We start from the raw sequence: 133882 nt of genomic DNA on the forward strand, positions 1-133882 counted from the left end.
TTTAAGTATCCACCAACAGACAAGTGGATTAAAAAAACATAGGAAAACAATATTGACAGAAAACATATCAGTGGTGGCCTTGAGGGCAGGGATGAGGGGAGGGTTGACTGCAAAGGAGAAAAAACTTTGAGGTGACGGAAATATCCTACATTGGGATCATGATGTGGTTATACATCCATAAATAATGGCCAAAAGTTATCAAATTGTAATTTTACAGTAAAGTGAATTTAATTGTATGTAAAGTATAGCTCAATAAAGCTGAGATGGGGAATGCTACAAGTGGTGGAGGGGGGAACTTTACATTGGCAGGAAAAAAAATGTAAAAGATGGAAAAACGATACACCATCCAAACACTAATCGCAAGAAATCTGGAGTAGCTACATCTCTATTAGGAAAAAAAAAAAAAGAATTCAGAACAAAGAATACTAACATGGATGAGAAGGTCATTACCAATTCATCAAAAGGACGTAACAATCCTAAACATGTATGCCCCTAATAACTGTGTTCAAAATACATGAAGGAAAATTTGACTGGAATGAGAAGAAAAAAGTCAAATTCACAATTATGACAAGAGATAGCAATATCCCTCTCTCAATAATTAGTAGAGTAAATAGAAAATCAGTTAAGATATAGATGATTTGAACAACACTATCAACCAACAAAAGCAATATGTACATTCTCTTCAAAAGCATGCGGAGCTATACAAAATTAATTAATTAATTAAAGACCAAAACACACGGAATATTCATCAAGACGATTGGATAATGAGCCGGGTCATGAAACATGTAATACATACAAAATGATTGAAATCATGCAGAATAGTTTCCTACAATGTAATTAGGTTGGAAATTAAAAACAGATATCTGTAAAACCTCAAAATCTCTCTCCCTCTCTCTCTTTCAAGGTAAACAAATAAACGTAAAGAAAAAACCACATGAGGACAAGCTGATCTGTCGCTCCCCCTACCAATAATATCTTAGGGGAGATATTTCATTTACCAATAAATATCTTAGGGGAGATATTTTGAGATTATATAATATCTTGTTTCTCATCCTATTTTCCCTCCAATATTTTAGTGTTTATTGCATCTTGTTCAGACTTGCAGGGACACAGCATACCTTTTGGCTTTTCTATCTCATGGCCTTCTCCAAAACCCGTCTTCCTCATGTCTCAATATCCTCTTCCCAGAGGAAAACAGTGCTAACAGTGGTTAGCAGTTGGGGATGTCCCCTTCCAGACCCTTCTCTCTACATTTATGCACGTTGGTCTCTACCTGGTCTGTTTGGAGGTGAATGCATTTTCATACAAATGAGAACATGCTGGGGCACCGGACAGTGCAGAGCCTGCTTGGGGTTCTCTCTCTATTTCTCAAAATAAATATAAATAAACATTGAGAAACATGTCAGCGTACTGATCCGTTGCTTGCCTTCACTTACCGATATGTCTTGGATGCTGTAGTTGGCAGAATAATGGCCCCCAAAGATGTCCACGTCCTAATCTTTTACCATATGAGGTAGATAGGTCACCTCATATGGTTAAAGGGATTTTACAGATGAGGACCCTGAGACGAGGATGACCCTGGACTACCAGTCCGGCGGGAGGGCAGCACCCTCAGGAGGTCCTCATGAGAAGGAGGCAAAGGGTCAGAGTCAAAGAGATGGGCGGGGCCTCAGGCCAAGGAAGCGGTTCCTCTGGGAGATGGAAAAGGCTTGAGGAGGGTCTCCCTGGGGCCCCAGAAGGAACCAGCCCTGATCACACCTGGTTTTAGCCCAGTGAGACCCTAGTAGGACTTGTGATCCAGGGTGTACCGAAGAATGGTTTTGAACAAGGGCCAATGTTTGCCTATGGGATTCTGGTAGACTACTGCAATATTTAGGACATCCAGCAGAGAGCAGTGCTAGCCAGGTTCAGAGAAGGGGCCACTGTTCTCTGAAATGATCTTGTCTTGGAGCCCCCAGCGTGGCATCTAGTCAGAGGTTTGGACACATGTGATCAATCCCAACTCCGCCCCTGTCGGTTCTTTCATCCATAAATGACCCACCCATCCATGCATTATCCATCCATCTGTCCATCCATCCATCCATCACCCATCAGCCAGCCATCCTCCTGTCTGTCCATCCTTCTGTCTATTCATCCATTCATTCAATAACACCATACTGAGTGTCTACTCCGTGCTGACTTTGGCTATGAGCAGGAGAACAAAGTCATGGCCGAGAGAAGTTTTGGGGAAAATGACCAGGCAGATGTCAGGACAAAGTTAGCACGGAAGAACGGAGAGAAAGCTGGCGTGATTGGAGCAGGGCGAGCAAAGAGGGGGACAGAGGAAGGTGAGCTTGGCAAGGTCACTAGGCATCAGCTTATGGGAGCATTCACTGAGTGCCTGTGCTAATTCCCATATGTGTTCTTCTATTTTGATCTCTGAGATAATGAGCGAGGGTCATTTCAATTTTCTCTCGAAGGCAGAGGCTCAGAGAAGTGAGGTCCATGAACCCAAACCCCACAGCTATTAAGTCTCTAGATTTGAACCCGGGTCTCATGTTTGTTTCCTAATCCCAGCTACCTTTGAACCCAACTGTGTCACCGTTAACAGATTTTCTCATCTTCACTTGGCATCACTGCTTTGAAGCTCTCTCAGTCCAATAAGGTGAACGCCTGGTGTATTAGTTGGCAAGTGTTGTGCTAACGCTGGGTAACAAACTACACCAAAGCTCCGTGGCTTAGACAGTAATCATCTATTCCCATCTTCAAATCAGCTGGGCATCTGTAGAGCTAACTGCATCTTAGTTGGTCCTGGTTCCAAGATTTATGTTGCCCCACCTATATTCCAAGCACGGTGTGCTGTTGAATGTTGAACAGCTATCTAGAGGTGGGGGGAGGTTGTCACCTTCACCAATTTCTGTGGTGTGAATACTCCCACCGGAGCTGATTTTCAATCGACCTTTGAGACAGCACTGAATACAGAGTTGGAAAGAGATGTACACTGGTGGACCATTATATACCGTCTGAGTCCATTTGGGCTGCTGGAACAGAAGTATCACAAATGGGGGCCTTGTCAACGGTAGATGTTTATTGCTCACACTTCTGGAGGCTGGGAAGTCCAAGATCAAGGTGCTGGCACATTTGGTGTCTGGTGAGAACCTGCTTCCTGCTTCCTGCCTCATAGACAGCTGTCTCTTCTCTGTGTCCACATGTGGCAGAAAGGGTGAGGGAGCTCTCGGGGTCATGTTTTATAAGCACACCAATCCCATTCTTGAGGGTTCCTCCTTCATGCCCCAACCAGCTCCCAAAGGCCCCATCTCCAAATTTCATCACACCGGGGGGTAGATTTTAAGATATGAATTTATGGGGACAGTACTGATACAATATCTCTAAATAACCCGAAGATAGTCTGATGCGATATGCATAAATAACCCGAAGGTATGTATAACCTATGTTTATGTATAGAACTTGAAGCATGTACAAAATGCAATAAATAACACTGAGAGAATGGTAAGGCAAATAGGAATAGTGAGTTTTGAGTATCGACTACCTTTGTTTCAAATATAACTTATTTAAGTGTATATTCACATAATTTAATTTTTTAATGTTTATGTGTTTTTGAGAGAGAGAGAGACGGAGCGTGGGCAGGGGAGGGGCAGAGAGAGAGAGGGAGACACTGAATCCAAAGCAGGCTCCGGGCTCTGAGATCTCAGCACAGAGCCCGACGTGGGGCCTGGGCTCACATACTGTGAGATCACGACCTGAGATGAAGTTGGACGCTTCACCGACTGAGCCACCCGGGGGGCCCCTCATTTAATGTCCAATACTGGCTGTGTCTAAAACCCAGGTCACAAAATTCCTAGATATTTCACAGTCGGCCCGATGAGCCGTTGTGAGCTGGCTTCAGCATATTGCTGCCTCCAGCGTGTCTTTGTCCACCCTTCTGAGGCCAGGCTGCTCCCCAGGGTCGTGTTCCTCCCCGGGGCACTGTATGCACCTGCTATCATCCTATTGGCCGGAGCAAGTCAGGGGCTTCCCACCTCCCTCCCCCCACCCCGGGGCAAGGACATGCTTCCAATAGTTAGAAAACTTCCAACCTCAACTGATAGTGTGTTGACACAGGGAGGGGTTAGGAATATGGAAGGATAAAACAAGGAACGTCGTCTGCCGTTGTGTCTTCCTCCCTCCTTATAAGCAAACCAGGGGTGCCTGGGGGGCTCAGTCATTTGAGCTGTCCGACTTCGGCTCAGGTCACGATCTCACGGTTTGTGAGTTTGAGCCCCACGTCGGGCGCTGTGCTGACGGCTCAGAGCCCGGAGCCTGCTTCGGATTCAGTGTCTCCCTCTCTCTCTCTGCCTCTCCCTGCTCCTGCTCTGTCTCTCGTGCTCTCAAAAATAATTAAAACAGGGGCGCCTGGGTGGCGCAGTCGGTTAAGCGTCCGACTTCAGCCAGGTCACGATCTCGCGGTCGGTGAGTTCGAGCCCCGCGTCGGGCTCTGGGCTGGTGGCTCGGAGCCTGGAGCCCGTTTCCGATTCTGTGTCTCCCTCTCTCTCTGCCCCTCCCCCGTTCATGCTCTGTGTCTCTCTGTCCCAAAAATAAATAAACGTTGAAAAAAAAATTAAAAAAAAATAATTAAAACATTAAAAACATTAGAAAAAAGAATGGCCTTTAGCTATTACCCATACAATTACCCAGCAGTTGCACTCCTAGCCGTATGCCTTAGAGAAACGAAAATCTATTTCCACACCAAAACTTGTACTTGACTGTTCACAGCAGCATTTTTCGTAATTGCCGAAAAGTGGAGGTGATCCAAATATCCATGAACAGACGACTAGTTATACGTACATTGGAAAAATTACTCAACCACGAGCAGGAGCGAGGTGCCTACACATGCTACCGGATGCACGGACCCTGAATGCACGACGCTCAGGGAGGAGACCAGACACCGAAGACCGCACGGTGTGTGATTCCATTTATGGGAAATGCTCGCAACCAGCACATCCACAGGTAGGAGCTAGGTTAGTGGTTATCAGGGGCTGGGAAAGGATATGGAGAGACAGCCAACGGGTACAGGTTTTTTGTTTTCTTGTTTCTGCCTCGTGGTGATGAAACTGTCCTAACATTACATAGTAGTGATGTTTGCACAACTTTGTGGCTGTAGCAAAACCCACTGAGTTGCGCATTTAAAGGGGCTCGTTGTATGGTATGTAAATTATGACTTGTGAAATAATTTAAAAAATGGGTATGTATTGGTCTGTCCCCCAGGTCCTATCCAGAGCTCCTAAAACTCTTGCAATTTCCTGAATGATAAGAGCACCAGAGAATGAAATCATGCCGTCTGCAGCAGCGTGGATAGAACTGGAAGGTATTATGCTGAGTGAAATAATTCAGAGAAAGACAGATATATGTTTTCACTCATATGTGGATCTTGAGAAACTTAACAGAAGACCATGGGGGGAGGGGAGGGGAAAAAAATAGTGACAAACAGAGAGGGAGGGAGGGAGGCAAACGGTAAGAGACTTTTTTTTGTTAATGTTTATTTATTTTTGAGAGACAGAGAGAGACAGAGTGTGAGCGGTGGAGGGGCAGAGAGAGAGAGGGAGACACAGATCCAAAGCAGGCTCCGGGCTCTGAGCTGTCAGCACAGAGCCTGACGCAGGGCTTGAACACACAAACAGTGAGATCATGACCTGGGCTAAAATCAAGAGCTGGGTGCTTAACCAACTGAGCCACGCGGGTGTCCCCCAGTTGGATTATTTATAAACTGTTGACTTGTAAGAGTTCTCTACACGTTCAAAATACAAGTCCCTTATCAGATACCTGATATACAGATATTTTCTCCCGTTCCGTGGGTTGTCTTTTCATTTTCTCAGTGGAGCTCTTTTAAGCACAAAAGGTTTTCATTCTGATGATGTGTAATTTATCTAAATGATGTACATGCTTGTGCATACTTTTTGGTGGATAAGTGCTCTCGTTTCTCCTGGCTTCACATCCAGGGTCGTGGGTAAGTGTATGTTCACGTCTAGTATACGATGTCAGTTTTCCCAAGTGTCGTACGAACCTCCCATCCCTGCAGCAGTGGCCGAGGTTCCAGAGCTATGATATTCGTGCCCACACTTGTCTGTCTCAAGTGTCCAACGAATACACCCACGTGGGCGATCGTTACAGTGCCAGCTGGTAGGTGAGGAACCTGGATATTAGAGACAGAGGTGGTCTCTAATGAGTCCTCTGGTTCAGAGTGAGAAAACGCCTTTCATTTCTGCTCATGAGGTGTGGAGTCCCTAGGGCTAGACCTGGTGTCGGCGTGAATGATTTGGCACTTCTAGCCCCCAGAGACCCCAGTTAGGCTGTTTCAGTCCCCTGGTAGCCGGAGAGGAGGTCCCAGCAACGAACCCGTCATCTTGCATCACCTGTGGTCCTGGTAACCACAGGGACCAGGATTGCTGGGAGGGTGCCGAGGTGAGGTGGCAACAGAGATGCAAGCCAGGCTTCCAGGGAGGTGGCCCTTGGAGCCCGGAAGGGCCTGGTCCCAGCCACCGCTCCACCAGGAACTCAGCCAGACAGCGGATCCCTGTCCTTGGTTTCCTCAGCTGTAAAGTGGGGTAATGATATTTATTCCCTGCTGGCCTAATGTCATGGGGAGAAGGGAGAGCAAAAGTGTTAATTACATTGACATTGGTAGTTATAATAATATAATAATGGGCATAATTATGGAGCATTTACTGTAAGCTTCATCTATAGCACCTCGCTTAATGCCCATATGGGGTTCATATCAAAATCAGAGGCTGATGACTCTCCTCCAAAACAGACAACTGCCGGAGACAGGATTTGAACTCACATTCAACCTAGGCCATCCACCTGCAATATTCTCACAGACCGAAGCTCCGATTGGGCCACTAAGTCACTGTCTAAACCTCTATTGGCTAGAACGCCTGCCCACCTGATAGGCTGCTTCCCCAACCTATGGCTGGTTGCTTTGGCTAGGGAGCCAATCCCCGTTAAGGAAGTGTGATCACATGACCTTGTCACGTGATAATAAATATGGCTACTCAGGAAGTGACTCGGGCCCTTTCCCCCCAACAGGCTGGTGTGTGTTTGGCAGGTGTTTGGATTTCTGGGTAGGAATGCCACCTAGGATACAGGACTGCCCCTTAAATTTGAATTTCAGGTAAACAGTGAATTTTGTTTAGTGTAAGCGTGACCCATTAAATATTCGGGACATATTTACATAACAAAAATTGTCCGTTGTTTGTCTGAAATCAACTCTAACTTGGAATCCTGTATATTTCATTGCTACATCTGGCAATCCTAATTCCAGGGACTCTCCACTGCGGACGGTTCATAGGGAGGAGAGGGGGAACCCAGAGAAGGGAGAAGAAGCTCGTGAGGACTTTTATCCTTGTATGATGGGGACTAAGTCTCTGGGTGGTCAATCCTGGCCCTGCCTGCTCCCACCCATGTTGCAACCCCACTCGTGCCCGGGACCCTTCCCTTCTTTCCTCCCGTAAAGAGGATGTGGAAATATGTCTCATTTCTCTCTCCTTTTTTTGATTATCGCAACATCCACTGGACGTTTGAACAATGAACAAACTTACTGACCCCATTATGCTCAGGCTAGAGCTGTGGCCCGGAGCTATGGATGGCTCATCCGACATTAGCAAAAGCTAATCCCAGCTTCTTTCTCTGTGTTTCAGAAATAGCCTTTTCCCCACCACCGTCCCCTTCACTTGTTAAAACCCATCTAAAGACCTCCAGGGACACAACCTGTGGTCCCAGAAAGTTTGGTTTTTTAACTTGCTACGGCATGAGACCACATAACAGGGGAGGAATGGAGTGTCTCACCAGAAAAGGAAAAAAAAGGAAACAGATGATAAGATTTAGGGGAAAAGCAGAGTTTAGGTGATATTTACATGGAGTGGAGTCTGATGGGCTCAAAGCTCAGCAGACTTACGAGTAAAGAGGCTGGCGTTAAGCTTGGGCTAAGATACCGACGCAAGGTCCTGTTTCCTTGGAAACCGTTGTGTGAAATGTTGTGTCTAGACAGCCTAGATGCTCTGCACCTGGTTTGGAAATCCAGAGTACTTCTCTGGGTCGAAGTGACCCGGAGGGCTCAGACCCTTCAGACAAGAGGAAGAGGTTGTATTTCCACCAAGACTGAAAATAGCAAAAATTTGGACAGACTATGACTTTAGAGAACAACATCATCCCACACTCTGTTGTGCTTAACAGAAGCCACTCGTGCAGACTCACATCATATATCTCTGTCCCATCATGTGTAACACAAAAATCCACGACACCCAGCACCCAGACCTGGGTTTCTAACACCATTCTCCAACAAAAGGAACCAGGGCTCCGTGAAGAGATGGCTGGTTCTAGACTGAGGAAATACACAGTATGAGCCTGGAGCATCTTGTAATCACAGAAGGGTATGTCAACGGGACACGGGAACCCACTGAAAGAGTCCCTAAAGCTAAAACAATTTTTGCAATGAAGTAAAGCAATATTGGATTAAACCCCAAACACGACATGAATATCTATGACTCCATATTGATGTAAATAAATGATTAAAGAAATACGTGGAAAATAGCCCTCCCAGACAGAAGAATTCGAAACAATTCACATCAACACTCTATCCTCAAGGAGAGGGAGCGTAACTTCCAAATTCCAAAGCATGGGCTATGCATAACAGCCTCCTTCCAAAGAGTACAGGATGGAAAGGGGGGAGGGGAGAGTAAATTTACAGTGCAGACACCTGACAACATACCTCAAAGATTAACATCAAGAGTGATAAGTCTTGTTGATAGCTGGACTCTTGATATGGGATGACCCTTCACCTCTGTGACCTCCTTCCCTAAAACCCATAGCTCCAGACAAGTCCCGGTTGAGAGACATTCTGTAACATGCCTGATCAGCACTCCTCAAAATTGTCAAGGTCATCGAAAGCAAGAAAATCTGAGAAACTGCCTCAGCCAAGAGGAGCTCAAGAAGAGATGTCTACTAAATATTACGCGGTACCCTGGATGGGATCCTGGAACATAAAAGTGACATAAAATTGGGAAAGTCATGGAGACAGGAAGTAGGTGATGGGACCAAAGGGTGGGGGAGTGGAGGGGGGAGTTAAGTGTTTAATGGGGAGAGAAATTTCCATTTGGGAAGATGAAGGGTTTTGGAGATCGATGGTGGTGATGGTTGCACAACACTGTGTGCTTAATGCCACTAAAATGTACACTTAAAACTGGTTAAGTTGGTAAATTTTAGGGGCGCCTGGGCGGCTCAGTCGGTTGAGCACCTGACTCTTGATTTTGGCTCAGGTCATGACCTCACGGTTGTGGGATTGAGCCCCGAGTACAGCTCTGCCTGATAGCACAGGGTCTGCTTGGGATTCTCTCTCTCTGCCCCTTCCCCACTCTTGAGCACGCACTCTCAAAATAAATAAAAAACTTAACAGGTTTTTAAAATGATAAATTTTATGGTATGTGTATTTTGCCGCAATTAACAACAACAACAACAACAACAACAACAGACTCCAAGAAACCTATGTGCTTGACCAGATGGCTTCTGGAGGCTGCCATGTGTTCAAAACACAGAAGAGAGTTTTGTTTTTGTTTGTTTCTCCTTGTTTTTCATCAGCACGCTCAAACCAGCTGGTCTAATTTGAAGCCAGAACGTGGGGACCCTTGAGGTTGTCCAGGAGTGACTAAGAGACGTGTCATTAAAGGGAGGGCACTCTTCTATCATGAATCTACTCACTGCACAACCATTGGGACTCTCCAAATGTGAAAGTATTTAGAGATTCCAGGAAAGCTCTAAGCTCTTAGGCCACCCTAGATTTCAAGGCTGACGCCCCACCTCTCCCCAACTCGATGCCAAGGAAGGACCTGGAAAAGAAAAAAAAGGAGTCCTGGGGTGTAGTTAGCGAGACAAAGCAGGAGTTAGAACGCTAGAGACCCAAACACTTGGCCAAGACAGGCAAGTGGTGGGGGGTAAGGAAGGGGGGGAGTTTCAGTACCACGGATAGTTCTGAGCTGCCCAGAAAGAGATCAGCGTCCAGATCCCGCCAAAGTTTGCGGGGGGGGGGGCAGGTGCAGTGACCGGGACGGAGGGGACGGAAGAGGTGTAACCTCAGACCACAGCGAGTTTACTGCGGGGGGCGTGGTGAGCCCTCCAATAGTTCTGCCTACTTCACCTATTGCAAGACTGTGTCCCCGCTTTTCTAACCCCTATATTCAGCCCCCCATTGCCCTCCCTCTGCCCACAAGCACTTGGAGTCCTGCGTGTCACAGCACTGGTTCACAGGCTCTGCAGTTAGATCAACCCAGCCTGGCCACTGACTAGCTGCTCGTGACTCGGGTAAGTCACTAACCCCATCTAAGCCTTGGTGACTTTTTTCACCTGCAAAATGGAATGTTTATAAGGTATGGCAGGTAGATAACTGCCCCTTCCTCCAAGATGTCCACATCCTAATTACAGGAACACGTGAATAGGTTACAGAGAAGAGAACTAAGGTTGTAGATAGAACTGCAGTTGTGAATTACCCAACCTTAAGATGAGGAGTTTATCCTGGATTATCCGGGGGGACCCAAGGTCAGCATAAGGCTCCTTCAAAGTGGAAGATGGTCAGGGAGGTACCGGCCTGAGATGTTGCTGGGTCTGACGATGGAGGAAGGACCACAAGCCAAGGAATGCAGGCAGCTTCTAGAAGCTGGAAAAGGCAAGGAAATGAATCCTTCCCTAGACCCTCCAGAAGGGAGTGAGGTCCTGCTGACACCTTGATTTTAGCCCAGTGTGTTAGTGAGGGTTCTGCAGATACAATGCACATATAATAGTAAATTTGTGTGTTTCAATTTGTGGTCCTTTGCTACAGCAGCCACAGGAAACTGACACGAAAAGAATATCCCTCCTGGCGTCCTTGCAGGGTCAAGAGAGACTGTGTGTAAAGTGCTTGGCTTAGCCCGGGCATACAGTTGGTGCTCAATAACTGGAAATGGTAGAGTTCCCATTGCAGGGAACTCAGAAACCCTGGGCTTCAGAGCAGACAGTGGCCTGGATCCTGGAACAGAAGGAACCTATAGTTCTTCACTTCTCTGCAGTTACTGCTGTCATTTCTGAGACTTTATTTATTTTTTTTTTTAAATTTTTTTTTCAACGTTTATTTATTTTGGGGACAGAGAGAGACAGAGCATGAACGGGCGAGGGGCAGAGAGAGAGGGAGACACAGAATCGGAAACAGGCTCCAGGCTCCGAGCCATCAGCCCAGAGCCCGACGCGGGGCTCGAACCCACGGACCGCGAGATCGTGACCTGGCTGAAGTCGGACGCTCAACCGACTGCGCCACCCAGGCGCCCCCATTTCTGAGACTTTAAAGGGAGCCCCAGGAGCCAGCAGCTCCATGATTTCCCCACTGGGGGAAAGTTGGTGAATTCACTGAGATTTTCCAAAGCACCTGACGATCAGATGTTATTCTGTGCATGCTGGTCTTTAGCATGAAAAAAAAAAAACCTTAAATGTTTTAATGTTTATTTTTGAGAGAGAGAGAGAGCAGGGGAGGGGCAGAGAGAGGGGGAGACACAGAACGTGAAGCAGGCTTCAGGCTCCAAGCTGTCAGCACAGAGCCCAACGCCAGGCTTGAACCCATGAACTGTGGGATCATGACCTGAGCCAAAGTCGGACCCTCAACTGGCTGAGCCACCCAGGCATCCCTGAGCTCCTGTAATCTTAAACAGGGGGTCAGCAAACCACAGTCCCTAGGGCCGAATCCAGCAGGAGAACGTTGGGGGAGCTTTCTGTTACATTTGGGGGTCCAGGGGTGCTTTGCCCCAGCCCCCTGCAAGCATGGCAGGCATGATTAGGCAGCTGTTTCCAAAAGGCACATGTTATGTCTTGTGTCAGGGGCTGGCGCACTTTCCGTAAAGGACCAGGGAGTCGATACTTTGGCTCTAACAGCTCAACCGTCCAGTGGTGGTGGAAAAGCAGTCTTAGATGATGTGTAAGTGAATGCGTGTGTTTGTTTCCAATAAAACTTTATTTACAAAAATAAGGGGTGGACTGGATTAGACCCTGTCCTAAGCCAACTCTCCTTAGAGGAGAAAGTATGGGCCCTTAAAGCCCCTCCCGAAATATCTTCTAGAGGTCTGGACGCTTCCGTTCTTGTCCTCTTACCATGAGCTCGCCTACTGGAGGATGAGGCCAGAAAATAGAGATGAGCTAGCCTACCTAAAGCCCTTTAGACCAAACAGCCTACTGCTGACCCACTGAATGACCACGTGTGTGTAAAAAGACCCAGGCAAGACCGCCAGGAGAGCTGTCCAGCTGGGCTCGGTCCAAAGTGCTGACCTTACAGAGCAAGGAGCAAACTACATGACGGTTGTTCGCAGCCACTGAGTTTCGTAGCGGCTTGTTACGCAGCAGTGGATGACTGATACACGTCGTTAGGCCTAGAGTTCACAGAGCCGGGATGTATGTTTTGACAGCTCTACCGGGAGACCCTGCAAAGTCACATGGCCAAGAGTGTGCACGTGCGTAGGCCCATCGCAGGGAGACTCCAACAGTCTACGACTTGTCCCTTTCCAGTTACAACCACTGTGATGTGTTTCTTGTGAGCCAGAAAGAGCCTACTTATATGCAAGCATGTTTATGTATGTATATATGTATATATTTAAATACAAACATGACTTGCTCAGCTCGCTAACCCGCACCTTGCTTTTTTCACATCACGTATCGTGTAAATCTTTCTCCGCGAGGACATCTTTCCACAGTTTCATCTGCTGGATGACCTTTAACTTGGCATACAGCTTTGTAATCCTTGTTCCCTGCAACCCAGATGCATCCCGTCTTGCCAAGAGTGATCTCATTGACCCTAGGAGCCAGCAAATGACACAACAGGAATGCAGACTCCCAGAGGGTTCTATATTTCTGGGGCAGAAGCCTACCCTTGTCTGAAAATCTGGCTGTTAGGGTTATATTTGCTACCACTTTTTAAAAAATCGTGATGGGGCTCCTGGGTGGCTCAGGCGGTTGAGTGTCTGACTTTGGCTCAGGTCACGATCTCACAGTTTGTGAGTTCAAGCCCCGCATCGGGCTCTGTGCTGACAGCACGGACCCGCCTTGGGATTCTCTCTCTGCCCACCCCCTCAAAAATAAAACAGCCATTTAAAAAAATAAATAAATAAAAAATTGTGATAAAATACACTTAACATTTGCCATCTTAACCACTTAAATTTTTTATTTTATTTTTTTATCAAAGCACAGTTAACATACACTATATGTTAGTTTCAGGTGTACAAAATAGTGATTTGAAAATTATATACATTATGAATTGCTCACCCCCGTAAATGTGGTCACCATTGTAACGTTTCCAAGTGCACAGCTCGGTGGCATCAGGCAGGCTCACACTGTCGAGCAGCCGTCCCCACCATCTGTCTGCAGAACTTTCCATCTCCCCAGACTGAGACTGTGTCCCCGTGAAGCACAGACTCCCCCCCCCCCGGCTCCCACCATCCACTCTCTGTCTCCGTGGTCGGGACTCCTCTAGGGACTCCCTGTGAGTGGGGTCACACGGGACGTGTCCTTCTGTGTCTGGTTTCTGTCACCACGCACACTGTCCTCCGGGTCCATCCACGTGGTGGCAGGTGGGAGGACGTTCTTCCTTCCTGAGCCTGGGTGATACCCAGGCATGTGGATGGACACACCATGTTCACTCGTCCATCAGTGGACGCTCTGGGTGTTTCTACCTTTTGGCTATTGTGAGTCACACTGCTGTGAACATGGGTGTACAAATGTCTGTTTGAGTCCCTGTTTTCAATATTTTTGAGTATATACCTGGGAACGGAATTACTGGATCGTACAGTAACGCTATGTTTAATTTTTTGAGGACCTCTAAAACTGTTTTCCATAGAAGCAGCTGCATTTTACATTCCCACCGCCCCAGACCTGGTTTCATTTATTCTAGTCTTTCTTCTTTTATTTATTTATTTATTTATTTATTTATTTAAAAAAATTAATTGTTTATTTTTGACACACAGAGAGAGAGAGAGAGAGAGAGAGAGCATGAACGGGGGAGGGGCAGAGAGAGAGGGAGACACAGAATCCCAAGCAGGCTCCAGGCTCTGAGCCATCAGCCCAGAGCCCGACGCGGGGCTCGAACTCACGGACCGCGAGATCGTGACCTGGCTGAAGTCGGACGCTTAACCGACTGAGCCACCCAGGCGCCCCTATTCTTTCTTCTTTTAATATGAGGGGTGACATACGTACAAAACAGACAGAAGTGCACTCGCTACTCTCAAGTGACTCTAGCTTGATGAATCTCCACCCCCCCCTTTCCGTCTCCAAGTCACCAGCACCCGGACCACAAGCTGGAACACAGCCAGCCCCTTCTTAGTCAATACCCCAACCCCTAGAGACAACCTGTACCTGACTTCCAACACCGTTCGTTCGTTTTCCTGGTTTTGACCTTCGCATAAACGGAGTTAAGAAGTCCGTCCCTTTCGGGGATGGGAGGTGGATGAAACAGGGGCAGTGCACCCTCCCGATGAACGGGGAGAAGCGCAGAGAATTGTTGAATCGCTACGTCGCACACCTGAACCTCATGTAACACTGTGTGGAAGCTACACTGGAACGAGAAGTTAAAACTTGATGATAAACAAAACACAAGCCAAACAAATGAACTAACTGCTCAAAAAAGAAGGAAAAAAAAAAAAGTAAGTCCCTGTCGTGTTGTTTCACTGCCTTTACCTGGTCACCGCGTCGGTGGCCTGCCCACGCCGGCGTGTGTCACTTCTTGCCTCTTCAGCGCCGTGTGGCATCCCTTTCCCTGCGTACCCCCACACTTTCTCCACCCACTCTCTTCTGGAAGGACATTTACATCATTTCCAAGGGGCGCCTGGGTGGCTCAGTCGGTTGAGCGTCCGACTCTTGGTTTTGGCTCAGGTCACGATCCCAGGGTCTTAGGATGGAACCCCACGTCTGCCTAAGATTCCTTCTTTCCCTCTGCCCCTCTCCCCCACTCACTTTCTCTCTCTCTCTTTCTCAAATAAATGAGATGAGAAAAACTTTCAAAAAATCATTTCCAGTGATTGACTATTGTAAATTAAGTCCCTGTGAACATTTCAATGCACGTCTTTTATTATTATTATTATTATTATTATTATTATTTTAGAGACAGGGGGGTGCAAGTGAGTGATGGGGAGAGAGAGAGAGAGAGAGAGAGAATCCCAGGATGGGCAGAGAGAGAGAGAGAGAGAGAAGTGGGGCTCACCTGAAGTCGAGCTTGAGTTCACAAACCGTGAGATCATGACGTGACCGAAGTCAGATGTTCAACACCTGAGCCACCCAGGCGCCCCAGTGCGCGTCTTTTAGTGTGGACTCAGACACATTTCTCTTGGGCATGCACTGAGGGGGGGATCCCAGAGACGTGGGGTGTGTGCACTGAGCTCCAGAGGATCTGGCCGACAGCTTTCCAATGTGATCACTCCAGCTGGGATCAGCAGGAAAGGTGTTCTGGTGGCTCCCCGTTCTTACCAACACTAGACATCGTCAGCCTCTTTAGTTTTGGGGGAGGGGAACGTCCACCATAATTTAAAAGATAACAGTAGCCAGGCGGCCAATGTCAACATCTGGGTCATAGGTATCTACCCGCTGAGATGTCATCTGATGAGAATAGCCTTCTATCTCTGTTTGGGTCTTCCTCCCCCAAACCCCATAACCCCACACCAACTAGAAGAAAAATGGGGCACCTGGGCGGCTTAGTCGGTTAAGCGTCAGACTCTTGATTTCTGCTCAGGTCATGATCTCACGGTTCCTGGGTTCAAGCTCTGAGTCCGCGCAGAGCCTGCTTGGGGTTCCCTCTCTCCCTCTCTCTCTCTCTCTCTCTCTCTGCCCCTCCCCTGCTCACTCTCTCTCTCTCAGTCTCTCAAAAACAGGTAAACTTAAAAAAAAAAGAAAGAAAGACAGCAAACATCAGAAAAACAAACAAATTGAGGGACAAAATGCCTGACTAGTCCTCCTGAAAACTTTCGAGGTACCAAAACCTTCACAGCCCAGAGGACACGGGGGCAGAAAAAGATGTTAGGGAAAAACTAAGGAAATTCAAATAAACATTGGACTTTAGTTAGTAATAATGTGTCGATATGGGTTCCTTGGCTGCTACAAGTACATCTTACTAATGTAACATGTGAGAATGGGGGGGGGGGGACAGGATGCCAGGGCATAGGAATATCCTGTACCAACTTTGCAACTTTTTTGTCAATCTTAACTCTTCTAAAATTAAGCGTGTATTTAACAAAGATAATAATGTATGTCTTTGATTTGAACACGTCCCAGTCTCCTTCCGTGTTCACAATTTTGAGATCTGGGTGCATCTTACGATCAATGACAGGAGTTGCCCACCAGCCCCCTGAGAAGGTGTGGGTCGTCCGCTGGTGGTTTACTCTAGAGCTCAAGACTAAAATCGTGGGTGGAAGTCTGAAGGCTCCGGGAGAATTTAGAACCGTAGGACAGGATGAGTCAGGTCACTTGGGGACCGGATTTGCCCCTGCTGCCGCCCTGACCTTTTCTGTTGGACATGACCTCGGTGTCGAGACTCCAGCAGCCAGAACCTGCACCTCGTGCGTGGAGAAGTGCCGGGGAGCTCACAGCCCCCCTTCCACCGATGACATCCCCTTCGCCCCCCGGGGACGCTAATCCCAAGGGACCTGTTTGCGCACCCCACAGTCTCTGTGGTGCTGGGGCTCCCACTGTGGCAGCTGGTGTCAGAGGCACCGGCTCTTCCTGTCTCCCCCTGCCCCCCCCCCCCACACTCTTCTCTGCACTTCTCAAATCATCGACCTGCCTCGACTCCAGGGAACTCAACCCAGCACAGAGACCCGGCCAGTGGCCAGAAGAGGTGACTCTGGAAAGGGCTAGCTGCACAAGGTGGGCAAAAGAGGCCATCACGTGTGGGGGTGCCACCTCCCCAGCTCTGAGTGCCGGGTGGATGGGCACACGCACTTATCATTTCATCCCCGAGGCTTGGGTCAACCCTGCCTGGCTGCCTCACTCCAGGTCACCTCTGAGGGTGTACCAGTGGCCAGGATAGAGTCCCCGCCCTTGCAGGACTCTGGGGGAACCAATGGGTCAGAGTAATGTTGGAGCAGGGTCTCTGCCCCTCGGCGCTGCTGATGTTGGGCCTGGGTCGTTCTCTGTAGGGGTGACCTGGACACTGTGGGGGGCTGAGCAGCGTCACTCCCAGTCGTGACAACCACAGATGTCCCCAGACCTGGCCCAGTGTCCCCTGGGGGCAGGATCCCTCGGGGGCAGAACGGTGGTGTTGAGGCGGCCGGCGCGGGCCTGCGTTTGAAGCCGCCCCCCTCTCCCTGTCCTTTTACTTGAGTGGTCTCCGAGACGTCGTTCCCGTATCATAAATTACGTCTTAGCAACTTATCGTTTGCCGTCTTTTCTGGAACGTAAGCTTTACGAGGACAGGGATTTCCATCCGCAGTCCCGTCGTGGCTGCTCTGTTCCCAGCGCCTGCAAGAGGCGCCACCACGTGGTAGATGCTTAAGAAACACTCGGTGAATAAAGTAGATGAGCAAAGAGACGAGTAGATGAATGAAGGGTTACGGGCAAGGAGGGGAAGTGGGGGGAAGTTTTCCCTTCCGGCTGCGTGGGAGTGGAAGGTAAGTCCTAGATGGAATGACGAACCATCCCTGTTTGCCCAGAACAGAGGGGTCCCCCGGGTTTCCGGAGCCAAGACTGGGCAAACGGGGTTGTGGGTCACCCTACAAACCACCGTCGCAGTACCGACAGCAGTGCTGATGGCAAATCGTGTGCCAGGCACTGTTCTAGCATTTTCTATGGTAACTGACTCAACCCTCTCGAACACCCCGAGGCACGGACTGCTGGCATCGGCTGCTCAAATGAGGAGACCCGCAGAGGTTGAGAGACTCACTCAAAGTCACCCCTCAGGGAAGGGGGGGGCGGGATTGGAATTCTGTGGGCGTAAGGCAAGTATAAAGCATAGTCTGGGACCCCACCTTGGCTGCGGAGCCCAGGAACGTTCTGGAGGAAGCGAGCAGAGAACAAGACTGATGGCAGAGGCAGGAGTCTTAGGAAGATTCCAAGCCGGGGAACAGCACTTGTTGATGGCCGTGGGCCAAGGTCACACTCCTTCAGGGCTTGCCTTGACATCCCTCAGCCGGCGGGGAGTGGGCAGGGGAGGGGTGGACGGAAGCAGCTGTGAGTAGGCACTCCCTGGTTGGCTGCTGGACAGGGTGTGAGAGGTCCCTGGGGGTCTCTGGGCAGAAAGGAGAGGATGGAGGGAGTGGGAGGCAGAAAGGGAGGGAGGGTGTTTCCTGAGACGTGCCCTCTGGGATGGAGGCTGAAAATAGCCTGAGGGCCCTGGAGCCCAGGGTGACTGGCCCTCCTTGGGAGGACAAGGGGTGCATCTGGGCTTTGGGCTTCTCAGGCTGGGGACCCTAACCCTTATCTCCAGGGCTGGCAGGTGTCCTCAGCTCACGAAGCTGGAGTCCGGGCTGGCTGCGTGATCCATGGGAGGTTTGTCCCTGTCTGAGCCCCACTTTCCTGTCGCCTGGGTGACCCTCTGGCCTCCTCACTCCTCTTATTCGTTCTTCTTTTGCCCCCCCCCCCCCGCCCCACCCCAATCTTCCAGTGTGCTAGCATAGCAACCAGGAGAATCTGTTTTTACAAAGCTTTTTATTGGGGCGCCTGGGTGGCTCAGTCGGTTGAGCGTCCGACTTCGGCTCAGGTCATGATCTCACGGTTCGTATGTTCCAGCCCCGCGTCGGGCTCTGTGCTAACAGCTCAGAGCCTGGAGCCTGCTTCGGATTCTGTGTCTCCCCCCTCTCTCGGCCCCTCCCCCGCTGGTGCTCAGTCTCTCTCTCTCTCAATTAAAAAAAAACATTAAAAAATAAAAAATTTATTGATAGACATATAAAAAGCGCATGATGGCTACTTTTTCACAGGTGAATGTCCCTGTGTAACTCCTCTGGCCACCCCCCTCGCCCAGGGGTAACCACTGTCCAGGCTTCTAATGCCCTCGGTGAGTTGGCCTTGGTCTAGAGCTCCCAACAGCTTGTCTTTCGGACCCTGCCTCTCTCCCTCCACATCGCCCCCGAGAAGCCCCTACGGGGGTGTGGGCACTGCCGTGCCACGCTCCTGCCAGAGCTCCATCTTTCTACCTGTGTGACACTGGGCAGGTCACTGCACCTCCCTGACGTCAGGCGCCTCACCTGGGAAGAGCAGACACCATCACCCGCCCTCCTGGGGGGCTGTGACACTTAAGGGACATAGCGAAAAGGCAGAGGCGGTTGGCTCCTTGGCCAGCACATGCCAGGTGCTCAGTTATCACAAGTGTCTGTGTTAGTGAGGGCTCTCCAGCCAAGCAGAGAATGTCTGTGTGTGTATATTTACACACACATATAGGGAAATATAGATGTGTAGATGTATTCTGTACATATACAATATGCAATGCACATATGCACGTTTTTACAATACGTGTATATACACATGCATCTAAACATGTACAACAGGTGCATAATACAATATATACAATATATGTATACAAAATACATATATACCATATATACATAATACATATATACATATAATATATCGTATAATACAATAATACATTAATACATAATACAATAATGCATAATACAATACAATATATATATAATACATATATACACACATATATATAGGTATACACAGCTAACATACACGTGCATATAGTATGCTCGTCTGTATGCATATATAATACATATTCGCACACACACACGCACCTGTAAATAGACTTACTTACACATATACTACATGCATACACGTACACACATAAATGCATAGGTGTGCATATGCTCAGTGTATGTACACGTTATAGATCCATACGAACTTTTAGTTTAGGGAATTGGGTGACGGGACTCGGAGGTGGGGCTGGCAAGTCACAAATCTCCAGGGCGGGCCCCCCAGGCTGGAACCTCAGGGAGGGCTGATGTTGCAACTGGAGTCTGAAGACTACTGCAGACAGACGTCCCTCCTTGTGGGGAAGCTTACTTATTTCCTCCTAAAGACCTTCACCTGATTGGACGGGGCCCACCCACGCCATGGCGGGTAACCACGTCCTTTACCTAAAGTCCACCGATTTGAAAAGTAGCTCCTGGCCGCATGTGGAGTACTGTAGTGGACGCAGGAGATCAGGCACGCTCTTGGGTGATCCTCTCGGAAAGCGCAGCTCCCTGCGGGCAGGGCATTTCCCCCTGGTCACTAACGAGTGTCCAGGCCCCGCGCCCAGCGGGTACTCAACAAACTGCATTCTTGCTGGGCGAGTCGGGTGCTCCGAGCGGCGAGCGGCGAGCGGCGAGCGGCGGCGGCGGCGGCGGCGGCCTGGAGGCCGACCCTCCTACTTAACCAGGAATTACGGCTTTACTACCGGCGCGGGGGGCGGGCCCCATTCCTCCAGGGGCGGGGCTCGAACCTGTCATCCCACACGCGCGGGGTCTCCCCGGGTCCCCGCGTCGGGCTGGCGTGGGTAGCCGAGGGCAGCCGAGGACGTGCGTGCGTGCGTGCGTGCGGGCGAGCCCACGGGGCGGGGCTGCGGGGGGGCCGCGCGCGGCGCGGCGGGCGGGGCAGCGGGCGCGCGCCGCCTCCTCGCGCCGGGCCCCCCCCGCGCGCGCGCGGCGAATGGTTCGGCCCGGCCCCCGGCTCATTGTGCTCGCTTCACGCCGGCCCAAGATGGCGGCGGCGCTGGAGGCCCCGGGCCTGTGACCACAAAGAGGAGCCGGGGGCCGGACGGGGAGCGCGGCGGCGGCGGCGGCGGCGGCGGCGGCCGAGGCTCAGGCCGGGCCCCCCCCCCTCCCCTCAGCCTCCCGCCCTCCCGCCCTCCTCCGCCCGCCGCCCCGCCCCCGCCGGCGGCGCCGCGCCCCTCCCCCAACCGCCCGACTAGCATGGTGCGGCGGCCGCGCGCGCCGACATGGGGGAGAAGCTGGAGCTGAGGCTCAAGTCGCCCGTAGGGGCCGAGCCCGCCGTCTACCCGTGGCCGCTGCCGGTCTACGTGAGTACTGCCCCCGCGTCCCCCAGCCCCCCGGCCCCGGGTCCCCGCGGCGCGCCGCGCCCGCCCGCCGACGGTGCCGCCGGGGTCCCGCGGATCCCCCTGCGGGTCCGTGGCCGTTTGCGGGGCCGGGCGGCGGGGCGCGGGGCTGCCGTTGCCGGTGCCCGCGGCGGGGTGGGGGTGGGGGGTCCGGGCCGGCGGGCGAGCCGGCCGTGCCGCGGTGTGTGCGCTGACACCGGGGTTTCCTTCTGTTTGGGGTAGTTTATTTTTTGCGCTGTCAGTGTGCCCGGCTGTTCCGTTTGGGGGATGCCCTGTCTTCCCTCCGCGCCGGGTTTTCTAGCCCCCCTGCTCTCGAGTGGGTGGGCTGGCCGGACCCTTGCAAACGGGACGTCCCGGCTCCCCGGTCCCGGGTGGGTGGGCCGGCCGGACCTGGGGCACGAGACACGCTGTCCCCCGGTGCCGAGTGACCCTTGGAAGATGACAGGCCGAGCGGAAATTTACCAAGGCGGCCGCGGGGCGCCGGGGCGCGGGGTGGGCGGCGTGGCGCGGTGTCCGCGGCCCCGGGGCGGCTCGGGCCGGGCAGTGTGCCGTTGGGCGGGGGGGCGCGGCGGGCCCCCCGGCGGGCGGCGTGGGGGCGCCCTTTGGCGCGAACGCCTCGCGGGGAGACAGGGCCTCCGGGGGACCCGGCGGGGAAGCCCGCGCGCCCCGCCCCTCACGCGCGCTCCGTGTGTGTCAGTTTTTGGAAACGTCGCGGCCAGGGGCGGGGTCGGAGCGCTGGGACCGCCCGGGAGCGGGTGTTGGCTCCCGGCCCCGGGTGCTCTGCGGTCGTAGGGTTTCGCGGTTGCCAGCCCGCCGCGCGCGCTCCGGAGCTTTCTATTTTTGCTTATCCTGCGGCCGGAGGCGGGGTCGAGCCCGGGCTCCGGCTTTTCCGGCTGGCAGCGCCCGTCTGTGTGTGTGTGTGTGTGTGTGTGTGTGTGTGTGTGTGTGTGTGTCCGTCCGTCCGTCCGTCCGGGCGGCCCGAGCAGTGGGGCAGGGCGGGGAGACGTCCAAGGTGACGACGCGCGAGCGGGGAGAACCTTCAAAACTCCAACCGTCGCACGGGCCTCCGCCTCTCTCGGCCCTTGTGACAGCGCTCGGCATGCACCAGTTGGCTGGCCAGAGCGTTCTTTGAAACGGAACTGGTTTTTACCCGCGGTGGCTCCCACGTACTACGGCCGCTCTCTTTAGCACAGCGCAGCTCTGGGGGTTTTGACGGATCCCTCGCCCCTCGGCCTTCCCTTCTGCTGCTCCTTCGCTGCCAACTCGCCCCTTTCCTCCTGGCCGCCACTAATCTCCTCTCTATCCCTGCAGTTTTGTCTTTTCCAGGAAGTTAGATAAGTGGATTCTGGCCGCTTTCTCTCAGCCGAGCATTTCTGAGACTTAATCCGCGTTGCTGTGGGTATCCGAAGTCACGCCTTTTTCTTGCCATGTCGTATTCCGTGTTTTCCTTTCCCCCTTGGCAGGCGGGTGCCAGGACGCGGGGGATGTTTCCTGGTGGCGGGGGTGGTTACGAATAAAGCTGCTATGAACGTGTGGGGGCAGGTTTCTACCTGAAGTTGAGTTTTCCCCTTGGGAAGTATTGGGGAGTGGGGGGGGCACTCTGCTGTGTTTGACACTCGAACATCTTACAGATGGGTATTCTTGAGTATTGGCAGAGTGAGGAAATTCACTGCGGGCCACTCTCCAGGCATTTGGTACTATGGTGAAAGCTCATCCGGAGACAGTCACGATGTCCCCACCGCTGTCTTTTATTTGGAGCGGAGCAAGGCCACAGCGATTCGTACCTGCTGTAAATAGGCCCTTCTGTGTTGGGCCCGGCAGGACCTGGCTTCCCAGTGGTGGGTGGTTCTGAACTGCAGAGCCTCTTTCCCTCACTGGCCTCGACCTCGTTTGGCAGGGGACAGGGTTGTGCTGCCCGCCTGGCCCAGCGCTCTGCCTGACGTGAGCAGGCCCGTTCCTGGCATAGTTGTGCCACTGCCGGGCCAGCGGGCAGGAGGGCCCAGTGAAATCCTGCAGTGGCCCGCAGCAGCTCGCTTGTCACCGCTTTGTAGTGATGCCTGCGGCCTTTCCGCACCCCTACTGAGGGATTGTGCTTTCTCGTGGGAAGGGGGAGGCGGTACCTTTGGGAGGGTTCGTACTCTGTGACGGCTCGATGATGAATGTTAGGAAAATGGACCGGTTGGTGAGTTAACTTTCCAGAAGGTCACGTTACTCATCTGACCGCATGTGTGAGATGACGGGGCTTATTTGTTCACTGATTTACCCGTTCTGCAAGCACCTGCTGGGGACGCAGAGGGCACTGGGCAGTGTTCTGCTCCAGAAACCTACAAACGCAGGGAGGTAGGTGACTCATACACACAGAAGTGCACTTATGGTCCGACTTAGTCCTAGAGGGCAGGGCTGCTGGTTTCACCCTGGGGGGAGGTGGGGGTGGCTTCCCGGAGGCGGTGGCCGGGCATCTGGAGGAGGAAGTGTCAACAGCCACAGCCACCCACGCTGGGAATGTCCAGTCTCAGAAACGGGTTTTTGGGGAAATTGACAAGGGGGAGGGGGCAGGCTGAGTTTTGTTCCTTCCGTGACTCAGAGTTCTGGGATACCTGCCTGCTGCTCACGGTGGCCCTGCTTTTGGTGGGAAAACCAGGTCTCCACCGGAGGGGAGTTTGTGGTATTTTTGGTTGCCTGGTGGCAGGGTGTGGAGTGGCCCTTCCCCTCCTTGACTTATTAAGCCTGTGGGCGGGGGAGCGGCCCCAGCGTGACTGTCCCCGCCTTCAGCTTCCTCCCCGGGAGCCCACGACTTCTCTGACGAATGCCCTCCAGCAGTCATGCCCTTTCAGCGGGGCTGTGAGTAGTAGCTGAAGTGGGCGGGCAGAGTGAGCCATCCTTCCCTGTGACTCAGAAAATATTTTCTGACACTGACCTCGCTGGTGTGAGCCTTTTGCCTAATCCACACTCAGGTGGAAGGCAGATTAACCCTTAGATAACTTCGTGTGGGTGGAGTAGCCACTTTAAAGGGGGGAGGGATAATCGGAAAGGGCTGAATTTCCTATGTGGTCCCTGAGGTCCAAATGCCTGCTGGTGCTCTGTTCCCGATGGGTGGGAGCCAGAGGGAGCTGGGAACTTCAGGGGTTCTCCAGGGAGGCGGTGGCAGAGCTTCAGGGGACCTTCCTGCCCACTCTACCCTCCCTCTGGGAGCTCTGTCCTTTTTGTCCTTAAACTTTCATTTTTTAATATTTAATTTAATTTAATTTAATTTAATTTAATTTAATTTAATGTTTATTTTTGAGACAGAGCATGAACAGGGGAGGAGCAGAGAGGGAGACACAGGATCCGAAGCGGGCTCCAGGCTCTGAGCTGTCCGCACAGAGCCCGACACGGGGCTCGAGCCCTCAAACTGTGAGATCATGACCTGAGCCAAAGTCGGACACTCAACCGACCAAGCCACCCAGGCGCCTCTGTTCTTAAACTTTTAATTTCGAGATAATCGTGGATTCACTGGAAGCCATAAGAAATAACAGAGACATTCCACGTTCTTAAACCCAGCTTCCCCCAGTGGTGGCATCTTACAACCAGTGAGGAGAACGATCGTATCGTTGAGATTGGTACAATCCAGATACAAAGCGTTTCGGGGTCCTCTTTTCTCTAGGAGTTTTTTCTTTTTTTTTAGTGAGTGAGTGGGGGAGAGAGGCAGAGGGAGAGAGAGAATCTTAAACAGGCTCAGTGCAGCACAGAGCCCGGTATGTGGGGCTCGATTCCACGACCCTGGGATCGCGACCTGAGCTGCAACCAAGAGTCAGGTGCTCAACTGACTGAGCCACCCGGGCGCCCAGGGTCCTCTTTTGAATGCTGGGACCTGCGGGGTGCCACCGGTCTGCAGCTGGGAGTAAGCGGATCCTGGGCCCCATGCCTCTCTCCTGGGGAACTTCTTCCTCTGCCTGATGCCCCTGCAATTGTGTCTTCGTCTCCCCAGCTGTGGGAATAACGTTCCTGCTTCCTTTTTCTCAGGGTTGTACTTCCAGAAGCCTCTCCCTTGCCTTCTCTGTCCCCTCGAGCTGTCCCTACCAATTCCACAGCGTGTCTCCTGCTAGCGCCGGCCCATGGCATTGATCCTGTTTGCCGAGGACCTGCCGCATTTTGGGGGGTGCCGGGGTGCGTCTGCCACTCTGCAGCCCACATGTGGCTCTGGTGCGCCCCTCAGTTCCCTGCACGCCCCTTGCTGTTCCTCTGCCCCGTGCTCTTCTCCCGGACCGGATTCTCTCTTCTCCCCTGCCTGCATCCCCTGGGCACCTCGCAGGCCCTCTCCCCTGCGTTGGACCAGCCCCTCTTCTGGTGCACAGCACCCGGGGTGCTGCTGGCGGGAGTTGGGAGGTCAGGGGCTCTGGCCTTTATCGTGCAGTCTCCCTAAGCCTCAGTTTCCTCATTTCTGGAGAGGCTTCAGCCTGAATTCCCTTCAGTTAGTCACGGGGGTGCGTGGGCTAGTGCACAGAGAGCATTAAATTCACTCCAGGTGCAAGCGGGGGTGAGCGTTCGTGGATGTTCACTCTGATAATACTTCTATCGTTTAAAAACCCGAAGCTTCTGTTTAGGAGTTGGGGAACAGGGCTTCCGGGGCTTTGTGGTGGGGCTGGGGCGGTGGGGGCTGTGACTTGCGGGACCACAGGAGCTCTGGAGGGCTGTTTTGCAGGGACGTGTTTAAAGTGGTTCACGGGGTTCTGTTTCCCTGGTCTGCCTGTGGCTCACTGTGGGTGGATCTGCTCTCCCATGAAGGGGCGGGCACAGGAGGCCAGGCTGGATGGGGAGGGACACAGGAGGGACCAGGATGACAGTTGGGGGTGGGGTGGGGTTCAGGGGCAGTGCTGGGTCTTGTGGTTTTTGTTCATCAGTAGCGGCTTTATTGCAATATAATGCACACACTGTACCATCTATCCATCGAAAGTACGATTCCACGGATTTTAGTCCCTTCACGGGGTGGTACAGTTACCACCTCTAATTCCAGCACATTCCATCACCCCAAAAGGAAACCTTCGCCCACAACAGCCACCCCCCCAGCACCCCACCCACCCCACCCAGCTCCTGACACCCATGAACCCCTTCCTGTTCATGGATGAGCCTGTTCTGGACGTTTCACAAATGTGGACTCACACCCCGCGTGGCCTCTCGTTTCTGGTTCTCTCCCTTAGTGTTGTGTGTTCAGGGTCCGGCCGCGGGGCGGCGGGTGTGGGCACCTTGTTCCTGCTTGTGGCCGATGGACGTGCACGTGCATGGCGGACACGCTCATCTGTGGACGTGCGCGTGCGCAGCGGACCCGTCGTATGTTCTGGGTTCGTCTGTAGGGCAGCGGGTGTGGGCTCCTCGCTCCTGCTCGCGGCCGAGGGACGTTCCCCTACGTGGATGGACCAGGTCATGGGATCTTGCGGCACCAGGTGGCCAGCGGCTGCTGCTGGGATGGCATAGCTCTAGACTCCCCTGCCTTGTGGGGGCTCCTTCCTCCGGACCCCCTGGTCATTGGGGTCCGCAGAGCACGGCGTGCGGGGCTGTATGGGACCGAGTTTGCGCAGGGGTAAGCTGTGATGGGCCCGGCCCGGCCCTCTGGCCTGCTTGCTCGGTAGGGTGGGCGTCCCTGATGCCGTGCTTGGCTCCTGGGACCGCTCGAGCTCTCCTCACGCCCTCCGGGTTTTTCACCCTTCTCTCCTCCAGCTGGACTCAGGCCTCGTGGCACCCCTGTGGCTCTTCTTCCCACGGAGACTCGAGGGGCTCAAATGTTAACTCGTCCACCGGAGCCGCTCTTCATGATGGTTTGCTGAGGGCCACGCAGCAGGCCTGGCACACTGCTGGGAGGGTGTCCGGTGGGACTCCCTTGCCCCCTGGAGTTGGGGCTGCCGGGGTGGTAGGCAGGGTGCTTTTGGATGCGGCCCTGGCCTCTGAGCACCCTCGTCCGTCGCAAGGCCTGTACAGGTCAGTGCTGGCGCCGGGAAGGGGGTGCGGTGGAGGTGGTGGCGGGGGGCTGCGCCCTCCCTCCCTGTGAGTCTCAGAGCAGAGGCCTTCCCTGAGAGCGCCTGGCCCAGCACCCTCCTCCCTGGAGGGAGGTTACCTGAGCAGCATCAGCTGCCCCCGTTCTGGCCCCTTTTGCAGCGTGACGTTACTCCGGGGGGCCACGTTAAGTTTAGTCCTTAAAACTAGCGAAGCTCCAAAGCCGTGACGAGCAGCCTTGACGTTTCGCGCAGCTCCTGGAGGTGCGTTGGCCGCTCTCGGCGGGCGCCGTGCTTCCCCGCGGGGTAGTGGCTTGTCCCCTCACTCGGCTCCAGATCTGGCACTCCCCACGCGGGTGCCCCCGTGTGGCCATAGTCACCGTGTGGGTCTTTCAGAACAGACGTTTCTCTCCCCGCGCCGCCTCCCGCCACGGACGTACGGCAGGCCCAGAGCCCCAGCGGTCTCCGTGGCTGCGTAGACGCCAGGGCTGTGAGCCGCGGGGCTGCCTTCCCTGCGCAGCTCTCTGTGTGGGCGTGTGGTGTCTGAAGACCCGGCCAGTTGAGGGCAGAGGAGAAGGACCGGCGTGACTAGGAGGAGGGCTTTCCAGCACAGGCTCCAGTTCACAGACCAGGGAGCCACGCAGACATGCCCCCCCCCCCCCCCGCCCCCAGGTCCTGTCCTTCCTGACTGCAGGCCTTCCAGCAGGAGGGCTCCGTGCTTGGTTCAGTGCGGACGGCTGACCACGTTTGAACAGGGGTGCCCTCGCCGGCCTGATTGGCTGTCTTCGCCCAGGCCCGAGGCAGCCTGCCCTGGTCCCTGCCCCACTCTGCACTTTGGCCTGACGATAAGCGGGAGCCAGAGACCCGCCCCTTGCTCCCCTCCTGGAGCCTCACCAGTAGCTGCCCCCCGCCTCCGGAGGGTGGGTGACGGGGCTCCCAGGGTCTTCTGCTGCTCTGAGTCCTAACCCTCTCCTGGCTGTATCTCCAGGGTTGGCTAATGCTCTCCTACCCCAGCCGCGTTCCCGTTGTCTTTGCTCTTATCTGTAGATGTGGACTCTCGTTTTGAGTTCCTCTCATTCTGAGCTGGTAAAAGCGCTTTTGTGATTCTTGAATTGGTCATCGGGAGGACAAACCACAAGTTAATTGCTTTTGCTCCTGTCCGGTGATCTTAAGCAGGAGCTCAGACTGAAGTGGTGCTCTTTGTTTTAAAGTGTCAAGGGGGCACCTGGGGGGCTCAGTCGGTTGAGCCTCTGACTTCGGCCGGGGTCATGAGCTCGCGGTTCGCGAGTTCAAGCCCCATGTCGGGCTCTGTGCCGACAGCTCGGAGCCCGGAGCCTGCTTCGGATTCTGTGTCTCCCTCTCTCTCTGCCCCTCCCCTGCTCACGCTCTGTCTTTCAAAGATGAATAAAAGTTAAAAATTTTTTTTAAATAAAAAATATTAAAAAAATAAAGTGGTCAAGAATGAGCATTCATTTTGTCACAGGACCTTCTCTGCTCAAGTGGATGGGCCTGTCAAAGGGAAGCTTCTGGATAAAATTTAAGGTGACTATTAAAATAGCAAATTGTCCACACTGAGTTTTAAGATGTTTAAACAGATTCAGACTGTGATATGTTCCTTAATGTGAGTGTTACGTTACATGTTTTTCTTATTTTTGTGTTGAGGAATATAGAATTTTAGCTGGGGAAAGGTATCGCGAAGTTCACGGAATCATTAGCATGTGCAAAAGATTTCAAGTATGCGATATTTTTTTTTAAAGATTAAAAAAAACTTTTTAATGTTTACATTTATTTTTGAGAGAGAAAGAGAGAGAGCGAGCGAGAGCGAGCATGAGCGGGGGAGGGGCAGAGAGAGGGAGACACAGAATCCCAAGCAGGCTCCAGGCTCCGAGCTGCCGGCACAGAGCCCGACGCGGGGCTCGAACTCGTGAACCGTGAGATCATGAGCTGGGCCGAAGTCTTACGCTTAAGCGACGGAGCCGCCCAAGCGTCCCCAAGATTTTCCCTCTGACCTCTGCACTCACCTGCACTCACCGTGGGTCCGGGACTCACAGCCTCAGGATAAGGAGCCGCGTGCTTTTCCTGGGCCTGCCGGAGCCCCAGGTGTGCCATGAGTGTCTTGGTGCTGCTCCTGCCAAGTCCAAAGGCGGCCGGCGGTGTCTCCCTCAGGCGGATGGGGGGGGCCTCCCGGGGAGGGCGGGCTGAGGGAAGGGCCCAGCTGCACTGCAGCGGGAGCTTCGGGGTCCGACCTCCCTGTGCAACTTCGTCCGTTTTCCTTGGAAGAGATTTTGAACTTGAAAGCACGTTGCACAAACAGAACAGGGTTCCTTTGCGCCTCACTCAGCTCCCATGACACCGGGATCAGAGCGGGGCCGGCGCTGAGGAGACCAGTGACTTCACCTCCCGTGTCCCTGTCTGCTCAGGCCCAGCCCAGGGTCCCCCCCTTTGTGTTCAGTTGTCGTGTGTCCTCAGCTCGAACCTGCCGCTGCTCCTCACGTCCAAGGAAAGGCCGGCACCCGTCCCGACCTGCACGCCTTGTGTGCCCTGCAGAGGACGGCCCGTCCTTGCAGAGGGGCTCTCGTGTGGGGTTGGAAGTGGTTGTGTGTTCTCGGCGGGTGTCCCACCGGCACGTTGCTGCCACTTTCCCCCTCCCCCTGTGAGGGGCGCTTCGAGACTGTCGGGGACCCTGGTCCTCGAGTCGGCCCATGGGCTTTCTGGCCCGAGGGGGGCCTGGCCTGCAGCACTGGTGTGGTGGGGCTTTCGCGCGCCCCCCCCCCCCCCAGCCCTTCAGCTGCTCCTGCATCCGCTTTGGGTCCTGCCCGCGTCCTGCTTCTGCACTTTGAGCCTCCGCGTGGCTCCTGGGTGTGTATGCCGTCTCCGGGCCACGGTCCAGTCTGTCCGGTCTGTGAGCCAGTACCCTGTGTTCCAGAACCGGCCACCGGGAGCGCCCCCGGGCTTTGTCCTGGGCCCTTGGCATGCCTGTGCCCCTTTTTGGGACACGTCTTGGCTGCCTGCTGTGCCAGAGGTTCGGGCTCCCCTGTGTGTTCTCTGCGCTGGCCCTGGAATCAGCCCTCCCTCCAAGGAGCCCGGTTCTTTTCAGAGCCCTGTGGAGCGGGGGACCGGTGCTGAGGCGCGGTGCTGTAAACCCGGATCTTAAACCCATGCAGCCCTCTTCATTGCTACGGGTCCTCGGGGGTGGAGGGGACCGCCCTCCTGGCTGTGGCCGTCTTTCTGCGGGGCGTGGGCGGGTGGCTCGGGGTGCTCCGCACCTGGGTTCAGAGCTGGGCTGCCCAGCCCGCCCCAGGGTCCCTGGTCCCACTGCAGAAGCTCATTCCGTCAGTAAATGCTGTCCGCGGCCACGTCCGGCTCTGTGTGCTGCTGCCGCGGGGAACTCCGCGCTTCCGGCTGGCACTCTTGGTTGGACTTCCGCGTTCCCACCTGTGTCCTCCTCCCTGCCTTCGGTCGGAGGTCTGCTCCTCCTTGGCCGCTCCTTGTCTCCTCTCTTACCCCCGAGTCACCCTGTGAACACTGGCTGTTTACTGTGTGTGCCCTGGGGGTCTCTGTCTTAGTTTGCTTGGACTGTAGCAATAGAACCCTGCGGCGGGAGGGGGGTGTGGGGGGCCTCTCACGGCCAAGATGACGGCTGGCGGCGTTGGTGCCTGGGGAAGGCCCACTTCTGGCCGGCAGCCCCACCGTCTCGCCGTGTTGTCACATGACACAGAGCACTCCAGTCCCTTCGTCCTCTTAACAAGGGCACTAATCCCATGAGGGGTGGGGGCGGGTCCCATCCACCGTCCCTCCCATCGTCCCTCCCACCGTCCCTCATGACCTCACCTGACCCTCCCCACCTCCCAAAGTCCCTGTCTCCTGACCATTCTGCTGGGGTCGGGGCCCTAGCATGGGGATTTGGGGACACAAACGTTCTGCTCCTTACAGTCTCTCTGTCTTTCCACCTGGCCCCTCCAGCGGCCCTGAGAGTGCTTCCGCGTTGGTGTCTTTGTTTGCGGTCGTCGTCTTTTTTTTTATTTTTTATTTTTTATAACATTTATTTACTTTTGAGAGAGAGGGAAAGAGAGAGAGCGTGCACGCACGCATAGGGGAGGGCAGAGAGAGAAAGGGACAGAGGACTGAAACTGGGCTCTGTGGTGACAGCGGAAAGCCTGACGCGGGACGCGAACTCACCGACCGTGAGACCGTGACCTGAGCAGAAGTCAGGCGCTTAACCGACTGAGCCACCCAGGCGCCCCTAATTTGGCTTCTTATCCTTTGAAGTCTGCTGGCTGCAGACCCAGCTCACTAGGCCACGCCGGGCTCCCCTGCCTGCGATGGCCCTGGCTTGGCCCGGCGCTCTGTTCTTATGAGGCCTGTCACCCTCGTGCAGACCTCAGCTGTGGGCTGTCCTCTCCTCAGGCATGGTTGGCGGGGCTGGCTTCCACCGCCTTCCTGGAGTCTGCAGCGAGGGCACCCGTTGTTGCCACCCTGCTGTCCCCTTGCCGGGGGCGTGCGGACATGTGGGGCTGATGGCGGACCCGGCTGCTAGGATTCTCTGCTGCCGCTGCTGCGTGAATTCACGCGTTTCCACATGACAGCCTTCCCTTTCTTGGTGCTCGGGCCCCGCACGTGCCGCGTCGTGCTGGCCCGCCGTCCTCGCCACCGCTCGCAGCCCCGGCCCCCAGGTGCGCAGGCGTATAGGCGGATGGATGAGGCCGAGCGCCCCAGCCGGGCCCCCCGGGCCCTGTGCTCTCTGCCCCGCTGGCCTCCTCCCGGACTGAGTTTTCGGGACGCCTGTTGATTTTGCCGTGTCCTTTCTCGCCCTCCGGCAGACATCTGCCGGCCAAGCTGGGCCGTGTCCCGTCACCCACCTTCATTCTTGTTCTCCACTCTGGGAACTCTGTCCACACGTCGCCTTCCTGTCCACGGCAATTCCCACGTCACGGCGTGCGTGAGTGTAGCCTTCTGTGTCCTTAGGGCTGCGGTTCGCAGAGTGGGTCCCCCAGCCGGCAGCCTCGGCCTCATCTGGGAACTTGTTAGAGACGCAGACTCCAGACCCCTGACTCTGAAACGTTGTGGGTGGGTCTCATCTGTACTTGATGAGCCCTCCGGGGGGGTTCTGGTGCCTCCCAGGACCTCTCGGGGTCTGCCCTCCTACCGTGATCCCTGACGGGAGCGGACGGTGCTCCTTGGGCGACATTCTTGTCGGAAATGGGGATCGGGAGAGTGGAGTTGGCGGGTGGGTTCGTCGCAGTAGTACGTCCGCAGAGCGTCCACCGCGGGCTCCCCGTGTCATTTTGCCCCCCTCTTGGTCTTCCCTTGCCTCCGCGCCCTGAGCACAGAGCCCCCGCCAGCCGTGCGGACGCGCAGAGTGAACGAGTCGAGGCAGCGAGGGGGGAGGGCATCAGACGCCCCTGTGCAGATCCCTTGCGGTGAGACTCGAGGGGTGCTTGTTCTTAGCTTTGCCCTCAGGGCGTAAGAGGAGGCTGGGCTGGGGCCGAGCACGACAGCGGGGGATCCCCACACCCGCGCTCTGTCCGCGGTGTGTGCTGGGTGGTGCTGAGGACAGTAGGGTCAGGGCGTCTGAAGGAATGAAGCTGGGGCCTCAGATCAGCACCCGATTGGGGAGCTGGGTGATGGCGTCATCTCGGTGTGGTGACTGCTCTCCGTGTGGTGTGCACTCGAAGACACGAGCGCTTGTACTTAGCATGGACGTTTGCGTGCGCTCCCCAGAGCGGGGGACCCAGTGAAGCTGAGTGCCCGTTGCCAGCTTCCTAGGTAGCAGCGTTCGCCAAACAGGTGTTACGTGGAAAAACGTCTCTGGTTGCTTCATTTGGGCGCCCAGATGCGCTTAGTGATGAGAGAGCGGGTCAGTCCCTGCCGCAGCAAGCCGACGTTCCTGCCGTGGGCCAGCGCCAGGCTGGGGGTCCCTACAGGGAGACCGGGCCCAGGGCACAGACCTGGGATTCCGGGGCTCCTGGGATGGAGGAGGAGGATGGGGGAGGGCTGTCCCTGGGTAGCAAGACAAGGGCCTCTCCTAAATCCAGGCTTCCTCGGGGCTGTTCTCAGTCCCCCCTTGCCGGTCGGCGTCTGGCGTCTTCCCTGAAGGCCCGAGGAGCAGGAGGAGGCCACGTCCAAGAAGTTGGGTTTTCTGAATCATTTATGGCGATCGGCGCTTCTTAAATGACACAGCTCACAGCTGCCAGTGGAGGCTGGCCAGTCCCTGAAAGGGTCATTCTGCGATCTTTGGAGGCATAGTTGTCAACTTTTTTCCTTCCTTTTTCTGCTTAAAAAAATTTTTTTTAATGTTTATTTGTTATCGAGACACAGAGAGAGAGCACAAGCAGGGGAGGGGCAGAGAGAGAGGGAGACGCAGAATCCGAAGCAGGCTCCAGGCTCCGAGCTGTCAGCACAGAGCCCGACGCGGGGCTCGAACCCACGGACCGTGAGATCTTGACCTGAGCCCAAGTTGGACGCCCGACTGACTGGGCCCCCCAGGCGCTCCTTTTTTTTCTGCTGGATTTCCTCTTCTCACAAACGAGCCCACATTCCAGGCTCCTCCCCACGTGTGCAGGATTTGGTGTGAGACAAGCAGCTGGCAGGCTGTGGCGGGTTCCTGTGAGGACAGAGGCCGGGGTGCGATGTGAGCCCAGCACCCTCATGTGCCCGCCGCGCCGCGGCTGCTCGGGCTGCTCTGTGCCTGCGTCCGGGGGCTTCGCGAGGGTGTGCAGCTCGTTTCGTGACTTTGTGGTGAGGACTTGAATCAGGCCCTGTGGTGAGGGGCATTTCTAGGGTTTTTCTCCTAGGCAGTGTGCTCCCAGGCAGGTTTGTTAGCCTTAACGCCAAGTCTGGATCGGTTAGCTACGGCTGCATAACAGATTACCCCAGATTTAGCAGCTGGAAGCAACACAGTCTACTAGGTCATGATTTCTGTGGGTCAGGAGTCCGGGAGCAACTTAGCTGCGTGGCTCTAGCTCAGCGTCTCCCACGAGACACAGTGGTGTGGTCGACACAGACCCACCAGGGCCGCCTCGTCTGAACGCTGGACCAGGTGGGAGGAGCTCTTCGTGCCAACGCCCTCCGTTGGCGGGAGGGCTCAGCTCCTCTCCACATGGGCCTCTCTGTGGGGCTGCTTGTGACCTAGCAGCTAGCTGGCTTTCCTAGAGTGTGAGCCGAGAGAGAATTGGTAGAAAGTTCTAGACTGACTGCCCTCGTAGACCTTGCGATACAGTATGGCGTTTTCTCCGCTTTTCAGGGTCAGTCCGTGCAGGAGTCCGGTGAGCTCTTGCCAAGACTGTGTGTCTGGGTTTCGTTAAACGTTACTGAGCGGCAACAGGGCAGAATCGTCGTGTGAGAATCTAACGAACTCTGCGTTTTCCTACTGAGGTCGGGGGCAGGGGGTGCTTTTAATGGTGGGGAGCATTTCTTCTGTGGATGTTTTTGCTGTTAACAGCTCTTTTGAGGTATAATTCACATACCGTACAACTGACCCATGTAGAATGTCATATTCACAGACTCGTGCAACCATCGCTACTGTGAATTCCAGAACTGTCCATTACCCCAAAAGAAGCTCCATCCCCATCAGCCATCACCCTCCCAACCCTTCCAGGCCCCTGCGCACAGGTGTTTGGACGTGCTGGTTGTTTTGGGCGTCCGTATACTTGGGGGTGGAGTCGCTGGGTCCCGTGGATGTTCTGTTTAAACATCACAGGAGCTGCCGGGCCGCTTTCCGGAGTGGCTGCTCCGCGTGACTTTCCCACCAGCCAGGCGTGAAGGTTCCTACTCCTCCTCCCCAACACTCAGGCCTGTCACTCCCATTCTAGCTGTCCTCGCGGTTTTGATTCGGGTCCCATCCTGGCTCAGCTGGCAGACATCTTTTCGTGGCCTCGTTAGCCTCGTCTGGCCACTGTCTGGCCACTGGAGCATTTTCTCTGTAACCGTGTCAGTGTCGATATGTTTTCGTGGCTTCATTTGTCATTTTGTTTTGAGCTCTCCCGAGTTCCCTGTACACACAGGCACACGTCGTGGGTACTGTGGGTTTGGTCCCGGGCCCCCAGAGTAAAGCGAGCGTGTCCATAAAACGACTCACGCAGATTGGTTTCCTGTGCGCATACAAGTTAGGTTTAGGCCACACCGTGGCCCACCGAGTGTGCAGCGGGATGACGTCTGAAGAAAAGGCAGCGTGCGTCCCTTAAAGGACAAACGATTTGCAAAAACGCTCACCATCGCCTGAGCTTTCGGTGAGACTGACCGCTGATCTCCGCGGCAAATACCACAGTGATGAAGTTTGGAGGATTGCGAGAGCGGCCAAGACGTGCCACGGACTCCGCGTGAGCAAGTTGGAGAAAGGGTGCCGAGGGGCGCGCTCATCACGGGGTCCGCGCCGCCTTCGGTTTGTGAGAACGCCGTGCCTGCACAGGGCGGCAAAGTGAGGTGTGTCCGTGAGAGATAAGGTCCTTCTCCAGATGGATGGTTTGCAAAGTTTTTCCCTCTTTCTGTGGTTTGTCTTTCCGCTTCCTTGATGTCCTTAAGTGTAATCGTTTCATTTTGATGAAATGTACCCCACCTGTTTTTCCTCCCCCGGAGGTTTACGAGGTCATTGTAGGGGTGGGTGTGTCGCCGCCCGGCAGGGACTCTGATTGGCCCTCTCACTCATCACCGAAGCCTGTGCCCCCATCTGCAGGATGGACTGGTACTTGGGAGCAATGCCGGCCGGCCACGGGTGGAGAGGGCTTGGTGCCATCTGAGCTCATTGGATGTGTCACCTACTCCCCTGCATTGCCATTTACTCTCCCGAGCTCCGTGGACACCTCCCGCTGCTGTGGCCATCAGACCTTACGCCTCTCTAGCGTCCGGATGGGGGGTGTGGACCTAGAGGGCCCAGGGCTGAGCGGATGGGCCGGCTCAGCGATGGGCCCGGGCGCTGCACTGTTGGGGCGAGCGGTCGGAGCAGCGGGAATCGTGGCTTCCCCCTTGTTCGTGATGCTGTGTCACCAAACAACAGGGAAGTGCCCGCGAGGAGTTTGTGGGGACCCCGAAGGTAGCGGGGTAGATTCCTCCGTGCTCAGCTAAGAGGAGCTCTGTGTCCGTCCAGCCGGGAGGTGTGGAGTCGAGGCTGAGACGGCAGACGAGCTGCCGCGATTCCTTGTGTCACCGGCTCCTCATCCTGCACAGCCTCCTGGGGAATCGGGCCACCGGGCTGTGTTCCCGCCCGCGGGGGCCCAGAGAGGGTGGCGCAGGCGGGCGTGGGGCTCCTGTGTCCGAGGCCTTGGGCCGTCTGTCCCCGCGGCCCGCGGGGCGGCTCTCCTTGCTGCCAGTTCCCGTGGTTCCCGTGAGACCGGTGTGACCTCACGCGCCCAGCAGACCTGCCCCCCAGTTGTCTTCTGACACTTACCGCGAGGTGTCCGGGCCACTGGTTCCCGTTAGTGGTCCCCACCCCGAGTTTCCGACTCAGTGGGTGGCACCCATGCTGCTGGTCAGGCTCCCCTCAGTGGGGACCCCTGGCCTGCGTGGGGTCTCCCGTGCCGGACGGCCCGTGACCCATCTTGCACCCCGCTATACGCAGGCAATTAATAGTTGTCATTTGATCCTTCGTCCGTTGGAGGATAGCATTGAGAACGCTGCGAGCTTGGTTCTTTTACCTTAAAGAAAAAGTAAGGCTTAGCGCAAAAGGCCACACGGTGTGTGATTCCATTCACGTGAAATGTCCAGAAACAGGCACATCCTGAGAGACAGAAAGTGGGTCAGTGGTTGCCGGGGGGATGGGCCGTGGCAGATAGTGGGGACGGGGTAGCTGTTTGGGGTGAGAAGAGTTCTGTAATAGTGCTTTGGTCGCACAATTCTGAAAGTACCGCAGCCACTGGGCTGTGTGCGTGGAGCGGGCGAGCCGCCTTCTGGGAGAATGCTGTCCCCAGAGAGCCGTGGCTACTAAACTGAGGTTAGGGCCCAAGGTCCTTGGGGTTGTTTTGACCATCACTGAGTGCGGGACGGGACCGGAGGCTCTGCACTAGGACCCGCCCCCCGCCCACCCCCCTCTCCCCCCTCACCCCCAGGGTCTGTTGTAAAGCCTGGCCTGAGAGGTGCGGTCACTGCCGCAGAGGAGCTGTTCGCGGCTCTGAACCTGACCTCTCGGCACCGCGCACGCCTTCTCTGTGCCGCAGCAGGTGCGGTGCTCGTATCAGAGAAGCAGGGGGCCAGAGAAAGGCCACTCGCCGCATCTGGTCCTGCTTTTTTCAGGGTCTGGGGTCAGGGCTGTCGGGACCCCGGTGAGAGGCCTGGAGCGAGCCCTTGGCCTCCTCTGTGAGGAAGGAGCAACAGTGAGCCCCCCGCCGCCCCGCCCCGTGTGACAGGCATTGTGGGAACCTGGCGTGATCAACTGTGGGGTTGGGAGGTGTCTGCATTCTGGCGGGAGGACCGCCACATGAGCTTTCCCCGTGGCTGTGGTACTCGTGTTTCCCCATTTTACAGATGGGGAAACAGAGGCCTGGAGATGTTCAGTAGCTCAAAGCCAGGCCCGCGGCTTCCAGGCTGTAGGAGCACATGGGGGCTGTGGGTGAAGAGTCAGCAGAGGTGGGGGTGCGAGGTGGGGAGAGAAGGGTCGGGGCATCGACGTCACCCCGGGTCCCTCCTCCCTGCCCGCCTGGGAGGGAGTGCCACAGGTCCAGCTCGGGCCAGGGGCGGGAACTGGCTGGTAGGCCCTGCCTGGTCCCCACACCCTGTACCACCGGAGGGTGTAAAACCTGTCCCTTTGTCTTTCAGGACAAACACCACGATGCTGCTCACGAAATCATCGAGACCATCCGGTGAGTGTGCCACCTGCTGGGGTGGGTGAGGTCTCAGGGTGGCCCCCACCCCCACCCCGTGCAGGCCAGCCCACCTGTGCTCTCTGCGCATATGGTCTGGTCTGTGGGTCGACCCCACTTTGCCCTGCGTGGCTCCTCCTGGGGGCACCTCCGGAAGACTTGAGGGGCAGTGACCACTTGGTCAGAGGAGTCCGCGTTGTCCTCGTGTGGCCCGGAACAGGTCTCAGTGCTTCTCTGAGACTTGGTGCCTTCCTGTGGAAGGGGAGGGAAATGCTGAGCCGGCAGGGCCCTCGGGGGCTCTCCCCTCCTCCCCTCACCCCCTCGTTTCCCTCTCCTCCCTCTTGGATTGGGTGCTGACTCAGCTTTCCTGCGGCTGCTTTTCCCCTCGGTACCTGGGACGGCCTTTTGCTGGCCTGTCCTGCGTGCGAGTGGAGAAAAGCCCCCGGGCCCTCCTGGGCCAGTAGGTTGGCGACCTAGACAGGACCCGGGGGAGGCTGCCAGCCGTTCTGTTTCTCGTGGGCCTTTTCTCCCGTGCTGGCCTGGGGTCTGGAAGGACGTCCCGAATGCTGTCGTGGCTGGACCGCTTCTCGTCTACGTGTTCCACGGTCAGACACCCCGTCCTTCTCTGAGCTCCTGCGGCAGGGCCGTTGCTGTGTGTGCGTGGCTTTGGCCTCTCTCGCTGTGTTGTCCCTCAAAGTCCGTAAGCATACGGCCACCCCGCAGGCCACAGCCGTGAAGTCTGCATGAACCTGCCGAGGCTGCTGGCAGGACGGGGCTGGTGAGAAAGCCAGGACGTGAGGTCCGGCTGTGACGGGAGTGCTTTCCCTGCCGCCTGGCGGGGCCACCGAACCCCCGGCGCTCCGGCTGCCTGAGCCCGTTTGGTTTGCTCCCGAGGCCAAGCTGAGTCTCCTTGCAAGAGTGTTTGCAATTTTAAGTGAAATAATCTGTGTAGATCTTGTAGGGTGGGCCTGAAACCAGTCAATAGCGTTAACTGGTTGGCTTGGTTTGATTTATGTTATTAAAAAAATTTTTTTTAATGTTTATTTATTTTTGAGACAGAGAGCATGAGCGGAGGAGGGGCAGAGAGAGAGGGAGACACAGAATCCGAAGCAGGCTCCGGGCTCCGAGCCGTCAGCACAGAGCCCGACGCGGGGCTCGAACTCACGAGCCGTGAGATCACGACCTGAGCCGAAGTCGGACGCTCAACCGGCTGAGCCCCCCAGGCGCCCCTGATTTATGTTATTTTTTAAAAAGTCTCCTGGTTAGGAAGTGGGAGTGTGGTGGTTAACACAGCGGCTCTGAGTCAGGTGGGCTGGAAGCCGTTTCTCGTGTGTAGGGCTGGTCACTTGTCCCTGGTGCTGGGGCTCAGCATCGGCTCTGCGGCCTTGGAGCCAGCCCTCTGTCCGCAGTCCCCTGTGGCCTCGTCCCCTCCCGAGGCCATTCTGCGGGAGCCTCACATCGGGCTCCCAAAACGGCTTCACCTTCTTCCTTGCTGTCCCTGCAGACCCGTTCTGTCCGTTGGCAAGATGGTCAGTTACTTCAGTGTTCTTTCTCTTATTTTCCTTTGCGCGGTGGGGAATTTCCAGCAGATACGGAGGTAGACAGAGGGTATACTGAACCCAGGTTCCCGTCACCCAGCCTGACAGCGACCAGCTCATCGCCACCTAAGTGTCATCTGTACCTGCACACACTTCTAGTCCTTCCTGTAGTTGTATGTTTTAAAAGTGCAGTTGCGGGGCCCCTGGGGGGCTCAGTCGGTCGAGGTTCCCGCTTCTGCTGAGGTCACGATCTCGTGGTTCTTGAGTTCGAGCTCCATGTCGGGCTCACCGCTGTGAGCACGGAGCCCACTTCTGATCCTCTGTTCCCCTGTCTCTCTGCCCCTCCCCCACTCGTATTCGCTCAAAAATAAACGTTGAAAGAAAGATTAGGAGAATTATGAAAATTTGGAATATAGTGGGCGTACAAGAGCCACACACAGGTAAGGTACACGTTCTGACGGGCGTGGACGTGTCCACGCATGCGCAAGGCAGCCTCGGGAGCGGGCATCTCCGTCGCCTGTGCGGGCTCCCTCGTGTCCTCTGACCTGCGTCCCCCCACTGCTGTCCCCAGGCAGCCCTGAGCTGCGTTCTGCCTCTGCAGGTTACTTTGCGTGTTCTAGAATTTTACGTACGTGGACTTGGTCAGTAGTGCTGTTGTTTTCTCCTGGCTCCTTTCAGCACACGATTTTCGGGTGGTCGTGTTTCCTCTTTGTTTCTGAGGAGTTTTCCCTCGGAGGATAGACTGCAGTTTGTTGGCGACTGTTCGGGTCCTGTTGGACTCTGGCGATTATGAACAAAGCCATTGTGAACATCCACATGGGGGTCTCGTGTGGACGTGTCTTTGGTTCTTTTGGCAAATACCCGGGAGTGGGGTTACTGGGTTTTATGACAGCTTTCTCAAAGAGGAACGACCAAGGTGTTTTCCAAAGGGATCCGCCTGCTTTGCACCACACCACCAGTTCAGGAACCTCTGTGTAGCCCCCCCCCCCGTGCACCAGCATGTGGTGTTGCGGTGGGTTGGTCTTGCGGTTTCTGATTTGAGCTGTGTAGTGGTATTTTATTGTGTGTGTGTGTTTCAGTGTTTGTTTGTTTGTTTGTTTAGAGAGAGCTCAAGCAGGGGAGGGGCAGAGACAGAGAGGGACAGAGAGAATCCCAAGCAGGCTCCACACTGTCAACACAGAGCCTGACGCGGGGCTTGAACCCACGTACCGTGAGATCATGACCTGAGCTGAAACCAAGAGTTGGATGTTTAACCAACTGAGCCACTCAGGTGCCCCTCATTGTGGTTTTAATTTGCATTTTCCTAATCACTAATAATGTTCATCGTCTTTTGCCTGTTTTTAAGAACTGATTTTTTTCTCACTATTGAATTTTGAGTATTCTTTTTTAAAAACATATATTTTTTTAACATTTATTCACCTTGAGATAGAGACAGAGTGTGAGGGGCGGGGGGGCAGAGAGAGAGGGAGACAGAGAATCCAAAGTAGGCTCCAGGCTCTGAGCAGTCAGCACAGAGCCCGACGCAGGGCTCAAACTCAGGACTGCGAGATCATGACCTGAGCTTAAGTTGGACACTTAACCGACTGAGCCACCCAGGCTCCCCAATAGCTTAATTTTCAATAAAAGTTCGACTTGTTCACATTTTTCTTTCATAAGTTGTGTTTTTTGCCTCTTAAGAAATATTTGCCTAGGGGCGCCTGGGTGGCGCAGTCGGTTAAGCGTCCGACTTCAGCCAGGTCACGATCTCGCGGTCCGTGAGTTCGAGCCCCGTGTCAGGCTCTGGGCTGATGGCTCAGAGCCTGGAGCCTGTTTCCGATTCTGTGTCTCCCTCTCTCTCTGCCCCTCCCTCGTTCATGCTCTGTCTCTCTCTGTCCCAAAAATAAATAAACGTTGAAAAAAAAAATTAAAAAAAAAAAAAGAAATATTTGCCTAAATATTGCCTAAATATTTGCTCTTGAGCTCACAAGGGCTTTCTTGTATGTTTTCTAGAAGTTTTACAGTTTAGGTTTTCCTTTTAAATCTTTTCATCCATCTTGAGGAAATTTTTACATGTGGTGCAGTGTATGAGTTGAAAGTTTATTATTTTGCATGTGGATGTCCACTGGTTCCAGCACCATTGTTAATGACACTGTCCTTTCTCTATGAAATACCCTTGTCGCCTTTGCAAAAGTCAGTTGACAGTGTAAGAGTTGGTTTATTTATAGACTCGGTTCTGTTTCACTGACCCCCCCATGTGTGTCCTTTGGCCAAAGAAGACCTTGGTTACCTAGCTGTAGAGTAAGTGTTGGAAGTGGGTGGAATAATTTCTCTTTGTCTTCTTTTAAAACATTGTTTTGGTTATTCTACCTCCTTTGCATTTCCATGTACATTTTATCTTAAAGTTTATTTTCATTTATTTGAGAGAGTAAGTGGGAAAGGGGTTAGAGAGAGAGGGAGAGACAGAATCCCAAGCAGAATCAGCACGGAGCCCGACGTGGGGCTCGAACTCATGAACCATGAGATCATGACCTGAGCCAAAGTCAAGAGTTGGACACTTAACCGACTGAGCCACCCAGGTGCCCCACATTTCCATATAAATTTTAGAATCAGCTTGTTGGTTTTTGCATAGTTTTGTTAGGAATTGCATTGAATCGATAGGTCGTTTGGAAAGATTTGCTGTTGCATTTTCCGGTATTGGGTCTTTCAATCCATGAACATGGTATATCTTTCTACTTACTTAGGTCTTTCTGTGTTTCTCTAACAGTCCTCTGTTATTTTAGTGTGGGGTCGTGGACACCTTTTGTTAGATTTGTTCTCAGGCAGTTAAGCTTTGGGCACCACTGTAAATGGGATTCTGTGTTAAATTTTATTTTCCAGTTAACTGCTGCTCATAAGAAAGAACACAATTGATTTTCATACATTAACCGTGATCTTTTGCTAAATTTATTGATTCTGGTACTTGATTGGTAGATTTATTAGGAGTTGCTGTCAGAAATAATCATGTCATCTCTGAGCAGGGACAGTTTTACTTCTTCCTTTCAGTCTTCACGGTTTTATTTCTTTTCCTTGGTCTTATTGAGGTGACTAGGCCCTTCAGCCTTTCCTCACGGAGATGACGTAAGCTGTAGGTTTTTCACAGATGCCCTGTATGAATTTGAGGAAATTCCTTACTATTCCTGATGTTGTTTTTACTAGGTGCGCCCACAGCATTGTAGTTATGTTGAAAGAAACAGTCTGTCACTTTTAGGAGGAATGCTGACGTATTTCTGAGGGACACACTGGTAACATTTGTGGCCTGCTTGTGAATAATGTGGAACGGGTGTGGAAAACGGTTGTGACAAAAAGCGTCCATTCCTGGCAAGAGCCTCAGTGCCGCGAGAGGCACACGGCCTCTAATTCTGCCTTACTGTGGAGTGACGTCAGGCTTGACCACCCGGTTGAGGTGGCGTCCACCAGGCTTCTCTGGGGTGTAGTTCCCATTTCCCCCTTTTTAATACATACCTCGGGTGAGGTCCTGGGGAACTATGCAGAGATCGCGGTTCCACTTGGACTTCCGCACCACAGGTGGACCTCACCTGCCGCCACTGCTTACTGCTGTGTTCTAGGCCTCATCCTCTCCTTGGCTGCTGATCAGAACTCCGTTTTCATGTTTCATCCCATGAGCCGTGATGCACTCCTGCTGTTACAGCCTTGTTTCACATTGTTCCTGTGCTGGCCACCGAGGGCTCTCCGGTTCGTCCCGTGTCCCTTTGGCATGCCCCCTGCCTTCCTGAGCACATCCTTGTTTTCTAGAACCACAGATGCTCTGGAGTCACCTGAAATCTCCCATGTTCCAAACCTTCGAATCAGCAACATCTCTGAGGAGCTCTGGTTTCTTTCTCTTTTTTTTTTTTAATTATTTTTTTAATGTTTATTCATTTTTGAGAGACAGAGCATGAGCAGGGAAGGGGCAGAGAGGACACAGAATCCGAAGCAGGCTCCAGGCTCTGAGCCATCAGCACAGAGCCCAGTGAGGGGCTTGAACTCACGAACCGCGAGATCGTGACCTGAGCCGAAGTCAGACGCTTAACCGACTGAGCCACCCAGGCGCCCCTGGTTTCTTTTATGAGAGGATAGTCTGTGCTGCTTTTTTTCTTTTTAATGTTTTTTAAAAAATTTTTTTAATGTTTATTTTTTGAGAGAGAGATAGAGTGTGAGCAGGGGAGGGGCAGAGAGAGAGGGAGACACAGAATCCGAAGCAGGCTCCAGGCTCCGAGCTGTCGGCACGGAGCCCGACGCGGGGCTCGAACCCACAGACCGTGAGATCATGACCTGAGCCAGTTGGACGCTTAACCGACTGAGCCACCCAGGTGCCTCTTCTTATGTTTATTTTTGAGAGAGAGAGAGACAGAGAGACAGACAGAGCTCGAGCAGGGGAGGGGCAGAGAGAGGGAGACACAGAATTTGAAGAAGGCTCCAGGCTCTGAGCTGTCGGGAGGTCGGTGCCAGGCCTGAAACCCCAAACCATGAGATGATGACCAGAGCCAGAGTTGGATGCCTAACTGACTGAGCCACCCAGACGCCCCAGTGCTGTTTTTTGAGATTGAGTTGTTTGCGTTGTCCTTGCTGAGTTGTGAGAATTCTTGACATGTTCTGGCTGTGAATGCCTCGTGAGATACTTCATTACACATAGCGTAGCTGCTTGTGGTTTTAATGGCATCTTGACTAGTGGAAGTTTTCAGTGTATCAAATTTTTTTTTAGGTTTATTTATTTTGAGAGAGAGAGGGAGGGAGAGAGTGCACGCAAGCAGGGTAGGAGCAGGGAGAGAGAGGGAGGGAGAGAGAATCCCAAGCAGGCTCCATGCTGTCAGCGCAGAGCCTGACGCGGGGCTTGAACCCGTGATCCGTGAGATCATGACCTGAGCTGAAGTCAAGAGTTGGACGCTTAACTGACTGAGCCCCCCTAGGCGCCCTGTGTGTCAATTTTACAACCAGGTCGTCTGCTTCTCCAGAAGTTGCTGGGCTTGCACTGGGCACTACTCTGGAGTTGGCGGTTCAGTTTTGGGGGAAGGGCCGCTTTAACAATGTGGAGTCTTCTGTGAGCAGAGTTTCCCTTTTTTCGTCTTTACGTTTGCTCAGCAGTGTCTTACAGTTTTCAGCGTAGAGGTCTTACAAATCTTTCATTAAAGTTATTCCGGGGGGGGGGGGGGCGTCTGGGTGGCTCAGTCGGTTAAGCGGCTGACTCTTGATTTCAGCTCAGGTCATGATCTCAGGGTTGTGAGTTCGAGCCCCACATCGGGCTCTGTGCTGGCAGGTTGGAGCCTCCGTGCGATTCTCTCTCTCCCTGTCTCTCTACCCCTCCTGGGCACACACACTCCCTCTCTGCCCCTCCCCTGCTCATGAGTTCACTCTCTTTCTCTCTCAAAATAAATAAGTAAACATTAAAAAACAATTATCCCTAGGTATTTAGCCTTTACTGCTATTTTAAACGGCATTAAAAAAATTCATTTCAAAATTCTTTGTTGCTGACGTATGCAAATAGACTTCATTTTTGCCCATTGACCCCACGTGTTCTGACCTTGCTCAATCCACCCGAGTTCTAGAAGTTCCTATGTAAATTCCTTAGGTTAGTCTGTGTGCTAAATTGTGTGCCTGTGAATAGAGATGTTTTGTTGTTGCGTTTCTAGTCTTTGTGCTGTTTTTTTTCCTGCCCTGTGGTGCTGGCCGGAGCCTGGACTGAGTACTGGAGGGAAGTGTCTTTCACCTGTCCCTGCCCTTCTGGGGTCCTCAGTGTCGCACCGCTCGTCTGGTGGCCGCTGCAGGGTGCACACCTTCCTGTACCCTCGGGTCTCCTGACATCAACCACGTGTGCTGCCGAACGGACTGCGCCACGGAGAGGTTGCTCCCTGGGTCTGAGAGAGCACGGGGTAGTTGATGCTTGGAGGCGGGCGTGCCCCGCTGGCCCTGGGGACTGTGAGCCTGAGGGGGTCTTGTGGGGAGGGACAGAGGGGGGAGAGAGAGGGAGAGAGAGAGAATGGATCCCTCCCAAGCGGGCTCCGTGCTGACTGTGGAGCCCGATTCAGGGCTGGAGCCCACGACCCTGGGATGGTGACCTGAGCTGAAATCAGGAGTCAGGTGCTCAGCTGACTGACACGGCTTGCTAACTTGTCGGCTAATGTTTGTAGAGGATTTTTGTGTCTGCGTTCATGAGGGAAATTGGCCCGTCGATTTCCTTTTTCTACCCGGAGTTTGCTTTACGAGGCTTTGTCTCCCTCTGGTTTGGGCACCGGGGTAAGGCCAGCCTCATTGGTGTCACTCGTCCTTACACGTGTCAGGTCTTGGTTATTTGTGTGTTTCAAGGAACTTGTTCATTTCATCTAAGTTTGAAATCATAACGTCCGTGTTTTATATGGTCTACAGCAGTGACTTCTCCCTTGACTTTCTGTCCGCGTTGCATCATGATTCAACAAGGGTCGTATCTTAGGGTTCGTTGATGTATTTTTGTGCCCCTTTTAATCTGTAGGCTCCCCCTGTTTGTTGAAGAAACCCCCTTGTCTTGCGATCAGTTAACTCGTGAGATAATAGTTGCCTTTAGGGGCCTCTGGGTGGCTCGGTCTGACTCTGGATGTCCGCTCAGATCGCGATCTCATGGTTCATGAGGTCGAGCCCTGCTCTGTCGGCGTGGAGCCTGCTTGGGATTCTCTCTGTCCCTCTCTCTCTCTCTGTTCCTGCCCCTACTCCGCTCATTCTCTCTCAAAATAAATAAACTTAAGAGAAAAATAGTTGCCTTTAACCCTCAGTCCACCCGCTGCTTTTCAAGCTCTGACCTGATCAGGCACGCTTCCAGGCTCCGTCGCGAGCGAGCCCAGTTACCCCCCCCCCCCCCCCCCGTAGGCGACACCAACTGAAGCCACGGAAGCGTGTGTGTCACAACTTCATCCTAAACTTTACGCGATTTGTTCTGAAGTGATGCCTCCCTTTCCTCTTGTGCATTTTGAGTTCGGTAATGAGGATTTGTTCTCGTTTTTGTCTTCAGTATTCGGGAGCAAACCGTGTTTAAGACGGTTGAGAGTGGAAAATAGGCGATCGTAACAGTCTTCACTGCTGTCTCTACACTTGTGTTTCAGGTGGGTCTGCGAAGAGATCCCGGACCTCAAGCTCGCTATGGAGAACTACGTTTTAATCGACTACGACACCAAAAGGTGAGCCGAGCTCTGCCGAGTGGTCTCTGGTCTGAGACTCCCTGTCTGGGTTGGCTGGCGCCTCCGTGAGGTTTTGTTGGGGGAAACGTGGATCAGACACCGGAGGACGCGATTGGGAGGGGCGCGTTGCGGGCGCTGCCCCTGCCGTGTGCGGGGCCAGCCCCGGCTGGCGGGCGCTGCCTTCTCTGCGGCCACCGCCAGCGGCGCCTCGGCACGGGCCTCCCCGGTCTCGGTCTCGGGCGCCGGCCGGCTCCAGGCAGGGTCTCTGGGGTTCACCCTCCGGCAGCTTCTGGCAGTTTCCCCGCGGGCACATCCGGAAGGGGAGAGTCCTGTGGGTGGGGAAGGGCGGGGCCGGCTCTGGAATGCCTGCCTGGAGTTGTTTGCTTCTCTTCTTCCCCACTCCTGCCGGTTTAGCTCTGGGCAGGCTTGAAAGCGGCCTGCAGTCTGTCCGGAGGACTGGGTCACCTGCGGGCACGATAGCTGGGCCCAGAGGAGCCCCGAAGCCCCTCGCGGGGCCCGGCACCCCACTGTCGTTGACCTGGCCTCGCTCTTCCAGCCTGAGCCAGCCCTGGCCCCGTACCCCGTTCCCCGATCAGCTCAGCACTTGAGAAGCAAGGAAGGGGCTGTGCTCACCCTCCGTCGTCCCGAGCGCTCAGGCCCTGGGCTCTGGTGGCCTGTGCCTCTGGCAGCAGGGGCCCGGCCGAGGACTGGGGTACGCCCCTCCCGATCCCAGGGCGAGGGTGCGGACGGGCGCTGACCCTTGGACAGGAGGCATTTGGCCAGCGAAGCACACCGTCGGAAAAGGGTTGATTGCTCTGTGCCCGGCCATTGTTTTTAACGATGGTTTTCCTTCAAGGTGGTTTTCCCTTCCGTGTCCAGGTGGCTTAGGAGAGATTGCAAGTGGACACTGGGGGGCCGGTCTGGGGTGCGGCCGAGGATGAGGGGCAGGCGGTCGGTGAAGACGCAGGGAGGCCTGGGGCAGGAAGCTCGGGGTGCACACGGTGCGGCCATCGCTTCCCGTGCCCTGGGTGTGGAGGCTCCTCTCCCAGGCTCCTGGTGTCCTGCTCAGGGCGGGAAGCCTCCTTGCTCTGTGTGCGTTTGTGGGTGTTGTAGGAAGAGCCGGTGACTCCCCCTCCGGTTTGGGGCAGACACTTGGAGCACGTCCCCTCCGCACCGCTGAAACCAAGCGGGTCTCGTCCTCTGTGGGGCGTCCCGGGCCCTGTCACAGGCTGAGCAGCGTCCCTGGCCCCACCCTGTCGATGCCGGAAGTGCCCCGGAGCATCCGCAGATGTCACGCAGTGTCCCCTGGAGGCAGAGTCAGCCCTGGGTGGGGGGGTGGGGGCTGCTCCTGGGTTAGAGGATTTCACTGAAAGTCATACTTGAAGTAAAAATGGTGAGGTTTGGGAGCGTCTAGTCTCACCGACAGACTCCCAGCCCGGTTGTCCTTAGGTATCTAACACGTGCTACCTATGTCTTGGAAAGCGCTGGAAGCTTTCTGCAGAGGCCGGTGTTGGGCGGTGCCCAGGAGAGTCAGGGGGCCCTTGCTGCCGCCGGGTGGTCCCCAAACCCATCAAGTTAGGGCTGAGGCAGGGGCTGTTTCCGGCCAGGGAAGGAAGACCGTGTGGGGCCGGTGCACAGCCTGCGGGGCAGTGGGTCCTGCTGGCAGGTCAGATGGGACTGCTGTCCGGCCCCGGGGGCAGCGACGGCCGGCCCGGGTCCTGCCCACAGCGCGACGTGAAGTCTGTGCAGGGCTCCTCACCTCCTCACCTAACACCTCCTGGGCGCGCCGTTGACCTTGGGTTTGACCCGGGAGCCTCGGCCTCCACAGGCCGCCCCAAGCACGCGGCACGTGGCCCAAGACTGTCTCAGCCCCAGACTCTTGGCTCGGCCTCGTCGCCCACGCGCGGTTCTCCTGGGGGCCCGAGTCCTCCGCCTGCCCACCGGGGGGGGGGGGGCGGGCTGGCTCCGCCTGGCCGTGGGCTGTCCCTCCCGAGAGGCCGGCTGGGCCCCCACGGCTCGTTCCGAGCTCCTCCGTGACCGGAGCCTTTCCCTTGCCTTCCAGCTTCGAGAGCATGCAGAGGCTCTGTGATAAGTACAACCGTGCCATCGACAGCATCCACCAGCTGGTAGGTGGCCTCTGCCCTCCCCCCACGCTCGGCTCCTTGCCTGGGGCGTGTGCTGGGCTGCCCGACCCGGCTGCCCTCACGCTCCCCGGGTGGTTTTAACCACACGCCTCCCAGAGCCTGCAGGCCACCTGGAGTGTGGGCTTCCTTGAGAGGCGTCTGCAGGGGCGCACGAATGTGGCTCGGGTCTGGGGAGCTGCTGTCGGGGGTCGGGTGCGTCCTCGGGCCCTGTGTGCCCGGCGGTCGTCCCCAGGCTCGGGCGCACGCGTACCTTCCCGCCGGCGCCCCGTCTCCGCAGACGCTGACGAGCTTCCCGGGGCTTCTCCTGCCCCTCGGCCAGCAGTGTTGTGAGCATCTCTCCGCCCTCCTGAGACATTCTGACTGGGGAGAGGCCTGAGGCTCTGTCCTCGCTTTCCTGACCCACCATGCTGGGGCCTTAGGAGGCCTCGCCTGGCAAAGAACAGAGACAGCCGGGCCAGGCCGGGCTGCGGAAGCAGTTCCAAAGAGCGCGTCACTCCTGTTTCCAAGGACGTTCTGCTGTCCAGACAGTGTGGGGCTCTTGGTCTGGGTGGGGGCTCTCCGGCAGGAGCCTTGCTGTGGGGGAGGCTGTGGTGGGGTGACAGGCCCTGTGGCACCGGGGCCTGGGACAGGGCAGTCATCCCCGTTAGTAGCAGTGATGGGGGAGGGGGATGCTGAGTCAGTCGAGTATGGTCAGGCCTCGGGCCTCCTGTGCAAAGGGACTGGGGCTCAGAGGTTCTTCTGGGGTCAGCTGCGTGGCACCCCCACCCCACTGCCTCAGTTTTGTCCTGGGCAGGAGGCGGGGCCTGAGGTTTGGGCCGGGCCGTGCGGCCTCCAGTCCCCCGCACAGTGGTGGCCTGGCTCCAGGCCGTCCTGTGTCTCTAGGTGGGAAGGTCCTCGGGGATGCTCTGTGCCCCAGTCCTGGCTGCAGGTGGCTGAAGGGCAGCTGCTGTGCGTCGGAAGGGGGTGGGCTGTGAGGGGTCAGAGGACCCACTGCCCCTTCGGGCCCAGCTCCTGTCCCTGAGGCAGAGGTCCCGGCCATGGGGCCCTAAGAGCCCTTTTTGTGGGCTCCCGGCCCACTTCTCTGCCCAGCCAGGCTCCCGGGTAAGGGCAGAGAGCTCTGAGGCCAGGGCCGCGGGGCCCACACAGCTAGCGGCCTCTGTCGTCTCCTGAGGGGTGTGAGCCTTTAGCCGGCTCGGGCGAGTCCGCGGTGCTGGGAGGACGGTCACTTGTGACGTGCTCCCTTTGACGCCCTAGTGGAAGGGGACCACTCAGCCCATGAAACTGAACACCCGGCCGTCCAACGGGCTCCTGCGGCACATCCTGCAGCAGGTGTATAACCACTCGGTGACGGACCCCGAGAAGCTCAACAACTACGAGCCCTTCTCCCCGGAGGTGTACGGGGAGACCTCCTTTGACCTGGTCGCGCAGATGATCGACGAGATCAAGATGACCGAGGACGACCTGTTTGTGGACCTGGGCAGCGGTGAGTGCGGGCAGCCCGTGCGGGCAGCACGCCGCCTCCCTGGCCCCCGGAGGCAGAGCGGGTGGCTCGGTCACCACCCCCTGCTGCCCGCAGCCCCTCGCGGCAAGCCCCCGTAGCCTCTTGAGACCTGGACGGCTGGGCCTGCGTGCGTGCGGCCCACTTGTCAGGACGCACGGTCCGGAGAGCCTGTCTCTGGTGCGCGGGGCCTGCTCCCTGCAGCCCTGCGTCAGAGCCCGCCCCCCGCCACGCTGTGGCGCCGACGGGGGTGGGCTCGGGTGGCCGGAGCCTTCGGGGTGCTCCCGCGTCTTGTGGAGCCGTGTCTCGCGGATCACTTAGGTCTCAGGAGAACAGCGTCCTGACGCGGGGGCCGTGCGGTGGCCTGTGTGTGTGAGGCAGTGTGAGCGAGATGGCCGTCCCGTCCGCGGGTGGGGGCTCAGCTCAGGGTCTGTGTCCCTAGAATGTCCTCAGGGACCTGGGAGAGCCTGTGGCCTCTGCCTGTTGACCCCCATGGGCAGCACCAGGGGTAGGTCGCGCCTCTGACCCAGGGGCCGCGTCTGTGACAGCACCTCTCCCTTCCCCCCTGTCTCCCTCTCTCTCCCCCTCCCTCCCTCTTGCTCCCTCCCCCTCCCTCTCTGTCTCCCTCCCTCTCCCTCCCTTCCTCCCTCTCTCTCCCCCCTCCCTCCCTCCCTCTTCCTCTCTCTCTCTTCCTCTCTTTCTTTCCCTCTCTTTCTCTCCCTTCTTCTCCCTCTTTTTCCCTCCCTCTTTCTCTTCCTCCCTCCTTCTTTCTCCCTCTCCCCCTCCCCCTCTCTGTCTCTCTCTCTCTGTGTTTGTCTCTGAAGGAGTGGGCCAGGTGGTGCTCCAGGTGGCCGCGGCCACCAACTGCAAACATCACTACGGCGTGGAGAAAGCCGACATCCCAGCCAAGTACGCGGAGGTGAGTGACCCTGGAGTACGGTGCAGGGTCTGGCTCCTGTTGGCCATGACCTGCGGGGCACAGAGAGAGGACAGAACAAGGCGGGTCTCCGTGTGCTCCCCACAGGGCGGCCCGTGCCCTCCAGAGGCGGCTGCCCGGGGAGGGGCCAGTGGGGTTGGGGCAGCGCCTCTGTCTTCGGAAACACCTTAGAGTGTGTGGTCCGGACCCGTGGACCCTGCAGGCCCTGGACTGTCCTGGGGCTGCTTGTCAAAGGGGTCGTGTTGAGGCCTGGTCCACGGGCGGCCCCCCGCTCGTCTCGTGGGGGTAGGAAGGGGCCACGGGGAGCCGCTGACGGCTGTGTGGTCGTTCCCTTGCAGACCATGGACCGAGAGTTCAGGAAGTGGATGAAATGGTATGGAAAAAAGCATGCAGAATACACAGTGAGTGCCATCGCTCCATGCCCCTGCGGCTACCGACCCAGCTCCATTTCTGTGCCTCTTCCTCCCCCTTGACCCGCCGTTCTTCTCCCCTCCCGGGACGGGACGCCCTCCCTGCCTGTCCCGGCCCTGCGTGGGGCGCGCGTGTCGTCACCGGAGTGCTGCCTCCCTCTCCGGTCTCTTCCACCCTCTCTCTGGGCTGCCCGGGGGCTGCGGCCCCTGCGCCTGCCGTCCGAGAACGGGGGCGGCTCTCCTCTCCCCCGGCCGCTGAACGGAGTTCGTCGTGCGTGTGTCTCCAGGCCCCTGCGGGCTCTCGGGGAGCCCTCCCTGGTGTTCCGCACGTGTCTGTGCCAGCAGCGGTGCGAGGCTGGGCCGTGGGGTGTGGGTGGGACGGCCTCTTCCCTCGCCCGCTGGCCCGCTCCGGGGCACCTTCTCCTTGCCTTCGTGGCGGTACGTGACCCCGCCCGTGAGTCCCTCCTGGCAAGCCTCGGCTTTGGGGCCGCACGTGCCCCTGGCTCTCCCGGCTGCCGCCCCTCGGCCTCCGTTGCTCAGCCCTGCCTGTCGGTGCCCAGGCTCCTTGGCCAGGGTTCGAGGCCCCTGGCCTCCGTCTGCCTCCGCCCGGGCACCTGCAGCACACCTCGAAATGTGCGTCTGGTCCCGTGACCCCGTCCCTCACTCTCTTGCCGTGACACACCGCTGCCCTGCAGTCTCCCCGTACCGGGCTGCCGCGGGGACGGCACAGACGGAGCGCGTCTAGACCGCATCTTTGACTCTTCCTCTCTTCCCAGGTCATCGCCTGCACGCACCCAGAGGTTGAGGCCCCGATCGCTGAGGTCCACTTGGCTCTGCGGCGGGGGCCCCGTTGCCCCTCCGTTCCTTGTTCACTCCTTTCCCTCTCCGTAGTCACCGGCCCCAAGCGGGCCGTCGTGGGGCGTGGGCTTTGAGCTGCTTGTGTTAGGGAATGAGGATTGGTCACGAGATGACAGGCTGGGGCGTCGGGGGGGCTGGAGGCGGGGAGGCTCCCTCTCCCTTAGCACCGCCTGACGGCTGCTGCTTTCACGCTCGTGCCTCTGCTGCAGCGTGGGAAAGGCACTCCCCAAACCAAGGCCACCCACCCCTGCCCCTCGGTATTTTCTGGGCGTTCTGGGGAGTTCCGTGTTCTGTGCTTGATGTGTAGAGCTGTGAGGTGTGAGGTCGGCTCCCGGATCCTTTCCGGGCACGCGGGCCCCATCCTTGCAGTCTGCCCTCGCCCCGGTGCTCTGCCCGTGAGGCGTGTCGCACGCCAGTTGAGTGTTTCTGGCCGTCTGTCCTGTCCCGCTGTCCGTCTCCCTCACCAGCCCGTGCCGTCCGTGTTCCCGTGGCTCTGGAGTGCGTCTGCGCTCCCGCAGCGCCCGGCCGTCCTCTGACGTGATGCTTGTCTTTGCCTTGTCCAGATAAACCCAAGAGTCCGTCCGGGGGGCCCCCCGTCACAGAGCACGCTGGCTCGGGGCCGGGGGGAGCGTGTGCATCTGCCCGTTGGGTCGGGAGGAACCAACATCTTGACGGTATTTCCTGCCCTCACACGGGGACTCTCCGTCCATCTGTTGACTTCTTCGTTGAGGTCGTTCACCAGGGTCTTGTACTGAGCCTCGTGTAGGCGTCCTACACGTTCCGTTAAGGTTGTGCCTGAGTCTGTCTGTCTGTCTCGGTGCTTACGTGAAGGTCTTTTTAGCCTCCGGTTCCGCTTGTTCGTTGCGCGTTGATAGGAAGGCAGCTGACCCTTGGGTGTGGTTTGTTCGGGGGCAGCAATACCCTTACTCCGTGACTGTTGCCGTAACGGCTGGTTAGTTCCAGGTTTGTTTGTTGGTTTGTTCTCTGGATTCTTTTGATCCTGTCGTCTGTGAACACAGGCGGTTTTACGCCTTCCTTCTCGATCTGCGTCCCGTATGTCTGTCTTGCTGTGCACGCCAGCATGGCGGCAGACGTGTGCAGGACGCTGTCACGAAGAGAGAGCGGCCCCCTTGCCCTGGTCCTGATGGCATCGGGAAAGCTTCGGGTTCCTCACCGTGGCGACGACGTGCGTTTGCAGGTGTCCCGTGGGTGCCCTTTATCAAGCTGACGTGGTTCTCTTCTGCCATATTTTGTCGAGAGGCTTCATCATGGAGGCCCTCTGTGCGTCTGGCGTGAGCCTGTGCTCTTTCTTTGGCCTGTTGATGTGGTGAGCGAGCCAGCCCTCCCGCCAAGGTGGATCCCACTCGGTCGTGGCACGCGGTCGTTTCCACACGCTGTGTCGGATTTCCGGGGCGCTCCCGTGTCCTTGAGAGATATCGACCCATTTTCCTTCCTGTGGAACATCTTTGGTTCTGGTGTCAGGGTGAGGCCGGCCTCGTAGTGGGGAGGTGCCCTTCTGCTCCTTTTGGGCCAGGACTTGCCCATCCTGTCTCCTGGTGGGATTTCTTCTGGAGTTTTCTCCCCTCCGTGAAAGGCGAGCAGTCCAGCCTTCCTCCTGTGCCCCTGTGTCTGAGGTCCCCTGGTGTTTGCTGTCCGGGCTGAGTGCGCAGTGGGTCCAGTGGGTTTGTTTCCAGGGAACTTCTTCCCGCACGGTCCCCGTATCTGCTGTTAACGCTGGCTGTATTCCCAGATGGCTTATCGTTTTCCTAAAGCTGTGACTTCCTAAATTGTTTTATTTCATTTTTGTTTCTTAAAATTTTAGCTTAGAACGCGAACAGGGGAGAGGGACAGAGGGAGAGAGCATCTTAAGGAGGCTCCGCGCTCAGCCTGACACGGGGCTCCGTCCCACGACCCTGGGATCGTGACCTGAGCCAAAACCAAGAGTCGGACGCTCATTGACCGAGCTACCAGGTGCCCTGGGTTTTCAAGTTTTCAGACGCTTCCTGTTTCTGGTGACGGGGTCAGGCAGCTGCAGCCCACAGCGTAAAGGTTCCGAGATTTCCCAGAAACGGCTGGTGTTGATCCGCGCACGGCCTCCGGCACTTTGTCCGGAGCCTGGTTTTAGCCTCTGGCGTGTTCCTCACGGCCGGAGTAAGAGACAGGGGTGAGGCTGGGGGCGCTGGGCGCCCCGGGCGGGCCTCTGCTCCCCCCACCTCCCCTCTTCCCTTCCTCCCGTCCCCATCCAGAGTCGGTGGTGCGTCAGAGCCTTGTGGCGCAGTGGTTGGCACGCAGGAGGGGCTCTCGTTCCTCCCGCACTCGTCGGCCCTGTCGGGGCCCCAGCGAAGGGTCTGGGAATGGAATTTGGCTGGAAGGACACTGGGGCACGGCCTCGGAGTGGTGTGTGGACGAGCAGCTGGCCGTGCCCCTGGCGTTCTGCTGCCGACTCCACGCGGCCCAGCTCCAGCAGGGTGTGGTGGATTTGTGCCGACCGTGAGCGCCCAGATCTGGCGGGAACTTGTGTCCTGGGTCTGGCGAGGCCGGCCTGCCAGCTTTCTGTGGCTTTGACCGGGCGTCCTGGTTGGCGGACGGGGCCCCGCTCCCGTTTCTTACGGACTGAAGAGGAAACAAAGCCAACGGGAGTCTAAAAATAGCCCAGTGTGCTTCTCTGGGCCAAGGCTCCCTGGGCGGCCGCCTCGGTCCCCCTCCCGCCACCACAGAGGCGCCGCCCAGCCAGGGTTCACCCTGCCAGCCTGGGCACCCCCACCCCCACCCACCCCCGTCCTGCAGTCCAGCAGCTGCCAGCCGCCGGGCCCCCCCGACCCCCCACGCACCCCTCCTGTCAGAGCCGCTCCCCCCGCCACCCTTCTGCTTGGCTTCTGTCTGCGCGTCTGTCTGACCTCAGGGCACCCTCTCCGTCCCTTCCGCCTGGGAGGTGCTCTCTCCAGCCCCCGGGGCCCCCATCACACAGTTCACGGTGAGACCCGCCTGCTGTGGGCACCTGGCGGTGGGCCTGGCGCACAGCAGGTGTCGTGCGTTGAGAGTCCGGTACCTGGGGTGCCCGTGGCCTCGTGGAAGTGCCACGTGGGGAAGGTGCCAGAGTCTTTATGGACCGGCCTGTGCCCTCGTGGGCAGGTGCCTCTCTAGGAAGTGTGCGGGGGCCTCCCTCTGGGCGCCGGCCGCCCCTCCGGGCCTGTCCGCGTCAGGACGGCCCAGTGCTGCCGGCGGGCAATGCCGTGTGGCCCTCGGGGTGGCTGGGCGCCGTGGTGCCTGCAGCTTCCTCCTTGGCCGGGTCAGCCGGAGCCCCGCGCTGGGCTCACCTCCCCTCTGGTCTTGGTCTGGGTCGAGCTGCTGGCGACCCGGTGCTGCTGAGGGAAAGGATCTGGCCGTCCTGCCGAGCTGCGCTGTGTCCGTCTGTGGGTTGGGCTGCCCCTGGGCAGGTGGGCTGCAGGTTAGCGAACACAGAGTGACAGAGCATGCAGGGCCACCTGACCTTGGGTGGGGGCGAGCTGGGTCTCTCCGTTCTTGGAAGCAGGCTCTTGTCCCCTCACCGGAGACGTGTTCCTCCAGGGGGAACCAGCAGCCTGGGGTGGGGCTGCGGGGGCCACAGGCGGATCAGTGGTTTCTGGGAAGGGCGGGGAAAGGTGGTCACGGGGACTGAAAGCCTCTGCACCTGTGCGTGCCGGGGCCCTCTCACGCGTCCCCCCGTTTCTCTGTAGAAGGAGGTCTCGGGGTCCCCTGGGCAGGGGCGCACGGGAAGGCCACGCACGTCCTTCTGAGCTCTGTTAACTCCGGACCGCTGGGCCCAGCGGCACGGCCGGCTTAGCTGGTGGTCACTGTGCCCGTCACTGCCCTTGGATGATCGCAGCCCGCCTGTGCCCGGAGCAGGCCTGCAGGGGCTGGGTGGGCAGAGCCTGGACACCGGCTGTTTCCTTGCTTGGAATGTGAGGCCGAAGCTCCACAGTGCTGCTGTGGACGGTGAACCAGCCTCCGAGGTCAGGGACCTGGCCACCGCAAGAGACACCTGCGGCACCCCTGTCCGTTCCCAGAACCCCACCCTACGGACAGGGATGTGCCAGGAGGGCCCTTGAGGGTGGGGGTGTTACGGGAGGACACCCAGGGCTCAGTAGATGGTGGTCCCCAAGCCCCAAGGCTGTGGTTTATACAGAGAAAGGATAGGAAGCAAGATGACCTCCGGGCAAAGGCGTGTGGGGCAGGGGTGGGGACACCAGGCCAAGCTTCCAGAATCCTCTCCCACCGTGTCCCTCAGGATGTGCTTAATTCCCCCAAACCGACACATGAGGTGTGGTCTCCAGGGGGCGTAGAGACCCAGCGCCCAGGTTCTCACGGGGGGTCGGTCAGCAGGCCCGTCTGCCGGGCTCGGGCGGAGACCCCAGACCCCAGGAGGGGAGCAGGTCCTCGGCGCAAACCTCGTGTCTGCACAGACAGCTCCGGGACACGAGCCCCCCGCCGGCGAGGGTGGTGGGAGCCCCGGAGTCCGGGTCCAGACGCCCCTGAGGGCCGGCCTCGTGAGCCGGCCTCGGGGGAGGGAGGTGTCAGGCCCGTGTGGGCTCTGTCTTGCACAGGACAGTAAGCACTTTGGACTTGAGCCACTCCTGAGGCCCTCAGGGCTGTCCTTGGGAGTGCGGATCCTGAAAGTTCCACAGGTGGGGAGGGGGTTCAGAGACAGGACGACTGGGGTGTGGGCAGCCCCCCCAAGGTGCCAGAGCGCGTGAGGGTGGCCGCCCTTCTCCCCGTCCCCCACGCCGTGCGCTGTCACAGCACATCCACCGCATGCTGCCCTAGGCGGTCTCCTCGCGTGTGCACCGGGGAAGACGGGCCTGGCTCGGGCCCTGGCTCACGGCCTCATGCCCTGGGGCAGCAGCACGCAGGACCTTCTCTGCTCGGGTCTCTCTTCCGTCCCTTTGTGAGAGCCTGCAGGGCCGGTGCCCCGTTGGGCTGCTGTCTTCACGAGAAGGGTGGGGGTTCCGGGTCACCTCACCGCATGTGTGGGGGTGCAGGTGAGGGCAGTCACCCCCAACCCTCGGCTTCCATGAGCCCCGCCCTGTCCGTGGATGGGCCCGTTCTGGACATTTCACCCATGCGGACTCAGACCCCGCGGGGCCTCTCGTGTCTGGTTCCCTCCCTGAGCGTCGCGTGTTCGGGGTCCGTCCGCGGGGCGGCGGGGGTGGGCGCCTGGCTCCTGCTGGCGTCCGGGGGACCTTCCTGTGTGTGGGGGACACGCTGGTGGACATTTTGGGTTGTTTCCACGGTTTGGCTCTTGTGAATCACTCACGCTGCCGAGGTCACGCGTGCACAAGATCTTGTGTAGATGTGTGTTCTCCATTCTCCGGCGGGCACCGAGGAGCCGTGAGGACTGTCTTTTCAAAGAGTGAACCAGTTAGGCTTCTTGGCTTGTGGAACGCCACAGCTGTGGCCGCGTGGGTTGTCACGAACCGGGTGCTCCCGGGCGGACTTGGGCCCGGAGTCGCCATGTCCGTCTGCCGCGTGAGCGGCAGGGAGAGCTGGAGGGAAGGTGCCTCGGGGCCCTTGCAGGCGGACAAGCCGGCGCAAGCCTGGGGTCAGATGGACGCCCCGGGGGGTGTTTGTGTGTTGCAGAGAGCAAGCCGTGCGGACGCTGTCACCTGGCCGCTGTCACCTGGCGGAGACCTGTGCCCCGGGGCGCTTCCTGAGTGCCTCGCCAGCGGGTGGGAACAGAAGCGGCCGTGCCTCACGGTCCCGCGGCGTGTCCTCTGGTGTAGCTGGAGCCTCCGGCCCACCGTCTTGTTGTCCTGTGTGTGCCCCGTCCCTGCTCCGGGTCGCTGTGTAGTGACCGACCGTGGGTGGTCCCGTAGCCCCAGGAGCCGCCGTCCCCTCCCCCGTCTCACGTCCTCCCCACTTTAGCGACCGCGCTCATCTCATCCTCTCTCCGAGGGCAGGGCGGGCGGGGCGCGACGCCCAGGGAGGCCCCACCAGCCTCGCTCCTGTTCTCTTCCTTCCAGCTGGAAAGAGGCGACTTCCTCTCGGAGGAGTGGAGAGAGCGGATTGCCAACACAAGGTAGGGTCCGGCCCGGGCAGGTGCCCCAGGGGAGGGTGGGTCCGTGGCCACGGGGCACGAGCCTTTTCTTTCTCTCCCGGCCCCTCGCCTACAGCAGAGGGGGGCGGGTGGGGGTGGGGAGGTGGCCGGGCCCCGGCTCCCACTGCCCATCCCCCGCCCCCTGGCCAGCCGTGGGGCTGGCTGTCCGCACCCCTGACCCCTGAGGGCGGCCGGCTGGGACGCTGCGGCGTTGCCCACGGGCCTGCCCTGGGCCCGACACGGGTCTGCGGCCCCTTCTCTGGCCTCCAGCGTGTGGGTCTCCCCGGACACAAGGCAGCCTTGCCCGCAGCAGCCACTGTCTGGGGGACCTGGCAGTGTGGCCTCTCTCTGCCTTTCCTGCAGGCTTACCGCCTGCCGCCCTGTGTTCCCCAGCGTCTGAGCCTGGGGGCAGGTAGAAGGCGGGGTTGGGGGGGGCGGCTCTTTGCAGAGTGTGTCCCTTTGTGGCGCTCCTGTGACAGGTCCCCCATCTGTGCTGGGTCCGCCCTGGTCTCCCTGCCAGCCCGGTCTTCCCTCTTTCCCTGAGCCCCTTGTGCTGACCCCATGAGCGTCCCCATCGGTAGGGATGTGAGGGCTCTCCAGCGGAGAGGAAGCCCCGTCGTCACCGAGAGCTGGCTAGCAGCACGCAGGCCCAGGGGTCCCGTCTCTGGTTGCGCTGGCGACGTGAGAGCTCATGGCGAGCACACCGCCCCCCTGGGCCTCGCCGCCCCTGGTCCTGTGGGAGAGCAGGATGGGCCTTGGGCCCGGAGAGCATCCCCTGACGTGCCCCAGGCGCTCTGCTTCTGGGCCCCCTCCCCAGCAGCCCCCTTATCGTTAGGGCGTCCGCCCCTGCTTTGCCTGGCCTCAGTGAGCTTCTGGTGGCTTCCGAGACACGAGAGGGTGGCTGCCTTCAGAGCACCCTTCTTCGGTCAGGGCTTATCGCACCCAGCTCTCTCGTCGGGGCTCGGTCTCTCAGCCCCCAGGGACGCCTGTGCCCCGGCCTAAAGTCCCACCCGCCCTCCTTCCATGCGGCGCCGTGGGGGGAGCACACTGGGCGCTTCTGCGTCTCTAATGCCTGTTGGGTGCGCTGTCTGTTCTCGCCCTGCTCAGGCTCCCCAGGACCATTCTGTTACTGGGTGCAGTGACGGTTTCCAGGCTTTTTTTTTTTTTTAATATTTATTTTTCGGGAGAGTGTAAGCAGGGGAGGGGCAGAGAGAGGGGGACAGAGCTGTCAGCACAGAGCCCGACGCGGGGCTCATGAACCGTGAGATCACGACCTGAGCCAAAGTCAGACGCTAAACCGACTGAGCCACACAGGCGCCCCAGGTTTCCAGACTTTTTAATTTTAAACTATCAAGACTTAAATGGAGCAGCGAGGGGACGGCCATCGGCCCTCTCTCTGTCTTCCGTCACGTTCCGGTGAGGAGGTAAACTCCCTGTGCGCAGTTCTGGTGGCTGTGCCCAGTTCTCGCTGTGGCGTAGTTTTTACCTGGAGGCCCTTAGGTGGGGAGACAGGAGCCGCACGACCGCGCACAGAGCCGGGTTACTCGTGGGCTCAGATGAGCCAGCGGCGTGCTGCTCGTAGAGCGCGGCCGTCAGAGTTCCTCTCGTGGGCGAGAGCCGGGCCTGGGCGGGCGTGGGGCGGCGTGTCCGGGCCAGGCACGAGGGAGAACGGAGAAGGGACGAGCCACACCCTCCCTGGGGACGACTTCGCTTCTGGTCCCACGGGTCCTCTCCTGCTGCCTCGGTGTCCTCACGTCTCTGTCCCCAGGGGACATCTCTGCGGTCCTGTTTCGGCCCCAGGGGCCTCCTCCCGGCGAGCAGGTGTCCACCTTTCCTCCTGGGAAGCGGGCAGCCTGGTTGTCGAGCCAGCAGCAAGCCGGGCTCAGCGTCCTGGCCCGCGGGCCCTGGTCGCACCCCCTTTCCCCCCCAGGCTGGGGCGCTGGCGGAGGAGGCCGTGGCATGGTGTGCCCCGGAGTGCTGTGCGCGTGCGCGGATGGAGCCTTCGTTGTACTCAACTGGAATATTATTTTGCAGTGTTATATTTGTGAATAACTTTGCCTTTGGTCCTGAGGTGGATCACCAGCTGAAGGAGCGGTTTGCGAACATGAAGGAAGGTAACGCGCTCCCCGTAACCCTGCCCTGCATCGCCCCGCGCCCGGTCTGTCTGTGGATCTGGCACCGGTTGTGGGGCTTGGAGCCCTTGCCCGTGTCCGTCAGCCTCGGGAGCGGGGTTCCGCTGATGGGACCCGGGTGGGCGGCCAGACTGACGAGCGGGCCCCAGGCCGTGCGGTTACGTTCCCGTTTCGCGTAGACACCGAATGACTTCTCTGTACAAGGATGTCCCCGCTTCTGCCGCGGGATCGCTCGGTCCGTGCCTGAAACTCAGATTTGACTGGCGTCCCCATTTTATCTGCTGGCCCTAACCTGGGGGCGGTGAGGGCACCGGGGCCGTCCAGACTGGCCCCTTTGCTCTTCCTGGGTTTTCCCTGTGTCTGGGCCCATCGCCGCCCGGCCGCCTCCGCCTTCCGTTCCCGGGGTGGGGAGGAGGGACGGCCCCTTCGCTGTGTGTGAGGCTCCGACTCGCGGCCACAGCTGCTCGGCACGGCTGTGGGGGGGGGGGGGGCAGCGGAGGAGCCTGGGAGCCCGCACTCTTGTTCTCAAGCCAGACGTGCGCCTAGGGTCGTGTTTCCCTCGTGCCCGTGAAGGCTTCTCGGTTTGCAGCTGTGTTGGTGCTTTGGTGGCGTGTGAGGCCCTCCACTGTGTCCGGCCTGAGCCGCCTGGGGAAGAGTGTGTGTTTTCTAAATCTCGGCAAGCTGAGAGTCAAGGCCGCGTGCCGAGGTGCAGCCTCTTGGCAGCCTCATGGTCGCTTCACGGCCTGGGACAGCCAGCCGCTCCCTCTGGGGGAGCACCTGGGAACGGCCATCCTGAGTGGCGGCCCGAGGTGCCTGTGCCACGGGGCCGCGTGCCCCCCCCCCCCCCCCGCACACCCTCTGTGGCTGCGGGACGAGGGAAGGAGGCTCCCTCCGGCTCTTGGCTTCTGGCCCCGGGAGTGGGGTCAGGGCCCGCTCAGGACGCAGGTGGCCCAGGTTAGGTGTCTCCTCTCCCTTCGCCGTGCCAGGGGTTTCCTGGTGTGCTTGGAATGTCAGACGGACGAGAACATCCCGTGTAGAATCTTCTCAATAGGTGGGAGTCAGCTAGTTTGTTTGGATACCAACTCGGCCTTTGTAAGTGCCGGTGGGCCACACAGCATGTTGTGCTCGTACTCGGAGCGTGGGAGAGAGAACCCGGCGAGCTCCCGGAGGGAGGTAGAAACGCCAGCACGCTTGTGGGCTGTAGGTTGCCCTGGGCACCCCGTGGGCCACGGCGGGTCCTCCTGTCTGTCTCCGTGGACGGGGGCCATGCCGCCTGGCTGTTTGCTCTCCTCGGTGTGCAGCCCCCTGCCTGTTTCTCATCCGTCCTCACTGACCCAAGAGTCGAGGTCATACCTGTTTCTCCCCGTGGAGAAAGTCCAGTCAGTTGGGCCGAGCCCTGTGACGCGCTGAGCCCCGCGTCCTTGGCCGTCGTGCACGGTGTTTCAGGAGAGAGGAGCCCACCGCTCGTGGGTCCGGTCTGCAGCCAAGTGCTCAGACCCTAGCTCGGGACTCCCCTCCCCACAAGCGCCCAGGGTGCACGGCGGCCGGGCTCCGGGTGGGGGCCAGGGGCTGCTGCTGTCCCCGTTAGAGCTCTGACCTCAGGCGCTCGTCCTTCTCCGGGTCCTCCGGGCATGAGCACGACTGGCCTGCGGGCGCCTGGTGGGGTGTGCCCTGGCGGGGGAAGTGGGCCGTGAGCTGTGGCTGTACCGTGAGGTTGTGTATGCCGTCCTCACACTGTCGGCCCACCCGGGGCCTGGACGGGAAGCCCCAGGAAGTGCCCTCATTCTTAGCCGGTCACTGCAGTTCCTAAAGCTACAAGAACTTTCTAGACTCCTAGATGGCCTGCATGTGACCTCAGTGCTCCCAGCCAGGGAGTGGCACCTTCCCTGCCCCTCCCACCTGGGTCCTGTCCCTAGCTGTAAGAAGGCCCCGGGTGCCCTCTTCACCCCTGTTGTTAGAGAGGAATGGGATTGGGTCCCCTGTGTCTCGTGATAGAAGGTTTTGAGCTCGTGAGAGGGTCGCTCTGCGTAGACACAGGCGGTTGCCGGCTGTCTTCAGCACCGACGGCCACGGGTCGTGCACACGTGTGTCTCTTGGTCATTTTGGAAGAGTGAGCAGTGGCTGTCCCAGGGTAGGGACCGAGCTGTGCACCTGCCCCGGGACGGACCAGGGAGCCCCTCCGCCTGCTGCCCACCCGAGAGCTTGCCTTCCCACCACCCTGCCCTGGCCAGGGGCCTCGCGGGCTTTGGCTCCAACACATCTCCTCCCTGCTCGTCGGGGACGCCTGCCGGGCACTCGGGCTCGCCGTCCCGCGCGGCATTGCTCTCCGGGTCTCTGCATCGTGCTTTCCCGTGGGAGGGCTGCCTGCCGAGCCCTGCGGTCCCAGCTGCCGGCTGTGACCTCCTCCCGGGCCCTCGCGGCACCGGCTGTTGCCGAGTGGGCAGCGCGGGGTGCCGGGCTCCTAGCGGGAGCACCCGTGGACCCGGCGTTTATCCCGCTTGGCACCACGCTCTCAGAGGCGCCCTGGGTTCCCAGCGTCCCACGGGGCTCTGTTCGGCCCCTGGCTGCGAGACCTCTGATGCGACCCCCCTGGCACGACACGTCCGCCCCCTGACTTCGCCCCTGGCCCGTCACCCCCTGCTCCCAGGGGCCCGGTTCTCAGGACCGGGGGCAGTGGGTGCTCCCAGCGCCGGGGGTCATGGCAGGCTGGCGTGTTTGTGCCCGTGTGCATCTGTGTCTGTGTGCGTGTGTCGAACTGCACGCAAAGGGAGTTTTCCAATTGACTGATTCGTTGATAGAGAGGAGGGAGGGTGCACAAGCAGGGGAGGGGCAGAGAGAGAATCCCCAGCGGGCTCTGTGCTGTCAGCGCGGAGCTTGACGAGGGGCTCAGTCCCATGAACCGTGAGGTCATAACCTTAGCCAAAAATCAAGAGTCGGACGCTCAGCCCACCGACCACCCAGGTGCCCCGGGACTTTTCCAATTTGAACGTGACCTTATTGTTTTCCTTGACTTCTCCGACTGGCTCTTCTTTCCCTCATACGGAGAAGCGTGGCTTCTGGGAGCGCGTGTGTTTGTTCGCGGTGTTTGTCACGCACGCGCCGCGGACTCCCTCCTGAGCCCGCGGATTCCTCTGTGAGTCCTCTCTCCTTAGAACTCCGCACACTGGGGATGATGCGGCCCGTGTGGCTGCCCCGCCGACGCGGCCCGGTGCTGCTTTTGGGGCTCTAGGGCTTTGCCTTGGCTGTCGATTGCAGGACGCGTCCCACAAGCACGCAGACCGTGGGGGGCGGGGGGTGGCGTGCCAAGTCACCGTCCTCACTCCCGCCCGGTCTGTCCTCACAGACGGGTGAGCCCCCAGCTGGGACCTTTGGGTCCGAGGTCAGCACCGTGGGGCCTTGGACCGTTGTCACAGGAGAGCAGCTGGCGGGACAGAGTTAAGCTGGGAGGCGGCACCTGGTCCTGCTCTTCCTCGTAGGAGGCGGACGGGACTCCTTCCTGCTGCTGTGCACGCGGTCGCTGTCCCCGCTCCTCCTGCGGCTTCCCCTTACTCCCCTGACGTCTGTCTCCCTCTCATTTGTGTGCGTGCAGGTGCTTCCCCACGAACGGCAGTAACTAGGTTTGTGTTTCAGGCGGCAGAATTGTGTCCTCGAAGCCCTTTGCGCCTCTGAACTTCAGAATAAACAGCAGAAACTTGAGCGGTAAGAAGTTCTTGGTTGCTGAAGTATTAAGATCTGTGATTTCCGGCATCTGGCTGTGTCAGCATAGGGTCTGTCCCCTGGCACTGCTCACGTCGGGGCAGACCACCCCCTGGGGGCATTCCTCCCCTGCCCGGCCCCCGCCCCCACCCCATGCCAGGACTGCCCTGGTTGTGATGACCACAGACGTCCCCAGACCTGCCCTGTGTCCCCTGGGGGCAGAGTGGCCCCAGGTGGGTGTCGAAGGCGGGACAGGTCAGGAGAACTCAGGGAGGGGTCTGTCACAGAGGTGGCTGTCCTGCATAGCATGGGCTGCACCTCAGGCCCCTGGGCCAAGCCACATGGGCCCCGGGGCTCATGACCTCTTGTGTGCTGCTGGGGGCTCCTGTAGCCACGTTGCTTTTCAGTAGCCCTCTAAGTGGTCTCCGACCCCACGGGGGCTTGTCGCCATTCTCCTTGGACAAGCCCCTCGGGGGAGTGGGACTGATGCGAGCACCTCACCTGGCCTCCCACCTGTCTCTTGTGAGAAGGGAGGGAATCCCCACAAAACCGTGCAGAGCCTCCCCCCACCCACACACACGCCCCGCTCACCCCTCGGGCGCAGGAGGGGCCCTAACCGCAGCCCTTTGTGCGCAGACATCGGCACCATCATGCGCGTCGTGGAGCTCTCGCCCCTGAAGGGCTCTGTGTCCTGGACGGGGAAGCCAGTCTCCTACTACCTGCACACCATCGACCGCACCATAGTGAGTGCCCCACGCGTGCGGGGTGGGGGGGCCCGGCGCTCTCCGCGGCCCCAGCCCTTGTGTGGGGCGGGCCTTGTCCCGGGTGGCTCGTGACAGGGTCGGGCCCCACACGCTGGGAGCCCGGATCGGGTCGGCCCCTACAGACGTCCGCCTGGGGGACTCTGTGCCACCCTCCCGAGAGCGCCTGCTGGCTGTGCATCCGGGACGTTGCTTTCGTCCTGAAAGGGTTGGGGCTGACTTCTAATAAAAGTTTTCCTTTCCTTTTTGTATTTTTAGCTTGAAAACTATTTTTCTAGTCTGAAAAACCCAAAACTCAGGGTAAGTCTGTGTTCTTCCCTCGCCTGAACAGCGTGTGTGTGCTGCCTGTTGGGGTGTGCGGGTTGCAAGTGGCCACACACGCGCAGGTGCTGGTCTGTGTGACGGGGTCTGGGTCACGGCCCTGCCCGCGCACACCCGCCTCGTCCTTAACGGCCGCAGCTGGGCCACGGTTCTTACGCGCGTTTCGGCAGCGCGTTGAGCGGGTCTCTGAAGTGGGCTTTGGTGACGCGGGCATTTGTGCTGAAGGGCGGCGAGCGGCCCTCGTGCTGTCCCGGCGTGAGTCGCCATCCGAGGGCAGAGCGGCCGCCCCCGCAGCGGGGCGCCAGCCTGGGTCCTGACTGCGCCGGCCGCCTGGGTCCTGCATTCCTCCCAGTGCTCACGCCCTCCCCGCTGCGGCCTCGTGGCCGCTGTCCGTTTGTTCCGTACGTCTGTCCGAGAGCTTTTCTTTCTTTCTGGAGACTCAGACAAGTCCGTGTGCAAGAGAGGCCTGTCAGACGGCCAGCTCCGGCCACCTGGGGCCCCGTGTCCTTCCCACCGTAGCCGGGCACCTGTGTCCACAGCCCTGCAGCTGCCGGCCCGCCCGGGTGTTGCCGGGAGCCCAGGCCGGCGGCAGCGTCTGCCCTCGGGCACAGGCCTCTCTCGGTGTGGCGGTGTGGCAGAGCTCGCCGCCCACGGGAGGGAGAGGACGGTCGGGCGGCTCCTCTGCCCCACGGTCCGCACGGTCTGCCTAGAGGGTGGCGGGGGGAGGGGGGGCTGCACTCTCGGGCTCCGCTGTGCCTCGGTTTCCCCGCCTGTGCTGGTGGCGCACCGCGAGCCGTGCAGGAGGGCCCGGCCGAGCCCGCGCATCCGCGAACGCCCACCGCTTGCTTTCCAGGAGGAGCAAGAGGCGGCTCGGCGCCGGCAGCAGCGAGAGAACAAGAGCAACACGACCACTCCCACCAAGGTGCCCGAGAGCAAGGCCGCCGTGGCCGCGGACACCCCCGTGGTGAGCGCTCGCCGCACGCCCTGCACCCGCCCCCCCCCCCATGCTCCGTGGAGGGCGGCTCCCGTGACTTACCGGGAACGCGCGTCCCCGACGAGGGCATCGCGTCCCCTTGACGTCCCGCTGCCCGCTGTCCGCTAGGATTCCGGTGCCGAGGAAGAGAAGGCTGGGACGACCGCCATCAAAAAGCCGTCCCCCTCCAAAGCCCGGAAGAAGAAGCTGAACAAGAAGGGGCGGAAAATGGCCGGCAGGAAGCGCGGGCGCCCCAAGAAGATGAGCGCTGCCAACCCCGAGCGCAAGCCCCGGAAGAGCCAAACTGCACTGGACCTCCTGCACGCCCCGGCCTCGTCGCAGACGGCGGCGCCCTCGCCACAGGGTGAGTCGGCCGCGAGCGGGCCCACAGCCCCCCTCACCTCTCCACCTCGGGGCTCAGGCCGCGGTGATGGCTCGTGCGCCGAGTGGCTCGGTGCCACAGATGCACTGGGGCGTCCCCCGGGCCTGTCTACGCCCGGGCGCCCCGCCCCGGAGCGGGTCCCGCCCCAGGCCTTGCCAGCATCCTGCCGACCCAGGCTCTGGTGAAGAGCTGGGATTTCTTCGGCCGCGAGGGGACGCGTCTCTGCTTCCGGAACTGCCGGGATGTCGTGTCTGCCAGCGTCCTTGGCCGACCGCGTTCGGTCGTGTCTTTACAAAGACCTGGCAGTTCCGTGGAACGGACTGGCCGGGCCCCGGGAGCGTCAGTCTGCCGCTGACGCGTGAATCTGCTTCTCCCCGCAGATGCGTACAGGTCACCTCATAGCCCCTTCTATCAGCTACCTCCCTGCGTGCAGCGGCACGCCCCCGACCGGCCGCTGCTGGCAGCCACCCCGCCCGCACTGCAGAAGCTGCTAGGTGAGCCGCGGCCTGGCCCGCAGGCCCCCACGCTGGGCGCCCCGGGCCTCAGGCTCAGTGCCGCCAGGTGGCACCTGGGCCTTGGGTCGGCCCGGCCCCCTGGTCGCCTGAGGTCGGGGCTCCACCCCAGGGCATGTGGGGCCATTTCTGGGGGGGCGTCCGTGGCTGTCTGGACTGCGGTGCTTCTGGTATCGAGGGGGCGGGGCCCAGGGTGCCGCGCGGTGCTCCCCAGAGAACAGTCCGGGCCGTATCTACGGCAGTGGGTGGGGGAGGCCCCGTCTACGCACGCGCTCACGATGCTAGGCCGGGTAGACCTGTTGCTCGTCTAAACATCAGGCAAAGGAAACCCCTTCCGTGCTTCGGGCATCGCCGGTTCCCTCGGTTCAACATCAGTAGCCCGTGTTCACCAAAAAACCGGCAGATTCAGTAACACGGCCTTGCGGGGAGGACGACACCGGGGAGCGGTGGCAGGAGCCACGAGGGGCTCCAGGGGGCACCGAGGGCCCTGGCCTGATGGCAGGAGGTGACCTCCAGCAGCCTCTGGGGACGGCGGCCACGCCCTCCCACACCGGCTTCTGAAGGGCCCCACGGGGTCACGTCTGCAGTGAAGTCATCTCGCTTCCTCCTAGAATCCTTCAAGATTCAGTACCTGCAGTTCTTGGCCTACACCAAGACCGCCCAGTACAAGGCCAGCCTTCAGCAGCTGCTGGACCAGGAGAAGGTGAGCCCTGCCCTGGGCACCCTCACGGAGCGGTTCTGCCCCCTGGGTCCCGAACGCTGCTGGGCTGTCCTGGGCCCGGAGGCATAACCCGGCAGGGGCTCCCACGCCGTAGGAGCAGTGACGGTCTCCGCAGGCCCAGTCACCTGCCCCTGCAGGGTCTGGAGAGGCTGCGGGACGTTGCTCCTCACCGAGCAGCGATGCTCTCGACCACTGAGATGGGCCAGGGGTCGTCGGCCTTCTGGGCCGGGGCATGTCCCGCCGTGGGAAGGGGCGTGGGGGGACGGGGCCTCCCGTCACCGTGCTGCGCCCCTGCAGGAGAAGAACGCCCGGCTGCTGGGGGCCGCACAGCAGCTGTTCGGCCACTGCCAGGCCCAGAAAGAGGAGATCAAGAGGCTCTTCCAGCAGAAACTGGATGAGGTAGGGGTGCCGAGACCGCATCACCGCCCTGGGCGGGCAGCGTGCGGGCCGGGGCGCGGCCCAGGGAGTGGAGATCTGGAAGGATCTTCTCCTTCCTGGGGTTTTGACCTTTCGCCTGTTCTGACGGCGGGTTCCGGAACGTGGGAGGGCTCGCGCCCCTTTCCCGGGCGGCCGCCCCCCGGCCCCCTCCTTACCGAGGCCCCACCCCTTGCCCGCCATGGCGCAGCCCCGCGCGAAAGCCCACCCGTGCTGCCGTGTGTCCACAGCTGGGGGTGAAGGCGCTGACCTACAACGACCTGATTCAGGCGCAGAAGGAGATCTCGGCCCACAACCAGCAGCTGAGGGAGCAGACCGAGCAGCTGCAGGAGGACAACAGGGAGCTGAGGAGCCAGAGCCTGCAGCTGGTGGGCGGGGGGCGGCCTCCTGGGGCACACGGGGTGGGGAGAGGGGCGGGGCGGGGGGCGGCCTCCTGGGGCACACGGGGTGGGGAGAGGGGCGGGGCGGGGGGCGGCCTCCTGGGGCACACGGGGTGGGGAGAGGGGCGGGGCGGGGGGGGGGCGGCCTGGACACGGCCATTCTGTGTGCACCCTGGACAGGCAGGACGGCAGGGTGCCCGTGGGGCCCGGCGTCCTGCCCGAGGATGGGTTTCCCAGGCCCCCCCTCACCCGACTGCAGTCCGGCTCATCCTGGGAGCACTGAGGTCCCTTCCCGGGCTCTCAAAGGACGCGGGAGCCAGCGGGGCCCGGGGCCCTGCCAAAGGCCCTGACGCTTTCGCCAGACGTGGCTTTGTAGGTGGCCCAGGCTTTCGCGTTTCTGCCACCCATGCTGGGCTCCCGAACGCGCCCCCAGGGCTAGGGCGCAGGTCTCTCGGGGCCTCGCTCCCACGGGGCCCAGGGCACGTTGCTGGACGGGCAGAGCGCCACTTCTCACGGGGCCTCCCCGTTCGGTCCTGAGGACCCTCATCTTGTCCCCCTTGGGTGTTCCTACAGGGGACCCCGGTCTCCCCCTTGGGCTGCCTTCTCAGCCTCACCTTCCCTTAGCGGGTCCCTTCTCTGGGCCTGCGGGCCCTCAGGGACGCCTGTCCGGTGTCTGCCCTGTGCCGGCCGGACCTGCGCCCGCCCCGCCCTCCCCGCGGGCTCACGACTGCGGCCTCCCCGTCCCCGCAGCTCAAGGCTCGGTGCGAGGAGTTGAAACTGGACTGGTCCACGCTGTCGCTGGAGAACCTGCTGAAGGAGAAGCAGGCCCTGAGGAGCCAGATCTCCGAGAAGCAGAGGCACTGCCTGGAGCTGCAGGTGGGGGCCCCTCTGGGCTTTGACGCATCGCGAACGCGGGAAGTGCCCCCCGCCAGCCCCCCGAAACCACCCTGCTCCCGAGGACAGGACATGGGTTGCGTTGCTGCAGTGACGGCGGCCCCCGGGGCGGGGGCGGGGCGCCGGGCTTGGCGTCCGAGGGGCCCCACTTGCTCCCGGGGCGGCTCGGGTTCCGTTAGAAACCTGGGATTCCCTCGGCGCCCCTACCCACCTGGGGGTGGGTGCCGAAGCGGCCCCCGGGGAGGGCAGTGCTCGCGCACCCCGCCGCAGAGCTTGCGCCGCTCGCTGAGGACGGTGACGTGTGCGTCCAGGTCAGCGGGGACACAGGGCGAGAAGGAAGGGGGAGCAGAGGGGCCCGCGTGTCCTCACGTTCCTCGGCTGCTGGCTGACCGGGTGACCCCACGACCAGTTGTGCTCTCTGAAGGGTTGTGGCCCAGGCGTCCCCTCCTGCTGAGCCAGCAGCACGTGGCACAGAGAAGAGGCCCGCCGACCCTGTCGGCCGGGCCGGGCCCTCTTTCCACAGACACACCAGCAGGAGGAGCTGCTGGGTGCTGACCCTTCCGCGTAGTAAAGAGCAAGGTGCTTTCCTTGCGGGGGGAAAAGAACAGAGAGGCCTCAGAGGGGGCGTCTCGTGTCCCCAGTGACCGAGAGGGAGCGCGGCGGGAGGGCTCCTCGCGGACGGAGCGCCCGTAGCCTCCTTCACAGACGGGGCCGCCCCGTCCCGTCCCCTTTCCCTCAAGCGCGCGTCGGCAGAGCTGCTCTGGACGCCCCGGAGCCTCTCGACCCGTGCGGGGTGGCCGGCGGCGCTGGCTTCTCCGTCACCCACAAAGCCGGCCCGCGTCCTTCCCGCCTTCCCGGGCCCGTCCCTCGGGTGCCTTGCCGGGCGCGGCCCGGCCGGCCGGTCCCCAGGCCGGTGGCGGCGGCAGGCCTGACCCCCCCTCCCCTTGCAGATCAGCATCGTGGAGCTGGAGAAGAGCCAGCGGCAGCAAGAGCTTCTGCAGCTCAAGTCCTGCGTGCCGCCCGACGACGCCCTGTCGGCGCACCTGCGCGGGAAAGGCGCCCTGGGCCGGGAGCCGGAGGCGGACCCCGGCCGGCTGCACCTCGACCTGGACTGCTCTAGGTTCTCCCTGCCGCACTTCAGCAGCGCCAGCCCGGAACTCTCCATGAACGGCCACGCGGCCAGCTACGAGCTCTGCGGCGCGCTGAGCCGGCCCCCGTCCAAGCAGAACACCCCCCAGTACCTGGCCTCCCCGCTGGACCAGGAGGTGGTGCCCTGCACCCCCAGCCACGGCAGCCGGCCAAGGCTCGAGAAGGTGTCTGGCCTGGCCTTGCCGGACTACACCAGGCTGTCCCCGGCCAAGCTGGTGCTGAGGCGGCACCTCAGCCAGGACCACGCGGCCGGCGGCAAGACGGCGGCCGGGGAGCTGCACCCGCGGTGAGTCTGCGCGTGGCACGCGCCAGCCTTGCTCTGGCGCCCTGGGGCCACCTTGGGGTTCTTAGGGTGAGACCCCAGAGGTTCGGAAGAGATTCGGGGCGTTTGCTGGGCCCGGGATGCCAGCTCTGGGTGCAAAACCCCGGCTCTGGCGGCTCCCCGGAGAACGAACCAGAGATGCGTCTTCTTCCAGAGCCGAGCACGCCAAGGAGAACGGCCTTCCGTACCAGAGCCCGGGCATCGCCAACGGCATCAAGCTGAGCCCTCAGGACCCCCGGCCCTCATCCCCCGTGGCCTTACAGATGACAGGGGAGAGGGGCGGCGAGAAGGTGAGGGCGGGGCGCTCGGCAGGCATCCTGAGCCAGGCATCCTGGGCCACGCCAGGCTTCGGGGGGGCCGGGGGTGAGCCTGGAAACGGTGCTGAGCCCCTGTGGGAGGCTGTTGCCCGCGGGCTCGAGGAGGAGGGCGGTGGTTTCGTTCGTGAGCAGAAGGCGGCAGGTGTGAGGGGCAGCGTGTGGGTCACGGCGTGGGGACCTGAGGTTGGGGGGAGGCGGGACCCTGAATTTCGGGAGGAGCCGTGGGGGGGGGGGTTTACTGGGACAAGGGGCCTTCTCCTGTGGCGGGAGGTCCCCGTGTCCTTCCGGTGGTGCTCGCGGCCCTGCGTTAGCGGTCAGCGGGAGCAAGGAGGGTGTGGCCGTGTGTCTGCAGGGTTTGAAGGAGCGTGCCTACGCCAGCAGCGGGGAGGCCATCACCAGCCTGCCCGTCAGCATCCCACTCAGCACCGTGCAGCCCAGCAAGCTGCCCGTCAGCATCCCTCTGGCCAGCGTGGTGCTGCCCAGCCGTGCCGAGAAAGTGGTGAGTGGACGCCGGGTGGGGAAGGCGCCGGCCACCTGCTCTCGCGGGCCCGGGCCCTCGTGCTGCAGGGGTGTGGTGTGTAGGCAGAGGGGGTCTCGTTTTATTTTTTCCCGCAAGGCCTGGTAGTTCCCCTTTGTGAGCTTGCGCGCTGGTACGTTCGGAGCGGACCGCCCTGCTCCGGGACGTTGGAACGCCCAGATTCTGGGGCTCCTCACGGTGACGTTTTCCCGTGTTTGTTTCAGGTCTGTTTTTGTAAAAGGGGGCGCGCGCGGGCGGAGAGGGACTAAAAGTCTGGATTCGGTACAGGCGTGCAGCCCGTCTCCCCTCCTGCTGGCTCACCTTTGGCCCTCCCGCCTCACGCGTGTGCCCCCGCGAGTGGCAGAAATGGCAAAGTCTCGTGTGATGCGGGCCTTTCTTTGTGTTAATTGAGATACGAGTCACGTATCTCGTGGCCCACCCACGAGGGCCCACCCACGTAGAGCATACTTTAGTGGTTTTAACACGTTCAGTTATGCAGCCGTACCCACTCACAGGTTCATTCACACAGGTGGACTCCCACCCCGCGTGGCCTCTCGTGTCGGGTTCCCTCCCTGAGCGTCGCGTGTTTGGGGTCCGTCCGCGGGGCGGCGGGGGTGGGCGCCTCGCTCCTGCTGGCGGCCGAGGGACGTGTGCGTGTGTGGAGGGCCACGCTGGCTTCTCTGTTTGTCCGAGGGTGGACGTTTGTTTCCACCTTTGGCCATTGTGGATCACGCTGCCGTGAACGTGCACGCGCAGGTTTGGTGTGGGTGGCGTCTTCGCCCCGTTCCGTAGAGGAGTGGAATCACTGATTACGTCATAGCTGCAGCCCGTCCCGTCTCTCCTTGATCCCTCCGTCGCTAGCCTGACGTTTGCCGTTAGCCACAGCTATCCTTTCGAACCCAAGTCGCCTCGTCAGAACCTTCTGGTGACTGCCCACGGTGCTCAGACCCAAGCAGGTCCCTTTCCTCCTATGTGCCGGCTCTCACCTACCTGCCGTTCTCCCCGCCTCCGGCCCTTTGCACCTCCCGTGGCTTACATCTGGGACACTCTTCTTGACCTTCACCTGCCAGCCCAGGCTCAGCTGACAGCGCGTCCTTTTTCTCCACAGAGAAGCACCCCCAGCCCCGTGCCGCAGACCCGAGAGTCCTTGTCCACACTTGAAAAGCAGATGGGCGCTAATGCACACAGCGCCGGAAGCAAAAGTCTCGCCCCAGCCCCTGCAGGTCGGTGGGCTCCTCCTGCTCCTGAGTCCCTGCCCCTGGCGCCTCCCCCGTGGCCCAGCTGGCCCACCTCCTCCCGGCCGTGGGGTCTGGGGTGTTGCATTGGGGCTGTCGTCACACAACACGACCAGCTCTAGGCGGTTGGGGGCTTCTCGTGTGGGCTTCGGCAGGGCTCGCGACCCTCGGGCCTCGGCTTCCCGACGTGAACGTGCTCGCTCTGGCTGTATTTCAGCCCGGGAGGTGGGCCTCAGCCGGTAGGTGACGTCCTCGTCAAGCTGCTGTGGGCGTTTCTAGCCCGGTGCCGGTTCTCTTTCGGGGAACGCCAGTGGTTGAGGCCGGCAGAGGCCCCACGGACTTTCTGTAGCAGCCAGGTGGCACTCCGCGGTCCGTTGGGTCTCTGCCCCCCCTGTGCGGCTCTGTGGCTGGAGAGCGCGTGGCCCGGGATGTGTGTGCCGACGATAGCGTTTACGCAGCAGGCGCCCAGACCGCTGGACCCACGGGCTGGTCTTGAGTTAGCCGGCCCCCCGTGCCGACACGTGGCCTGTAGGAAGGGAGGCCCTGCCTCCAGTTCCTGGCACAGCAGCCCCCCTAGCGCCAGGGCCGGGCCTCGGTCTGCGCGAAAGACGTTCGCGTGCTCAGGGCTTCCCCCACGCTTGGTGAGGCTCCCGGGGCGGGCCGTGAAAGGGCTCCCTGGGGGTGCCAGCGCGCATCCGGAGCTGCGGGCCCCCAGTCCAGAAGTGCCGGGAGCCCAGGGGCGCCCGGGGCTGGGCGGGCATCTCTCGCACCGCCGAGCTTGGTTCGCGGGCGCCTGTGTTCTGGTGCTCGAGGGAACCACGTGTAGGGCAGGTCCGTGGGTGCTGAGCTCCCTCACCAGCTGCGCCCGCGCGGGTCCCCTTGGCCACTCTGCGCCGGGCTCCCCTGAGAAGCTGTCTTTTCCGGCAGGCTTCTACGCGGGCTCGGTGGCCGTCAGCCCAGCCCCCCTCGCTTCCGGAGCAGATCCCGGCACCTTTGACGAGGTCCCCAGCGCAGGCGGGCTGTTTGCCAGCGTGGGGTCCTGTGGCTCCACCCCGCAGCACCCGCCCCTGCTGCCGCAGCCCCGCGGCTCTGGCGCAGCCTCGCCCGCCCACCCGCTCTGCGCCAGCCCCCGCCTGGGCGGCGCCGCCCAGGGTCCGCTCCCTGACGCCAACAAAGGGGACCTTCCTCCCGAGGCCGGCTTCTCGGACCCCGAGGGCGAAGCCAAGCGGAGGATCGTCTTCACCGTCTCGGCCGGTGGGGGCAGCACCAAGCAGTCGCCTCCCAGCAAGCCCAGCCCTCTGCCCACGGGCGGCCGTGGGGACGGCAGCCAGGGCCACGGGCAGGACAGCCGCAAGCGGGGCAGAAGGAAGCGGGCGGCGGCAGGGACCCCCGGCCTGAGCTCAGGCGTGTCGCCCAAGCGCCGGGCCCTGCCGTCCGTGGCCGGCCTCTTCACGCAGTCTTCAGGGTCCCCCCTGAACCTCAACTCCATGGTAAGGCTGGGAACGGGCGGGGGCGGGGGTGGGAGGGCATGTTCTGTGCCCAGCCCGGCCGGGGCGGCAGGGCTCCCGGAGCACAGCCAGGCCTCGGCCCCCTCGCCCCGGCACTCCCCCGGAGGGTCCGGTCTGAGATCCGGAGCGGGTCAGGGTGGGAGGGTCCCAAGCACAGCCCTGGGTGTCGGTGCTCTGGGAGCCTGTTGACGGGGTCGTGCTGTGTCTGTGCTGGTCCCTCAGGTTAGCAACATTAACCAGCCTTTGGAAATCACGGCCATTTCGTCCCCTGAGAGCCTGAAGAGCTCCCCTGTCCCCTACCAGGACAGCGACCAGCCGCCCGTCCTCAAGAAGGAGAAGCCCCTGAGCCAGACCAACGGGGCCCACTACTCCCCACTGACCTCGGACGAGGAGCAGGGCTCCGAGGATGAGCCGGGCAGCACCAGGTGAGGGGGGCCAGGCAGGGCAGCTTTCGCGGGAGGGAGGAGAGGCCCTCGTGATCCGGTGGGGCCCCTCCCAGGGCACGGCCCGGGTGAAGGACAGGCGGCGTCCGGCTGCCATTAGTTGGGGGGCACGGGGGGCACGACCCCTAGGCTGCTGTCCGCGGTCCCCCAGAGCGGCCGTCCTCGGGCGGACAGTGTCTCTGGGGTGTTGGCCTCCGCTCGGTGAGTTGCTGTCTGTGAAGGGCCCGGGCCGCCTTCCCACCCACCTGAGATTCAAGGTCCAGGGCAGGGCCGGCCACCCGGGTTTGGAGGCCCCGGCGTGGGGGCCGCTCTGTTGTTTCTCGTCCGGGGCGCAGGCGGCCACGGCAGGAAAGCGCTCGAGGAGGCCGAGCTCTGCGCTGCTGGTGAACGCTTCACCCGTGGCGTGATGGGTCACGAAGGGCTTCTCTTTTGTGCGTGGCGGTCTCACTGGCGCGGATTCCCGCAGCACGTCTCTGGAGCGCGATCTGGGGGTCGGGGGTGTGTTCAGAGTGGTGCAAACGTCGTTAGTGCCAATTGGAGGAGGTTGTTGTCACCCCGAAAACAAGCCCCCTTATCCGTCACTCCCTGCCCCCGCCCCAGCCCTGGCTCCCGCCATCCACTCTCTGTCTCCGTGGACGGGACTCCTCTGGGGACCCCCTGTGCGTGGGGTCACGCGGGACGTGCCCTTCTGTGTCCGGCTCCTGTCACCGCGCACAGTGGCCTCCGGGTCCGCCCACGCGGTGGCAGGCGGCGGGACGTCCTTCCTCCCTGGGGCTGGGTCACATTCCGGCGTGTGGGTGGACACGCCGTGTTTGTCCTTCATCCACGGAGGGACCCTGGGGTGGGTGTTGCCGCTTTTCAGTTAACGAGTACTGTGCTGCTGAGAAGTTTCACACACGTGTTTTTGTTTGAAAACGTTTTCCAAAAAAATCGCGTTTCCCGTTTACCCAGAAGTAGAATTGCTGGGTCACGCGGTGACTCTGTTTAGCTTTTTGCGGAACCTCCAGACTTTTCCACAGTGGCTGCCTCGTCTCACGTCCCCCGGCCGCGGGTGAGGGTGCCAGTTTCTCCGCGTCACTTGTTATTTTCTGGTTTTGTCATCTACCTACCTATTTACGATTTTTTTAATATTTAGAGAGAGAGAGAGGGAGAGAGAGGGAGAGCACAAGTGGGCGGAGGGGAAGAGAGAGGGAGACACAGAACCCGAAGCAGGCTCCAGGCTCCGAGCTGTCAGCACAGAGCCGGACGCGGGGCTCGAACCCGCGAACCGCGAGATCATGATTAAGCGGAAGTCGGATGCTTGACCAGCTGAGCCACCCAGGTGCCCCAACTGTTTTTTTTTTTTTTTTAACGTAGCAGCCATTCTTACGGGCACAGCGTTTCGTAGTTGTGGGTTCCTTCTCTTTCAATCACCAGTGACGGTGAGCGTTCTCTCGTGCGCTGCTTGGCCATTTGTGCGTCTTTGGAGAAACGTGCGTCCAGGTGCTCCTTGTGTGTGGCGTCGTTGGGTGGGTTTTTGTTCGACTGTCAGAGTTCTTTACGTGTTCTAGACGCCATCCTTTATCAGAGATCTGATCCTTGAACGTTTTCTTCCTTTCTCTGGGTTTTCTTTTCAGTTTCTTGCTGGTATCCATCGAAGGGCAGAGTTAGATTTTGGTCCAGCCCCATTCCTCTTTGCCTGCTTTTCTTGCCTGTGCTTTCAGTTTCTTGCCTAGGGTGATTCATTCTGTTCCTCTTCCGCGTACCTAAGTTATGTTTCTAGGAATTTTGCACTTGAGTGCTTTTGTTTTGTGTTGGGAATGTCCAACCTAGTAGTTTCCAAATCCTTTTGGAACTTTTCCTGCGTTTCTGGAGGTCATAGCATTCTTGGCATGTGCTCTGGAGATACTGACACGTAGAACATACGGATTTGGTGCTCCTGTGAGCACGTGCTACCGTAGGTCACAGGGGACACGCCGTAGATGAGGCAGCGCCTGTAGCCACAGCCGGCCCCGAGATTTGACAAAGCTTGGGAGGCAAGTTAACACCGAGATGGCCCCAGCAGGGACTTGTGGGTGTCTCTCTGTGTCGGGAGATGGCGCCCCTGTGCCTGAGCCTCGGCCCTATCGCCTGCCACTGGCGGCGTCCTGCACGGCACACGAGAGGCCTGGGAGCCACAGTTGCCTGTAAAGGGGTCTGAGGGCAGGCGGGCTGCGTGCCGCCTGCCTCCCCGCCTCCCCAGGCAGCAGCGTGCACACACGGCCCTCTGCCGTGCAAATGGATTTCAAACATCTGCCGCCTATGTTTTTCTCGATAGAATTGAGAGAAAAATTGCGACAATCTCCTTAGAAAGCAGATCTCCCCCGAAAACCTTGGAAAACGGTGAGTGACTTTCCTCCCCGTTCTGTCCTGTATCTCCCCCGGGCTGAAGGTGACTCAGCCCCAGGGCGTGGCCTGGACGCTCGGCTTCTAGAATGGTCTCTGGGCAGTGTTGAGTGCCACCTGCGTGGACAGCGGGACCTGGAAAGCCGTCCCCACGGCTGTTGGTCCCGGTGCTGCCGGGCGGCAGTCCCGTCCCCTCCTGTTTGGCCCAGGCCGGAGTCTGACTCTCTTGCTTACACGCCTGCCTCGTCCCCTCTCGCACAGGCTCTGGTGCCCGGCTCCCCTCCCGCCCCACCCTCGGCCTGCTCGGCACCACCCGGCCCCCCCCAGCAGGCCTAGTTATGGACCACGGCACGCTTCCCTTGGGTGGGAGGGGTGTCTCTGAGCCCCCGGCCCCTCAGAGGCCCAGCACCTCGTCTCCTGCCCCGCTCGGCCCCCGGAGGTGCCTCACGGGCTGCACGTCTCCTCGGCAGGTGGTGGCCTGGCTGGGAGGAAGCCGACCCCTGCCGGCGAGCCCGCCAACAGCAGCAAGTGGAAGTCTACCTTTTCGCCCATCTCCGACCTCGGCCTGGCCAAGTGCGCCGACAGCCCGCTGCAGGCCGGCTCCGCCCTGAGCCAGAACTCCCTGTTCGCTTTCCGGCCCCCCCTGGAGGAGCCCGGCTCGGCCGACGCCAAGCTGGCCGCCCACCCCAGGAAAAGCTTTCCCGGTGCCCTGTCGGGGGCAGGCGGGCTGAGCCCGAGCAGCAACCCTCCCAACGGCTTCGCCTTCAGCGGGGGCCTGGCCGCCGACCTCAGTTTACACAGCTTCAGTGATGGTGCTTCTCTCTCCCACAAGGTCCCCGAGGCGGCAGGCCTGGGCGCCCCCCTGAGCTTTCCCGCCCCCCGGGGCAAGGACAGCGCTGCAGAGCCTGGGCCCTTTGTGAACAAGAGGCAGCTGGACGGCGCGGGCGGCCCCAAGGGCAGGGAGGCAGGCGAGCCGGGCCCCCCGGCGTGCGGGCCCCCGGACAAGGCCTCGCTGGCGCACGGCAAGCCGGGCAAGGGCCGGGACCGTGAGCCTGACCTGAAGAACGGCCACAACCTCTTCATTGCGGCCGCCAACGTGCCCCCCGGGGGCCTCCTCAGTGGCCCGGGCCTCGCCACGGCGGCGTCCTCGGTGGTCAGCGCGGCCCCCTCCGCCCAGGCGCACCGCCCCTTCCTGGGCACATTTGCCCCCGGCCCGCAGTTCGCCCTGGGCCCCATGTCGCTGCAGGCCAACCTGGGCTCGTCTGTGCTGCAGTCCCTGTTTGGCTCCGTGCCGGCCGCCGGCCTGGTGCACGTCTCGTCCGCCGCAACCAGACTGACCAACTCGCACGCCATGGGCAGCTTTCCCTCCGGGGTGGCAGGCGGCGCAGTTGGAGGTAGGCGGACGCGCGTCTCTCTCGTGTGACTCTCGGGTCCTGTGGGCCGCACGCCGTCGCCGACGCCCTCCTGGACCGCCGGGTTAATGACAACTGCTTTCCAGGTTCCCTTGCAGGGCCCCCTAAGGGGCGAGAGGCTGTGCCCGTGTGTCCCCTCGGGTCCACTTTGCACCCGTCACCTCGTTCCTTTTCGTGAGCTGCAGACGCGCCTGTGGCGTGGGCAGAGCGCCCACGCGTGAGTCGGCCTGTGTCAGGTCCTCGGGCCGTGACGGTGTCCCTTGTACCTTCGGGAGAGCTGGCGCCACGACTAGGGCTTTGTCTCATCCCCGTGGAGGCCACCTGTCGAACGTGACACGGCCCATGGGTCCGGGCGGCCGCGGGGGGCCGGCGCTGGGCGAGAGCCGGCGGCCGCGGCGCCTGCCGCGTGGTGGCACCGTGTAGGGGTGGAGAGGAGCCGCGTGGCTGGGCTGGGCCGGGCCCACCGCGGGGTCCCAGCCAGCTCTGTGGTGGGCGCAGGCGGGCAGGACCCCGTCCTGCGGCTGGGAGCCCCGGGCAGGTGCGCCCGCAGGTGAGTCACACCGGCCGCCCGCGCCCCCCCTCCCCCCCCCTGCTTGCTGCTTTGCCCCCCTCCCCCCCCACCCCCCTCCCCCCGCGTCGCACGCGGAGCTGCGGCCGCTGTCTGCTTCCCGATGTCTCGCTCTCTTCGCCCGACTGGAGAGTGCCCCCCTGTTGAAGCTGAGTTTTTCTCTCCTGTTTGCAGGTGTCTTTAACCACGCGGTGCCTTCCGCCTCCGCTCATCCGTTTGGAGCCAGTTTCGGCAGCGGGGCTGCGTGTCGCAGCGCCACGCTGAGCTTAACCCCGCTGCAGGCGGTGGCCGGCGCCCCGCCCCCGCCCCCACCGGGGCAGCCTGCCCTCCCCGCGCCCCCTCCCCCTAACGCCGCCTTGCCTCCCGCCCCCGCGCTGCTCCCGGCTAACTCTGAGCCCGCGCTTCTGCAGAACCTCGCGTCCCTCCCGGCTAACCAGGCTTTCTTACCCGCCTCCTCTGCCGCCTCTCTGCAGCCTGCTAACGCCTCTCTGTCCATCAAGCTCGCCTCCCTCCCGCACAAGGCCCCCCGCCCCTCCTTCACGGTGCACCACCAGCCCCTGCCCGGGCTGGCCCTGGCCCAGGCCGCGCCCGTGATCCCACAGGCCAGCTCCACGGGGCCGTCCGCCGTGTGGGTTTCCCTTGGCATGCCGCCTCCGTATGCCGCGCGCCTTGCGGGGGTTAAGCCAAGATAAAGACCTTGCTTAGCTAGCGGTTCGTATTCTGTAAGGTAAGGCTAGAGCCCAACCAGGGGGCCCGTATGAGACCCTGAACTGTCTGTCCTTCCTTCCACAGAGAGTGGACGGGCCCGCAGGGCTCCGAGGAGGGGCCCAGGGGACCCAGGCTGTTCTGCCTCGGGTGGAGACGGTCGGTTCTGAGAGGTGCAAGGGAAAGCCAGGGAAACCGGGGCTGGCCGTGTGTACCAGCCTCCAGGACGGCTGTGCAGCCGCCACGGAGCTCGAGGGAGTGGCCGGCTCTCGCTGCCCGGCCCAGACCTTTAGGGCAAGCCCCACGGGCCCCCGGCCACAGGGGCAGCTCGGAGCTCAGCCTCGCCGTCTGTCTGCTCTCGGGCCTCCCGCAGCCTGTCTCCCCGGTGCGCTTTGTAGGTCTTAAGGAAAAGGCAGTGTGTAGACGGCCATCCAAACTTGGCGTTCGAGCCTCGGGCTCCTGAGCTGGAGCCCCCTGCCTGCGGGCCCTGGGAGCCAGTGGGTATGGGGCTGCGTGGCACCGGCCAGAGAGGAAGGGGCTGCCTAGGTCGTGGGCAGCGCTTTGTGCTGGTGGCCGCAGCACACAGCCCCTCCTGCTCGGAGGAACGCGGCCCCTGCCTCGGGGCGGTCAGTGGAGGTTCAGCGGAGGGCAGTGTAGGAAGGGCCCGTGCTTGGAAACGGGTGAGGAAGGTCTCTGTGAGGCCTGTTCGGGGAGGGTTTGCGTCCGCTCCTCTGCCGGCTGTGTGCCCGCGTTAGGAAGCCAGGCCCTGGTGCAGCTGGCGTGGCCACTTCTGGTGCTGCTTGGCGTCCCTGGGGGTGAGGGGCCTTCCAGGCGAGGACTTGAGAAAAGGAAGCCGGGCGCTGACAGGGTGCTGGGGCCGGGCCGTCCTCAACCGTCTGCCGCGTGTTTAAGTGGAAACAGACGGGAGGGGCGGGGGCCGCTGGAGTCTGATGCCCTCCCAGTCAGAGTGCAGGTCGGTAGACAGCCCGGACTGAGGTTGTGCCTCAGTCCCGTTGGAAAAGTCCAGAAGGTAGAGCAGCTTTCGCGTGTGGTGGCCTCACGCTCTCAGAGCAGGCGTTTTGTGCGGCCGAGACTGGCTTCGAAGAGGTCAGAGGTGTACGCGTGGAAGCGTCTGGGCAGCAGGCTCCGGTCCTGGCCCACAGTGGACCACTGCTGCTGTCGCACGCGGTCCCCCCCCCCCCCCGGGGGCGGGACTGTGAGCAGTGCCTGGCAGGTGGCGGCCCGGGAGGGCCTCGGCTCCAAGGCTCCTGGGGAGGAGGGCCAGGGGGTGTGGACCGGCGGGGGGGGGGGGGGGGGGGGGCGGGGCTGGGGAGGGGGCGGTCCCTGCCAGCAGAGGTGGGGCCTGCAGCGACCACAGCCTGTCTGTCTGACCGTGCGCCGCCATTTGTCTGTAGGAGGTGTGGCTCCCTGGCCTGGGGGAATGTGCGGGTCCCCCGAGCGGAACGCTAATGCTGCCTTTCCTCCCGCGCTGGTCTCCGCAGGTAACTAGGATTCTACCTCAACCGTGAGACCTATGCACGCACGGGCTGGGCCGGCGGTGCGGCAGCGGCCACGGGACGGCGGGACAGACCGAGGACAGGGGACGAGGCTCTACTGTGAATCAGCGCTGCGCACACCTGCGGGAGATGCTGGGGCCTGGCTCCAGCTCGTACTGTTGATAGTTTTAGATAAAGTATTTATCGTTTTTTAAAAAGTATAAACATTCTGACTTATTTTACTCCACCGGAGTCGTAAAGGCGACCTATTGAGAAATGTAAATACTATATATGAGAGGATCTATATAAAGACGTCCACCCGAAGGACTGGCCCGCCCGCGGACACGCTGACCGCCGGTCCCGGTGCTATCTCGACGCGGGCCTCGCTGCCGCCTCGTCCTCTTGGTGCTGACTGGAGGTTGACCAACGCCAAACCCAGGCCGTGAGGCGCCTGCCCTGTTTGTCCCCGCCGCTCTTCCTATACCAAAGGCACGGCTGTCTCCAGGCGGGGGGTGGCTCGCTCTGTTGTGACATTCCTCAGAAGAAGCCCCCTCCCCATCACTGTGAACGGCTCCCACCAGACTGTCGCCCCCCCCCCCCCCCCCCCCCCCCCCCCGGTCCTGGGATCAGCGCCTTTGGCATAGGAACGGCCGGTGGGCGTGGGAGGGCCAGGCCCTCCCCGCTCCTGCACGGAGCCCGTTCTGAGTGGTGCTCGCGAGGAAGGTCTGGTACCCGACTCCCCGCTGGCGTGGCCAGCTGGCGCGGCAAGTGCGTTTACTTTTGTGCGTCTCTGCTCGTCTGGGGCTCACGCCGCCGTCCACCAAAGCGCGTAGTAAGCTCACGGCACGTTGGCCGGTGACGTGGGGCGGGTTAGTCACGGGTGCCTGGTGTGTGTACAGAAGAGAGTCACGCTGATGAGTGACAGTATTTTATAGAGATGTGATGAAAATTTATAAATTTCATAGACTTGACTTCATTTATTTTTAGATTGTATAACGCACAGTAAACTAAAAAAGAAAAAAGTGAGGGGGAAACCTTTCTATTTATTCAAGTGCACACAGTGGCGGCCGGCCCTCAGCCCAGGACTCTGCGTCACCGCGGCTCCTGGGGCAGAGGGGACAGGCCCCGCGTCCTGCCCGTGTCTCTCTGGCCAGTTGGCATTGCTGCTCCCGGTCTCAGCCGGGCCCCTACCCCGGAGCAGCCTTGATGGTGCTTGGGAATGAATGCACTGGGGGGGGGGGGGGGGGGGGGTGGGCAGGCGACCAGGGAAAAGTCAGGAGAGTCGTTTTAGAGGTTTCCAGAGGTCGCCAGCAGGGTCCAGCATAGCAGTCTGTGACTGGTCCCGGGCCCCCCAGCTGACCAGTGCTGTGTCTCTCCACAGTCTTCAGAAGGGTGCCCCCCCCCCCGAAGCCTTCCATCCCCTGAAAGGACCAACGTCAGCCAAGGTCCTGGGAGGGGACCTGAACCCCAAGACGGGGGAGGGGTCAGAGCCCTGTCCTCAGGTGCTTGCACCCACCAAGGAACACAGGCAGCTTGCCTCTTTCTGAAGGTGGGCTGTGTGTAGGGTCTAACCTGTTGCTCAAGTAAAGGCCTTGAGCTCCTGCCTCGTCTGGTCTGGCCAGCAAGGCTGCCTCCCTCCAAGTGTGGATGTCAGGAGTCCTCTGCCTACCTGGGAGGGTCGGTGTGGTGGGCCGAGGCCAGGCCCCACTTCCTCCTCACCCCCGGGGGCGGGGCTGGAGCCAGCCTTTCTGGCGGGCGGGGCTGGAGGATGGTTTTCTGCCTCCCGCCACCTCAAGATGGCGGACCGGTCTATGCAGGGCAGGTCTGGCCACTGGCTCAGCTTTGGAAGTTGGCCGGACCCCTGGTTTCCACCAGCCAGACCCTCCCTGCGAGAGCCCTGCTTTCCTGCTTGCCCTGGGGGTGACGTCGCTGGTCCAGACCAATAGTTGAGGCAGAAGATGGTGCTCGTGATGGGTTCTTGAAATTGGCTCATCCTCCTGTAACTGGTGGTCATGGCTCCCTCCCTCTGGGCCGGTGCTCCCCGGCATGTGAAGGTGCTGTGCCTCGCCCCTGTGAACCCCAAGCCCCGGCCTCCTGGACAAGGCGGTGTCTGCTCGGCCTCTCTGAGAGGGTGCCCTCCCACCCCGTGTCAGGAGCCCAGGGCTCCCTAAAAACTACAGGGTGCGCAGCGGAGAGGTCACGGCACAAGTCCCTGGTCTAGAACAGGGCAACCCTGTACACAAACACTGCATCGCTTCGGGGGGTCCCCAGCGACGTGCCATATGCACCCTCCCGATAGAAACGGCGCACACACACGAGCGTCGGTGTCCAATCTCAGCGGCCCCGCTGTCCCTGGCGGGTTAGGCTAGGGAGTCTCCTTCCTGAGCCCCTCGGCCCTCCTGACCGCGGGACCAGTCCCCCCGTCCCCCCCGCCCCCCCCCCCCCCCCCGCCGCCAACAGCAAGGCCGGCTGTGGGAGGGAAGGCAGCGCGGCGGTGGGGCGCAAGGCCCCGGTGCCGCCGCTGACTGCGGGCATCTTCAGGGAAGTCCGGTGGGCCGCAGGGTGGCTCTGCTCAGGAAAACCCAACAAGGAAAACGGCCCCCCCGGGCAGTCGCCGTTTCTCACAGCTACAGACTGACGCGTGTGAGCCTCACGCGCCCCTCTTGATCCACACCGCTCGCTCCACAGCAGGACACGGTTCCTTTCCGGCCCCTGTCCTCCTCCCCATGGTCCAGCCACACTGGCTCGTTTTTCGTGTGTCCACCGTAATTTGTAACTCAGATGGGGCTTCGCTTTGTGTTTCTGGTAGACTGTGTTTCAGTTGGGGGTGGGTGCTGGCATGGCCTGTCCCTCCCCGGGCTGCTGCCTCGACCCTCCTCCTGTCCTAAGAGAACCCCCACGCACTCTGCATCTCCACCTCTAGGCGCTGTAATAAAATACTTTGCATTTGAACCTGGTCTGCTGGAACCATTTCTTTCTGCTTACGACAGGGTGAGGGAGAGGCATGAGGGCCAGGGGCCACACTCCCCACTCCCCAAGTGGGAGGACTGGGGCTCGCAGAAGAAGCCCCCCAAGGCAGCCGTGAGACCATGACTGTGAGCACCCATCTCAGGGAGGGCCCGGCCCGGCCCACCCGGCCTCGCCCTGCCTGTGCCTACACCTGAATAGGTCAGTGCAACCCAGCACGCTTCCCTTTTGAAGTAAAACCAACTAATTTAGGACTTTTACGTTGGCAAAATGCTTCCTGAGGTCCTGCCTGGACTCAAGGGAGGCCTGGGACCTGGAAGTGGGGTCCAGTCAGGATCACCTTAGGGTTCCTCACCCAGCCTCCCCGTCTCTCCGTGGTCTGGTTCTAGGTCTCTCCTGACCCAGGCAGGCCAGCCCTTCCTCCCGGGGAACTTAAACCTCTGGCCTGGAGAGCACTGCTGTTCCACTTAGGCCCTGCTTCCTTCTGCAGCCGGCTCAACCACCCGGCCCGCCAGCCCTCCACGTGTCCACTGCAGCACCGTCCCACGTGGAAAAGAGGTACCTTTATTTGAACAGAACAAGCACGCTGGCCTGAGTCAATGCTTGCAGCTCCCCGCCCGGAGGCGCCCAGCCAGGGCTTGCCCGTCGTCGGCAGGAGTAGAATTCACAGTGGCTCCAGGAGGCCCGGCCCCCACGCCCTTCACAGCATCGTCTAGCTTCGTACATTCAGCCCGCACAGGGAGGCAGGGCTGCACCAGCCTTGGGCGCTTCAGGCCCCAGATGGATACACCCAAGGGCTGGGCACAGCTTCTGGGAGGGGACACTCATCCCCCGGTAGCAGCATGTGGCACCAGCAGGTGCCAGACCAGTCTGGGGGGGGGGGGGGGGAGTCAGGGGGTGGGCCTGAGGCACCAGGGTGGGGGTGGGGGTGGGGGTGGGGTCACTGGGTTGTCTCTCCAACCTGCCCCCGCCCACCTCCACCAGTCTTGGGTTTCGGAAGTCTGCCGCAGCAAATCCAGGCCTGGCCAGGAGCCCCAGGGCCTGGTGAGGACGGGGAGGGCTCTTCCAGCCCCAGTAGAAAAGCTGAAAAGCCCCACCCCACACTCAGGCCTTCAAGCCACCCAGCTGGAACCTGGCCTCCTCGGAGATGCCAAACTGCTCCAGGGGGTCCTGTGCGGGTGAACAGGTGGTGTCAGCTCAGGCCCCAGAGGCCCCACTCCATCCCACCCCGGCCCCCAGCCCTCTGTGCACCTTGCCGGTCATTTTCTGGATCTCATTTCTGTAGAATATAAGGCTTCTCCGCATGAACTCGTAGCTGGGGGAGAAAGCGACGTGTGCTCACAGAGTCCTGCTCTGCCCCCGGCCCAGACCGCCCACACCCCCCCCCCCCCACCGGGCCCACACCCCACCTGGCTCGACGCAGAGCCCCCATCCACTCCTGACACTGTTCCTCGCTGCGGCACTCAAAGTGATACTTCCTCTCTGGATCCTCGATGAAGCCTGCAGGGGGAGGCAGTCCCCATCTCATTCCCCGGCTCAACCCCCCCCCCCCAACTCCCCCTCCCCCTCAGGCCTCAGCTTCCCGCGACCGCTGTCCAAAACTGTCCCTTCCTCCAGTCCAAGCCCAGGCTCAGGACTTCTCACCAGCTGTGCCCTGGATGGAATTCTGTCCCTAAAACGGTACGTTCAAGTCTAGAACCTAAACACGTGACCTTATTTGAATACACAACAGTTACCAACGTAATGACTTACTATGAGATTAGACTACAACAAAACTGGCACCAAGTCTAACAGAATTTGTGTCCTTGTCAAAAATGAAAATCTGGACACAACCAAACAAGGAGAGTAAACCACGTGAGAATGAACACAGGCTGGGGGGGACATGATTCTACAGAGAAGCGCGGGCAAGGAGCACCCTGGATCGCTGGCGACCCCCAGAAGTCAGGAAAGCATGGCAAAACGTCTTCTTAACAAGGAACCACCCCTGCACACACCCTGATCTCAGACTTCCGCCCTCCAGATCTGGGGGAGCACACGTTCCTGCCGTTTAAGCCCTTCACGTGTGGCACGGGAAACTTGTAGAAACTCCGTCTTTCCTCGCTACCAACCCGATCCCCTCAGGACCCAGGATGCTCCGCAGGGCCCAGAGGACGGCACCCGAGGGGTGCAGGGCTCCCCAGCGAGAGACAAAGTCCTAGTGGATCTGGGGCGGGCACCGCGGGGCGCTAGAATGCGGCGCCCGCCCAGCGGGAAGGCCCAGCTCGACCTTGGGCAGCCCGGGGCAGTGGACTTGATCTCGGCAGAGGCAGGCGGGGCAGGGCGGGGCTGGGGTCGCGGCCGGCCTCGTCCGCCACGCCCGACACTCACTGATGGAGAAGCCGCTGGGCTCTTCCTGGGTGACTCTGCAGTGCTCCAGCAGTAGGGCTCCGACGGGCTGCGGGAAGAGGAGGAGCAGGCGAGGGTGGGGGCGCGCCTCCGGGGGAACCCCGGCCCCCGTGCGCTCCAGGGCGCCCCCCGGGCGGCCTACCTCGGCCTCGTCCGTCCGAAAGTAGAAAAGGAAGTTGACCACCAGCTTCACCAGTCGCCGCTTCAGCACTGCGAGCACAGGGCAGGCTCGCGCGGGCTCGGTGGCCGCCCACCCCCGTCCCTCCGTCCGCCCGCCCGCCCGCCCGCCCGCGTCCCCCTGCGCCCGCCTCGGTGACCCGGCCCGCTCACCGCTGCCTTTCTTGGGGCCCCGCATGCCGAGCTCGGCCGCCAGCTCGGCAGGCTGCCGGGAGAGCGCCTGCAGCTCCTTCTCGTTGTAGCGCATGGCGCCGCCCGGACCCAAAACACGGGGCGCGGGCCGCGCCCTCCGGGCCGCCGGCCGCCCTCGCGCCAAAAAAGTCCCACAGCGCCGTCCTCCCGGAAGTACTACCGCAGCCATTGCGCTTGCGCGCTGCCCAACCACCCATCCCGTCGACCTCGGGCGCGCGGCGCGCAGGAGACGGTAAACAAAACAGACGATTGTCACATATAACTGCGCAATAAGCTGGATCCGGGGTGGGAACAGAGTAAGGTACCCTCACGACCAGTGGCGCCCTTTGCCGAAGCGGACAGAAGCAGGCGGAGCGGAACGAGTCGCAACCCGACCTCCCGCGAGACTTGAGCCCGCGCGAATTAGAGCCACCGAGAAGGCGTTAAGAGGCTGGTGCGCACGCGCACTTAGAATCCCGGCCCATACTCTCAGTCCCGCCCCCTTTTCTCGCGCCTCCCGAGCCTCCGGCCCACCTCTCCGGGCAGGGCGGGCATGCGCACTCGGGAGGCCCTGCCCGCTTCGTCCCCGGAAGTATTTCCCTAGGATGAGATGCGCTTGCGCGTAACGTAGTCGTAGTGGCGGCGGGCGCGGAGTGAGGAGCGGAGCACGGTGAGGGCGGGGGGGCCCCCGAGGCCCTGGCTTCCCTGGACGGGAGCGTACGCGGGCGGCGGGGGGTGCGAGCGAGGGCCGGGCGGCTTTGGGGTTCCCGACGGCCGCGCGCCAGGACAGCCAAACGAGTCCCGCGTCCTCGGAAGTCTCTCCGTAGGCCCGTGGGATCGGGTCGGGTGGCGGCTCACATGGTGCCCTCCGCGCCCCTAGGACCCCTGCGAGCACTGATTTGCGGCTCTTCGCCGTGGTTGTGCGGTCCTGAGTCTCTCGGGTCCGGGAAGCTTCCATGCCCGCCCCTGTTGTGTGGGGGATACAACGGCCGCCCCGGGCCCGCCGAGTAGGGAGCGCGGTCCTGGGGGCGGGGCGCTCGGCGCCGCCCCCAGGCGGCCAGAGCCCGTTAACTGGCCCTGGTCAGACTCGCGTGCCCGGGGCTGCTTTTCCTGGCCTAGAGGAGCGGGCGCTGATCATCCGCTTGCTAGCTTCCCGCTCCCTCGTTGGGCCCCGGAGGCCGCCTCCCTCTCCGTAAAGGGAGCCCTTGCTTTTGTAAGGAGCGGGTCTCTCTGGCCGTGTGGGTTTGGGGCCTGACCTGCTGAGTTCTCTGATGATTGGTGGGTCTTGTTTTCTGCCTCCCGCCCACCCACGGCAGCTTCCCCTTCCGCTCTCTGAATGCGTTTTCTGCAGTTTTAGCGACATCGTTAGACCTGTTTCCTGATGCTGAAAGTATTCTCTGCTGCGAAGGCAATTATCGGGGTCACTTGTGTGCTTTTCTTCCATTGTTCTCCCTCCCCCCCCCAAAAAAAAACCCCAACTTCTGCATTTTTCCTGTTAGCCTGGTTTTCTTGACCTGTTAAATTTTTTTCCTCGAAGCTCCCAACATCTCAACACGTATTGATTGTATTTTTCCCTGGGTTTAAACAAATTGTTTCCTCGTCCCTCACCCACCTCCACCCCCACCACAGAAGCATCCCCTCAGAGGCTGGCACGTGCCTGCTTCTGTCCCCTGCAGTGGAGCAGCTGTCTAGAACTTTCTGTGCGTGTTCTCCTGAGTTGGCTTCTGTTTTCAGTCGGATCATCTGTTTGTTTTCCTTCGTTGTGTCGGGATGCATCTCCAGATAGCTTTCAAAGGAATTGATTTTGAGCCCTTGGTTATTTCCTTACTCTCGCGGTTGGAAATTGGAGTGTAAAAGTCTAGGTTGAAAATTCATCTTGAGACTGAGAAAGTGTTGCTTATCTCTGGTCTGATTCTCCTTTGGTGTCTGACCTTTTGTTTCTGTTTTTCTCCTTTGATAGAAACTGGAGGTTTTTCTTGGCGGTGTAGAGTTTCACGATTGTTTTCATTGATGGGTTTTTGTTTGTTTCTGTCTGAACTGTCAGATTCCTCAGCCCTGGGATATTGTCTCTCTGGTAAGGCTCCCGCATATCTTTGGTAAGGCTCCCCGTGCTGCTTTCTATTATTGCTCTGAAATTTGAGCTATTTTCCCCTTTTTTATTCCCTTTTGTAAAAGGCTTGCTTAATTCGTGCTTCCAAGCTCTCATGTTCTGTGTTTTGTTTGGATCATTCCGTGTTTCTGAAGTTTCTTTCTGGTTTTAATTCGCCTTGCTAACTTTTGGCGGGTTGCACTGCTTTCGTGGTGTAGTGCCCTGTCCGGTAATCAAGGAGGACGCTGCCATCATCTGGGGAGGTTTCCCTCAGGTTTCTTTCTTCCTTTTCTTTCTTTCTTCATTTCCTTTCCTCCTTTTCCTTTTCCTTTCCTTCCTTTCTTGATACACGGGGTTTTTCATATCTGGTTATGTTTGAATTGCCAGCTTCACTTAGTGAGTCTCACTGCCCGGCCAGCCTGGGAAGGCGCTGGTGTTTTCTCTGGGGCGTGCGAGACCCCAGCGGCCAGAGTCGCAGGAGCTGGTCTCTGGTGCTCCCAGGAGAATGCGGTCTCTGGTGCTCTTGCTGGGGGCCTCCAGCTGGCCCTGCTGGGCAAGGCGTGGGGGAAGGGCAGGCTGCCTGCTGTTTGGTGGGCAGGTTTTGATGGGATTCCCTCTTTTCGGCCTGGCCCTCCGTCCTCTCCTGGACTCTCCCCCACAGTGCCAGCCCAAGTGCAGTGTCCCTTCGTTCCAGTCCTTCTGACGATGAAACTCCGGTCTGTGCGAGCAGTCTGTCGAGGCCCCTGGGCACCAGATCTCTTGGGGATGGAGGCGGGGACAGGGATGATGTGTGCAGTGCGCTGCTAGGAACCAGCAGTTTGGGTCTCTAGTGGTCACTGGTTTCTCTCTGACGTGGCGACCAGTTCAGTATCTGAGTCGGGTTTCCCTGAGCTGACACCCGCGGGGCACACTCCCCAGCCGGCCTCTAGCATTCGAGGGCCTTATCTCGCCATTAAGAAGGAACCGGGCTCATCACCAAACTTGTGGGAACCCTTGGCTTTCTTTTTTTTTTTTTTTTTTTAAATTTTTTTTTTTTTTTCCAACGTTTATTTACTTTTGGGGCAGAGAGAGACAGAGCATGAACGGGGGAGGGGCAGAGAGAGAGGGAGACACAGAATCGGAAACAGGCTCCAGGCGGCTCCGGGCCATCAGCCCAGAGCCCGACGCGGGGCTCGAACTCCCGGACTGCGAGATCGTGACCTGGCTGAAGTCGGACGCCTAACCGACTGCGCCACCCAGGCGCCCCGACCCTTGGCTTTCTTAAAACGTTGCCTTCCGGGTCACTTGGGCAGCTCTTTGCTCCCACTGGGTCCGTGGAGTGTTCCGGAAGCGTCACCCATGTAACACATGACGGGAAGCAAGGCATCAGCACAGACTGTGTCCTGGGCCTTGAGCTCGTGTCGTCCTCTCCTCTGCAGACGGGGGGACACCGCTGCTTCCTGAGTCCGGCCCTGACTCCGGAGAGTCGCGTTTGTTTTCTGTTTCTGGCAACAGCCATCCTGATGGGCGGGAGGCAGTGCGTCCGTGTGGTTTTGATTTGCGGTTCCCTGGGGACAGTGACGTTGAGCACGTTTTCATCTACTGTCAGCTGCTGCTCACTTGATCAGCACACGCTCCCCCACAGGCACCCCATTTCATTGTTTGGGTGAACGCTCTCCCGTAATGTCCTTGAGAAGGTGGGAGGCTCCTCACGGAGGCCCGTAAGTCACTCAAGACCTGTGGGAGAGACCTCCCCAGCCCCGGCCGTGCTGCGGGCAGCAGCGAGGAGGGCCAGTCGTGTCCCTCTGTGCTCCCCCTTCCCCCCCTGACCCCAGGAGTTTCTCACCACTTCCCCCAGAAACGTTGGAGTCTCCCCAGGCACAGCGGGTGCTTCACGGCAGATGCCGGCACAGCTCAGCCCCTGGCAGGACCTCCCCCACGGAGCCTGTGACCAGGTCTGGCAGCCAGGACCACGGGGATCCCCCCTGGGAGGGTTGGGGTGCAGCTTTCCCTGGGCTCGCCGCAAACGGCACAGGTGGCGAGGCAGCGGGGGTTCCGTGGGCCGATGCACTTGCCTCCCTGGCAGGGGGTGCCCCTGGCGTTGTACCCTCTTCTCAGGACCAAGTGCCGTGTGATGGAGTGATTGGGATAGTTGGCGGTGCTTGGCCTCCGCACTTGGCCTGACAGCGTTTCAAAGTGGGAAGCTCCAGGCGTCCTTCTGTAATACAGGGTCTGACCCTGTGACCGGTATAACTGCCCTGAGTCGGCAGCCATCCGGAAGGTTGCGTTGCTGGTTCCCGGGTGTGAGAGGTCGAGGTTCCTCTAGAGTTACAGGGTGACTCCAAGGTCCACAGCACAGCTCGTCTGTACCCCCTGTGTTTCTTGCGTGCGGCCCCTATAGCAAATCACCACGAAGTTAGTGGTTTAAGGGCTACAGACTTATTACTGTGCGGTTCTGGAAATCAGAAGTATAAAATGGAGGGCTGTGCTCCTTCTAGGGGCCCCAGGGAGCCCCGTCTCCCCCTTTTTCCGGCTTCCAGAGGCACCGCGTCCTCGGCCTGTGGCCCCTCCTCATCCTCGCGGCCAGCAGCACAGGGTCTGCCCGGCTCTCTGCCTCCGACCCCGACCCTCTGCCTCCCTCGTGAGGACACTGGGCCCCTGGGGAACCCAGGGTCTCCCCCACTTCGGGACCTTGAATCGATCCCGCCTGCGAGGTCCTTTTTGCCATATGTGGTTCCACGTTTACTGTTTTGGGGATTAGAACGGGGGCGTCTTTGTGCGGTCATGTTCACTGCTGGGCCTGTCCCTGTGAGCTCACTTCTGCAGAGACAAGGTAGTGTGGGTTTAAGCCAGCGGGGCTGATACTGACCAGTCAAGAGGGAGAGTGTTCAGAGACGCGAGAGAGGTGCCTGGGGGTTGGGTTTGAGCCGAGTCTGGAAGAAGGTGGGAGGCACCGTGGCAGGGAGTGGAACAGGGTATCGAGGGCTCAGGGGAGCCCTCCTGGGCCACAGGCAGGTCTTGAATGTCTCTTGTGCATCAGGAGGAACAGGTAAATTCTCTTCCTCCTCTTCAGCAGGTTTTCGGCTGAGCTACAGGACTCCGGAGACGTGAGCAGACGCAGAGACTTCGGGCCAAGGTCCGGGAAGGCTTCCTGAAGCAGGTGGCTTGGCCGTTTCTTCCTCGTTGCCCTTTTGGGTCTCTGAGCCTTTACACCTTTCGGGCTGCGGGGGCTTCCTGTCCAGGCCTCCCCCAGGGCCAGGCATCCTGTTCATCCTGTTCCTGGTTTGTGCGTGCCTGGGCCATTCTGGGCCCTCAGCCTACCTGAAGATTGGCGGGGGTGGGGGGCGATGAGGCTTGTCCCCATCAGGAGTTGGGGGGGGTGGGAGACTATGGGGTGGGGGGCAGAGGGAGGGATGGGAGACTGTAGAGGGTGGGGGGGTTGTCTCTCCTGCCCTGTCCCCTGCTGTGCCCTGCACTGTCACAGCCTCTCCTTTGTCCCTGCAGGTTTCTCCGGGGTCTGGTCAAGCCCCAAGGCCATCACCATGGACTTCCAGCATCGCCCTGGCGGTAAGACGGGGAGTGGAGGCGTGGCCTCCTCCTCAGAGAGCAACCGAGACCGCAGGGAGCGCCTCCGGCAGCTGGCCCTGGAGACCATTGACATCAACAAGGTGGGTCGAACCGAGGGCAGGAAGCCCCCTCCGTCCCGTGTTCCCTCGCTCTGCCTTCTGTCAGTGGAGCCACATTCAGTACACCTGCACCTGGTGCCCTTCGCCCCGCTGCCCAGCGCTCTGGGCCTCGGGTCCCGGTCTGTAATCAAGGGAACTTGACCTAGAGCAGCTCCAGCTGTCCACCCCAGAGACCGCCTGCTGTTCAGAGGGGGGGGGGAGGGGGGTTATCGCGTGAGCTTTTTGTGTGACTGACTGGCCAGAGGCGTGGGGAATTGCCAATGGCGAGGACTAAGACAGCGTCGGGTGGATTGACGTTCTCGCCATGAGCAGTGAAGGGCAACGTTTTATTTGGCGGTTCAGGGCTGTCGGTAGACCGGGATTTGCCCATCGGCGCCGCGGACATGTGGGGCCAGAGCATCCCGGCCCCCACCCACTCGGTGCCAGGATCACCCCAACTGTGACAAACTCCGGTGTCCCCAGACGTCCCCCAGTGTGCCCTGGGTCCACGCATGGTGCCCCTTAGACTTCAAACTCCTCTGAGACGAGAGCTCTCACCCTGTGCCAGGCCTCACCTGTGAGGTCAGCTCTGTTCCCGTCCCCATTTTCCCAAGGAGACGAGGGAGAACCGTCACGGCCAACGACGACACAGTCACGGGACAGCGAGTTAGGATTTGAACCCCCGTGGGTCTGTGCCGCCGCCCCTATTCGTGGAAGGCTGTGTGGCTGGCCTGGGAACCCCGCGCGCAGAGACCAGGGTCTCCACGGGCCTTTGTCGAGGCGTTTGCTTTTGTTCTGGTGTCTGGCTTGTGCCGCAGAGCTTGGCAAAGCCGGCGAGGTTAGCGACCGGCGCCGTGCCGTCCTGGCACTGCTTCCTTCCGGACCTGGAACCGCCACCGGGGTGGCGTGGAGAACCAGTATCGTGGGCCCCCAGCCCTGACGAGCGGCCTGTGTCCACGGGATCCGGTGGGGGGGGGGGGGGGGTGCCGCGGTGCTGCCTCAGGAGGGCCCCGTGGAGCCTGGGCCGCGGGCTCCTCCCGGCCCCCTGTCCTCGAACGCCCGCCCGAGGGAAAGCAGCCGCCTCTGCTGCTTGGACAAAGACCGGGCTCTGGCTCTTCGCGGCGCATGCGGGGCCACGGTCGCCGCTGACGGATGTTTCTCTCCCCAGGACCCTTACTTCATGAAGAACCACCTGGGCTCCTACGAGTGCAAGCTGTGCCTGACCCTGCACAACAACGAGGTGTGTCCTCGGCTCCGGGGTGGATTCTGCTGCTGCGCGTCGGGGTCCCCCGCCGCCTGGCCCGGCAGCGCTGCCCCCTTCGTAGTTCCGGGACATCGTTCAGAGCCCGCCCGAGGGTGGAGGGGCTCGGGCCTGCTACCTCAGCAGACTGCGCTCTCGGGCACGTCCTTTAGGGGAGACCCTGCGTTCTCCGGGCACAGGCCAAGCACCCCGTCCCCGGTCTGCTTCCCCCCCCCCCCCCAGTCCCCCTGCTGCGCCGTAACCCCTGCTGCTACCGTTACTGTGGGAGCGCGCCGTCGGCCCTGGGCCAGGCCCGTGCCCGGGAGTTCTAGATCCGGTTTTTGGGATCTCGTCGGTGTGGCTCCAACTGGGCTCTTTCAGTGACGGGAGGTCGTAGTCCGCCGCGTGCACGCGGTGCGCGGATCCGCTCCGGAGCGAGTAGATCCGGCTTTCCCCTTTCCCATTGTTGAGCGTTCGGGTTGTTCGCGGTCACAAGTGGTGCCGAGTCGCACGGTCTGTCCCCCTCGGCAGTGCTGACAGAGGAGTCGGGTCGTTCTCGGGGTGCTGAGCCGCGTCCCCCACCCGCTCGATGCCAGGACCGCCCCGGTCACGACCACCACAAACTTCCCCAGACGCCACCAGTGCTCCCCTGGCGATCGAGAAACGGGGAGTTCGCCCCGCTCCGTGTGGAGAGGTCCCCTGGGCTGTCGTCAGGTCGGACCCTGGCGGTCACAGGGCACGTCACTTGGGGGGTACCAGCCTCTACCGTGCAGCCGAGCCCACTGATCACCCCCCGCGGCGGGCGGCGAGCCTTCCCGAGCCCCACTTGCCGTTACAGCGGGCGCTCGCAGACGCCTTCTCCGGCTCGGTGTTGCTCCGCTTCGTGCGAACGTGCCGGAGCTTGTCCGTCCGGCAGCCACCCAGCGCCCGCCTTGAGGCAGGGCCTGTGGACAGAGGCCGGCTCCTCTCTGCCCTCCCCACCCTCGCTCACCTGGTCTCGAACCACCCGTGTGCTTTTCCCGCTGCAGGGGAGTTACCTGGCGCACACCCAGGGGAAGAAGCATCAGACCAACTTGTGAGTACCTGGGCCCCCTTCCGGCGCCCGGGGTCCAGCCCCTCCAGGAGCTGCTTCACAGGGTCTCCCGGGCCTTGGGGCCAAGCAGAGGGTGGGCGCGAGGAGGGGCGGGAGGTGCTCTTTCCCCAGCGGTCAAGCTGATTGTGTTGCAGCCTGGGGCTTCTGTAACATGGGGAGAGAGGTGAGGGTCACAGAAGACCCCCTAGTGAGGGGCAGCACAAAACGTGATGGGGACAGAGGTGCCCCGAGCCTGTCCCAGCCCCACTGCGTGCGAACCCTGGGACCCCCCAACCAGCACCCCCACCCCTGTGCCCCTGGCCTCTCAAACTCCCAAGGTCGCTGTGAGGGTTGGACAGCTCCCAGCACCTGGGCCTGTGGCCTTGGCGGCCCGTGTGGGGGGCCACAGTGCTGTCTCTGTCCTGCCTGCAGGGCCCGGCGAGCCGCCAAGGAGGCCAAAGAGGCCCCCGCCCAGCCGGCGCCAGAGAAGGTCAAGGTGGAGGTGAAGAAGTTTGTGAAGATCGGCCGCCCGGGCTACAAAGGTAATTCTGTCTGGGGACGGTCTGGCCTGCAGCCGGGGCTGGGCGTGACCCCCAGCCCTGTCCTTGAGCCACACAGAAGCTGCTGTTCTCTGGCCCTTTGCTGCGGAGACCCCCACTTGTCCGTGCCTCTCCTGTTTCCCATCGGAAGGACTAGGCTGGGACCAGCGGCCCCCCTTGGCCCCCCTTTCCTGTGAACTTTCCCAAACAGCCGTAACAGAGTGTCACGGCTTCTCGGGCCCCGTGTCCCTGTGTCTTGGGAGCAGGTGGTTCTTTACTGTGCTGTTGGGGGACATGAGTGACCATGGAGGGGGGGGCCCTTTCCTTGACCTTGGGACAGGGTGTTGGTGCTTCAGCCTGAAGGAGGAGAGGGTGAAGGTCTGTGTAAGAAACCACTTATTTAGTGGAACTGACGGCAGAGAGGAGGGTTCTTGGATCACCTGCCAGAAAGTAGGTTAAGTGGCTCCATTGGAATATAGAGGACTATGTTTCCGGGAGTTAGAAAGAAAAAGTTAGCAGGCAGCTGTTTTAACTAAAGGTAGTGACATCTGTGCGTGACTGGCGCTCCAAGCCCGACACAGCAGCGCAAAGGTCCTGGAGCAGGTCTGCTTGATAAGCTAGGGCTGGGATGACAGGATCTGAGGGGGGTGGGGGGGCAGGTGGAGGCCACCAAAGGCCTTTGGGCCATGGTAGGCCACCTGGTCTCTGTCCTGAGTGTCATGGGGAGACGCTGGAGGGCTTGGGGGGGAGCGCGGCATGTTCCAGAGCTGTATGGAGAGCGGTCTGCAAGTGAGAACAGGGCCACTGGAGGCCTGGCTGCAGGGCTCTAACGTGAAGGGCGTCCTCCCAGAAGCAGGGGCACAGACCCCACTTGGCTGTGTGTGCACAGCGTGCCCCCGCTTCAGATTCCGTGGAGTGTCGTCCCAGGCCTCGAGGTGAGGGCCACAGGGCCCGCGTCCTGCCCACGCGCACCCCTGACTCCGTGACCTCAGGCAGGGACCCCACGGTCCTGGGCGGTAGCCGTCCCAGCCACACGTAGCCCTGGTTCACCAGCCAGACAACGGGCCCCAGCGTCCTGCCCTCCCGTTCGCCCGTTCGCGGGTGGCGTTCGTCCACACCCGTGGTCCCTTAGCCTCCGGGAGCACGAGCTGGCCTGGACCTGATCCCTTCGTGTGTTGCAGTGACCAAGCAGAGGGACACAGAGATGGGCCAGCAGAGTCTCCTCTTCCAGGTAGGGGCAGCCGGAGCCCGACTGGGGGCGGGAGGGGGTCCCTTGAACGGCGGCGCTGCCACCTGCCCTCCCCCCCCCCCCCAGATCGACTACCCCGAGATCGCCGAGGGCGTCATGCCCCGCCACCGCTTTATGTCCGCCTACGAGCAGAGGATCGAGCCTCCGGACCGGCGCTGGCAGTACCTCCTGATGGCCGCCGAGCCCTACGAGACCATCGCCTTCAAGGTAGCACCCACGGGGTCCCCCAGCAGCCGTCCCCCAGTGGGTCGCGGCCTCTGGAAGACGGGGAGCTGGGTGAAGCAACAGCCGGGGGCTGGGCGTCCAGAGGTGGGTCCCCACCGAAGGGCAGAGAGCCTGACGTGACCCTGGTGGGAAGACACCCTTGTGTGGCCAGGCTGTCTGGGGACCCGTAACCCCGTCCCGGGCAAAGAGCACAGCCTTTCCCCGGAGCCCCAGGGCTGCTAGGTAGCCGGGCTGGGACATCAGCCACCGCCACCCCAGATCCGTCGTGGTCCTCAAGGCCCCGCTCCACCCCCCTCCCCACACAGGTGCCAAGCAGGGAGATCGACAAGGCCGAGGGCAAGTTCTGGACCCACTGGAATCGGGAAACAAAGCAGGTGAGTGAGTGGGTCTGGGTCCAGGCGCTCGTGGGGCCTTGGGCATCTGCCCCGGCCGGCCTGTCCCCTCTGGACCACCGCTCAGCCCCCTCCGTCTTCTCCAGTTTTTCCTCCAGTTCCACTTCAAGATGGAGAAGCCTCCAGCCCCGCCAAGCCTCCCTGCTGGGCCCCCCGGGGTGAAGCGCCCCCCGCCCCCCCTGATGAACGGTCTGCCCCCCCGGCCACCGCTGCCGGAGTCTCTGCCCCCGCCACCGCCAGGAGGCCTGCCCCTTCCGCCCATGCCGCCCAGCGGGCCTGCACCCTCCGGGCCTCCGGGCCCTCCCCAGCTGCCCCCACCAGCTCCTGGGGTCCACCCCCCAACATCTGGGGTCCACCCCCCCGCACCAGGAGTCCACCCCCCGGCTCCCGGGGTCCACCCCCCGACACCAGTGGTGCACCCCCCAGCATCTGGGGTCCACCCCCCTGCTCCGGGCGTCCACCCTCCAGCCCCAGGGGTCCACCCCCCTGCCCCGGGTGTCCACCCTCCCCCGTCTGCTGGGGTTCACCCCCAGGCCCCAGGGGTCCACCCTCCAGCTCCTGCAGTTCACCCCCAAGCTCCAGGGGTGCACCCCGCAGCTCCCGCGGTTCACCCCCAGGCCCCTGGCGTCCACCCTCCAGCTCCTGGGGTCCACCCCCCAGCCCCAGGGATCCACCCCCAGCCTCCCGGGGTTCACCCCCCACCTCCTGGGGTCCACCCATCTGCTCCTGGGGTCCATCCTCCAGCTCCTGGGGTTCACCCCCAGCCTCCTGGAGTTCACCCCTCAAATCCCGGGGTTCACCCCCCAACTCCCATGCCTCCCATGCTGAGGCCCCCGCTGCCCTCCGAGGGCCCTGGGAACATTCCGCCCCCTCCCCCAGCCAACTAAAAAGCTGCCCCTTCTCCAGGCCACTTCGCTGTCTTGTCCTGTTTCTCTCCAAGCTATGTGCTTTTGTGCAGGGTTGTGCCATGTCCCCGACGGTCATTAAACGGTCTCCCCTGATGCCCGAAGTGACCTGCTGTGTGGGGGAACGGGGGGGGGGGAGGCTCTGTGGGTCAGTAGGTGTGGTAGCTTCACTCGCTGCTGGCGAACACCCACGTGCACCCCCACCGTATGTGTGGGGAGCTTGGGGTTGGGGCCTCGGTGTCCCTGTGTCCTCCCAGGATGCCGGTGGGTGAAGGACAGACCCAGGCAGTCAGCAGCGGGTCTGGGCTCTCTTCTGCGGCTGCTCACCCTCCTTGGGGTCTCCAGCCAAATGGCTGTGCTTCTGCAGCTCCAGGGTGCCAAGAGGCAGTGTGAGCGAGCACTTGGGGAGCCCCAGCTTCGCTGGGGGACCACCCTCCGGCCAAGCCCATGCACCCAGCGGTCTGAACACCAAGATCTCTGGTCCCCATCAGAGCCGGGTGCCAGAGGCCTCCGGGGCGCCTGCCCCCCTGCCCCCATCCCAGAGCTGTTGATCATCTGCGCTGTCGCTCCCCGGTCTGGTTCCCACTCCCTCCTGCAGAGGGGAAAACCTCATCAAGGACAGTCGTTGGACCAACTGGGCACGGGCGGCACTCTGTATCACGGGTAGGAAGATAGGCGGTCAGGCTGGAACAGAAGAGGCTTTGAGAGGCTCCTCTGCCTGCCCAGGCCCACGGTGGGGCACCAGACGTTGGCCCCCAAGGTCACACCCCAGAAGGAGATAGGGGCTTTGCTCCTGCACAAACATCCCGGTCTCCTCCACATAAGCCAGAGCAACACGGCCCCTCGCAGCAGCCAGGATGCCTGGTCTGCTCTCTCTGCCGGCCCTGGTGCTGTCGGTGATGGGGGCTCTGCTGATGGCCGGGGACCCTGGGGAAGAGGTCTCCAGTGCCCCGGCCCCGCCTGGGGGGCCAGCCACAGGCACCGGGGGTCTCATCTTCCACCCGGATTGGGACTGGCAGCCCCTGAGCAGTCCCCAAGACCCCCTGTGCCTGGTGACGCTGGACAGGGGTGGTAACGGGAGCGGCTCCCCGCTTCGGGTGGTGGGGGCGCTGAGAGGCTACGAGCACGCCTTCCTCGAGGCTGTGCGGCGGGCCCGCTGGAGTCCCCACGGCCTGGCCACCTTCGGAGTTTGCACCCCCAGGGACAGGCAGGCCGCCCTGTTCTCTCTGCGGCAGCTGCAGGCGTGGCTGGGGGAGCCCGGGGGGCGGCGGCTGGTGGTGCTGCACCTGGAGGAAGGTACGTAGGGAGGGGGCCACGGCCTGGGGGGTGCCACGCTGCCACCACTCTTTCCAGACCGGGTCCTGCCGGAGCCCAACTCTAGACCCATCTTGGCCTCCTGGGAAGGCTGAGGCTGAGGGCCCAGGAAGTGGGGGCCCTTCGTGTCTGGGGGCTGCAAACCCCCCGATGCTTTGCTTCCAAGCCCACCCCTCCTGCAGCCCTCCTGGGAGGTGTTCACCACCCCCCCACCCCATGAAGGAGCAGAAGGGAGTCGGGGCACAGCCATGCTCCGCCCACACCCCCCCTCCAAGGGTAGTGTGTGGCCTGTTCCCGGGAGCTGCTGGAGGAAATGGTTTCCCAGGGGACCCTATGGGCTCCCCCCACTAAGGAGAGCCCCAGACAGAGACCCCAGGGGTGCTCCAGGCTCCTCATATTGGGGCAAGGCCCTGCACCCGATGTCTGGGTGTCAAGCCTCTCCCGGTATGGGTGGGGGCTCTCCCCGCAGGACTGCAAGACGGGCTTCGGGGAGGGGCTGGGGCCTCGGTGACTCAGGTGTTGCCCCTTCCCTATTTGTCCCTCCTGGCCACAGTGACATGGGAGCCGACACCCTCACTGAAGTTCCAGGAGCCCCCGCCTGGAGGGGCCGGTCCCCTAGAGCTGGCGATGCTGGTGCTGTACCCTGGCCCTGGCCCCGAGGTCACGGTCACAGGGGCTGGGCTGCCAGGCACCCAGGTACCGGGGTGTTGAAGGGGGTTAGTTCTGGGGCCTCCAGGAGCCCTCACCCAGCAGAGGAGGGGGAATGGGGTTTTTTAACTGTGCTGAACAGAAAGATTCCAAGTCCCCTGGTTGGAACCTTGAAGGGGGGTGTCAAGGGCAATGGGCAGAGCAGGGCTGGTGTCCTCGCCCCCCCATCTGGCTAGGCTGAGCCCCCATCTCCACAGAGCCTCTGTCAGTCCCGGGACACCCGCTACCTGGTGCTGGCGGTGGACCACCCAGAAGGGGCCTGGCGCAGCCCCGGGCTCACCCTGACCCTGCAACCCCGCAGAGACGGTAGGCTCTCCGAGAGAGGGACCGGGCAAGGGTGGGCGGCCCGCGGTCCTCGGCCCCCGCTCAGCCAGGCCCCCGTGCCCCGCCACGCAGGTGCGCCCCTGAGCACCGCCCAGCTGCAGGAGCTGCTGTTCGGCCCCGACCCCCGCTGCTTCACACGCATGACCCCGGCGCTGCTCCTGCTGCCGGGGCCCGCGCCTGCACCGCTGCCCGCGCGTGGCCTGCTGGACCAAGTGCCTCTCCCGCCGCCCAGGTGTGCGCAGGCCCACGTTGGGGGTGTCGGGAGGGGAACCCTGCACCTGCCCCTACCGCCCAACTCCGCCTTCCAGGCCCTCCCAGGAGCAGGCGCCTAAGGAGCCACGGTCCGGCGCCGACCCCTTCCTGGAGACGCTCACGCGCCTGGTGCGCGCGCTGCGGGGGCCCCCGGCCCAGGCCTCGCCGCCGCGCCTGGCCCTGGACCCCGGCGCGCTGGCCGGCTTCCCGCAGGGCCTGGTCAACCTGTCGGACCCCGCGGCGCAGGAGCGCCTGCTCAACGGCGGCGACGAGCCGCTGCTGCTGCTTCTGCTGCCACCCGCCACGCCCACCGCCGCCGCCGCCGCCGCCGCCGGGGACCCCGCGCCGCCGCGCGGCCCGGCGTCCGCGCCCTGGGCCGCCGGCCTAGCGCGTCGCGTGGCCGCCGAGCTGCAGGCCGCGGCCGCCGAGCTGCGCGGGCTCCCGGGGCTGCCGCCGGCCGCCACGCCGCTGCTGGCGCGCCTGCTCGCGCTGTGCCCCGGGGATTCGGGGGACTCGGGGGACCCGGGGGCCCCCGACGGCCCGGGCGGCCCGCTGCGCGCGCTGCTGCTGCTCAAGGCGCTGCAGGGTCTGCGCGCGGAGTGGCGCGGGCGCGAGCAGGGCGGACCGGCGCGGGCGCAGCGCAGCGCGGGGGCCGGGGCGGCCGACGGGCCGTGCGCGCTGCGCGAGCTGAGCGTGGACCTGCGCGCCGAGCGCTCCGTGCTCATCCCGGAGACGTACCAGGCCAACAACTGCCAGGGCGCGTGCGGCTGGCCGCAGTCCGACCGCAACCCGCGCTACGGCAACCACGTGGTGCTGCTGCTCAAGATGCAGGCCCGCGGCGCCGCCCTGGCGCGCCCGCCCTGCTGCGTGCCCACGGCCTACGCGGGCAAGCTCCTCATCAGCCTGTCGGAGGAGCGCATCAGCGCGCACCACGTGCCCAACATGGTGGCCACCGAGTGCGGCTGCCGGTGAGCCCCGCACCGTGCCCCCCGAGTGGCGTCCCCGCCCGTATTTATTCGGACCCCCATCATCGCCCCAATAAAGACCAGCAAGCACAGGCTGACGTGTGTGTGTGTGTGTGCGCGCGCGCGCCCGCGCTGGGGACCGGCGGGGGGGCCTCCTCCCGGCCAGCTCTCCCCTGGCAGGAGGGGCGGGGCGGGGCGGGGGCGGGTCGCTGCGGGGCCGGCGCCCTCCCCCCCCCCCCATCTCCCCTTAGAGCTAGCATCTCCGCCATTCGGGCCCAGGCAGGTTCCGGCGTCGAGGCTCAAAGGAGCAGGCGGCCCGGGGGCTGCAGCACTCAATTTATTTCACTGAACCGCGGGGGCCACCGAGCGGGGGTCCCTGGACTGTGTGTCACAGTACCGAGGCCTGGCTCAGTCCCGCCCCTTGCCAGCCCGCTGCTTCTGGCGGCCCGGAGGCCGGTCCCCGTCCGGGCGCCGCGGGGAGCCCCAGGCCTGCCTCTTCCTGCGCCCGGGGTCTCCAGAGCCCTGCGTCCAAGGCCGACGGCCCCCTTCGCCTGCCTCCCAGCGCCGCGGTAGGGCCGCTCTGGGCTCCCTGGCGGCCCGTGGCTTCTCCTGCTTCCGAGGCCTCTCCTCCCTCCGCGGCCTCTCCTTCGGCGGCCTCTGCGCCTTCGGCGGCCTCTCCCTCCGAGGCCTCTCCTCCTTCCGAGGCGCCTCCTTGGGCGCGCGCTCTTCCCCAGCAGCCTTCTCTGCAGCCTCCCGGCTCCCAGGAACCTCGGCCTTCTCCTCCGCCTCCACCTGGGGCGCGGGCGGTCCCGATGGGGGGACCCAGGCCTCGGGCTTCGGCTGCCACGCCGGCGGTGTGAGACGGTGGGGTCAGCGCACGCCTCCCCTGCCGGCCCAGGCCCCTCCCTCCCCCCACCGCCCGCGGTCACTTAAAGGAGGCGCTTACCGGGGGCGGGGGCCGGGGCGACGCCGGCTCCGGTGCCGACCTGGGCGGTACCCACGGCTCGGGGACAGGTGCAGGGGTACCTGCCTCCCCCGCCACAGCATCTTGGAGGGGAGGGGTGTCAGCCCAGGCCACGGCGCACACCGCGCCCTCCACCCGCGTCCCCCCCGCTGGAGCCCTCCCCCCTCCCCGCTCCGAGCCTTCCGAAGGGAAGGCTCCAGGGTCTCACTGCTGGGGCGCCCCCTTCCCTCCCAGTCTCCCTCATTCCAGGTGCAAAAGGGCCACAAGAGCTGCCCGGAGCGCACACACTAGAAAGGGGGCTCACAGGGCCAGTCCTGGGCGGGGGGAGGGGCAGGGCCCGAGGTGGGTGAGGACCTGTTCACCGAGGGGGGAGGAGCGCCAAAATGCGACGGGGGGAGAGGAAGGGCCCAGGGTCAGGTCCCCGGTGGGAGTGGGGGTGGGGGTGGGGGAGGAGGCCCCGCCCTGGGGGCGCCCAAGGTCAGTCGCTGAGCAGTGTGCCTGCACAAGGCGGGGCAGTCGGGGGACGAGCACTCCTCTGAGGTCCACACCGTGGCGGGGGCGGGAGGGAGGGGGAAGGGGACCAGCCCGGGGAGGCGGGGGCGGGTATTCAAGACCCCACCCCGGAGGGCGCAGGCTCACCGCGGCACAGCTGGAAGGCCGAACCCAGCATCGCCAGGAGTGAGGCGAGCACCAGGCACTTGTTGAGTGACAGGTCTCCCCAGGGCAGCTCCTCGCTCAGGGCCGGGGTCGGGGGCGGCGGTGGCCGCTGCGGGGGAGGGGCGGCCTGCGCCTTCTTGCGGGCGGGGCTCCGGGGAGCTGCGGGAGCAAGCGCTGGGCTGGGCACAGCCCCACGGGGCAGACCTGGGCCCTGATCTCAGCTCCTCCCTGCCTGGCCACGCGGCCCTGCATGCCTGCCTCGGAGCTTCCCTGGGATGGGGAGAATAATCTAGAAGGTAATTAACCGAGGCTGAGGTTGTGTTATGCTTTAGCAGAGGGTCCCAAGCCCTTTTAGTGACCGCTGGTGACACCCGGGACAGAACCCAGCCAGCAGCCCCACTGCGCCCCGTTGCCTTCCCCCTACATCCAAAGCCCCAGCAGCCCAGGATCTGACGCCCTGCTGGGCCGCACCCACGCCCCCACCTCACCCCTGCCTTCTGCAAGCCTACTTGCTCCAGCTTTCAGCCTCTCTTTCCCAGCTCCTGGGGCCACTTTGGTCACAGGCTCTTTTTCTGTCTTCTTGGGCCTGGCATCCACATTGCCTGTGGGGCTGCCCTCTGCTGCCGGCTCTTGAGAATCCTATGAGGAGTCACCAGTCGCCTGGGGTGTTCCCTTTGTCTCTTTCCCCTAAGGGAGCCCACACCCTTCCCACGGAGTACAGAAAGCCACCCCCTTGGCCAGCGTATCCCTGGCTGCAGGGGCATCGTAGGTTGAAACCCCGGGGCCCCGGCTGCTCACAGGGGACCAGCTGCTAGAGTCGGCCAGCCTCGGTGTTGCTGTAATAGGAAAAGAGAGAGAGTCAAGGTCGTGAGACCCCCGGGCCCATCCCACCCTCTGCTGGGCTCTGCAGGGCTAAGGGTGGGTGATGGCTCCCATTTTACAGATTAGAAAGGAAACAGGCTCACAGGCAGCCCTGCCCACACGCACACAGCACTTTGCGGACAAGCGGGGATTTGACTCCTGACCCGCGGGGCCCAGCGCCTATGTTTCTGGGGCTCCTTATAGATCCCCAAGGCACTAACGGGCAGAGGCCGGAAACAGGGAGCATAGTTTAAACCAGTCCAACGTGGGAGTCTAGGTCCCGGTCTCTGGAGGTCAACCCCCGGCTCATTGGGAAGACGGGGGCTTGGGTTCCATCCTGCCAGTGCCTCTGTGGGTACCTCGAGCTCTGTCCTCCAGGGGCTGGTCAGGGCAGGGGTCAGCCAGCGTGGAGAGGTCCTGGCCTGCTTGGCAGCTGCCCAGGCCCCCATCCAGCTCCTGCAAGGCCCTGGTTGTCATGGAGACGTCTGAGAAGCCTGGGATCCGGAGTTGGGCGGGAGGAGGGCTGCAGAAAAGGCGTCTCGCCCGGGAGGCGGCTCACACTTGCTGAGGCCCCGCTGTGGGCCTGACCTGGGGGGCGCCCCGTGTACACGAATCGACTGGCCCCCGCCTCTCACCTCAGCCATTACTGGCCCCTCTGCCCGGAACCCCCTTCACCTGGCAAGTTCACACTCAGGCTGGCGTGGCGGGACAGCCTTGCCCTCATGCCCCCCCCCCCGGCCCCCTGCCTTGGGACCCCTCCCCATAGCCCACCCTCCCTGAGCACAAGGAGGCTGCTGGGGCCCAGAGAGGGCTGGGACCCCCCCCTCCAAGGTCACACGGAGATGAGACAGAGCCCAGACCTGAACCCTTGGCCCCAGGGTCGACTCATGTTCTCTGAGAGCAGGGACTATTTTTATCCGGTGCCGGAAGCCAGCGCGACAGGCCGACGTGGTGCCAGCCCCTCCCAGGCTGTTGTCCACATGGGGTCTCCGGACCATCCTCGTCTGCCATTGCTGCACCCCACCCCCACCCCTAAATCTAGAAGCTCACGCTGCAGCGGTCAGGACCAGCCTCACTCTGGCCACTACAGGCAGGGAGGGGCAGGGGCCCCCCGGGAGCTTCCTGACCCCAATGCTGGGGCCCCTGCCTCCTCCCACTGCCTCTGCTCCCATAGGGCAGATGAGGAAACTGAGTCTCTGGAGACAGCCGTCAGCCAGAGGTCGGAGGGAGCTTGTGGTCGAACCCAGTCCTGCCGATTTCCCAAAGCCTTTGGGGTCTCCAGTGCCCCTGGCTGCCAGCACCATTGTGTCACGTCTCCGGCCAGAAAAGTGACCCTTCCCTGGGGCTGGAGCAGGGCATTGGGGGAGGGGCCCCGACAGGCCAGGCCGCAGGTATGTGCCCTCAGGTATGTAGGGGGGCCGCCACGAGAGCTGGGGACTCCCGCGGACCTCCGAGATGGCCTCCCCCAGACCCAGGGGACCCCCCACCTCTGCCCAGGCCGCCCCCTGCCCTACTTACTGCACAGCCGCCACAGTGAGCCCGCTGGACAGATGGAGCACGGGGAGGGTGGCCCCCAGACAGACAGCAACAGGTGCCTGGAGGCCGCGGCCTGGGCCAATGAGCTCAGCAGGCTGCAGCGAGGGGGCGGTGGGGGGAGGCCCGGCCGCGAGGTTGCTGCTGGGGTGGCCCCCACGCTCAGAGCAGGACTGGGCATTGGCCCAAGGGTGACCCCACCCCCGCTGCAGCACAGAGCCGCTGCTGGGCTGGCCACGGTGGCCTGGGAAAGCTGCTTGCCGTCCCCGAGCCCAGGAAGGGAGGTCCCGGAGGCGGGAGCACCCAGGGAGGGTCCCTCGAATTCCATCAGCAGGCATGCGGAGCACCGATTTCGTGCGGGGCTTACCTGCACCCCTGCTCGTGGGGCCTGTGGGGCCAGGGGCGTGGGGGCACGACGCCAGCTGGGAGGCCTCTGTTTCCGCACCTGGAATCCATATGAAATCACCGCTCACAACCATGGGCGGGGTGGCGCTACCACCACCAACTCCAGAACATTCTGTCTCCCCAACAGCAACCCCCTCCCCGTTAACCGTCACCCCGCCCCTCCCCCGGCCCCCACGAGCCCCCTCCCCTCCGTGGATGAGCCCGTTCCGGACGTTTCACACACGCGGACTCACACCCCGCGTGGCCGCTCGTGTCGGGTGCCCTCGCTGGGCGCCGCGTGTTCGGGTCCGTCCGCCGGGCGGCGGGGGCGGGCGCCTCGCTCCTGCTCGCGGTGGCGGACCCGCCGCGTGTATCCGCTCGCTGGCATCCGACAGGGTGAGATTAGGGAGAGGAGAAGAGGTGCTGGGTGGTCGAGCCCCGGGTCAGATCCCGTCTTTAGAAAAGGTCGAGGTCACGTTCATCGTGGATTTTTATACGTTGATTTTTTTTATTGTGGTAAAATACACACAACCTGAAATTCACCATCGTGACCGTCCCTAAGCGCACAGCTCAGCGGCGTCAGACACTCACGCTGTCCTGCACCCGCCCCCGCCACCCGTCTCCAGAACTTTCCATCTCCCCAGCCAGACTGAGACCCTGCCCCCAGGAAGCACGGACTCCCCGCCCCCTGCCCCACCCCTGGCTCCCACCATCCGCTCTCTGTCTCTGTGGACGGGACTCCTCTGGGGACCCCCTGTGCGTGGGGTCACGCGGGACGTGTCCTTCTGTGTCTGGCTCCTGTCACTGCGCACGGTGGCCTCCGGGTCCCTCCACGCGGTGGCAGGTGGGAGGACGTTCTTCCTTCCTGGGACTGGGTCATCCTCCGGGGTGTAAATGGATACAGCGTGTTTGTCCTTCATCCACCGAAGGACGGCAGTCATGCTGCTATGAACACGGGGGTGCAAGTACCTGTTGGAGTCCCTGCTTTGAAGTCTTTTTTTCTTAATACCAGATTTATGAGATGCCCTATACATGCCAGACTCATCACCTGTAAAAAAAAACAAAAACAAAACAAAACAAAAAAAACAAGTTTTTAATATTAAAATGTGTGAAGAGGGACACCTGGGTGGCTCAGCCCCGACTTCAACTCAGGTCATGATCTCACGGTTCGTGAGATCGAGTCCCACATCAGACTCCGGGCCGACAGCTCGGAGCCTGGAGCCTGCTTTGGATTCTGTGTCTCCCTCTCTCTCTGCCCCTCCCCTGCTCGGGCTCTGTCTCTCGTGTCTCTCAATAATAAATACACGTTAAAAAAATTTTTAAAGATTGCATAACAATGAATTCCATTTCGTATGACAGAATTAAGGGGACAAGCCCCGTGAGCTCATGTAGAATCTTAAAATACCACTTTGCCTGGACAGGACCAAAACATACGTTGGAAGTTACCAAAGTGGCATGCCAAGTGACCAAAAAAAAAAAAAAAAAAATGTCCCCACTTTCCACAGGAGCTGTCTGGATAAACAGAACCCTAACTGAATAACTAACGTGAACTGTCAGAGTAAAAAAGTCATAAGCTTATTTTGAAAGCCTCCAAAACCTTTTAAATACCGTAGATGAGCCATATATTTTAAAATGTGTGAAAAGACACGATTTCTGTAACCGTAGGTCTGTGGTGACTCTGCCCCAGGCTGAGCCATGTGTGTGTGGGGGGGGGTGGACATCTGCGGCTGGTGGGGCCGGGGACGCTGCTCTGCCCCCAGAGTGACCCGCCCCGACGTCAGCGGCACCGGGAGGAGACTCTGTTGAATTTAAACTGTCAAAACACGGTGGAATATATCGCGCCATCGGAACAGAACCTAGTGAGTCGGTTCCACCCCAGACACACGTTGGTTGTCATAGTAATTTCCCAGTGCAAACAGGTCTCCCGGGAGGCGGCATGGGAGCAGAAGCATCAGGACTTGGGACAGGGGTCTCTGGGCTCAGAGAGCCCCCGCGTGGAATCCCAATCAATTTCCACGCAGCCGGGCTCCCGTGGTTGCCGTAAAAGTCATACACTTGTGGGAAATATGCCTGCACTCAGTCAGGAGGGCCCTCGCCCTACGGGACCCGTTCCCACATTTCCCCCACGGCTCACATGAGGCCCCTTGACGAAGGTTGATCTTTGGGACACGCCTCTGACCCCGGTACTGGGTTCACTGTACCCCCCCCCCCCCAAAACACATGCTCGAGTCCTAACACCCAGAACCTCAGGACGTGGCCTTGCTTGGGAATTGGGGTCCGCTGCAGATTGAAGGCGTGTGTCCCCCCCCCCCAATTTGTATGTTGAAACCTAATCTCCAGCGTGACGGTATTTGGAGGTGGGGCCTTTGTGGTGATTGGGTCGTGAGGCTGGCGCCCCCGTGGATGGGATCAATGCCCTCATGAAGGAGACCCCAGAGAACTCTCCCCATCCCTTCCCCACATGACGACACAGGGAGGAGACAGCCGTCCACAAACCAGGAATGGGATCCCCCCACCGGACACCAAATCTACCGACGCCTGGACCTTGGACTCCCAGCCCCCGAAACCGAGAAATAAATTTCTGTTGTTTATAACCCCCCCGGTCTGTGACATTCTCAGGATGGGGCTCTTGTAAGGAGAAGGGACTTTGGAAACAGACACGCGCGGGGAGGAGATGATGTAGATACATGCGGGGGGTGGGGGGCAGACACGGAGGGACGCGGCCACCGGTGGAATGTCTGAGCCACCAGGAGCTGCCGGAAGGACCCTCCCCCTTCCCTCCCCACCTCTAGGGGAGAGAGGGGAAGGGCGCCCTGCGGATGCCTGGGTTCCAGACTCTGCCCCCAGAAGTTGCCCCCAGACTAAAGTCCCTCATTTTGCGGTTATTAGCTACGGCAGCTGCGAGAAACACCTACATCCCCAAACTTCCTTCTCCCCACGTGACCGTGCAGAGAAGCAGGGGTCCCCTGCTCTGGGGGGCTCTAGGCTCTCTTCTCCATATTCGAAGGCTCATCCTGAGACCTGGACCCAGAGGTTTGCAGCTGGAAAGCGAGAGCCCCTTCGGGACCCTGAGGGGGGGTGGATTGGAGCAGTGGGTCACCAGCAGCATAAACCCTGAGCGAGTAAGTTCCCCCCAGGAGCCACCGTGAAAGCTGACAAATGTGCCCACCTGCATAGCTGAGGCCAGCGGCCCCCCGCACCCCCAAACGGAGCGCATTCTTCCTGTTACACGACAAAGCCCGAACATCTAGAAAACGTAGACGAGCTCGGCGAGGACAGTGTTTAGCAAGCTCGGCATACTCTCGTCCCAACCCAGACACTGTCAACATCTGAGGATTCTTTCCTCGCTGTTTCCGTGACCCTCCATGGTGACGTCACTTACGTGTTCGCTTTTTAAAAACCAGCATCGGGGGCGCCTGGGTGGCTCAGTCGGTTGGGCGTCCGACTTCAGCTCAGGTCATGATCTCGCGGTCCGTGAGTTCGAGCCCTGCATCAGGCTCTGGGCTGATGGCTCAGAGCCTGGAGCCTGTTTCCGATTCTGTGTCTCCCTCTCTCTCTGCCCCTCCCCCGTTCATGCTCTGTCTCTCTCTGTCTCAAAAATAAATAAACGTTAAAAAAAAAAAATTAAGGGGCGCCTGGGTGGCGCAGTCGGTTAAGCGTCCGACTTCAGCCAGGTCATGATCTCGCGGTCCGTGGGTTCGAGCCCCGCGTCAGGCTCTGGGCTGATGGCTCAGAGCCTGGAGCCTGTTTCCGATTCTGTGTCTCCCTCTCTCTCTGCCCCTCCCCCGTTCATGCTCTGTCTCTCTCTGTCCCAAAAATAAATAAAAAACGTTGAAAAAAAAATTATAAAAAAAAAAAATTAAAAAAAAAAATAAAAACCAGCATCGTCCGTGAGGATCTGAACATCTTGTTTAACAAACTACGCTTTCTTTTCTCTTAGGAGCATGTTATGGTTTGGGGCGCCTGGGGGGCTCAGTCGGTTAAGCTGACTGACTTCGGCTCAGGTCACGATCTCGCGGTTCGCGGGTTCGAGCCCCGCGTCGGGCTCTGTGCTGACAGCTCGGAGCCTGGAGCCTGTTTCGGATTCTGTGTCTCCCTCTCTCTGCCCCTCCCCTAGCTCACGCGCTCCCTCTCTCTCTCTCAAAAATAAATACACATTAAAAAAATTAAAAAAATATATATATATAAAGAAATGTCTGTAAGAAACATGCCTGTATGTATGTAGTTTCCTCTACTCTTGTATTTATTCCTTTTTAAGTACTCTCTAGGTCCAACGTGGGGCTCGAACTCAACACCCCGAGATCAAGAGTCACGCCCACCAGCTGCTCTTGTATTTAGCAACAGAAATTCTACAGAAACGAAGATAAAGCGTGGTAAAAACAGAGGTGCGGGCCACACGGGGCGGGACCAAGAACGGTGCCACCGTTACGTTCGGGTGGCAGCCTGTAGATCATCTTCTTTCTAACATGAAACCTTTGTAAAAACACTTGGGCACCGCAGAGTAAAATAAGGAAGAGCGCATCGGAAAATATCGACGAGACAAGGACATAGTTGGCCCGTGTGAGATACTCCGCACCCGTTTCTTGGTCGACGCCCCCTCCGGTTGTTTGAACCCGCGTTGTTTACCGGCCTGTCACCATGTCACCAGCACGGTTTGGTGTCCCGTGCTTTATCGCACGGCCGCAGACGCCTGTGTGGATTCGTGGCCAGGTTGCAGCCGTCTGAAGCCTTCCTCGGGCCTGACGCACAGCCGGGCTGTGTGACACGTGTTCAGAATGGCTGGTGACTGCTTAGTTCGCGTTTCCCTGCTCAAGGGCCCAAGACCCTTCTGCTGTCTCGTTCCTGAGAGTGAGGATGGGAGAAAGGGCCAGGTGGACCTGATGAAGGGAGACCCAAGCTTTTTCTATGTTTACTTTTTATTTTATTTTTAAAGTTTATTTATTTTGAGGGAGGCAGAGAGACAGGGAGAGAGAGAATGAGTGGGGCAGGGGCAGAGAGAGAGAGGGAGAGAGAGAATCCCAAGCAGGCTCTGCACTGTCAGTGTAGAGCCCGCCGTGGGGCTGGAACCCTTGAACCGTGAGATCATGACCTGAGCTGAAATCAAGAGTCAGACACTCAACCGAGTGGAGCCACCCAGGCGCCCCCCTGAATTTTTATTGCAAAGTCGGTTGCGGATATTGAAATGCTTCAGCATGAGCCAGAGATCCGTGCGTTTGGATGGAATTTACATGGCCACACGCCCCACGTCACTGACCCACATACTGAACCTTGACATCATTCTAAGTGGGAGTCCCTCGGGGCCAATGTGACAAATCACCACCAACTGAGGGCTTAAAACCACACACATCGATTCTCTGACAGCTCTGGGGTCAGAAGTCCTAACGCCCAGGCCTGGGCAGGGCTGGTCCCCCCCGGGGCCCCAGGGCCACCCCCGCCTCGGGGGCCTTGCCTTGTTCCCCTTTTACCAGGTGAGGTGACACATTCACACATTCCAGAACTAGGACGAGGATGTTGAGGGGGAGGTTGTTAATCAGCCAACTATACTCTACACATCCTTTTTAAAAATCAGAGTGAGACCCTCAGATTCCCTGGCGCCCCCAGATATCGGACCTCGCCACACTGATCTCACCGGGACATGAAGCCTGGGCTCGCCATCGGGCACCACATCCTCTGCTGTCCTTACCAGCAGCTCAGCTCACCACCTCCACGAGGCCCTCCCTGATATGCCTCTTTCCTACCCTGCAGTCTGGGGGTCCCTCGCCTCTCACAGGCTCCCACAGTCTGACTTCCGTCTTGGTCCCCAGCAAGCCCAGCCCGGGGTGGGGGGCTGCCTTGAGCACCTATGCTGATCGGGAGCTCTCCTCCACCGTGCTCTTCCGACAGAGGAGTTTCCTCCCTCACAGACAACATTTGCAGGTGCGCCCAGAGTAGACAGAAAGGAAAACATGACATTTGCGAGACACGGGGCGGTGTCTCGGGGGACATCTGTGGCTGTCACAACTGAAGGGGTTCCCGGCATCGAGTGGTGGGGACCGGGGGTATGCTCAACCCCCTCCCCCGCCAGTGCCTGGGACACCCCCAGGCGTGACCGGCCCTACTGTGCATAGTGGGAATCAATTTCTGCCTCAGCACCTGAATACCGCGGGCGGTGACCAAGATCTGACAGCAAGCGAGCCTTTTCGTGCCAGATGAGATCTGGGAGGAGGATGTTCTGACCCGGCCTCAGTGTTTGCAATCTTGGTGGAGGCAGGCGCCTGGGTCCCCTCCCCCACCACAGTCAGTGAAGCTGATGAACGTGTTCCTCATCCCGGGCGCCCCTACCTCCCTGACAGCGTGCAGAGGGAGCTGTCCCCCAGATCCAGACCCGAGAGGGTGAGTGACACTGCTCCCATATCCCCGCCACGGCGCTGGGAGGCCTTAGGATGCCCTGCCCCCTGCGGCTACTCTCCCTGGCTCTCCCTGGCCTGTCCTACCCCACCCCACACGTACCCCCTTTTCTCTCCAAGCTCCGCTCTTTTGCAAGGTGCTGCAACTTGTTTTTTAAGAGCTTACGCCCCCCACCCCCCGCCCCAGCTTTCCACCCACAACGATTCCGAATTAGAAGAGCGCTTTGGCCAGCAAGGGCACAAAACCTGTCGATGAAGAAGGGGCCCTCCCCACCTGGGTGCTGGGTCTCTCCTCTCGAGGCTCCTGCTGGTTCCCTGTGGGCTGAAGAGGGCGAAATCTTCTTCCCCAGACTCTGCCCCGGGCACAAGACAGTCACCCATGGGGCTGAGGCTCAACTCTGACCTCTGTCACTTTCTGGCCTCAGGCATGGGGAGTAAACACCATGTGACCCAGTGACCAGTGGCAGGTCTGGATTCCGGACTCTTGGCCCAGAATCACTCGTCAGTGCAAAACACTGGAGAGCCATCAAGAGACAAAAAAAAAAAAAAAAAAAAAAAGAAAGGAAGAAAAAAGATTTCAAAGCTCAGGGGCTCTTCTGGCGTCAAGAAAACAGGACCTTCGTTAGAACAAAGATACTAACCCTACAAATAGTGAGAATATTGAAGCAGCACCCCAGGGTGGGTGGGAGGGAGCCCGCACAACCAAAGCACGCGTCTCTGCATACCAATGGAAAACGATTAGGAAGTTCACTATCAGCAATCCACCTGCTTTTAATTTTCACTGGGAGCTGCAACTCTAAACGAAGTCATGGCTTAAATATTCTTTCCCAGGAAAATTCTTTGGTTGGCCCACTACATGCAATCCTTAACAGTTTAGAGGGAGTCTTGATGACGCATGGAGGGAAGCTGTAAATCGGACATTGTTTTCCTTGGGAGTTACTGTATAACAAACAGTGCGATGGGCACGGAAGGGAATTCGGAGACACCCAGGGGTTCAGCGTACGTGCTCTGGAGAGTGAGCTCCTGCTGGTCTGGCAATCATTCAAGGTCCCTTTGGGGACAAGTTTGTGGCTCTAACCCAAATGGACATAGTAGAATGAAATTAAAACGAGAGGCAGGAATTGTGAAGACAAAAACCAAATAGGAGCGGCTTCAATGCTAGGTAACGCTTCGTTCGGAGCCTCTATGTAAATGTTCCGGAAACCCAAGACCATGAAACAAAGCAGGACCTGCAAAAATCAGCATTTTCCCTGGTAAGTCCCAGAGTTAGCTCGCAGAGTGCGCTCCTGCATTTAAGCGCGGGGAGTGGCACTTCTGCCCGCGGCGGGTCTGGTGCACGCGTGAAACGATGAGTTTCCCCGCGGGGACGCCCCGCATCGGAGCTCCCGAGGGTAAGGCTCCGTCCGAGTCCGCCAAATGCGTCTCTAACCCTGAAGCTTCGCTTTCTAATTGCAGCCGTCTTAAAACGTGAAACACGAAAGCAGAAAACCCTCGTTAGGCCCGATCCTTTCGGGGTGATTCCTGCAGGTAATCCTGCCCGGGGGGGGGGTGGCTCTGGGACCCCTCCCGCAAATACCGGGGGCCTCTGTCGTCGCCCCGGAAGGGACGAGGAACGGGGAACCAGGGCGGAGACGCAGCCTCCCGCCTCCCGAAGTCGCACTGAGCGAGGTGCCCCGCCCCCAGGCCCAGCTGACGCGGGCGGGGGGGACGCGCAATGCGTTCTCCGGGCCACGGCGCCCCGCCCCCCGAGAGCCCGCAGAGCGTCGTCAGGAGCGGGGGCAGGGCCCAAGGCGGCCCCGCCCCAACCCCGGCCTCCCGCCAATCAGACGCCGAGAGGGGCGGGCACGCCTGCGTTTCCGGGGGCCCCCGTGGCCCCGCCCCCTCGCGCGGCCGCGCTCCAGACGGCGAGGGGGCGTGGCCCGGACACAGCGCCTATAAAGGCGGGCGGCGGCGGCGGCGCCATTTTGCGAACGGCGAGCAGCGGCGGCGGCGCGGAGAAGCGCAGCGGAGGTTTTCTGGTTTCGGACCCCAGCGGCCGGATGGTGAAATCCTCCCTGCAGCGGATCCTCAACAGCCACTGCTTCGCCAGAGAGAAGGAGGGGGATAAACCCAGCGCCACCGTCCACGCCAGCCGCACCATGCCGCTCCTCAGCCTGCACAGCCGCGGCGGCCGCAGCAGCGAGAGGTGAGCGCCCCGCCCCCGCCCGAAGCTTCCAGAAGCGCGGCCGCGCAGGCCCGCGGGGCGCCGGCCACGGAAGTCCGGGGAGCCCGAGGTCCGCCCCTTTGTCGAGGCCATAATCGCGGCGGGGGCGGGGCGGGTGCCCACTGTCCTCCCCCACCCCCCCCTACTCCCGGCGGCCCCTAGGGGTCCCCGGGGCCCGGCGGCGATCGCATTTGGGGGGCGCGAGAGTCCCTGGGACGCGGGGCGCTGTGCGCTGATCTGGGGGGCGGGCGCGGTGTCAGGGGCCGGGGGGGCGGGTCGGGGGCGGGCTGGCCCGAGGCCGACTCAGGCCCGCGCGAGTGCGTGCTGTGCGGGCGCGGCCGGCTGTCGTTGACCGCGGGCCCCCCCCCCCCCCCCGCCGCGCGGCTGCCCTCGAGACACCCCCCACCCCCGGGACCCCGCCACGTAGACGGCCGCGGTTCGGGGGGCCCCGGATGGGAGCCGCGCAAGATGGAGGCGACCACGGAGCCTGTTTACGCCGCGCAGCAAATGGCTGCTGGCGCTCGGGCTGCGCCGATTGTGAAAATCTCCCTCGGGGCCGAGGGCCGCGGCGGCGAGATGACGCAACCCCGGGGCCGGCGGGGGGGTGGGGTGGGGGCGCCCCGCTGGCCGCCCGGGGTGCCGCCCGGACCCCACGAGCCCGGCGGGGCCGGCCGACGACGAAGGGAGAAGGGGAAGTGGAGCGGGTTGGGGAAGAAACGGGAAGTGGCGGCGGAGGCCGAGTCCGGGTCTGAGGCCCTCGGGGGGGTGGGGGGGTGGGGGACGGGAGCCGGGCGGCGGCGGGGTCGCTGTGCCGGCGCCGCCCTGACAGGCGGAAGTGGCGCCGGTGTCACCGCGGCCCGGCTCACCGGCGCCGTCGGCTGCAGTTCCAGGGCCTCCGTCACCGCTTCTAACTGCTGTAGTAACCTGGGTCCAGGGCCTCGGTGGTGCTCCTGATGTCCCTCACCCACCCCTGAAGATCCCAGGTGGGCGAGGGAATAGTCAGAGGGATCACAATCTTTCAGCTAATTTATTTTACTCCGTGAGTATGCTCGCGCCGCCGGGGGGGGGGGGGGCGGAGGGGGGGGCGCACCTGCTTCCCCGCGCGGTGCCTCCTGGGAGCCAAGGTCCCCGAGCCACTTGCCCCTTCCCCCTTCCCCCAACCTCGTCCAGATGTCCGCGCGCCCCGGGGGAGGGGGACGGGGGCCCTTCTCCGGGTTGGTTGCTGCGCAGATACCAGGTGCGGACTTGGGGCGCCCCGGCAGGATAATCGGCTGAATGTAACAGAGGAACTAACGTCTAACAACAAGACGAGGGTCCTGAACGTCCAGACCAGGCTCACGGGCTCCAAGCACATCGACTGGAGAGCGGTGCTGAGTGGCGGCTGCCTCTACATCGAGATCCCAGGCGGGGCCCTGCCCGAGGGGAGCAAAGACAGGTAGGGGCCCGGGGCTGCCCCCCGCCCCGGGGTGGGGGGGGAGGGGCGGGGGCGTGGCCAGCGGGCTCACGCGGGCCCTTCAGCTTCGCAGTTCTTCTGGAGTTCGCGGAGGAGCAGCTCCACGCCGACCACGTCTTCATTTGCTTCCACAAGAACCGCGATGACAGAGGTGGGGGTCTTCCCGGGGGGGAGGGGGGGGCAACTGGGTCTGCAGAGGTGATGGGAGAGGGTGTCGTCGCCCCCAAGCACCGGAGCCTCCGGGCGTCTGGTGATGGGCGCGCGGCCCCAGGGCGGCGGTGTCTCTGACGGTGTCTCCCCTGCAGCTGCCTTGCTCCGGACCTTCAGCTTTTTGGGCTTTGAGATTGTGAGACCGGGGCATCCCCTTGTCCCCAAGAGACCCGACGCTTGCTTCATGGCCTACACGTTTGAGAGAGAGTCTTCGGGGGAGGAGGAGTAGTGGCCGCGCCGCCCGCCGCCCTGGCGCTCTGCCGAGGGAGCCCTCGGAGCCTTGGCTGCGGTCCCTTTGCGTGTCTTGCTTTGCGTGGCCGGCGTGACCGACTGCTTCGCCGAGGGCGCAGGCGGCAGGGTGCTCGCCTCTGCTGGGTGTGTCCGCATGTTGTGATTGTGCAAATAAATGCTCACTCCAAATTAGCAGTATATTTCCTGAAGTTTAATATTGTGTTTGTGATACTGAAGTATTTGCTTTAATTCTAAATAAAAGTTTATATTTTACTTTTTTATTGCTGGTTTAAGATGATTCCAATTGTCCCTGTACTTGGAGAAGGAGTTTATTTGAAGGCTTTTGGAAATCTTCGGTCTCTGATCTTGAGAAGATAGGTGTTACTGCTCTTCCAGTGCTCGAAAACCTGAATAAAAGTGATGACACCTACAAGACCCGTGTTGGCTCAGTGGTGTTCAGCCGGCCACTGTCCCCACCGCCCGCGACTTGGGGCGGCGGGCGTAGTGTGCCCTGAGCTGAGTGGCCCTTGTTCCGGGTGTTGGGGGGAAGCCAAGGCTGAGGTCTCGCCCTCCGGGCTATGGCCGGGTTCCTGTGGGCTGGGAGGCCCTTCCCGGGCCCTGCTTGGGCCGTCTCTGAACCCCACGCTTTCTCAGTCCTTCCCAGCAGCCCCACCCTTGAACCTTACTTAGGTGCCCTTTGCTGGGATGCTGGCTGGCCCTGAAGTGTCCCCTCTGCCTGAGGCTGGGCTTATTCTGGTGGCTTGGGGCGCGGCCCCGGTGAGGTGTGGCCAGGGCTCCCAGGTCGGCCCCCAGGGGACTGTCCAGGCTAAGATGTTGGGCAGTGTCTGGGACGTGGCCCCACCTTAGCACCGGTGCGGACCCCGAGTGCACCAGTACCCCTTGGAGAGAGCCCTGCGTGCTGTGCTGTGCTGTGCTGGGGCGGGACTGCGGCCTGCCCGGTCCTGGCAGGTGGGGGTGGGGGGCAAAGGTGGGGAAGCCGGAGGGGCCGGCAGTAGGCGGGCTAGGGGGAGGGGCCCTGAGGCATTCGATCGGCGGGACCGCAGTGCCACCTGCTGGCTGCGTCTGGGAGCGTGGCCCAGGGAGTCACATCCAGGCCTTGGCTGGGAGACAGGCTGGAAAAGGGGGGCATCTTTTATGGAGCAGGAAAGGTACTTGGAGGGCTTGGAGTGTCTCTGGGGCTGGAGAGGCATGTTCAGCTACCTGAGGGTGCAGCCGGTCTTCAGAGGCGTGAAGGGACAAAGCTGGACAACACTCCAGTGCGGGGAGTGCGAGTGTGGACAAGGGGCTCGAGCTGGGGTACTGAATGAAGGATGAGTAGGAGTCAAGCACAGGCCTTGAGGGGAGAACGATCCAGGGGAGGAAACAATTTGGGCAAGGTCTGGTGGCCAGAAAGCTCCGAGGATAGGCAATGTGGCAGGAGGGGTTGGCCAAAGAGCTTGTGGAATGTTGGAAGGAGCCCCACTGTATTCTGAGGGTATTAGGGAGCCATGGGAGATGTTTGAGCAGGAGAAGACCCTGGTCATACCGGGGGATTAGCCGTGGTGGGGGAAGGGAAGTGAGGGGCATGACTGGAGTCCCCAGGCAAGGGTAGTGGGACCCCTCGGGGCTTCTGTGTTCATTTTTCAGAGATACTCTGTTCTTTTCCTTAGGTTCCCTGATGAGTCTTCTTGCCAGGTGATTGCATCATCCTATGCTATTAATTAAACACCTACTGTGGGGGCGCCTGGGTGGCTCAGTCGGTTAAGCGTCCGACTTTGGCTCAGGTCATGATCTCGCGGTCCATGAGTTCGAGCCCCGCGTCGGGCTCTGTGCTGACAGCTCGGAGCCTGGAGCCTGTTTCAGATTCTGTGTCTCCCTCTCTCTCTGCCCCTCCCCCGTTCATGCTCTGTCTCTCTCTGTCTCAAAAGTAAATAAACGTTAAAAAAAAATTAAAAAAAAAACACCTACTGTGTGTTAAGCCTGGCTTTCTGCCCTCAGGGTGCTCCCAGCCTGATGGGTGAAGTTCTTAGGTGACAGATAATGACGTAAATACTTCAGGTGGCGACAGGTGTTCTGGGAGGAGGTGGGAGCAGAGTGAGGGGCGAAGGTGGGCCCGGGAGGGGCAACTTTGTTCGGAGCAGGTGAGATTTGGACGGTCTGGCAGAGGGAACAGCTCATGGAAAGGCTTGGTGGCTGGACAAAATTTAATTTCACGGAGCACCGGGGAGGGGGCCACAGCGGGTGCAGAGACTGGCAGGGTGGCATTGGGGCAGGTGAGTTCAGACTCCTCTGGGGGGGGCTCTGCCGGGTGGGCTGGTGTCTCAGGTTCTGGGGAGCTTTCCCTCCCCCCTGGAGACCCCAGGCCATTCTTTTTTTTTTTTTTTTTTAAGCCATTCTTGACAGGGACGTTCACACTCAGGATCACTGGCCGTCCTCAGCACAAGGGGGTGCTCCAGGGCCAGAGATGCCTCTGCTACCGGCGTCGGAGGGACCGTGGGCACCTTCTCATGAAGACAGTGACCATCAGACTCCAGCACTAGAAGGGCATCCTCCTCGCCTCTGCCGGGAGGTGGGCGGAGGGGTCCCACCCTCTCACAGAGACGGTTGATAGGGAGTGTTCACAGCTGGGGGAGGGCTGGGCCGTCCAGCATCAGGAAGCTTCGGGAGGCGCCGGCCATTAGCCCCCTGCCTTCCTGGGGACGACTTGGGCCTAAGTCCCCAGCACCGCAGGGGGCAGGCACCCCAGAAGAGGCGTCCACATTCCCTCACTGTCGCCTGGCCTTCCGGCCCAGGTCCCCTGTGTGCCTGCCCCTCCCCTCCCCCCCCGCCCCGGAACAGACAGGCACGCGGCCCTTGGAGGCGTCAGTCCCACAGCAGTGCCAGGGCGTGGCTCAGCGAGGCCTCGGTGGCCTCGGCCAGGTACTCACAGCACAGCCAGTCCTCCAGGCCGGGCAGTTCCCCACCCGAGGCCCGCTCGGCCAGGTGCAGGACCAGCAGCGCGCGGCGCACCTGCAGCCAGGGCCCCAGCAGCGCCCCCTGGCGGTGCAGCTCGGGCCCGGGCCCCCAGAGCAGCGCCTGCAGCGCGCCGCGCGTCTGGGCCGCCGAGGGCCGGGAGCGGGCCAGCCGGGCCGCCAGAGTCTCCAGGCCGTGGGCCAAGGGCGTGGCTGAGGGCGCGGCGAGGCCGAGGAGCGTGCGGAGCAGGCGGCCCAGCTGCGGCGCGTGGGCGCCCGGGGCTCCCGGCGGCCGCGGGCGGACGCGGCCGAAGTCGGCCAGCAGCAGGCGCGGGGGCCCGGCGGCCGCACAGCCCCGGGGCGCCGCCAGCAGCAGGTTCTCCGGCCGCAGCTCCGCCAGGGCCGCGCCGCGCGCCTCCAGCTGCTCCAGGGCCGCGCTCAGCTGCAGCAGGAGCAGGGCCGCCGCCCAGGCCAACTCCGCCGGCCGCCGCCGCGCGCCCACCTCTGCCAGCCACTGGGTCAGCGTGCGCTCCGGCACCTCGGCCGCCAGCGCCACGGGGCCCGTCCAGGGCGCCCCGGGCAGTGCGCCCTCGGGCACCAGGCCGCACAGCCCCTGGAGGTTGAAGTGTGGGGGCAGTGAGGCCTGCAGCTCCAGGCCCCACGGGCGAGGCTCCTCCGCTCCCGACTTGGACACCTGCGGGGGCAAAGGGGGGCCGTCAGGGCCTGACCGCCGAGACCCCGGCCGAGCGCCTCCACCTGCCCGCCCCGCCCCCGCTGCGGTTTCCGGTGGCGGAGGTGGGTTGCCTCGCCTCGGGAAGCAGGGGTTCAATGTGAATTGGGATGTTCGTGGCCCACGTGATTTTAGGGAGAGCGACGCTAAGGAGGGTGGTGTTCAGGGGTCAGACTGTGCGGCCTGCCAAAGGCGCGGGTTCTTACCGCTCCGGGCAAGGGCAAGGGCAGGGGCAGGGGCAGGGGCAGGGGCAGGGGCAAGGGCAGGGGCAGTGGCAGGGGCAGGGGCAGGGGCGGCGAAGGCGCCAGGGCTGGGCCTGCAGTAGAAACGCAACTGCGGCCACGGTATAATTAAAACTTTCCAGAAGCCTCATTTTTAAAAAGCGATAAGAGATGTGAACGTAATGTTCACAGTAGTTTTTATTTGACCGGATATATCCAAGATGTTACCACGGGCCGGTCATCAACATCAAATCTATGAACGAGGGGTTTTACATGACAGTAATTTGTAGATACTAAGCCTTGGTGATCTGGTGTATGGTTGGTCCTCAGAGCACATCCCGGGCCGGACCAGCCCCGTTTCAAGTGCTCATAAGTCCTACGTGGCCGGTGGCTGCAGGACCGGCCAGCACACGGCTCTTTCTAGCAGGTCAGGAGAGCATCAGCTCTGGGAATGAGATTCGAATCGCCAGGGGAGGGTTTTTGTGCTGAACACACAGCCAGCGAGAACCTTCTCCCCACGACGCTCCAGTCTGTAAAAATTACGGGCCTGCACTAGCACGTTTTGTCAAATGGGTGAGGTTCCCTGGTGGTGTGGTTTAACAGGAATCTTGTTTTTGTTGTTTTTTTTTTTTCCTGAGTGGCGCATAAAGGACAGAAGCGCCCTTAGGACAAATGTGGTGATGCTGGCATCACCCAGGAGTCCGGGACTCCCCGCAAATGCTCAAGGCACAAAGGAAACGCTCCATACGTTTGGGCAGCTCCTGACGAGGATTATTCAGTGCGGTGAACGCAGCGGCTTTCTAGCGGCAGGGTTCGTCCGAGACTGGTTACAATGCAGATTCCTAGGCTCCTGAGGGGCATGGGGGGGGCGGCAGACAAGACCCCAGCCATTTGCATGTCAGTGGCCCCACGCCTGAGAAACGTGGCGCTGAGGGCTGTGTTAGGCCATCGCCGTGCGTGTCCCGGGTTGTGCCTGAGATGGAAAACTGGAGACTTCGGAGGAGGTGGGGTGGGGGCAGGGCTCACCTTGGCCGCCAGGAGGTGCCACGACTCGTCGCCCACCCGCACCATGCGGTAGTAGAGGGCGTCCCCACTCTCCACGTAGGGCGAGCTGTCCAGGAGGCGGAAGTCGTGGCCGGGGTGGCAGGGGCCCGGGTGGCCCCCCAGGAGCCGGGCCTCGAGCCGGGAGCGCACAGTGCGGAGACCCTCCAGCTGCCGGGCCTCCAGGACGGCGCGCGCGGCCTCGGGGCAACTCAGGTCGTGCCAGGAGAGGCCCAGTGAGGTGTCGAGGGAGCCGAAGGGCGTCTCTGCACGGGGACAGGCTGGCCGAGCTTGGCCGTCATCCGCCTGGCGCTCGTCCACACTGTGGGACCCCACAAAGGGCCTCCGGGGCTGCCTTTCCGGAGCAGGGCTGCGGCTGGCGGCCCTGTGGCTGGGCAGAGACTGGGTCCTGGACAGGGTCTTCTTGGGCAGGGGTGGGGGCAGGGGCTGCGGGTCAGCCGAGGGGGGCCCAGATTTCCGGGGGGGCCGGCAGGCCTTGGAGGGCAGCAGGTGGGCGCGGACCTCACCTGGGGGGAGGGAGGGGGAGCGGGGAGGGGGTGAGGCCTCGCAGAGTCTGGGGCCTCGGGAACCTGACTCCACCCCTCGGCCTCGACTGCCTCAACAACGCCCGGTGCCCCGTGGGGGTACGAACACCACCCCCCGCTTACAAAGGAGGAAACCGAGGCCCGGAGGAGTGACAGATCAGTGCTCGAGAAGTGTCCAGCCCACAGCAGGTGGTCCCCTTTGCCGCATGGCTCTGGCCAGATGACCCCCCCGTGAATTCCAGCTTCCTCATTTTTGCAAGCTGATGATCCCAGCCTTTTCTTAACAACGTTTTATGAAAGATGGGGAAACAACCACTCTGAGTGAGCTCAGCCGCCACCGGGCAGGGGGCTCCCTCGAGGGTGACGAGAGACTCAGCCCTTCAGCTCAGCCACCCGCCCCCGCCAGCCCGCGTCCCCCAGCCAGGGCCCCGGGGTGGCTCACCGAGGTTGCCGTAGGTCGGCTGAGTCGGCCAGGTGGGGGCGTCAGGTGCGGGGGTCTCTGTGGGCGGCGGGGGGCTGCTCATGCTGAAGGTCAGAGTTGGGGGCGTGCGTGGGCAGGAGGAGGACTCCAGGGGGCGTGCGCGGGCGGGCCCACGCGGGAGTCAGGAGGGCTCCGTGGCGTTGGTGGGGGTGCAGGGACCCGGGCAAGAGGGGCGGTCTTGGTCTTCTTGCCCGGCCTTGACCTGCTGTGTGGCTCTCTCTGGGAGGGTTTGTCGCCCTCTCTGGACTCCTGTCCTCATGGGGCAAGCAGGAATGTCACCCATCAACTTTTCAGGGCAGGGGGAAGGACCCCGTGCCTCTGTGACACGGACAGAATAGAATGTCCAGCTTCGAATGCGGGCCATTGGTGGTGGGGGGGGACAGTAGCCAGGGACCCGCTCGGGCTTCCGTCCCAGAGCTCAGCTCCTCTAGCCCCCTCGAGCCAGGCAGTGGGCAGCGGCTGTCCCCCCCCAGATTCCTGGTCACCCCAACCTCTGCAAGGTGCAGCATCTGCCCCCTCCCTGCCGAGCACCCCTCCAGGAGCCCCTACCTGCAGAACTGGAGTGACCAGGGGCAGGGGGTGGGCCTTGGGGACAGACTCCGGGCAGCTGCCACCCCGGCCTGCCGGGACAGTGTGCCTGCGGCCGCTGTGGTCCGGAAGTGCCGTGCAACTGTCAGACCGCAGGCCGGTGTGGGGGCCTCTGTGCCACTTCCCCAGCCTGGCGCCCCGCCCGCCCTCCCAGGACACCTCCCTCAAAGGTGGGGAGGGCATTCCAGGCAGAGGGCGCCGCCTGGGCCAGGAAGGGGGGCCCCAGGGCTGCGAGCAGGGGGGGTGACATGGGCAAGGTGCAAGGGGTCACCCCAGGGGGCCGGCGGCCAGACAAGTTAGGCTCCCCGCCTTCGGGAGGGCAGAGAGCCCCGGCAGCGCTGGGGCAGCGAGAAACACCACCGCCACTGGGGTGGCTCTTTCCTCTCTCTCTGCTTTCCCTGTCCCTCGTGCAGGGCGGCTGAGAAGCCCCCAGCGCACCAGCCCCCCGCCCGTCCCAGCTCCACGGAACCCGGCTGTGTTCTGACTCGCTGTGTGACGTTGGGCAAATCGCCACCCCTCTCTGTTCCGGGGAATAAAGGAGAGCAGTTCCCTTGTGCTGCCTCACGACAGTCACACCAGCTGGATTCTTCCTTAAAAAACGAAGGGGCGTCTGGGTGGCTCAGGAGGTTAAGCGTCCAACTTCGGCTCAGGTCGTGATCTCGCGGTTCATGGGTTCGAGCCCCGCGTCGGGCTCTGTGCTGACCGCTCGGAGCCTGTCGCCTGCTTCGGATTCCGGGTCTCCCCCTCTCTCTGCCCCTCCCCCACTCGTGCTCTCTCTGTGCCGCAAACGTAAACAAATATTTTAAAAACTTTTAAAAGCCAGAATCATCTCACTCCCCACCGGAAGCAGATGAAGCCGCTCCGTGAACCCCTTCCTCGCGGGTCCCCTGCCACACCCAGCTGCGATTTGGGTGGGCTTCGACGCCGGCGGCGGGAGGCGGGGTGCGGGCTCCAGGAACCTCGGGGCCGGATCCCACGAATCCTGGGCTGTCCCAGCTGGGACCAGCGGGGCTGAGCAAGCGGCCTCCTCACTGCCCAAACCCTGATCGCGGGTTCTCGCCCTTCCCTTCACGAGACCCTGGGGGCCAGCAGCCAGGTCACGGCTCTGAGCCACGACGGCAGGGGGGAGGGGGGCCGTGCCACACTCTCCCCTCAGGCGCAGGATTTAAGGCGAGGCCAAAAAAACCCCACTCGGCAATCCGGAGAAATAACATTTTACCGTCATATTTACGAAGCCTCGTTGGCTCTGGCCACGGGCTGGCGGTCTGTTTTCGTGAATGAAGTTTTATTAAGAACCGGGGCCGCGCGGGGTCACGCCAGGGCAGATCCCGTTTTTATCTAAAAGATGACTGTTTCGGTCACTGTGCATACGGGACATGAACTAATTTTGTTTATGGAATGCTGGTCCTGATGAGTGTTCTGGGCGCCCCTTAGATGCGGTGCCCGAGGTGAGCGGTTCACCCACCCCGCCCCGGTCCCAGCCCTGCTGTGACAGCCGTGTGGCCAGGCCGGGGGTGGCGTGGGGGAGGGGCGAGCAGATGGCCAGCCTGGGACAGGGGTGAGATCTCCAGGGGCTTCTCCACCAGGACAGGGCAGGGTGACAAGCAGGTGACGCATGGGGACCCCCTGCCTGCCTCGAGCCGGCCTGTGCCCGCAGTGCCCCCCGACCCTCCGCGGGAGGGGGGAGCACAGGGCCTACTGCCGGCACCCCCCTGAGCCCCACTGGGCAGGCCTCCCCCGAGGCTCGGGAACGGGGACCGCTTGCCTCGGCTCGCCACGAAAACTGGCCATCCGCCTGTGAGTCGTCCCGTGCCCGCCCCCGCCGGCCGCTCGGCCTCCGTGTCGGGCCCTCTGGGGACTGTCATCTTCCGTCTGACAAGCGGTCACCGGGTCCTGCGGGAGCCGAAGCCAGGCTCTGCGCGTCTGGCGTGGCCCAGCGTGGCCGTGGGATGCTAAGTGCTCACGATTTCACATGCCGCTGGCCTTCCCGAGAAAAACGCTCTGGTTTTTGCGACGGGCAGGGTCACGGCCCCCCAGGATGTCCAGGTCCAGATGTCCGGACCCTACGAACCTGCTACGTGTCGTGGCGGGGAAACTGAGGCTGCAGGTGCGACTGAGGCTCTGCTTGTTAGACGAGGGGGTGATGGCCCTGGGCTCCTGGGGGCCCAGCGTCCTCACAGGTCCTCACAAGAGGGAGGCAGAGAGACGGGGCGGACCCCGTGCTGCTGGCTGTGAGGGTGGAGGAGGGGCCGACGGCCAAGGATGCGGTGCCTCCAGAAGCCGGAAAAGGGGGGAGACGGGGCCCCAGGGGAAGCCGGCCCTGCTGACTCATTTTACAGGTTTGAGCTCCAGGGCTAATGAATCTCAGTTGTTTTAAGCCACTAAGTTTTGTCACCAGGGCTCACAGCTCCGGGACTCCCCGGAGAGGGTGCTGGCTGGAGGAAACTGCCCTCCTTCCTAGCTCCATCTGGGAGGGGAAATCGAGACAGGGATGTTCAGCGTCCCTGCCCCGGGCCCACGTGTGCTACCTGGACCTGTGTCCTGTGTTTTGGGGGACCCCACGGACACCCTCTGAGGGGCCCCTCCTCGGTTTCCAGCCACCAACAGGCCGGGTCCTCTTTAGCTGGGCCTAGGCTGCCCCAGGAAGGAGGACCCCTCAGTCACGCCCCTGGAATAAGACGGGATTCAGGAAATCGTGGGCCTTGAACCCGGTTCAAGGGGAAGGGAGGCTCTGAGGGAGGGTCCCGTGGCCCGGCACCCTCGCCTCCCGGCTCCTTTTTTAAAAAAAAAAACAACTTTTTTTTTAACGTTTATTTATTTTTGGGACAGAGAGAGACAGAGCATGAACGGGGGAGGGGCAGAGAGAGAGGGAGACACAGAATCGGAAACAGGCTCCAGGCTCTGAGCCATCAGCCCAGAGCCCGACGCGGGGCTCGAACTCACGGACCGCGAGATCGTGACCTGGCTGAAGTCGGACGCTCAACCGACTGCGCCACCCAGGCGCCCCTCCTGGCTCCTTTTAAATCAGGCATGGGGGGGGGGGGCGCATCCCACAGCCCTGACATGTCCCCAGCTTCAAATGGGGAACTGAGACCCGGAGTGACACCGAGTGGCATTTGAGAACTGCCCCTGGCCACCTCGCCCAGGTCAGAGTCTGCTGACCACTCTGACTCGGCCTACCTCTTTCCGGAAAGAGCGCGGGCTCTCGGGAGCGGAGTTTCCAGCTCAGACGGGCTCTGGGCCCGAGTTTCCCCACTCTGCAGTGCGGATAAAGCTTCCTGCTCTCGGAGGCGCCTGGCTGGCCCCGTCGGAAGGGCCCGTGGCTCTTGATTTCGGGGTCGTGGGTTCGAGCCCCACCTTGAACATAACATGCTTAAATAAATCTTTTTTTAAAAAAGCTGCCTGCTTTCTCTCAGAGGCCTCAGAAGCAGGGAAACCGATGGGACCCCTTAGAAGAGGAGAGACACCCCCGCCCCCACCCCCGGCCTGGAGGAAGCTGCCAGCTGTGAGGGCGCAGCAGGAGTGCCCCACCTCCCCTTAGCTGGGGGCTCTGGGCAGATGCCCTCCATCCTCTGGCCCTCCCTGTGCCTCTGTGTAAAGTGAGGTCATGACAGGACCCGGCTCCCAGGGTGTCACCTGCATGGCAGGAGCTGGGGAACAGCACGCGGGAACAGCTCGGGCGCTCCCGAAGTGCTACTGTAACGTCATCTCAGCAGGCCGCTGAGTTTGTCACTCCACAAACACCTGTGGCTCAGGGCCAGCTCTGGGGCCAGCTCCGGGGCTGGAACGAGACAGTTCCCCCTGGGGACCCCAGAAGCCACTGCTTCCTGCCCTCACTCCTCCCATGAGAATTAAAAACAAAAAAACTGAGTCTGTTATTAAATCAGCTTCATTTTATTAGATTCCAACCAAATACAGCAGGAGGGGGCTGCGGGGCTAGGGGGCTGCGGGGTGCTGGGGGGCTGGGGGTCTTGGTTCCTGTTAGGATGGGGGGCTGGGGGGGGTCTCGGTTCATGTTGGGATGGGGGTTGGGCAGAGGGGGTGGGAGATCCCACTTTGCTGACTTTCGGTCAAGTCCTAATGCTGCTGTGAGAACACACCCCTCCCATCTTTGATGATGGTAAAGGCACTTGGATGTCATTTTGAGGGGCCCTTGGGGTTATGGCAACCAAGGTTAGGAGGATGTGAAGGGGGAAAGAAAACTAGTCAGTTCTGCCCAACTCGGGTGGGGTTTGGGGTCGCAGGACACCCCCTTTGGCCGTCACTATGTCCGCCACGAGTGAGGTTGAGGCGGGGTCAGCGGCCCGTCACCCGGCCCCGCTGGCCCGTTTGCGGCCGTGGGAGAAGGACCAGGGCGTCCCGAGGCTTCCAGCCACACAGCCCAGGGAGAACGGCCCGTACCCCCTTCCGAGTTCCGTGTGAATCCTTTGCCCAAAACCCCCAGCGTTCACCCAGCTTTGGCTCCTCTCGGAAAGATCTTGAAGGATCCAGGATCCCAGTCACCCGTGAAGCCCATCCATGGGCCTGGCCTCTGTATATGCGGCGGGGGATCTGACCTCAGACCCATTTTACAGATGAGGACACTGTAGTCCAGGTGGTTCTCAGTCACCAGATGAAATTACCCACGTGGGCAGGAAGAGGGCTGGTTTTGAGCCTTCCTGTAAGGTCCTTAAGAATACTGTCCCGACCTCCTGGCGGGCGGCCAAGCTCCTGACTAGTCGAGGGGTCCCACAACATCTCCCGCGCCCCTTCCTCCAATGATGCCCCGTCATCTGGCCCGGGTGGACGGTGGGGGCAATAATCAGCCTGGGAGAGGCAGGGTCATGGATGGAGCCAGTGTGGTGTCTGAATATTTCTGCAAAACCTCAGTTCCTGTTGCTTACCCCCAGTGACGGGGAACTCGCTATCTGAAGAGTAAAGGGGCAGTGACCTTGGGCAAGCTCTTCCTCAGCCTGAGCTGTAGTCTGCCCTCGGCTCCCTTGATCTTTAGCGCGAGTTCTGCCCCAAAGAGGCAGACACCGAGGGACCTCTGCTCCCAACAGCCGGGTCCAGACCCCCCCTGCAGCCTGCACCCTGTCCTGGCCTGGTTCTCCATGGCTGCCCCTGTAGCGCACCTAACGGGGACCCCAAGAACCTCCCACACTCTCTGGCCTCGCTCCCCACACGGGCCGTGGGTCACAGGGCTGGGCACGGTAGGGCCACCCTCGGGGCTCATCTGAGGCTGGCTCAGCCGTAGTGTGAACTCAGGGTGGAGGGTCACCCCAGAGGCCATGCTCCCGAGCCAGGGGCCAGGGCAGCTGTGCCTCCCGTGTGGCATGGGCACGGGAAGCAGGTGGCAGCCGTTAGGGGTGCCGGAGGGCGCTAGGGAAATGGCTTGTAGTGGGCAGCCCGCCCTGCTGGGCCAGGGGTCCTGGTGGGAGGGAGTCTGGGGGCGGAGACGGGGGGCTAGCATGCCGTGTGCTGGGCCCCTGGGGGGAGCATTTACGTGCTCAGCCAGACTTTCCTCCGCCCCCGAGATGCCCGGTGGATAAGGAGCTGGGTGTGAGCCGAGCGAGTCCTGGCTGGGAGCCGACTGTGTTCCCAGCGTAGGCCGGGCACGTCCCAAGGGTGAGCTGTGTGTCTCGGGTGGGCCGTGTGTCAGCTGCGAGTGTCCTGAGTGCGAGTGGGGTGTGTCCCAGGTGTGAGCGGTGGTCTCCCGAGAGCCGAGAGGCGGGCAGGCCCGCCGGGAGCTCAGCGGCCGGGCGCACCTGTTCAGGGTCAGGCGGGTCGGAGGTGTGAGCGCTCGGTCTCGGAGCTGGGTGTCGGTTGTGTGTCCTTGGTGTGAACGCGTGTGTGCCGCTGGATGTGAGGTGCGGTGTGGGGCATCCGGGTGTGGCCCGTATGGGCTTTCGCGGGCCTCCCCCCGGGGGCCGGGTTGCCCTCCGCGCGCTGGACCATCTCCCCCCCCCCTCCCCCCCCCGTGTGAACTACTTGCTCTGGGGAGGAGGTGGGGGGGGGCGGCTCCGGCCTCCCACCCCGCCCAGCTCGGGACCCCGGCGGGGGCAGGAAGACGGGGTGAAACCTTTAGAAAATGCTTTGCGAAACAATGCAAAAATGCGTCCTGATGAAAAAAGTCCTGTGGTCGGGTCTCTACAAAAAAAGGGGAAGTTCCGCCAGGGGGCGGCCGCGGGGAGGGAGGCCCCGCCCCCCGCTCCGGGAAATGCATAGGTGGTGTCAGCCGCGCCCGCGTGGGGGCGCCCGGACCCTCAGATCATCTTCATGGTGAACTTGCGCGCCCCCCCCGGGCCCGCGGCGGCGGCCGGCCCGTCCACCTTGCGGAAGGAGTACTCCACCGAGAAGTTGTTCTTATGCTGCCCGCGGCCGCGGCTCCACGCGAACAGCAGCAGGAAGCAGAAGAGGACGACGCCCAGGAAGGTGATGCAGCCCATGGCGGTGGACACCAGGATGCTGGTGAGGTCCAGCGGGAAGCGCGCGGCCGCCTGCGTGTCGTTGCGGCCCTCGCCCGGGGTCCGGTTGGCGGCGGGCTCGGGCTGCACGGTCAGCGTGGCGAAGTAGGTGTCGTTGCCGCCCGCGTTGCTGGCCACGCACGTGTACGTGCCGCTGTCCTGCGGGCGCGCGCCGCGGATCTCCAGCGTGCCCCCCGGCAGCACGCGCGCGCGCCCGGCGCCGGCGGCGGCGGTCACGGCGCGGTGGCGCGGCGTCACCCAGGCCACGGTGGGCGCGGGCTCGCCCTCGGCGCGGCACTGGAAGCGCACGTCGTCGCCCGCGGCGGCCGTGACGCGCTGCAGCCGCCGCTCGCGGATCTTGGGCTTGCGGCACACGAAGTACTCGAAGAGCACGGAGTCGGGCAGGTTGCGCAGCGCGTCGCCGCGGACCTCGGCGGGGGTGGCGCAGGCCGGGAGCCGCCCGTCGAAGTTGAGGGTCTTCCGGCGCTGCACGATCCAGAGCAGGCGACAGTCGCAGGCCAGCGGGTTCCCGTCCACGCGCAGCGTCTCCAGCGTGTTGACCGAGTGGAAGGTGCTCTCCTCCAGCGTGGACAGCAGGTTGTTGGAGAGGTTGAGCAGGCGGATCTGCCGCAGCCCCAGGAAGGCCTGCGGCTCCACCACGGCCAGCAGGGCGCCGGCCAGGTGCAGCTCGCGCAGGCGGACCAGGTCGCGGAAGGAGCCGCGCGGCACCGTGCTGATGGGGTTGTGGGACAGGTTGAGGCAGGTGAGGTGGGCCTGGTGGCGGAGCGCGGCCGCCGGCACGGCGGTGATGTTGGTGTGCGTGACGGACAGCGAGGTCAGGTTGAGGCCCTGCAGGCTGCCGGCGGCCACCTCCTCCAGCAGCGGCCAGTTGTCGATCTCCAGGTGCAGCAGGCCGGGCAGCCTGCGGAAGTTCTGGTCCTCCAGGGCGGCGATGGCCAGGTGGCGCAGCCGCAGGGCGCCCAGGCCCCGCAGGTGGCCCAGGGACTCGCCCGACAGCGCCGTGAGGTTGCAGCGCTCCAGGGTCAGCTCCTCGAGCGCCAGCAGCCCCGCGAAGGCGCGGCGCGAGATGAACACCAGGTGGTTGTCGCCCACCTCCAGCCGGCGGAGGCTGCGCAGGTCCTGGAAGGTGTAGTCCAGGAGGATGACCAGCTTGTTCTCGCTCAGGTCCAGCAGCGTGAGGTTGTCCAGGCGCGTGAAGACGCCGGGCGGGATGAGCTTGAGCAGGTTGCCCCGGAGGCGCAGGACGCGCAGGCGCGGCAGGTTGGCGAAGGCGCCCGGCTCCACGTGCGCGATCACGTTCTCGCTCAGGTCCAGCTCCTCCAGCAGCGGCAGCGCGGCCAGGTCGCCCGGGTTCAGGCAGCGGATGCGGTTGCGGCTGAGCTCCAGCAGGCGCGTCTCGGCCGGGATGCCGTCGGGCACGGCGGTCAGCCGGCGCCGGGGACAGGCCACCGCGCGCGTCTGCGCCGTGCACTCGCAGCGGGCGGGGCAGCCGCCGGCCGGGGGCGGCGCCGCGGGCAGGAGCAGGAGCTGCAGGCTCAGGACGCACAGCCAGCAGGTCATGGTGCGGAGCCTGGGCCTAGGGCCGCGCCACCATCCTCGTGGGCACCTGAGGGTTGCGGGGGGGGGGGGCAGCGTTAGCACGCGTGCGCAAGACGCGGTTATCCGCCGTGGGGCCCGCAGTCCCGCCCCTGGGCGCGCCCCCACAAAACCTGTGCCCGCAGTACCCACCACGGCCAACAGGTGCAAACCACCCAAACGCCCATCAACAGATGAACAAAAACGTGCTCCATCCACACGGAACGTCACTCGGTCCCCAGCAGGAGCGAGGCGCCCGCCCCCGCCGCCCCGCGGACGGACCCCGAACACACGGCGCTCAGGGAGGGAACCGGGCACGAGAGGCCACGCGGGGTGCGAGTCCGCGGGTGTGAAACGTCCAGAACAGGCTCATCCACGGACGGGAAGGGGGCTCGTGGGGGCCGGGGGAGGGGGTGAGGGGTGACAGCTCACGGGGACGGGACTTCTTTTGGGGGTTGTGGAATGTTCTGGATTTAGATGGTGCTGATGGTGGCACAGCTCTGTGAATATACTAAAAGCCGCTGAAATGTATACTTTAAATTTTCTTAATGTTTATTTTTGAGAGAGAAAGGAGTGTAAGCGGGGGAAGGGCAGAGAGAGAGAGGGAGACACAGAATCCCAAGCAGGCTCCAGGCTCTGAGCTGTCAGCACAGAGCCCGATGTGGGGCTTGAACTCACTAACCACGAGATCATGACCTGAGCGGAAGTCAGACGCTTAACGGACTGAGCCACCCAGGCGCCCCTGAAATGTATACTTTAAGAGGGCAAGTTTGTGTTATGTGAATTTTATCCTAATAAAAATAAATTGCAAGAGGAAACATTTACTGAACTGGAGAAGAACTTCACAAATATAGGTTAAATTTTGGGGTACAGCCCCCCAGAACACTTACTGGGTGCCTACTGTATACCAGTCTCCAAACACACTGATGAACAAGGCAGATGTAGACCCTGCCCTCCTGGGGTTCACATCCACCCTGTGGGGATACAGGTGGTCTAAATATTCCCCCCTGCCTTCCCCCCCGGAAGCCTTACCAGGCCCCCCCCTCCACCCGTCTTGCCCTTCCTCAGTTCCCTGTGTCTACACCGGTCCAACCAGCACATGGAATTACAGGTTAAAGCCCTGTTCGTTGTCTGCTCCCTGTGGATTGTAACCTCTCCAAGGCACCTGTCTTCATCACTTCCGGTTTCTCAGAGCCTAGACCCGGCACCTGCTTGATGACCTTCGGGGCTCAGTCAACACAAGCAGCAAGACCAGAGAATGTGCCCCGGGTGCTCTGAAAGGGAGAGTCGGTGATCCTGGGGGGAAGGAGGTGCAGCTGGAAAGGTGACACGTGAGCTGAGACCCAGATGTGGGTGGACCTGTGTCCCCCCCCCCAAAAGACACGTGGGGCTTAACCCCCGGTACCTGTGAACGGGACCTTGTTCCACTGACTGCTGTCCTATCACAAGAGGGAAACTTGGACACACACGGATGCGCCCAGGGAGTGAGGCCACGTGAAGACCGAGGTGGGGGTTGAAGTGATGGGTCAGTAAGCCAAGGGTTGTGGGGAGCCCCCGAAAGCTGGACGGGGCAGAGAGGATCCTCCCGTGGAGCCTTCCTTCGGAGGGGACGGGGCCCCGCAACACACTGACTTCAGACTCGGCCTCCGGGGCTGAGAGAGAATAGATTTCTGTTGTTTTAAGCCACTCCGTTTGTGGTAGTCTGTTGTGACGGCCACGGGAAGCTAACGCAGACACAAAGGACGGTCAGGGAAGTGCCCGCGGTGTCCGGGGAAGGGAGGGCCGGGCTGGGGGAGCAGCCAATGCAAAGGCCCTGAGGCAGAAGGAGTGAGTGAAGGGGTTGGGGGAGGGAGGCCAGATGGCGTGGGGCGTGCAGGGCCCCGGGCCTGCCCATCTCGCCTGCTGGCCCCGCCGCCCCTTACCCCTCCCCCCACTCTTCTGGGCTGCAGCCCAGATCCCGGGGGTCAAGGTGGGGTGTGGGTGGGGAGGCTCCAGCCAGATGGCAGGGATGGGGCCTGCCCCGTTAGCCGGGCCGCTATTTTCGGCATCTTAGCAGCTGCAGCCCCCCAAGGCTCCCCCCGACCCCCCTCGTCCCAGGAGAGGCTGCC

At 61.2% G+C, this 133882-nt stretch overlaps 8 protein-coding genes across 15 annotated transcripts; 4 read left to right on the forward strand and 4 right to left on the reverse strand.

Annotated features, from left to right (window-relative positions):
• The first annotated feature begins 20880 nt into the window (after positions 1–20880).
• DOT1L (DOT1 like histone lysine methyltransferase) lies at positions 20881–82628 on the forward strand. 5 transcript variants are annotated; one of them, XM_047094621.1, is made up of 29 exons: positions 20881–21022; positions 37771–37814; positions 46438–46512; positions 48575–48638; positions 49911–50139; positions 50979–51073; positions 51430–51492; positions 58359–58414; positions 60467–60546; positions 64195–64263; positions 64897–65003; positions 65280–65321; positions 66196–66306; positions 66445–66679; positions 67078–67191; positions 67821–67912; positions 68228–68329; positions 68596–68733; positions 69496–69621; positions 70590–71074; positions 71265–71400; positions 71780–71926; positions 73053–73167; positions 74107–74669; positions 74910–75112; positions 77427–77491; positions 77965–78888; positions 79649–80201; positions 81682–82628. In XM_047094621.1, exons 1-28 carry the CDS (start codon positions 20942–20944, stop codon positions 80164–80166), a joined length of 5079 nt encoding a protein of 1692 aa, XP_046950577.1. In that variant the 5' UTR covers positions 20881–20941; the 3' UTR covers positions 80167–80201; positions 81682–82628. The 5 variants fall into 5 exon arrangements, 4 of the variants coding, with proteins under 4 accessions (XP_046950577.1, XP_046950578.1, XP_046950579.1 ...); XM_047094622.1 differs by having other exon boundaries at positions 74991–75112; XR_006964870.1 differs by lacking the exon at positions 81682–82628 and adding an exon at positions 78993–79456 and having other exon boundaries at positions 20882–21022; positions 79649–79712.
• Positions 82629–85185: 2557 nt separating this feature from the next.
• Positions 85186–87692, reverse strand: PLEKHJ1 (pleckstrin homology domain containing J1). The gene is made up of 6 exons (XM_047094625.1): positions 87358–87692; positions 87170–87237; positions 87010–87076; positions 86052–86142; positions 85894–85957; positions 85186–85812 (listed from the first exon to the last, which is right to left on the reverse strand). Exons 1-6 carry the CDS (start codon positions 87563–87565, stop codon positions 85747–85749), a joined length of 564 nt encoding a protein of 187 aa, XP_046950581.1. The 5' UTR covers positions 87566–87692; the 3' UTR covers positions 85186–85746.
• Positions 87693–87992: 300 nt separating this feature from the next.
• SF3A2 (splicing factor 3a subunit 2) lies at positions 87993–98826 on the forward strand. Of its 3 annotated transcripts, none has more exons than XM_047095911.1 (10): positions 87993–88045; positions 92520–92603; positions 92948–93111; positions 94277–94348; positions 95377–95423; positions 95853–95962; positions 97141–97190; positions 97275–97415; positions 97739–97807; positions 97912–98826. In XM_047095911.1, the coding sequence occupies exons 3-10, from the start codon at positions 92986–92988 to the stop codon at positions 98710–98712; spliced, it is 1416 nt and encodes a 471-aa protein (XP_046951867.1). In that variant the 5' UTR covers positions 87993–88045; positions 92520–92603; positions 92948–92985; the 3' UTR covers positions 98713–98826. The 3 variants fall into 3 exon arrangements, with proteins under 3 accessions (XP_046951867.1, XP_046951869.1, XP_046951868.1); XM_047095913.1 differs by having other exon boundaries at positions 87996–88045; positions 92520–92579; XM_047095912.1 differs by having other exon boundaries at positions 88023–88045; positions 92517–92603.
• A 99-nt stretch (positions 98827–98925) lies between these two features.
• AMH (anti-Mullerian hormone) lies at positions 98926–102385 on the forward strand. Its single transcript, XM_047095910.1, has 5 exons — positions 98926–100026; positions 100598–100740; positions 100950–101058; positions 101149–101308; positions 101385–102385. Exons 1-5 carry the CDS (start codon positions 99588–99590, stop codon positions 102298–102300), a joined length of 1767 nt encoding a protein of 588 aa, XP_046951866.1. The 5' UTR covers positions 98926–99587; the 3' UTR covers positions 102301–102385.
• A 316-nt stretch (positions 102386–102701) lies between these two features.
• Positions 102702–107633, reverse strand: JSRP1 (junctional sarcoplasmic reticulum protein 1). The gene is made up of 9 exons (XM_047097602.1): positions 107403–107633; positions 106947–107073; positions 106676–106753; positions 105135–105269; positions 104713–104750; positions 104424–104553; positions 103897–104073; positions 103240–103340; positions 102702–103121 (listed from the first exon to the last, which is right to left on the reverse strand). Exons 1-9 carry the CDS (start codon positions 107631–107633, stop codon positions 102702–102704), a joined length of 1437 nt encoding a protein of 478 aa, XP_046953558.1.
• A 7415-nt stretch (positions 107634–115048) lies between these two features.
• On the forward strand, positions 115049–117456 carry OAZ1 (ornithine decarboxylase antizyme 1). Its single transcript, XM_047094994.1, is given in 6 exon segments — positions 115049–115263; positions 116166–116232; positions 116234–116320; positions 116544–116716; positions 116800–116885; positions 117040–117456. Coding segments are annotated over 6 exon segments (693 nt in total). The 5' UTR covers positions 115049–115117; the 3' UTR covers positions 117174–117456.
• A 1905-nt stretch (positions 117457–119361) lies between these two features.
• Positions 119362–123888, reverse strand: PEAK3 (PEAK family member 3). 2 transcript variants are annotated; one of them, XM_047094993.1, is made up of 4 exons: positions 123694–123888; positions 123106–123393; positions 122104–122645; positions 119362–120820 (listed from the first exon to the last, which is right to left on the reverse strand). In XM_047094993.1, exons 2-4 carry the CDS (start codon positions 123185–123187, stop codon positions 120038–120040), a joined length of 1407 nt encoding a protein of 468 aa, XP_046950949.1. In that variant the 5' UTR covers positions 123188–123393; positions 123694–123888; the 3' UTR covers positions 119362–120037. The 2 variants fall into 2 exon arrangements, with proteins under 2 accessions (XP_046950949.1, XP_046950948.1); XM_047094992.1 differs by lacking the exon at positions 123694–123888 and having other exon boundaries at positions 123106–123687.
• A 6077-nt stretch (positions 123889–129965) lies between these two features.
• On the reverse strand, positions 129966–131801 carry LINGO3 (leucine rich repeat and Ig domain containing 3). The gene has a single exon (XM_047097440.1). The coding sequence runs from the start codon at positions 131757–131759 to the stop codon at positions 129978–129980; it is 1782 nt and encodes a 593-aa protein (XP_046953396.1). The 5' UTR covers positions 131760–131801; the 3' UTR covers positions 129966–129977.
• Between the last annotated feature and the right edge of the window lie 2081 nt (positions 131802–133882).

Source organism: Lynx rufus, unplaced genomic scaffold (assembly GCF_022079265.1).
Source record: "Lynx rufus isolate CCGP_SWC_20201006 ecotype Redwood Valley unplaced genomic scaffold, mLynRuf1.p SCAF_4, whole genome shotgun sequence".
NCBI lineage: Eukaryota > Metazoa > Chordata > Mammalia > Carnivora > Felidae > Lynx > Lynx rufus.

Bases quoted from the DNA above. Each gene is read 5' to 3' on its own strand.
- DOT1L (XM_047094621.1), top strand. From the start codon at position 20,942: ATGGGGGAGAAGCTGGAGCTGAGGCTCAAGTCGCCCGTAGGGGCCGAG. The intron at 60,547-64,194 runs GTAACGCGCTCC...TTTGTGTTTCAG, and splicing joins GTTTGCGAACATGAAGGAAG to GCGGCAGAATTGTGTCCTCG. The intron at 75,113-77,426 runs GTGAGGGGGGCC...TTTTCTCGATAG, and splicing joins GATGAGCCGGGCAGCACCAG to AATTGAGAGAAAAATTGCGA.
- PLEKHJ1 (XM_047094625.1), bottom strand. From the start codon at position 87,565: ATGGCTGCGGTAGTACTTCCGGGAGGACGGCGCTGTGGGACTTTTTTG. The intron at 87,077-87,169 runs GTAGGCCGCCCG...CTCTTCCCGCAG, and splicing joins TTCGGACGGACGAGGCCGAG to CCCGTCGGAGCCCTACTGCT. The intron at 85,958-86,051 runs GTGGGGTGTGGG...TTTCTCCCCCAG, and splicing joins GGGGCTCTGCGTCGAGCCAG to CTACGAGTTCATGCGGAGAA.
- SF3A2 (XM_047095911.1), top strand. From the start codon at position 92,986: ATGGACTTCCAGCATCGCCCTGGCGGTAAGACGGGGAGTGGAGGCGTG. The intron at 95,963-97,140 runs GTAATTCTGTCT...CGTGTGTTGCAG, and splicing joins CGGCCGCCCGGGCTACAAAG to TGACCAAGCAGAGGGACACA. The intron at 97,191-97,274 runs GTAGGGGCAGCC...CCCCCCCCCCAG, and splicing joins AGCAGAGTCTCCTCTTCCAG to ATCGACTACCCCGAGATCGC.
- AMH (XM_047095910.1), top strand. From the start codon at position 99,588: ATGCCTGGTCTGCTCTCTCTGCCGGCCCTGGTGCTGTCGGTGATGGGG. The intron at 100,027-100,597 runs GTACGTAGGGAG...TCCTGGCCACAG, and splicing joins GGTGCTGCACCTGGAGGAAG to TGACATGGGAGCCGACACCC. The intron at 100,741-100,949 runs GTACCGGGGTGT...CCATCTCCACAG, and splicing joins CTGGGCTGCCAGGCACCCAG to AGCCTCTGTCAGTCCCGGGA.
- JSRP1 (XM_047097602.1), bottom strand. From the start codon at position 107,633: ATGACTGCCGTCCTTCGGTGGATGAAGGACAAACACGCTGTATCCATT. The intron at 105,270-106,675 runs GTAAGCCCCGCA...TCCGGATCCCAG, and splicing joins CCCCACGAGCAGGGGTGCAG to GCTTCTCAGACGTCTCCATG. The intron at 104,074-104,423 runs GTAGGCTTGCAG...TTGCTCCCGCAG, and splicing joins GAGGCTGAAAGCTGGAGCAA to CTCCCCGGAGCCCCGCCCGC.
- PEAK3 (XM_047094993.1), bottom strand. From the start codon at position 123,187: ATGAGCAGCCCCCCGCCGCCCACAGAGACCCCCGCACCTGACGCCCCC. The intron at 122,646-123,105 runs GTGAGCCACCCC...CCCTCCCCCCAG, and splicing joins GCCGACCTACGGCAACCTCG to GTGAGGTCCGCGCCCACCTG. The intron at 120,821-122,103 runs GTGAGCCCTGCC...TTGCCCCCGCAG, and splicing joins GGCACCTCCTGGCGGCCAAG to GTGTCCAAGTCGGGAGCGGA.
- LINGO3 (XM_047097440.1), bottom strand. From the start codon at position 131,759: ATGACCTGCTGGCTGTGCGTCCTGAGCCTGCAGCTCCTGCTCCTGCCC.